This window comes from Eucalyptus grandis, chromosome 3 (genome assembly GCF_016545825.1).
Source record: "Eucalyptus grandis isolate ANBG69807.140 chromosome 3, ASM1654582v1, whole genome shotgun sequence".
Lineage (NCBI taxonomy): Eukaryota > Viridiplantae > Streptophyta > Magnoliopsida > Myrtales > Myrtaceae > Eucalyptus > Eucalyptus grandis.
The window spans coordinates 55,423,503-55,567,681 of record NC_052614.1 but is presented as its reverse complement, the minus strand read 5'-3'; the positions used below and the strand labels follow the sequence as shown (position 1 = coordinate 55,567,681).

The following is a 144,179-nucleotide window of genomic DNA, read 5'->3' as shown; positions in this document are numbered from 1 at the left end:
GGCGACAAGGAACAATGTTCAAGGGGAGGAAAATACTTCAAAGGTACAAACTGATCTCCCTTCAAGTTTGGATATTCTTCTAGTTGACTTTGTGGAGGCTAGTGCTCAAACCGAACTAGATCCAAACTACCCTCGCATAGTTGAACTTCTCATAGAAATCAAAGCATGGCAGTATGGTATGAAGGTCGAAATATAAAAGTTGCACACCTCTCTTGCTTCCACAGCACAATCTATTAGTGGACAGGTACAGTTTCTTGTAGAAGATGTTCAGAATAACAAACAACAAGCTGTCCAAGATATTGCTAAGATCGAAACTACCTTTGGTCAATGCATGAGCAAGCTGGAGGAGATTGTGCAGAACTTGGAAGATTTCCATCTTGTCCGACTTCCCAAAAAGCCCTGATTTTCGAAAAATCTTCATCTGTTTATGTCTTCTAAGTATTCTAATCATTTAAGTGTGTTTGTTAGTTGGTCTGTTTTCTTGATCTGCAGATTTTTTGGACCCTACACAAAGGGGGAGACTTTGTGTAGATTTTAAGTGTTTTGGTGTGCTGATGTGATCATGAGTTTTTTTTTTTTTTTTTTGCAAACTTTTAAGAAATATTGTATTTATATCTATATTATCTGCTTGTTCTCTGATGACCGTTTAAACCATACGTTGTGCTGCTTAAGTGTTGTTTTGCAGGATAATATGGAAATTATGCTTAAATCTGCATTAAAGTTTTGTTAACATAAAAAATAGAGAGATTGTTGAGAAAACTCCTAATAAGTTTTGAAGTTGACACAATTTTCTAGATCTAACGCCAATCTTAAGAGGAACTATCAAAGATTGTTGCAAAAGTCTATTCATCCCTTGGAAACACTTCCCATTCCGATGAAGTCCAAAATGAGATCATGTCCAGAATGACAAAGAGTGTAGAATCAGACTTATCGATTTTGCGATACAAATCTAGAATGAACTTATTAGGAAATTATTCTACATTGTTTAGCTCTTTGGAGAAGGATTTCACTTACCTTTTATAAATTTGTTGATGGAATCAATCACAAATTGAGGGATAAGTACACTAATGGTGCCATAAGTTGTGTACGGCGCTCACTTTGGTACCAAAAGTTTCCGTCGGATCATTTAAGTGCCAAAAAATTTGAAAAACACTCACTTTGGTGCCAACGCCGACCTGATCGGCCGGAAATTTGATGTGGCCTTTTTTTATTAATTTCTTATGCTGATGTGGCTCACCGGAGTTTCCATCGGATCACTTAGACCTTCAAACGACATCGTTTTAATATCCTAAAACCAAAACGATGCCATTTTGTGTCTTTCCCCCAAATTCAAAACCCTAAATCCCCAAACGACGCCATTTTGTGTCGTCTTCTTCCCCGAACAGATTCGTCTTCTTCCCCAAACAGATCCAGCAACACCAATAGCGCCAAACTAACAACACCAGCAGCGCAGAACCAGCAACACCAGTAATTTTCCAGAAAAGAAACCACGCATTCGCCTCCGCCCTCCCCCAGTAGTTTTCCCCCATTTTCAATCACCTTATCAATGTTTCAAATCCCCGAATCTCAGCCCCACCAGCGCCTTTTCCCAAGGAATATCGTTGGGTGCAGAGGAAATGCGAGCTCGAAGAATCTCCAAAAGCACGAGCGATCCGGCCAATGGTAGCCACGAAGATCTGGAACACCACGGAGGTTGTTGGCGAAGCCAGCTGCTACAAAGGCGATGGCCGTGGCCCCACCATCCCCTCCTCCGCCCTCATCGTCAACACCTCCCTCTCTCTTGGGATTTTATGTTCGTTTTTTTTTCTTTGGTCTTGCTGTGGCAAGCAACTACGATGGAGGTCGAGGGATGGCGGCTGAGCGATGGTGGCCGAGGGACAGTGGCCAAGTGACGGCGGTCGAGGGACGACGGCCGAGCGACGGCGGACAAGCAATGGCGGACAAAAAATCCTAATTTCAATCTCCAAATAAAATAAAATAAAAAACGGCGTCGTTTTTGTGAGGCTATCCACGTAGGACGGCAAAACGACGTTGTTTTCTTAAGGAAGATGGAAAACGACGTCGTTTAAAAGGCTTATTGATTATTATTTTTTTAAATATAAAAGCCACGTAATCATTTTGGTCGAAATCTGTCGTCGGTGACGCCAAAGTGATCGTTTTTCTTCCGATTTAGCACTTAAGTAATCCGGCAGAAACTTTTGGCACCAAAGTGAGCGCCGTACACAAGTTATGGCACCATTAGTGTACTTATCCCCACAAATTGAAAAAATCAATCTTGAAGATATGCTCCTTTTGGGAAGCATCTCTTTATGGAAACCAATATGATGATTGTGTGGGCAATTAGAATCAAGTGATAGCTTTAATTGATTATGTCCAATGGCCTAATTGGAAGATAGTTCCTCCGGAGATTGCCGACGACTAGTATGACGTGGAGGAGTATTTAAGGGAAGTCATTTGGTCTAGAAGAGTGTGGGAACATGAATTTTAGATTCCAAAGTCTGAAGCTACTCTCATTTTACTTGTCTTTGTCTGTGAGCATTAGAAAGTGTGATCAAGGGAGAAAACACAAAAGAGTATTTTAGTGAGTTAGAGAGTCCTACCACTGAATGAATGCTTATAAGTTATAATATCTTAATTGATCATTATAGTGGAATCCAGGTAGTAAGGGCATGTTTGATAACCATTCAAACAGTGTCAAATTCTATTTTTTTGTTCCCGAGAGCAGTTTTGGAATAGAATCATGTTTGGTAAAATTTTTGTTCCTAGGAACAAATTTCTATGTTTTTGTTCCTGAAAGTAGATTTGAAATATAATCAAGCATAAAAAAAAAAAGTTGATTCTTGTTCCCAGGAACAATTCTAGAATCAAGCTCATATTTTCTCTTCTTCTTCCGTTTTCTCTTCTTCTTCATCCACCACCGCAGTTGCTGTTCGCCGCCGTTAGTCGTCTGCCGCCCACCGCCATCCGCCACCCACTGCCGCCAGTCACCCTGGGCAAGCCTCACCGGGCTTGGGCAAGGCCTGCTTGGCCACCTGCAAGGCTCAACCTCGCCTAGCCCCAACGAGGCCTACTTGGCCACCAGCGAGGCTGGGCAAGCCTCGCCTAGCTACCGGCGAGGCTCGACCAGCAACACTCTGATGAGGTCGCCAGCCACTTGAAGAAGAAGAATAGGATAGAGAAAGGAAAAAAAGAAAAGAAGAAAAAAGGAAAAAAGGAAAAAAAATAAAATTATTTAAAAATTAAAAGAAAATGATTTGACGTAGAAACTTTGAGCACGGTATCAAACGCAATTCTATTCCAAGAATTGAAATTTTGGACAGTTACCAAACGGTTTAAAATGCTTAGAAATTATTTCTGAGAACAGAATCAAGAAGAATAATTTATGATCAGAAATTGTTCCCGGGAACAAAATCGTTACCAAACGCGCTCTAAACTGTCAGCGTAGAAGAGTGGACATAGGCTTGATCTAAGCCGAATCATTATAAAAGTCGTGTGCACTTTTCTTTTTCCTTAATTCCTTTATTTATAGTCTGTTGCACACTTTCTAATTATTATAAAAGTCTGAAATTTCGTGTTTATGATCCTCATCTAAATTTTGCAAGTAATTTATTTTATTTCGCACCTATTTGTCAAGATTTCTTTTAAACACCTATTCACCCTCTATAAATGTGAGTACTAGCTTTATCACTCTCCACAGCATGCATCCTCAATACTAACCGTCCTGATGGTTTAAGTTTTGAATGGTATTTGAAATAATTTTAACCACTAGCTGCCTATTATTGTATTTCAATAATTGGACATGTGATATTAAATAATATCATCATCGATCGTCATGTGTTAGCTCATGTACCCATCAATGGATAAATACATACAAGATGGTGCTCATGTGCTATGCACGTGACTATTTTTATCTCTGCTCAAATGCCATGTGTTTTCTCACTCTCATGTCATGCATGTGCACATTGATGACTAGATTATTTTTTGGTGTCAACACAATTTTACAAGTGTCAATAGGTCGATTCAATCTGGTTTCCACTGATACATGAACACAAATGATATATAGTTTTTTTATGACTTGAACCATACATAACCCAATTGATATGATGGTTTGATTTGGGTTTCAACTTGTGAAATTTTGTGGGACCACTTAGCTTTTAGAATCGTTAGCAGTGGTCTTATCAAATCTCATATGATATCAAAGTTAGAAATCCTAAATTCAAATCTTTTCAGACCCATTTGCCTCTCCAATTAAATATATCTGTGCTTAGTACTAGGCAAAAAGACTAGACTAAGCATAAGGGGGAATGTTAGAATATTTAAATAATAAATCACGCATTTATCTAAGAGCTTAAACTTTTAAAACAGTTAGCAGTGATTTCACCAAATCTTACGCGGCTCACACCCTTTTTTCCCTTTCCTTCCTTTATGTCCCTTCAAATCCTCCGTCACAGGCTCACTACAAAACATAAAATTGAAACATTCCCGATTCAAATCTTGTGTGAGGCAAACATCTGTTGGATTCAATAAATGAGGGGGGAGATGTGAAGACTTACAAACAGAACAAGAGAAAGATATAAGAATGGATGAAGGATTTTGGATTCGTTTCTCTGTATTCAAGGAAGAAAATTCATCTTAAGAGCATTGTTTCTTGCTTGCTCTTCTCTCTTATTTATATTACAAGCTGTTTATCTAAAGAACCGCCAAGACGCGGTTTCACAATTCAACTAACTAACAGAAGAAACAGAAAAAGAAAGTAAATCGTTACATGCTTAAAACATAATAACGATTCTGCAGAGGACACATGAAGCTGAAAGTTTCACTATTGACTTCATTCCTTTCCTTCCCGGTCGAATCAGTAGCACTAGACTTGCTCACTTTACTTCCTCCGTTCATAGTAGCATCTTCGTTTCTTTTCTTTGTTGAAGCCATAATGATTGAATCGGCAACAGAGTGTGTGTTCATCATATAGTTCTTAACATCCCCCCGCAAATTGGGGGAGAAGTACACTATCATTGCCATAAATTGTGTACAGTGCTCACTTTGGTGCCAAAAGTTTCCGTTTGATCACTTAAGTGCCAAATCGGAGGAAAAACGATCACTTTGGTGCCATCGGCGAGAAATTCCGGCCAAAATGATTACGTGACTTTTATATTTAAAAAAAAAAATCGACGTGGCTTAAGATTGTCCACGGTGGATGGCATAAAACGACGTCATTTTCCTTTCTTCGTAAGAAATGACATCGTTTCTTGCCATCCACCGTGGATTCACATAAGAAACAACATCGTGTTGCTCCATAGCAAAAAACGATGTCGCTGAAGAGGGAGTAAAATAGGGTTCATATACGATTCTCGACGCCGGCCGTAGCTCGCTCACCCATCGTCATTCACCCACCGTCGTTCGCTCGCCCGCCGTTGCTCGACTACTGCTGTAGTTGCGCCGTCGTTCACAATCATTCACTGGCTACGTCCCCAACTCTCGCTCACTCAGGTTTGTCATGTTCTCTACGTGAGTCAATTTAGTGAAAAATTTAGGGTTTCGACAGGTAAGTTAGGGTGCGGAGGGAAAATTGAGAGCTCGGCTCAAGGGGAAAGTAGTGAGAAAACTGGTGGGGATGTCACTTTTATGGGGACATAATAGAAAAATTAAGGGTTCCATCTTTCGTTTGCTTTCTATTGTGGGGACCGAATAAAAAAAATAGGGCGTGGAGGGGCTTGACTCGAAGGAAAACAGTGGTGGGACTGAATTTGTTTATCTAATTAATTGGACTGCTTCTATGGGGGACCGAATGTGATTGAATTGAAAAATAGGTGGTGGGGACCTCATTTTGTTTATTTAATTCGGTTTCTTTTGTTTCTGTAAATGCATCAAATTGAGGAGATTTTAGTCACATTTGTTTCTTGACAACAAAACGACAATGACCTACATGTGAAGTTGTTGATTATGTCATGTGGTCCCAACAAAACGACAATGACTCTTTTTTCTTTTTTTCTCATTGGGTGCAGCATCAACATGGACGTAAATCAGATATGCGTCATTGTTTGCTATGATGGAGAGTTTGTTATTGGCACTGAAGATTATGAATATAGTGGTGGAAATGAAGGTATTATCTATGTCAATGTTCGGAAGCCATCATATATTAATTTTTTGAGAGATTTGGTGTATTTTTACGATGCAAAGTGCAAAAATTACAATATTGTATTCCTGGGAAGGAATTGAAGGATGGGTTGAGATTTTTTAATGACGATAATGGTATTAAGGATATCATTTACCATTATCTTCACAGTGAAGAAGCTACGGTATATGTTGAGTATTATAGTGAGGATGAGGATGAGGATGAGGATGGTGGGGATGAGGATGAGGATGGGGATGAGCAGACCACCACTGAAGGAGGAGAAGTGAGGGATCATGTTCAAGCAAGTAATCAAGTCGGGGATGAGTTTAGGTTAGATGAAGGGCAAAATGAGAAGGAGAGAAGTCATATTGATAGAGATGAACAAATAGGGAGATGTCCTGAAATCTTAGGTGAAGATTTGGGTAAAGATGTGGGTGATGAAGACTTCATTGAATTAGAATGGAAAATTGCTTTATCCAATGAATCGGAAGATGAATGTTTGGCTTTAGTAAATTTCCCAAGTGACGAAGATGATGATGAACTTGCACAGTCAAGACAAAAGCAAATGGAATTTCTAAGAAAAAAACTTGCAGCTTCAACAAAGAAGCTCGAGCCAGTAAATAGGGATGGAGATCCAGCTGAAGGTAATAGAAGTGAAGATGAAGAAAGCTGCGGCGATGAAGTTGCTGGTTCAGAAAATGAGCTTAACAATGATGATGAAGAATCTGCTCGTCAAAGAAAAAGTAAGTACCATTGCTATGATCCAACTGTTGATAAACCTGTTTTGTCGGTGGGCATGAGATTTGACGATGTTAAACAATTCAAGGAAGTTGTTGTGAATAACTCCATTGGTGAATAGAGGAGCGTTCAATTCATTAGAAACACGAAGGAATTTGTGAGAGCTAAGTGCTCGCAATCCAATTGTTCGTGGAAGCTCTATGGCGCGCTAAGTAAGAATGGGTCATTCCAAATTAGGTCCTTCTAGGAGGAGCATACTTGTCCAATTATCTTTAACAATAAAATGGTAACAAGTGTGTGGTTATCAAAGCATTTTCACAATACTATCAAAGCAATGCCCGAGATCAAGAGTCCTCAATTTCAATAGTTAGTGAAGGAGCAAGTGGGGGTTAATGTGTCGAGGAATCAATGTAAGAGAGCTAAGATGAGGGTGATGAAGATATTGATGGGTGAATATAAAGAAGAATATGCGCAAGTATGGGATTATGTTGGTAAATGCATGTTTCAAAACCCATCTAGTAGGGTATATGTAGAGGTTGTGGAGAGGCCACTCCCTAACCTTGAGTCTAGATTTGATAGATTTTATGTCTGTTTTGATACATGCAAACGGGGTTTCTTGGCTAATTGTAGAAGAGCTATAGGATTGGATGGATGCTTTCTAAAGGGTTTATGCAAGGGCGAGTTGTTGTCTGCTGTGGGGAGAGATGCCAATAATCAAATGTTCACGATAGCTTGGGCAGTAGTGAAGATAGAGAACAAGGATAATTGGTCCTGGTTCCTAAAAAAATTAATGGCTAACCTTGAGATAACCGATGGGCATTCATGAGCAACCAATAGAATGTAATTTCATTGTCAATTAATTCACTCCCTTTTAATATTAACCACTTGCATATTTTTCCTGACTTGTATTTATTGATTTGAATTTTTGTAGGGACTTATTCCTGCATTGGCTGAGTTGATGCCATATGCTAAGCATAGAATGTGCGCAAGGCACATATATGCAAACTAGGCAAGGAACTTCAAAGGAGATAGGCTGCAGAAACAATTCTGGCAAATAGCAAAGAGTATGAACATGGCTAATTTCATATTAGCCAAACAAGAATTGTTACAGCTGACAAATGAAGGTTTTGATACACTCTTCCAGCCAAAAGCTAAGCACTGATGTTGGGCCTTCTTCAATGAAGAGTTCAAATGCGATATCATTAATAACAATCTCAGTGAAGCTTTCAATGGCAGAATTTTAGAGGCCAGGTGCAAACCAATCATCAGCATGCTTGATGATATTCAAGTTATGGTTATGACTAGACTGCATAGGCAAAGAGATAAGGCTATGAAATGGAGTAGAGACTGTGGCCCTAGAATTGTTGAGAGATTGGATGCAAACATTGCTGCTAGTAGGTTCTACCATCCAGTTTAGAATGGAGATAATAGATATGAGATTATTCAAAATCAGGATAAGTATATTGTCAACCTGGATAAAAGAAAGTATTCATGCCGAATTTAGTAACTGAATGGAATTCCATGTGCCCATGCCATTTGTGCTATTCAGATAAAGTAAGAAAACCCAGATGATTACCTACATGATTGGTACAAAAAAAAGCGCATACCTTACTTCATATCATTCATGATACAGCCTATCAGAAGCAGCAAATTTTGGGAGCCAACAAATTATGAAAGCCCTCTCTACCTTTACCGCTGAAGATACAAATAGGAAGGCCAAAAAAGAGACGAAAAATGCAGCAGGAAAATGCATCAAGTTAGAGGATGAGTAGGACTAGGTCAAAGATGAAATGCTCTTATTGCCACAAGGAATGGCACAATAAGAAATGTTGTGAGCTGAAAAAGCAGCATCAACGGCAAAATGTAATGGATGATTCAGTGCCAAGGACAGGACCTACTGAAGAGCTTCTTGTTGGGCCTAGTGAAGGGAGGATAGAAGGCCCTGCTGTAATGCCTACTGAAGGGCAAACAGAAAACCATGTTGTAAGGTAAGTATCCTCTTTGCCTCAGTAACTTTATAGTTCTTATTCGATAGAGTTTAATAGTTAACCATGTGTACTGGCTTCTCTTGTGCTTTTCCTCTATCATGTACTTATAATTTGAGAAGTTTTCTCCATTTGTTTCCACCATGAAAATGAGTAGATGTCTAATTATTCGTTGTAGTTGGTCATAATCCTAATACAGTACATTGTTGTAAGGCCTACTAAAAGACTAGAAAAAGGCCCTGTTGTAGGCTCAAGTGCAGGGACAGGGACTAGAATGGGCAGGACAGCAACAACAACAACTGAGTCCACTGTTGAGCAAACAAGAAAAAATATTATGTAAGTTGTACATCGATGTGTTTGTCTTTTATGGGCTGAAATTTACATTTGTTATGTGTTTCTCAGGTGAGAAGACGAGCAACTGCACAAGTTGCAGAGATTGCTCGCCCATTTGTTGCTGCTGAAAATGATATACCACAACGAACAAGAGGGGCTCTTGGAAAAAGATTAAGGCAATATGGTTATGGGATTTACACAGATGAACATACTGGAATGACTATTTTGAATGTAAGATTTGTAGGCCTCATGCATTTAATTTGTTGTACTTCAATTCATTTGGTTGACAATATCACTATGTTCTTGTAGCCTAGGAGAAGGGAGAACTTCAGAGGTACTTCTTTCTCTAGGTGGGCTAACTCAAGAATCAAGAGCGCAACCAAAAAATAGTGCTCCAAAGAAGAAGAAGACAACGGGTATAGCTGCGAAACAGCCATCCAAAAAGAATCCAGCATCAGTTCCATCTCAACCAACAATTGGGAGCAGTAGTGATGATATGGACCAACACATGATATGTGCTAGAACAAAAATAGCCGTTGTCAAAAACAAGGAAAAGGAAAATGAGGTGATAAAAAGCCCAGTTAAAGAACATGCACATCCAGTTCAAAAGAGTGCTCAGATTATGAATCAATTCAAAGCTCCAAGAGGAAAATGAGATCGAGATATTGTCAATATTGACTGATATGAGGGTGTTGGACATGGTCTCTTTTTATGTGGTGCTGGAATGGTCTCTTTTCATGTTTTCTTTTTTTAGGAGGGTGTTGGATATTATATCATTGATGGTAGTTGCTGCCTGCATATTACCATTGTTTTTTTTAAGAGGGTGTTGAACTCTCGATGATTTGAGAGTGAAGTTAGACATGTTTTTCTTTTCTTTTGTAAACAATCAATCAATGTTAATGGCAAATACTGTAATGACTATTTTCTCTTGTGTTGGTTTCAGCTAGAATGCTAGCAAGTTAGTTATGCTGTATAGTTTATTTTTGCTGTTACTGCAATGTTGTTGTTGCTGGTTGAAGTTGTGGATTATAATGAATTTGTGGGGTTCTAGTTATATATGATGCTGCAAGAACATTTTGGGTGCTGGTACATCTTGTTACATCAACACTTGTATGGGCTGGTGTAAGAAGATGCACCAGCAACCTAACTGGTGCAAGAACAAGGTGCAAGTCAAGTGACATTTGGCACTTAACATATTCTTTTTTAAAAAACTTGTGCAACACAAGTGATCACTTTGTAATTGCGACTAGCACTTAAATGATCACTTTTATAAAAAAAACTTAGCACTTAAGCGATCACTATTTACAACTTATGACACTGAAATGGTCAATTGTGAATTTGTCAACATCCCTTGATTTCACCATAATTTGCAGTTGCAGCAAAACAGCAAACCAGCAAATCAGCAAACTAGCAAACTAGCAAACCATTACGAAATAAAAAATGCAGCAAACCATTACCAAATAAAAAATGCAGCAAATCATTACGAAATAAAAAAATGCAGCAAACCATTACCAAATAAAAAATGCAGCAAATCATTACCAAATAAAAAATGCAGCAAACCATTACCAAATAAAAAAAAATGCAGCAAACCATTACCAAATAAAAAAAAATGCAGCAAACTATTACCAAATAAAAAATGCAGCAAACCATTATATTTGAAGCAAAAACTAACCAAAACAAACATTAACAATACACAACTAAACAACAAAACTTTTAAGTACTCACAATTAATGCATTCCAAGTCCAACCTTGTATTTCTACCATAGATTACAATAACAAAACCTTATGCTCCATACAAAAATTGCAGCAAACCAAAAACACATTACTTATAAATAATCCAATACAAGTGCAAATTCCACGTCTTCGACTATGGTAGCCATAAAAACTTCTTCTCATTACTCATTTCACATTTGAATAAACTACCCAAGAGAATAAGAACACAATCAATGCTCGATAAAAGTTTCTTTCAATTTTCAGCCTTGAAACCTCCCTCTTCAAATGGTCCACCAAAGATGTTAAACCCTTCATTTGAGCTTACATTGATTCGACATCCTCCAACTCATCTATTAACATAGGTGGAGATTGATTTCGGCCTTCAAGTAACTCCAATATCACCTCTATCGCTCGATCAGAGAATTTCCTATCAACCCATTTGAAATATTAGCACTTCGAGCCTTCTTTATATCTGCTGCACCCATGGAATCTTCTCCCGGGATTCAACTGAGTCCAAGATGTTCTTCTCAGACTCGGTAACCCATAATAACAGTAACACTCACCATCTAATTCATTTTTTTATAGGAATGTGAGCCGCTGCTGAAGCTTATGTTCTCTATTTGCAAGAGCAAGTTGATAACTTTGGGAGAAAATCGAAATATACGCTCGAAATGATCGAATTGGGGATTTAGGGTTTCTTATTTGGGGGAAAACTATAAATGGCGTCGTTTTCTTCTTTGTATGTTGATTGTATCATCCGGCAATCCACGTCGACGTCAAAAATTAATAAAAAACTGCCACGTCGGATTTCCGACCAATCAAATCGACGGTGGCACCAAAGTGATCGTTTTTCATAATTTTTGACACTTAAGTAATCTGACGGAAACTTCTAGCACCAAAGTGAGCTTCATACACAACTTATGGCACTGATAGTATACTTCTCCCACAAATTAAGAAGAGTTCGAGAGCCCATACCAAATTTGGTTCTAATAGTAAAGTGTGCCAGTCGTGACAGGGCTTTAGTAAAAATATCAGCAAGCTGTTGAGTGCTGGGAACATAACGCACACTGAGAGAACCTGAGGACACTTTCTCCCGAACGAAATGGAAATCAAATTCAATGTGTTTGGTGCGAGCATGTAGGATAGGATTGGTAGTAAGTGAAATAGCAAACTGATTATCACAAAATAAAAGTGTTGGTGAGGAGAGACATAGACCAATGTCACACATAACAAAGCTGATCCATGTAAGATCAGCAATAGTAGAGGCAAGTGCTCGATATTCTGCTTCTATGGAAGAATGAGAGACAGTAGGTTGCTTCTTAGCTGCCCATGAAATGAGATTAGAACCAAGATAGGTGTAGAAGCCAGTAGTTGAGCATCTAGTTTCAACACAACTAGCCCAATCAGCATCAAAGAATCCATATAAAGTCATGGAACTATGAGAGTGAAGAAATACACCAATATGAACAATTCCTTTAACATAGCGAAGAACCCTTTTCAACTTATGAAAATCTCCAACTGTTGGTTGCTACATTTTCTGACATAACAAGTTTGTTGCATAAGTAAGATCAAGACGAGTTATGGTTAGATATTAGAGTCCACCAACTAGACTCTTGTATTCAAGTGGATTGGTGAGTAGGATTTCATCGTTATTCATGATGACTGGTCTCAGTGACAGAGGAGTTGAGATAGGTTTACATTCTGTCATGTTGGCTCTGGTAAGAAGATCAATAGCATACTTGGTTTGACATAGGAACATATCATTAGTGGTGCGTTTGGCTTCACTACTGAGAAAATAATAAAGACGTCCGAGATCTTTCATGTGAAAGTGAAGACTTAAAGATTTAATCAATTTAGCTAGTAACTGATCTGAGCTGCTAGTCAGCACAATGTCATCGACATAGAGTAACAAAAGGACTGTTTCTGGTCCATCATGAAGTACAAAGAGTGAAGGATCAGTCGTGCTACAGAAGAAACCGGCTTCAAGAAGGAAATTGCTGAACTTGTCAAACCAAGCACGTGGTGCTTGACGAAGACCATATAAGGACTTCTTAAGAAGACACACATATTGAGACTTCTGAGGATGTGTAAAACCAGCTGGCTACTCCATATAGACTGTTTCATTCAACGTTCCATGTAGGAAAGCATTTTTAACATCAAGTTGATGTATTGGCCATTTTTTCATCATTGCCACAGAGAGTACTATACAAATGGTGGCATGTTTGACAACAGGACTAAATGTTTCTGTAAAATCAACTCCTTCCTCTTGGTGAAACCCCTTAGCCACTAACCAAGCCTTCAATCTATCAAGACTTCCATTAGATGCTAGCTTCGTTTTAAACACCCACTTACACCCTATGACATTCATTTGGTTAGTTTGAGGAACTAATATCCATGTCTGATTTTTATACAGAGCATCCATCTTATCCTTCATTGCTGTATACCATCCTTCATCTGCTAAGGTTGATTTTACTGATCGTGGTTCAGGAGGAACTTTATATTCAGCTAGACATGCATATGTGGGATTTGGCTTTACAATTCCAGATTTTAATCGAGTTTGCATAGAGTGAGTAGAAAGTGTACCTTGTGAAGTAGGTTGAGGATTTTGATGAGCTTGGTCGATAATGATCTCATCTGGTGTCTCAATTGTGTAAGTAGGAACTTCTTGTTTTGCAAATTGCAGTTGTAAGTGAGATGAATTTGATGGCACTGTAATAGGATGAAGAGTATTGAGGTTCTCTGCTTGCACAATGCATTATCTTGTAAGTGTCTTGTATGTGCATTTGAGTAAGATTTCACTTGATCTACACTTGTAGAATCCAGGAGGTTAACTTCTTCTGCCCATAATCAATACAAAGTAGTATACTGATTATACTCTTGGTGAAAGGAAAGAAACTTTCGTCGAACATCACATGTCGTCTAATGTATATACGACCATTAGCGGGAACAAGACATCGATATCCCTTATGGCATTCACTATATCCCAGAAATACACATGTGAGTGATCGCGGATCAAATTTGTGTTGTGTGCATATAGTCTAAGACAGGGGTAACATGCTCATCCAAAGACTCCTAGATGTTCATAGCTTGGTTCTTGTCGATAAATTTTGCTGTAAGGTGATTGCATTTGTAACTTTGGTGTGGGAAGTATATTGACAATGTAATTAGATGTCGTGAATGCATCAACTCAATATTTCAATGAAATTCTAGCATGATAAAGCATAGCTAGGCCCAGTTCAACAACATGGCAATGTTTCCTTTCAGGAATCCCATTCTGTTATGGTGTGTAGGGACAAGAAACACATTGTGCAATGCCACAATTCTGTAAATGAGTCTGAAATTTGTTGCTAATGAATTCTCCTCCGCCATCACATTAAAAGATTTTGATTCTACAATCAAATTGATTCTCTACTTGTTTCTGAAACATGACAAAAATGTCATAGAAGTCTGACTTCAGTTTCATTGGATAAATCCAACTATGATGGGAAAAGTTGTCTACGAAGATGACATAGTATTTGAAATTTTGAAAGGAATTGACTGGTGAAAGACCCTAGATATCACAGTGAATATTTTCTAAAGGAATAGAAGATGCAGAATCTCATAAAGAAAATGGTAAAGCAGCAACTTGGTAGCTTCTACACAAAGTTTGTATTCTTGTATTGCAGTGAATCAACTGTTGATTCTGCAGATACTTCAAGGTTTTCAAGTTGGTGTGAGCTAATCGCTGGTGCCACACATCTTCTCCTACAACTTTGTCTCTCTGAGTAAAGTAGGCCTCTGTGGTTTGTGGATCCACTCAATAAAGTCCTTTAACTTTCCTTCCGAGTATAATGGTTGTGTTGGTGTGATAGTCATTTATATAGACCCCATTTTTATCAAAAGCAAATTAACAGGGATAATCATCTATTAGTTTTGATACTGACAGAAGATTTTTTCTTGATTTCAGGAACAATCAGCACATCATTTAGAGGTAATGAATCAATTTCAGTATGTAACAAAACATCACCAATCCCAATCCTAACTATATCAATCCCATTGTATCTAGAGGAGTTATGAAGAATACTCGAGGCTGCAATGATGTGGGCAGTCGCACCAGTGTCTGGATACCACTCATTGCCTTTAGAATCTTCAAGGTGCATTGCTGCTAAAGTTGTTGGAATTTCCTCAACTTGATATGGATTGTCAAATCAATACCAGCAATGAAGTGCATCATGTCTTGGACGTTTACAGATTTGACACTCCAATTGGATAGTATCTGTTGTTTTCTCATCTTGCAAATGTTTGTTAAATGTTAAGTTTGAGGAGGGATATGATTTGGTATCTTGATACCTTTATGAAGAACCAACATATGGTCGAAATCCTTGATCAGAACCAAAACCAGAGAAGTTATTGAACTACTTAAAGCCCTGACCCTCCTGTTCATGATTCAAGTTATTTGGCCTATAACTCAAATTTCTTACAAGATATCCATAGCTAAGATTTATATTGTTAAAAGGACGTCATCTACCATAACTGCGTCCTCTGCGGTTACTACCTCTTGAACCTCCAAAACCAAAGTTTTGCTGAACAAGTTCTCTGTCAAACTCCTCCTTTTGTTGGACTTCAAATTTTCTTTGTCCATAGTAGGCTAGATTAGGATTGTACTAACTTGAGGAGTAGTTTTGTAATCTTGCTTCGAACCTCTTTAACTGTGATATTACTTCATCATACTCTGGTTGAGGTTTCAAGCAATATATGGTATTTCTAAAGTTCTCATATTCAAATCGTAATCCCTCTAGAACACCAAACAACTTCGTTATCTCATCTATTGGTTTCCCAATTGCATTTAGCTTATCACAGATTGATTTTTATTCATTGAGATAAACGGATAATGCTCGATCTCATTTCTAGCAGGCTTGTAACTTCAACGTGTAATGATTGAGTAGGTGGTGGTTTTTCACCACTGATGAATCTGAATAGCTCTTGGCTTTGCAAGAATCTGTAGAACTGTGCTTGCTAGAGAAGAAAGTTGTCTTCAGCTAGGTTGATTGTGATGAAGTTGGAGATGTTAATATGGATTGGAAAGGGGTATTTCTATGTTCTTGCTGCCATTTTTGTGCTCTCAGAGGGGCTCTAATACCATGTGAAGACTTACGAATAGAAAGAGAGAAAGATATAAGAATGGATGAAGGATTTTGGATTCGTTTTCTCTGTATTCAAGGAAGAACATTCATCTGAGAGCTTTGTTACTTGCTTGCTCTTCTCTCTTATTTATATTACAAGCTGTTTATCTAAAGAACCGCCAAGATGCGGTTTCACAGTTCAACTAACTAAGAAAACTAACTAACAGAAGAAACAGAAAAAGAAAGTAAATCGTTACGTGCTTAAAACAGAATAACGATTCCGCAGAGGATACGTGAAGCTGAAAGTTTTGCTATTGACTTCATTCATTTCCTTCCTGGTCGAATCAGTAGCATCAGACTTGCTCACTTTACTTCCTCTGTTCTCAGTAGCATCTTCGTTTCTTTTCTTTGTTGAAGCCACAATGATTGAATCGGCAACAGAGTGTGTGTTCATCATATAGTTCTTAACAAGAGAGAGAGAGAGAGAGAGAGGGCCTAGACGATGCTTGAAACTTCTATTGGATGTTCACGTTGATCTGGAGGAGGCGGAACTGCTGGTGAAGATGAGGGGATCGTGGCAGAAAGGGCGAGGGAGGAGGTCGAGGTGAAGAGGAGGGAGGTAACTCTTTAGAGTTTCAAGGTTTCCTTTTCTATTTATATTTAATATGTTCGCAGATCGGTTCGGGTTGGGTATTTTTTGACACCCTTAATCAATATCCTTGGTATGCCCAACCCAAAAATTTGATATGCGTGCTCCGTGGACCAGATCATCAGCATCGGCTTCAGTCCTTCCTCCATGGACGATGCTCTTCTTTATGGTCCTGGCTTTTCGGCTCGCGTATCGTCTCTCCATTATTAGCACACTGCTCCACATTTGAAATAAGGTTTGTGTACTTTGGATTGATTCGCGGTCCTTGTTGAACGCTTTTTCATCTTTTACGTTGAGTGTGTTAGCGAAGATGGAGCACCATATAGCACCCGAGTGTTTACGCAGCTTTCGACTAATCATCGTGAGGTCGCATTCCTACTTCGAATGGCCAAGACAACCCCTCTCATTCTTTTTCTCGATATTGTTTTTTTCAAATTTAAAACGAGTAATTTGCATAATCCAAAAACTTACTTCAAAAGATCCCTCTCAAATTGTCCGAGGCAATGGAGGAGCTAGAGAGATTTATTAGATCGTGCAAACAACATGGAAATAGATGTTTAAGAGCAAATTGAGTCGATGACGATGCTGCTGCTGTTGCTACAAGGGGGAAGTCGCCCGTTCCCTCCCTTAGAAAATCTTGAAGAGCAGACCACCGTGAGTAGTAAAGAAGGGAGCAAACACAAGCGACTCGACTGCCATTAGCTGGATGAGGATGTTGAGTGGCGGGCCTGAAGTGTCCTTCAATGGATCGCCAATGGTATCTCCCTTATCAACTGCCTCGCGAATCATCGATTCTTTAGGGTAATGGGTCTTTGCGTACTCGGAAGCACCAGCCTGGAAGTAAATTCAGGATATTAAGGTAAACAATATGTTAAGTCAGACTAGTTTTCTTAGCAGGTCACTGAACCACCATCGACGAGTATCATCAACAAAAAATAGCTTTCGAGCAATTGGGAACAGCTGCATACCCTAATATACTTCTTCGCTTTCTCCCATGCTCCACCAGTGTCGGATGCCGAAATTGCAATCTATTGAAACCAAGGCCAACAAAAAAATGCATAAGGAGATTAGTTATGCATAGATAGATAAAAGCGTTAAAAAAGTCATAAATATTTTGTATTTATGCCAATTTAATCCAAAACTTTTGCTTGGTGTCAATTTAGTCATAAACATTTTCACTTGCTGCCAGATTAGTCATTTCCAACTAATTTTGGCCGAATTTTGCTGACTAAGCACCGGTCGGTCGACGTTGCACAATCGGCATTGATGCGGACAACTTTTAATAATATTTTAATATTTTTATAAATTTTTATTCTTTTTCTTTTTTTCCTTCTACCCCTTCCTCCAATCAATTGCCAGACCTCGCCGACTCGACCTCGCCAACCTCTAGCGAGCCTCACCAGCCACTAGCAAGGCTCCCTTGCTACTCAACGTGAGGCCGCCCTCACAACCACTTGCAAGGGCTCGAGCCTCATTGGCCATCGCCTCTAACTGGTCGCCGAGGTCCGGCGACCGACTGGAGGAAGGAGGAGGAGAAGGGAAAAAAAATATAAAAATAAAAAATTCAAAAATATTAAAATATTATTAAAAGTTGACTATGTAAACGCCGATCATGCCACTTTAGCCAACCGATGCCCAATTAGTAAAATCCAACCAAAATTAACCGAAAATGACTAAATTGGCATCAAGTGAAGAGGTTTTGGATTCTGACCAAAAAAGAAAATATTTTGAACTAAATTGGCACAAATACAAAAAGTTTTGTCTTTTTTAATATTTTTCTCTGCATAGATATGATGATAAGAGCATTAACCATCACTTCATCAACCTACACAAATTTTGTTCAACAATGAAGAAACTACAATATCTCAACCCCGTTTAACCAGCATTCCTTTGAGAGATGCACCTTGAGCAACATAAACCACCAAAATAGATTGACATGGATTACTTTGGTAAAGATTACCCGAACAACATAACCAATAGAGCCAGCCAAAACACCAGATAGCATCTCTACTCCAAAGAAGGTCCCGACGATAAGTGGTGTAAGCATGGCAAGGGCACCAGGTCGAATCATCCCCCTGAAAGGTGCATCAGTGGAAATTTTGAACCATTTATGTTTCTCAATTGTTAGCACAGACCGCCGAAAAAACACGTTAGCCATCTCCAAAGCTGCAGGTCCCACTCTTTTCATGGTCATAGCAGAGAACCATTTAGGAAGCATGGGGCCCACGATCAAACCCATGAAAACTTTTGGCGTCAGGACATCAACAAGAGAAATTGATGCACGACTCGCAAATGCACCAAACAGAGCGATAGACACCAGGGAAGCTGATTCAATGGCGAATCCCTACATGCCAGATAAGTAACGAAAAAATATCCATCCATATTAGATTTAAACAACGGGAAAGTAGAATTTGCCAATAAAGCTATGTAAGTAACATTGACATACGACATACGACTCGAGATGAAACGTTGACACATCGTTTTTATAAAATAAAAAATAAAAATTCCGACACGTTGAGACACATTATATATTATTATATATTTATATATAAATCAAATTAATTTGATTCGAATTTACAAATAAATAAATAATTAAAAAAACCCACAATGAATCTGCACTAAAAACATTAATCTACTATTTGTTAATATCATTCATTATTTAAATTTGACAAATTCAACTCCATTCCAAATACTGACCCAAAAAAAAAACTCCATTCCAATAATCTATAAAATTTGGAAAAAAAAAATATAAGCAATCCACATTATGGACTTGCGTGCCAAAGCATATCGGAAAAAAAGAGAAAAAACAAATTTGGGGGTGAATTGTATATCATAGGAAATGAGAGTCATAAGAGAGAAGACAACTAGGTTTTCTTATTTCCCCCTTTATTATTTTTATTATTTATTATATTTTTACATATTTACATTTTGATCATTTATTTATTGAAAAATTTTAAAGTTGATCCCGTGCATGTCAAAATTCCAAACTTGTATGTCAACTGTGAGAGAATGTTAGGAGACTTAACTAAATCTCAGATTTTTCGACACCTATTGACCAAATGTCAAAAAGTGTCAAAGTATCCAACGTAATACAAATGTTTTAGAGAGTGTCAGTTTCCTAGGCTAATATTAGGAAAGATAGATGAAAGGCAGCACCTAAGGGGAAGAAAGGTGATTATAGCCAAACATCATGCCACACAAGCAAGAATTTAAAGAATTGCATAACTAACGTCATATTTAGTTACGGATTTTATTAAAATAAGCCACTAAAAGGACGACGGTACAGTGTCGATACTATATTCACGTGCAAGGATTGCCTTTACCTTTCCAATGGCAGCTGGAGTATTGCTTGACGACAGTAAATCGTCATGGGCTCTCCAGTCAACCGCCCTAGCAATTCGTTTAGCATTGTGGCTGATGGGACTGTAAGCATCTATGGCCAATCGGGTGGCAAAGGTACTTTGCATCCCAACGGCAGCCACAGCAATTCCGTACACGGAAGCAATGCTATAACTCAACAAAATGCTAATGGCAGCAAAAGTTGGGATATTGACAAAGGCAAGGCCAAAACCAACATTGTCAGCGGCAAAATCCTGGAGAAGGCTGCAGAAAAAAAAAAGGATCATCAAGTGGTCAGCACATAACCATCAACAGTCGTCAAGATTCATATCATTCATTTACTTTAGCCGTTTTAACACCTGATCTCATCGTTGCTGCGTAATTTAGTGACAAACCCAATAATTGGCCCAGCCCAAAGACCAACACCAACACAGAAGCACAGCTGCCTGCAAGATCATATCAATAATTAGCGACTACATTTGCTCAACGTTTTGACCCAGTCCAGTAAAGTCCGCTGACATTAAAGCATGTCACATGACCAACATTAGAAGAAAGCAGCATTTAGGATCAGAAAAAGACAAGTATCACCAAAGAGTTTACCAGTTCTTCACAACTTTCTGCGACCCAAAGTTGTAAACTGTAAATGATGAGGGCAGAGCAATCCAGCTAACAATAACAATTCCAAAAGTCATTAGAATTGTGGAAATAATAAGTTGCTTCCTCAATGCAGGCTTGATTTCCTTCACTTCCTTGATTTTTGAGAAGTCGGCCATAAAGAGAGTTGTCATCAAACAAACGAGAATACCCATAGAGCTGATAAGCAGGGGATAACACATAGCAGTGAAGTTGTGACTGTCTCCGAAAGAAGAGATGGAAGCAACAACAAGGGCAGCGCAGGATGATTCGGCATAAGAGCCAAAAAGATCAGTCCCCGTACCAGCAATATCCCCGACAATATCACCAACATAATAAGAAATCACCTGAATGATTAAGGTCAACCTCATTTATGACTGAAAGTGAGTGACAAACTTAGGAGATAGAGCTACGGTAAGAGAGTCCATACAGCTGTGTATTGTCGATCATCTGCTGGGTAACCTTGCGAAGTCTCTTTAATCAGATGACCGCAAACATCAGCAGCCTTGGCATAAATTCCACCAGCCGCTCTTCCAAAGAGAGCCATGGAAGATCCACCAAGACCATAACCGGCGATCGCCTCATAAAGGCCTTCCCAATCATTGCCATAGTACAGATTGAACAGATTGATTGCAATATAGAGCATGAGAAGACCGTTAGCAGCAAGAAGAAATCCCATCACTGCACCAGACCTGAACGCAGAAAAGAAAGCTTTTCCAACGCCCTTCTTCTCTTCCAAGGCAGTCCTGGCATTAACATAGAGAGCAATCTGCATGCCAAGGAAACCAGAGAGGACTGATATGAAAGCACCAAGTAGGAATGAAACAGCACTGAAAACGGCTGTGGCAAGTGCAGGCTTGCACATGTTTGAAGGATCAAGCCTGCAAGGCTGGCTTTGGGTGCTGAAGCTCTCAACAGAGCCAAGGCAAAGGAAGATTAGAATCGCAAAAGCAACCATGAAAACGCCACCATACCGGCACTCCGTGAACAGAAAAGCTTTCAAACCTGTTCAATCACAGACGATAACTTAGCCTCTCTGAGTCTCTATCAAGCCAATAAAGCAAAAATCTGATTCTGACGTTCTACTTATGTGTGACGAAAGAAGGTATAATCCAGTTACTTCGTTCCGTTGCCTAGTTTTGTTCAACCTAGTGCCAAGAAATAAGAAAGCCGAGTAACTTAAAAGATGATATGGTGTCTATTACAATTCACATTTGGCAAGCTGGACGGCGTAAGTACCAAAACCCACTGGCGGAAGAGTGACAAGAACATAATGTAAACGACAAGCTGGGAAATGGGATGCAAGAACGTACCCAAAACTGCAAAGTACTTAATGAAATACAAAGAACTGAAAATTAACTACGACGTCCCAGACCCAGAATATTGTTGTAAACACATCTGAACATTACTTTAAAATTAAAGCATCACAAACAACGAAGAAACTAGACATATTATTACCTACAATAAACAGTAGGTTAGAACAAAAGATTAAACCGAGAATATGGAAAACGTCAAAACCAAAGTTAGAACTGAACCTGTATGTTAGAACTAGAAGAGAAGGGTGAACTACTATAGAACTGATAATGCTCTAGTTCGAAAGATTATTTAAATCAGAGTGATGAGTAATAAGCATGAAACATTATCACATATAAGGACTTCAATTAGGAGAAGCAAGAATTTAACACAAAAAATAACTTTAGAGAAATAGGTTCGTTACCTCTGTACTCTTAACTAATATTATAGAGTAAGTGTTTTGTCACGAGTATGACAAATCAAGAATGAGATTCTTACGAAAATGAGAAATGTTCTACGCCAAATCACAACGTGTGATGATAAATCCTTTTAAAACATTCACTGACGAAGTGAAGAAAAACATTAAAACTTGAAGGTTGTACATCCTCAGCATTTCACCTTTTTAATACAATATGCTTCTACTAAAGCCAATTACATAGAAAAAAATTACTATCCTACTTTTAATTAACTTTACGTTGTGTCAATAGTTGCATATACCAAGCTTCGTATAACAACCAAAAAAATAAAAAATAAAATGGAAGAAAGAAATTAACCTAGGTCCCATTTGTTTCACAAATAATTTGACATTTCTAAAAACTGTGTTTGAATACAATTTTCTAAAAAATGACAATATTTCTAAGTAATGGGTTGGAATTTGAATGTAAATTGGAAATTATTTTCCTTCTTTTAGTTAAAAAAACTTGCTTTTATTTTTCTGAAAAGATATGCACTATTTGTGTGATATAAGAGTTGCACATGCTATATTATCAATTGGGAGAAGTGTATTGGAAGTCCTAAAATTTATTACAAAAGTACAATCGAGTCTTAAAACTTTCAAAAAATATAACTAAATCCTAAAACTTATCAAGAAAGTGCAATTGAATCCTAAAACTTTTATAAGAGTAATCAAATCCTAAAACTTTTCAAATTGAAATAATAAAATCCTTCAGCCATTTGAATTTTTCAAAAATTTTAGGATTGGGTTGCACAGTTGTGATAAGTTTTAAGACTTAATTGCACTTTTTAAAAGTTTTAGAATTCAATTACACTTTTATGACAAGTTTTAGAACTCAATTATACTTTCGTGATAAGTTTTAGTACTTTTAATACAATTATCCCAAATAAAATTTTATTAAATAAAATTTTCATAAATAGATGCTCCTATAAATCATAAAACAATATTTTGTTTCTCTTATGGAATCCAACCTCGAGTGTTTAGGCCTCGGGCCTAGCCTGGGGTACTTGCACTTAGCTAGTGAGGTCCTCAACCTAGCCACTTGGCCGAGCTTCACAATCAAAGTCTTGAGGACTTGGGCACAACCAGCAAAGTCCTAGATATAGCATCAAGGTCTTGGGCTTAGCCTCAAGGGACCAAGGTTGTTAAGAACTCACGTACAGGAATTTGGGTCCCTATGCCCAAAGACCGAGATCTCTAGTTCAAACATCAACGTCTAGTCGTATTTCAAAAAATGATTTCTAAATTTTAAAAGTGAAAATCGTATTCCTAAATTCAAGCGTGGATTTTTCGTCTATTTATTAATTTCCTAAGTGACCCAAACGCCAGAAAATCAGATAAATATTTTTGGATAAAAAAACATTCGCAAAACAAATAGGATCTTAATCTATCATATAGATATTTGAAAAGGAATCGAAAAATCCTATGTACTCATAAGGAGGATTTGAAAGATTGGGCTAATTAGAATTAGAATGCGTTGGTTTAATGGAAAATTTTACGTGAGAGGAAAGTGATTGATTTTCCCTTGTTTGGTGGAGAGCATGAAAACGAGAGGGGAGTAATTTTGTGGTGTTTGGACTTTACTTCCAAAAATGTTTTCCTTAAGGACAGATTATGTAATGCTATTCAACTATATGAAGGAAACTGTAAATTATAAAAGGAAAATGCTGTCAAGGCCAAAAGGACGAGCTATCCCCCAGTCGACACTCCACCCAAGAACCATCTTCGCGTGAGAAGAGAACCGCATGAGTTGATATTATGCTACTGTAATCAGATGCATCGCTCAAAGCCGTAGCAGATGTTACAAACCCTAAAAATGAGTCGCACCACAAGCAGCAGAAGCTAATGATTTCGCTGAGCTATCATCAGATTACAAGACTCGAATCTGTCACTAATGCTCAGGCAGATGCGAGATTGACCCGAAAAAAATCTCTTAATGAACAATTTTATAAAGCAAAGATGTGGGACTATAGGATCTTTACAAAGTCACCTTTAGAGGCGTCCCTCTTTGTCTGATCATAAAAGGCCTTATGGCTGGTTAAGCCCTGCTCTTCATGGTCGAGTTTGTCGCTATTGCGCGACTCGAGGAACCACTGCATCAGGGAGTAGGAGTACGCGATCCCGACGACGGCGCAAACTGGGATCACGATCTCTGTCGCGAGAGCTGAGAGTAATGCCATCCTCACCGGAACTCTAGACTACGGCGCTGGAATCGCTGGACCCGACGCCTTTTAGAGAGAGACAGACACACGGACAGAGGGGAATGACCTAGGCCATCCTCGCGTACTTTTGACGCGTCAATATGTTGACTCCACCCACAGGAGGTCTTCGTCTGGAGAATATGGTACAGTATACGACTTCCTTCGTGCTCAAGTATGTTGACTCCACCCACAGGAGGTCTTCGTCGGGAGAATATGGTACAGTGTACGACTTCCTTCGTGCTCAATAGTTGAGTCAACAAAGGAGAAATTGCTTCCATGAATTTAAGCTTTAGAAGGAAAATTCTTTTCATTGATTAGGAAAATATTTTCTATTGACTTATTTTCTAAACAAATCTGAAAAATAAAGAAAATGTTTTCTTGAAACGATTGTTTTTAAAAGATATATTTTACAAAATTCGAATTTTAATTTTTTTATTTAAAAAACGAATTTATTTTAATTTTTCTTTTTTTTTTCCTTCCTTACCATGGCCGACAAGCGTCAAGCCTCGCCATCAAGCAAGCTCGCAGAGGCAAGCTTTGCCAGATCAGGTGAGCTTGTGGCCTCTAGTGGTGAGCTGGCGAGGCTCAAGCCTTGCCACCACAGGGCTGTGACCTCATCTGAGGCCAACAGACTTCAAGTCTCACTAGATCGGGCTAGTTCATGGCCTCGGTGAGGCTTGAGCTCGCTCTTCGCCAGAATTTGGAGCAGTCATAAGTGCCAAGATGGCCTCGGTGAGGCTTGAGCTCGCTCTTCGCCAGAATTTGGAGCAGTCATAAGTGCCAAGAAGTGAAGAATACATTATTGAGTCAAACAGACATATTTTAAGTAAGCAGGTATAGTCAAAACTACGAAATTAAGATTCACCGTGACAAACCCCCAATAAGCTTGCGGAGCAGCTATATCTCCAAGACCAAAGAGCAGAGACTGAAGTTGAGGATGATTGTCCTCCTGAGGCCTAATCACAAGCAGAACGCCAACATGTGTAAAGATCCCATTAAGTTTCCGCAGATAATTCCCGATAGTCAGCCTGTACCAGCACTTCCCACCAAAAAGTCGTTTGTATTTTACTGATCAACATTATATGGGTGCTTCCTTCATGGAATCTAAGGATGACTCTTTGCCATTAAGGATGACTTGTCGTTCCTCCTGCCCACAAGAAAACAAGCCAAAAGCACAAATGGGTTTTCTTTGAATTATACAAACACTCAATCTCAGATAGCCCCTCAAAAAGGAAGAAAAGGAGTGTCAAAAAGTCCAAAAGCAGGCTTCTGCATCGGGGTTGAATGAACTGGACCCGTTTATAAACACCCTCTCACAGAGACCGGAGAGAGAGAGAGAAAGAGAGAGAGATTACTGAATAAAGAAAGAAAAAGGAGTTGAAAAGTCAATAAAGCAAAAAGGAAAGAGGAGAGGGCTTGGCTAAATAGAAGCTGAGAGGTCCCTTGACTAGAAAGAAAAGAAAGAAAAGAAGAAGAAGAAGAGAAAGGGGAAGAAAGGAAAGGGGTTTTGGCACGTGCACGCCTCGGATGCCTCGCCAAGCTGACTCAACTCCATAACGCAACACCCGGTAAGATATTAGGCCCCTCGTTCGTCCAATTGAAGTAATTTTTGGGTTTATGGCTCAAATTCGGAATTTTGGAAAATCAAGCAGCGAAGTCTGATTTTGGAATCGTTGAGCCGCGTATTTTTTGTAGGAATGGTATTTTAGGGTGTTGTGGAGCTGTGGGATTTTATGAATCGTAATTTGAGATTATGGTTTATCCGAAACAAAATTTCAAAGTTTCCCGCGCGCAATGAACAGTACGTGTCCAGCAGCTTTTGGCCCGTATTTTGTCTTTTTTTGACTTGATTTTGGGATGGTCAAGTTAGGATTCTTGTAGTATATTTGAAAGGCTTTCTATTGACTATATGTACATTTGGATTGGGGTTCGGAGGAGAAAGTTAAGGCGCGATCAAGTTTTGCGCTTAAACTCTATGTTGCGAACGGCTTGAACAATCACTTTGGTTATGCGATTTGTTAGCTCGTATGAGTTCTTTTGTGAGAATTAAAGCATAGTTTAGTCGTTTCGTAATTGAAATAGAGTTTTATTTTGACTTTAATATTATTTATCGGTTATTTGATAGGGCTGTGAGTTCAAAGATACAGGTATTGTTTGTCGTTTGGTCGTAAACAACGAGGTGAGTGGTACTATATCTTCTTTGGTTTTGTAAAATTGTGTCTTAAAGTATATATGTATGTATATTGAATCAAGAAGAGCATTTTTATTGTATAAAAGCCGGATCGAGCAATTGCTACTCTTTGGTTGATTGTGAATGTTTGGAAAAACATGTTATACAAGGTTTGTGCAGAAATATATATGAAATTGCTTTGCGACTAATTTATGGAAAGGTTTGTGATGATTTGAGAAATAGATATGAAATGAATAATGGGCTATGCTGCAAAATGTTATTTGTTTGGTTTAAGATATTGATTTCTGGATTGCATTTCTGGTATTGGAGGATGGTTATTTATACTCAATATGACTGTGAACCCAATGAGAGGTTTTTGGGGTATGCATACCAGGTTTAGGATATCCTTCTGGGCCGAGCCACTGGTTTTGTAGGTGAAGACCTTGCCAAGGGGGGAATCTTGGTCGCCTTATCACAAGGCGTTGTGTCGTGACCATGACTAGATATTGAGCAAAAGATTAGTTGATGGATGCACCATCGACATTTGTTTAATATGACATAAGTCAATGGATAGACCATTGATATGTATTTTTTATGGAGATTATTCAATGGACTTGACCATTGATACTTGACTTTTGATGGTGATTTAAATAAGTTTCATATTAGTATAAGGCTTTTATGATAAGAAATAACTCACATATGATTCAATATGTATTTTATATATTGAGTTTGAGTTATGAAGTTTGATATTGCTTTGTATACATGCATAGTGGTTGCTCGATTTGCTTAGAAGACATGTACTACTCATTGAGCTTGTGGTTGCTCACCCCTCTATTCCAAACCTTTTCAAGTCCTTTTGTTAGCAGCTAGTAGGTTAAAAAGTGCTATCGATGGAGACCTTTGGAAGTCAACTTTGGATATGGTTTGAGGTTGCATCCTTCGGGTGGAAGGACGGCCGTGTTACACCCCTGTAGGTTTTGGGATGTGACAATTACTGTGCGGTTGCAGTATGCACTCATTCGTGTTACAGGCTTCGGATGGCCAAGAAAATGTTATGTGTATTTAATACATCACTTAGGATGATACAAGAAATCATAGACGGATCGACACATGATAAATCTGGGTTTACCTGTCAGTTGAACCATCAATATTTTTGCCCCCACTTTCTCCGTTGATGCTCAGTTACCTCTCTCTCCTCCCCTCTGTTCTTGCCCGTGACTTTCTCTCTCTCTCCTCTCTCTACTTCTCTTTTCTTTCCTCTTACGTCTGTCATGGCTTGAGCTCAAGTCGGCTCATGGCTGCTTCAGGTCGAGAAGGGATGGCACGTCGCCAGATGCGACAATGAGGGGTGAGCAAGAGGTCAAGTGATTGATGTGACATCCTGATTTTCTTATTTTGTTTTCAATTGAATGAATTTGGCTTTTCATCAACGCGCATATATTTCTTTTCCCTGAGGTCAAGTGATTGATGTGACACCCTGATGCTCAATTACCTCTCTCTCCTCCCCTCTGTTCTTGCCCGTGACTTTCTCTCTCTCTCTCCTCTCTCTACTTCTCTTTTCTTTCCTCTTGCGTCTGTCATGGCTTAAGCTCAAGTCAGCTCATGGCTGCTTCAGGTCGAGAAGGGATGGCACGTCGCCAGATGCGACAATGAGGGGTGAGCAGGAGGTCAAGTGATTGATGTGACATCTTGATTTTCTTATTCTGTTTTCAATTGAATGAATTGGGCTTTTCATCAATGCGCATATATTTCTTTTCCCTAAGCTAATTACTCACGAGATAACTAGTCTATCTAGTAAAACCGTTAAGGATTTTAACGTACTAAACTTGAGAATTCGACCAGAAATCAACTGCTCGACCGTGTTAATCTATAAGAGTTAATACGACACTGTCAAAATCGATCAAGGATTGGAGATAGGTCGATTCGTCTGAGGTATGTGATTAAAGTGTGAGTGATTCCGCCTAATTGCAAAATTCTCATCGAACGGCACTCAACTGATTTTTCTGTTATTTCTGTATCTCGTGTCCATATTTGAAATCTCGAGATTTTCACAATAACCGAGAGTTACCAATGAGTCGAAGATATACAATGTGGCTCGAAAATAATCGACCATGGGTCAATTGTACTAAAAATTCCTAAAAGCTACCCGATAAGTTCGATCACGCTAAAATTGCGTCGGGTTGAAATTAACCGCAAATTTGAACCTAATTTCAGAAATTAAAGGTTCTGTCATGTCACAATTCATTTTAGAACATCGACTCATCCTCAAAAAAAAAAAATTGCAAACCCGAGATTTTGGCAAAAAATCAAATTTAGGTATTTTTTTACCGGAAAAATTAGAGGATCGTACCCACCCCGCGGTGGACAAGATGGTTCGCGCCTTGCCCCTCAACAGGCAAGGAAAATGTTTGAAACTTCTCGTCCCCATTGTGCGACTCACCTGCGGCCGATGGGAGGTAGGTCCCTACGGGTCACCTCGGGTTTACACCGCCGGCTACCGGCTATACAGCAGTTCATAGGTCACCAAAAAAAAAATAGAAGACCGTTTTTTGTTGCACTTTTGGCATTCAAGTTGGACTAATTGGTAAGGAAAAATGTGGAATGTGATGTGGGCACCTTGGTTGAATTTATGGGCATCAATTTGGGTTGATTTGAGTTGAAATTGAATTGAAATTGAGGGGCAAATGGTCAAATTTGTAGTTAGGGGGTGCAGCAACCTTTTGGACACTTTGGATGGCTTCTTGGGGAAGATTGGAGGGCTACGGGCTGTTGTGGATGAAGGCTGAAGGTGGTGGGGACAAGTGATGAGTGAAATAGATTTTTTGTGAAGACTTTGGAGGCTTTTGGGTCCCCATCTTCAACAGTTGTCTTCTTCTTCTTTCTTGGATTCACTTTCTCTATTGTTGAAGTATTAGAGAGTTCAAAGATTAGCCAGCAAACCAGAGAGACCCCCCCTGCCCGTCGACCGCCCCCTATCACCATCGAGCATCGTCGCACCGCCCGAGCAACCGCCGAAGCCCCGCCCCCGTCATCCCTGCCCACGAGTCCCTGTCCGTTCGAGCCACTATCCTGACGCCCTCGAGCCGCCGTTTGCAGGTCCCCGAGCCGCCTGGCCGACCGTCCAGCCGCCGGAGCCATCGCCATCGCTCGCTACAGCCTCCACCGTCCCACTTGGCCATTTCAGCCCAACTAAGCCGCACGTCCAGCCTATTTTGGCCCAAGGACAGAGGCCGAAGTTCAGCAAAGGCTAAGGGCTTCTAGGCCCATTTTAGGCCTCGTCCGGACCTCGCTTGGTGTCGCCGCACGCTTGTTTATCGCTCGCCTTCGCGTCGCCGTCGGCGTGGACTCACCAGCCCGCTAAACCGGTGAGTTTACTCACTAAACCTTGCTTATGAGGTTAATTATGCTTAAGGGTTGATTAGCTTAGCTTAAGATGAGATTAGGTGGTTAGTTAGTTTAAATTAATGATTTAATTGCTTAATTATACATGTTAGGTGATTAGAATATATTGATTAAGGGCTAATTAGATTATACTATTTATCTAGATAGGTGCATTAATTTTCTAGGCCCATTTAGGTGGTTAGATTAGCATTTCCAGCCTAAGTTAGCATTTATTAGATTTAATTTGCATCATTTAATTATTTTTGTAATTTATGTAATTATTTAATATTTTCTGAAAATTATACCAGGATAGTCGGTGACCAGAATTTCATGCTGATTGTAGTGGTATACTTAGTTTATGCAATTGAATGTTAATTTGTGCAAATTGAGTGGTGATTGTGATTTTAAGTATTTATTTCAAAATTAGAAAATTTTGGTAATTAATTAGAAATTACCGGGTCTCGAGTTTTGACACCGAAAATTATTTTTAAAGACTATATCAAACAGTGGGATTTTAAAAAGGAGAATATCAATTTTTCTAGTTCAAATCGATCATATACCCACACACGATTATTTTACCGTGTTTTTTTAATACAAAGAAAATAGGCCAAGTACATTATTTTAATTGGGACATTTGAGTGCAAAGCATGATATCTTGGCCAAGATTAGATGGGTGCATGAATGGATATGAGAACCCATCCCCGATACAAGTCGGGTGGACGCTGCCCCTATATGGGATGCCCATAGTCAATGGATGCTGGTCGTAGTAAATTATGGACCGATGCTCCTTCGGGATTGCCGTCTCGTGTAGACGTTGACGTGCTCAATGGGGTGAGACGATGCCTAATTACGTTAGAAGACTGCTGAACCTCGAGTAGGCCATGCCTGTTGGGCCGTAATAAAATTGGAATGCATGATTGAGTGTCTTAATCGCGCCTGATTTGGGGACAAAATCGTGCAACACAGTATGGGACGTGTCATAACGATTTGGCCTTATAATCGAGACCTCTATGGGTGTGTGAGATATGAAACGTGGCGTTCCAATTGATTGAGTTTTGTTATTGCTTATGTCTGTGATATGAATCGTACTAACATGCAGGGAGGATCTGAGACGAGATGAGTCTCTATGGTTGTGTGGTTGTGTGGTTAGGACGCATTTAAGCGCATTTCCTTTCTAGTCGGGGTTTAAAAGGTGGACTTGCTGAGATGTTGTTCCACCCAATCGTGGGCTCATTCTTTTCAGGTCCTTAGATGGCAGTCCCTTTGGAACATTTTGGTCAGCCTCGGGTTATTACTGAGCAGAGCATAAACGTCCCTGTTCCTGAGAGTCATTGGTCTATGAGCTGGTTGTGATCACTATTTGGGTCGATGAGGGCCTACCTCAAAGGGTACCTCATCGATTCAAGGCGTAATTTCGCCATGGACTCAATGGGTATAGGGTAGGTCCCTTCAAGGATTTGATATCCCCACCATTGCAGTCAACGCCGCTCTAGGCGAGGGTGCAGTTGACCCATCTAATGGGGTTATGGAGGAACTGAAGCCCCCGGAGCCTGTGGAGGTGGAGTCCGAAGGATCGATGAATGTGTCCAACTAGTAGATCGTAGGACAACTTCTTTATGAGAGCTGATCTTTTGTAGTCTTTTGTATATAAACCCAGTGTGTTTATAAAAGTGTTTTGTGAAATTTGTTTCCTACTTTTCTATCCCTTATTTGTGTTGTCTAGAGTTTTGTTTATACATTTCTACATGTGCAATAAAATGAAGGAGTCGGCGACACGTCCCGGGACGTCGCAATTTTATCGACCACCGAGAGATGTGCGCGCACTTGAGGTTCAAGGTGTGACAGTTAAGGAGCGTGGAGACTGTGTTGAGCTTCGTTTGCAGTGAGATGGCTTGAGGCCAAGCTTGAAACTCAAGCAACCAAGGCTACCCCAAGCTCCGAGTTTGAGGTCGAGCTTCATGGCCAAAGCGGCTATGGATGAGTGTCGTCCATGGCTGGCTGTGAGCGTCATCCATGGTGGATGGGAGAAAAACAATACCCAGGGATCAATAGCATAACCGATCGATGCCGACGGCAGCCATGGATGAGCGTCGGCATGCTTGTGAGCAGGTCGTCCATAGCTAGTCGGTGACGCTACAATCCACAACACAAGCATCGTCCATGTTCTCATAAGGCAAAAGGAAATAGAAGAAAACGGTGATAGAGAGAATGAGCTTTGTTAAGCATGGGACGGAGCTTAACGGGAAGAGAGAGGGTCATTTATAAATTTTGAATAACCTAGCATGTGGATCCGGTTGACACATGTCAATCTCTCCGTGGTTTATTGTATCATACCTCTCTCTCTCTCTCTCTCTCTCTCTCTCTCTCTCTCTCTCTCTCTCTCTCTCTCTCTCTCTCTCTCTCTCTCTCTCTCTCTCTCTCTCTCTCTCCTTCTGCATCATTGCAATCAAAATATTCGGATTCTCTCTATTCCAACTTGTATTCATGCCAGGTCCTCTCAGCATCACCCACCATCCCGTCCCTATCTCTCTCTGTCTTTAACCCCTTCTCCTTTACAGGAGAAAATATTAAGTGTTATGAGCGCACCACGTCATCCACTAACGTGGTACGCATCTACCACTCATATATCGAACATGTGTCCCGTGGGGGACCCGCTAGAAAAAGGAATGGCAGGTTCTCTCGGCGGGCTCGGCTCGGCTCGCTGGGAGCATTAAAGGATAGTCAATAAATGCATAATGCTCCCTCCAAAAATTTATCTCTCCTCAATTGAATTTTCTGGGTTTCTCTCTCTCTCTCTCTCTCTCTCTCTCTCTCTCTCTCTCTCTCTCTCTCTCTCTCTCTCCTCGCATCGCAAGAGAACAAACAAAGAACGACCGAGACGTCTTATATTTCCTTCTTCGCTCATCCTGCCCCCTCCGCCTCCGCCTCCCCAAAAGCCTCACCAGTCATCTGCCTCTGGCACGTCGCATCCTCCAAGAGCCTCACTAGTCACAATTGGGTCCTGACCCCCTCACCTCCGACCGTTCCCAACGCAGAGATCGAGCACAAGATTTGTGCTCACGTTGGTCTCTCGGCAACTTCAGGACCTCCGTCCGATTGCATCTCTCCGACAAACGCGTCATCAACTCCGAAAATACCTCAAAAAAACTATTTTTTATAGATTTTTCTGATTTTAGAAAAGAATAAAAAATTCTTGACATTTTTTAATTTTTTTTTTTTTCGAAATGAGATTTGGGTCAGATCTCCAAATCTAATCCGGGTCGGCACGACCCGAATCCGCTGGCCTAGGTAGCACATCCCAGCCCTCACACGAACTGGGCTCATTACATTGAGCCCAGTCCGTCCCCATCTTAATAACGTAAAACAAAAGAACAAACTAGTCCAAATGGCGCAAATCAGACCAAGCCCAGATACTTCTAACTCACATCAAGCCCAACACAATTCCATTAGAAATGAATTTAACCGAGCTCACTCGACAAACTAATTTTCCTCTTCCGCTTCTTCTGTGTCTTCCACGCCCAGTTCACATTCCCAGAACGCTGACTTCTTCACAGCATCAATTTCCGTATATCAAACTCTCAAGCTCTCCCCTCTCTTTTCTTTTAAATTTATCTCAACGTTAAGGCTTACAAAGAAAGCACCAAAAGAGAATCTCGCTTGCTGAAAAGCACACATTCGTAAACCGTCACACTACGCTGGCCGATAAGCACGCAATGCCCCAAAAGGAAAGACGCCTCTAACAACGAAACAACAATTAGAAATTCAGCAGAATCACGTTCAATGACTAAAACACAGTTCAAAACAAAACAGAAGCCGAAAACTGAATGACGCCAAAGCAAATCTGTTTCCAGCATTATGCCTAACACCTAGTAGGTAGGGTATCAAAAATCGAACCGAAAACGAAATCAAACCAAAACCGAACCGAAAAATTTGGTTTTTTTCGGTTCAGTTCTCATTAAAAATCAAAATTTTTTTACCGATTCAGTTTTTATCGGTTCGGTTAACTAAACCAAACCAATAAAATCTAAATTTTTTCCTTTTTTTTATTTTTTAAACATATTTTTTTTTTTTTTTTTTTCCTTTTTTTTTTTTTTTTCTTTTTTTCTTTTTCTTCTTCATTGGTTAGTTGCTGACCACAGTGGCAGTGGGCGACCGGCCAATGAAGAAGAAAAAGAAGAAAAGGCAAGAAAAAGAAAGAGAAATAAATTAAATTAAATTAAAAATAGATTTTTTTAAGAAAATAAAAATATATTTAAATGGATATATGTAGGGAAAAAAACAAACACAAAAGTAAAAACCGAAAAATCAAACCGAACTGGGATTTTGGTGTGGTTTGATTTCGATTTGGATCGGATTTTCGTTAAGTTCAATAAATTTCCTTATTGGTTCGATTCAATTTAGTTCGGTTAAGTTTTTGAAAAATCGAACCGAATCGAACCGAATCATTTATACCCCTGCTAGTAGGCATCAACCAAGGCGACGCATCCAGAGATATCCAAGACAAGAACCCAGCCCGAAATGATCATATAGCTAACAAACAAAACTCAAATTAGACTCCGAAATGATCCCTTCACATTAACGCGAGCATAATTGGCGAACGACAAGCCTTGGCCTTGGTCAAGTCGAGACAAACCGAGGGCATTATTACCGGAGATGGCCCTACTTGGCTCGACGACGGCAAATGGATGGCAAACTGGAGATATGTCGGGCTTAGTCTAAGTCACCTCGCACGTCTCAGAGCCGGGATCATCGGGAGAACCGATTTGAAACAAACATAACATGGGCTAACCAAGAGTATGGGCGCCTAAAAAGGGAACCGCAAGCGTCTGCGTTCGTTGGGAGCAAGCCTCTCTGGTGGCACTAAGCTCACGTATTTCACTTCTTGGCATAGTTCCCATTCCCCTTCTCACTTGCTCTCACTTCCTGGCTTAGCTCCCACTCCCCATATCACTCGCTCCCTCTCGGTCGTTCTCGCTCCCCCTTGCTCGAATCGCACTCTCTCGGTTGCCCCCCTCGCTCTCTCCCTCTAGCCGAAGAAGAAGCCCCCAAAACCCGACCGACCCCTCTCGTTGGCTGCTCTCTCCTCATTCGCTTTCAAGCCGCGACGCCAGCTGTTACTAGACCGATCGTACCGACCTCAACTCGTTCTTCTCTGTCCTTTTTGTCGTTCGTTGGGAAGTCAGCGTCCAACGATAGAGAAGGAGAAGAGAAGAAAATAGGGCCAAGGAAAAAAGGAAAAGAAGACGTGGGCGGGGCCGGCCCAAGCAGGGAAAAGGAATAGGTAAAAGAAGGAGCGGGCGGGCTAAAGCTGGCCCTAGCCCGGCCCGGCTACGGTTTTTTTTTTTCAAATTTTTAATACTAATAATGCAAATGTTCCTAATGTCTATATGCAATGCAATTTAATGAAAACGTGATGCATTTTAATGAAAATATCTAATTTTTTAACTTTTTTTAGAGACTAACTATGCAATTAAGTCATAAATAAAAATGACAAAATTTAGGTGTCATTAGTGTGATATTGGTTTTTTCATTTTGAGTTCACATTAACCTTATCAAAATTTTACGTGAGGAGTCGCCACTAGCCTATGGGGCCTACTAAAACTAAATAAAACATGGGAGGATATCTCACTTTCACCGAAAATCGTTCTTCGACTTTTCTTAAAAGGGATCGGGGTTTTATGCCAATTCTAAATAAAGGATATCTCATGCAAGAAAAAATCAAATTTCTTTAATCCAAATGATATTGTAATATCCCAAACTGAGTCAAAATTTAATCAGCGAAAAGGCACTAGGGGGGGAAGTACCAAAAAAAGTCTTAAATTTATTATATTGGAATTAATTCAGTTCTAAACCTTTTTAGATTGATACCAATTTAGTCCATCTAGCCAGTTTTGTTCAGCCAACGCTAACGTGAACATCAGTAGATGGTCAATGCTAGCATATCAATTTTTAATTTTTTTTTACATTTAAAAAAAAATTCGAATTTTTTATTATTTCTTTTCTTTTTCCTTTTCTTTTTTCTCTTCTTCCTCCTTCAATCTTTGCAGTGGCGCTGCAACCCTCACCAGAGCATCGCCAGCCACTGTAGGGATCCAAGGAGGAAAAAGAGAGAAAAAGAAGAGGAAAAAGTAAAGAAAAAGGAAAAAGAAAAGGAAAAAAATTGCCACATTAGTGCGAGTAGGGGAAAAATTTGATGGATTGAATTGGTACTAATATGAAAATTTTTAGAATTGATTATCTAAGACTGAATTTGTATCAAAGCAATAGATTTATGAATCTTTTAGTACTTTTCCCAGCACTAGGGTTACAAAAGGTGTGGATGGTAACTATTCTTGCAAAAAATTGATTTTTGAAAGTGAAATATATATATTTTTTAATTTCTATTTCTGGATAAGTTTCGAGCAAAATTGTGTTTAATAACGATGCAAAATTTATGTTTCGAAAATAGAGTTTCACAAAATTTCTCCTTTTGGGGGAAGTGGATGGCAATGACAACGAGCGGCAGACGGCAATCAGTAATGGCAAACAGCGGCTGTCAATGGCGGTCTAACGACAATGACATAGGATGGTAGTTGGCGAACGATGGCTGGCGACCACAAACGGCAGATAGTGGTAGTGGGTGATAGCTGCTAGTGAGTGGCTGACTAGTAGAGAGAATCAACGATAAAAAAAAGTTTTTATTTCTCATTTCTAAACTAAAAATAGAGACGTAAAATTTTTTTACTTTCTATTTCTACTCCAAACCTATTTCTAGATTACGAATTTGTTTTAGAAATAAAATAAAAAATGAAATTTCGTCATCAAGCGGATTTTCGGAACAGAAATAGAGTGATCGTCATGCGCACCCAGAGTTAGTATCAAACTGTGCTAGAAACTTAATCAACGGATGGGGTACCGAGATAGAGACACGCACCGGAATCTAATTGACTACATGAATATGAAAACTACAACTAAGAAAATTTAAAGTACAGTATAGGAAAAGTAAATATAATTGCAAGATAAAATATAATTGCAAGATAACTTTTTAATTATTACTTAAACCCAACCCCTTAAAGACCCGAAACCCAAATCGAAATGGCACCCGACCCCCAAGGGTCTGTTTGGCAATGTTCTAATTTCTTTGTTTTTCTGTTCTTTTGTTCCTTGGAACAAAAAGTAAACAAAAATCTATTTGGTACTATCAACTAATTTTTCTAATCTCGGAATAAAAATGTGGCCGATGAATAGATTTAAAATAGAAATAAAAAGTAGAAAAAAGTAACTTCTTATTCTCGGGAATAATTTCTAAAAATAAGTTCTTCTTTATTTTCTTCTTCTTTATCGCCCACGACCACTACCCCCACTATCCGACCACCATCAACCACTGACAACCAGTCACCAGTAGTAGTTGGCAAGGAAAAATCTTAAAAGAAAAAAATAAAAAATATTAAAAATTTATTAAAAATTAAAAGAAATTTTATGTTACAAAAAAAAATTGTGGATTATATCAAACATATTCTTATTTTCTTTCCATTCCGAGAATAGAAATTTTATATAGTTACCAAACGTGTTTTTTTACTCAAAAATTATTCTGAGGAATGGATATAGAAAAAAAAACTATTTTTAAAAAGAAATTGCTCCTCAAAACAGGAGAGTTATCAAAGGGACTCAAAGGAACTTCTTGTTCTTGGAAACAATTTTAAAAAATAAGTCATTTTCTATCTTTTCTTCTTCTTTTTTCCCTTCTTATTTGTTGCTACCCCTCACCCCCGCCATCCACCCTCTCCCCCAATTGGCCACCACCGGTAGCAGTTGCCGGCCGCCGGTCGCTGAGAAGAAAAAAGGAAAAAAAGAAAAATCTAAAAAAATTAAATTCTAAATTACAAAAAAAAAAGGTCGTACCAAATGTATTCCTACTCTTTTTCCATTTCGAGAATAGAAATTTTATATAGTTATTAAACGTCTTCTTTTATTAAGAAATTCTCAAGGAATAAAAAAAAAAAAGACTATTTCTGAAAAAATTTGTTCCCCAGAATATAAGTGATACCAAATAGACCGCACCGCAAGTGGTCAAACAATGAAGCTTTTTCTTTGTTAATAAAGTTAGAAAATAAACATTTGAAAGAGGACGCAAAAGTACAAATGCCATTCATTTCAAAACTCGTCCAGTTACCTATTCTTTGAAAATGTTTTTTGTGATCAATATGTATGATTATCTAACTAAATAGAAGGTAGTTAAAATACAGATACTTTTTTGCTCAAAAAAAAAAAATACAGATACTTTTGGACATGTGCATACGTGTACGTATATTCATAGTTAAGATGGGATTGTGTGGGATTATAAGTTAGTTGCACGCTTATATGTACATTGAATGTTTCATGCTCTCAAGACTAACGAAAAAAATTGTTAATTATTTTATTTGGTGCTCAATTTAGAGGGAGGCGCATCTTGGCCGGTACTTCAATCAGAAGGAGATAAAACTTATTTTAAGAATATTTCTAAAGATTTCCCATTTAATCTGGCCAGCCATCAGCCATGCGACTGGATGATGCCCGGTGACCGACCAAAGAAGGAAGAAAAGAAGAAAGAAAGAGAAAAAAAAAATTAAAATTAAAAAATATTAAAATACTATAAAAAAAATATTTGCGTCATCATGTTGGCTGTGTTACATAAATGGATATAATTTGAGGTTTTTTGTGTCACAAAAAATGTTTAAGATAAATGTGTCACACGAGTATTGTCGCGACCTCTTTTCTTTTTCGGTGCCCGCAATCGGGTACGGGTGCCTAAGAAGGCTAATGGCTTGGCTGAAATTAATTATGCCTGGACTCTTCCAAGTCCACCAATTCACGACTTTAATAATCTAAGTTTTTTTTAACCTGTAAATTAATTTTAAAACGGAGTCGCCACTAATCGGTTTGGGGTGGGTCGATTAGAAACCCAAGCGAAGTATTGGGAGAAATACTTGCTCCTGCGCAACCAGAGAAATTAAGATCGGGGACTTGATTACACTAGTTAATCACTAATGCCCTTTCGGTACCTAATCTTGTTTAAACCCTAGGCTTTTTGGATTTTTTTGCTATTTTTTTTGGAAAATAAGTCTTTTTGGCATTTTATGAATTTTTTTGGCTTTTTCCATGAATTTTTGGTTTTTTTGGGATTTTTGGGATTTTTTGGAAAATATGAAATTTTTTTGATTTTTTGGAAAATAAATTATTTTTATTTATTATTAATTTTTAAAAATATTATTTTATATTATAATAATATTTAAAAAAAAAAAACCGCGTCGATCCGGGTTGGGTCCGACCCTTGTTCGACGACCCAAAACGCGCACGGGCCCGACTCGGATTTTTGCTTTTTTTCTTAAAAAACTCGGCCCACACACACACGAAATGGGCCTATTAAAAAGGATGCCCGCCCGAGTTCGAAACCGGCCCGACGAGTGCGGGTCCGACCCGGGAAACCCTACCGGAAGCGAAGGAATCGGGTCGAAAGGACCCGCGAACCGACCGGTTCCCGGCCTCCTCTCTCCTTCGTTTGCTCGCGGCGCCGGTGGGAGGGACCGAGGCGTCACCGCGGCACCGCAACGACGGTGGCGACGACAGAATAGACGGCGATGAGGGCAGCAACGGCGACGGCGACGACGATGGAGACGATGGCGACGACGGTGGAGACGACAACGACGACGACGACGACAATCCGCTCAGCGAGGATGACCGACAATGGGTCTGTGATGGGGGTTTCAGTGGCGGCACGGTTCGAAAAGGGGGAAGATGCGACGGCGATGACGACGCGACCGGAGGCGGCGGATACCTGGTGGTGGCGAACGGTGATGGTGACGCCGACAGGCAGCGACGGCAGCCCTCGCTCTCGATCCGGTGTGGCGTTGGCGGGTCGGTCACGGCACGGCATCGGGCGGGGGAACAGCGGCAACGGAGCGGCGGTCGCGGGTGGCCGAGAGCTTCCGGCTTCCCAGATCTCAAGCGTCCGACGATCCTTCCTCTTCTCCGACTTCTTATCCTCCGGATCCGGACTCCCTCGGAACCAAACCCTCCGGATCGACGGATCTCTCCCTCTCCCGGCCAGATCGAGATCTCCGGTGGCTTGCCTTCAAACCTTCCCCGAAGTCTCTCGGGAAAGGTCTTCGAAGCTTGCTACCGGAGGTCCCTCACTTCGCCGTGCTCTCCTTCTCGGGCTCGTTCGCCGCCGGCCTCCCCCGAAGTCTCTCGGAGGGAGGTCGGTTTGAGCTCACGACCCGATTTCCGCCTTGCTCGCTCTTTGAGCTCCCCGAAGTCTCTCGGGAACCTCTCTGAGCTTGCTGGCCTCTTGGCTTGCTCTTTGATTTCCCCCTTGAAGTCTCTCAAAGGGAAGATCTCGGAGTTCGCTGTGTGTCCTTCGACGGAGGTGGTGCCTCGCTATTTATAGGCGAGGGGGCCGACCGTCGACGGGGCTTCGACCGCCGGTCTTCGCACGCCGAACGGACGCCCGGCCGAACCGGTGTCTCATCTCAGCATTAAAGGCACGCATTGAAGGCGCATGCGCGTCGTCCTCTCCTTTAGCGGCCTACCTCCATTCCTCTTTACCGTAGGTTGCCCTTGAGCGCGTCACCGGCCGCCGCGCGTGATGCACAGAGGCACAGAGAAGAAGAAGGAAGGAGAAGGAAGAAGGAGGGGGAAGGGTTAGGTTGTGCGGGCCAGGCCGAGAAAAAAGAAAGAAAATGAGCCTAGGGGCCCACGCGAAAGGGAAAAAAGGGGCTGGGCCTTGCGCCCAGCCCCAATGAACTGCTGCTTCTGCTATTGTTTTTCTTGCTTTTATTTATTTATTTTGTTGTTGTTTTTGTTATTTATTATCTGAAAAAAAGGAAAAATAAAAGAAAATAAGGCTTAATTAATAACCTAATCAAAATTTAGGTATCAACAAGTATAGATTTGGAATATTTTGTATCACAAAAAAAAAAATAGTAAATATATCATACAGGTATAAGTTTAGGATTTTTGTGCCATAAAAAAATTTAAGGTAGACGTGTTATGGTAAGTGTAATTTAAGCTTCTTTGTATCTCTTTCCCTATGTTGCTTGAGAATTGAATTCAAGCCTTTTCGTTCCATGGCCGGGAGAAATAAAACAAAGACAACCAATTCTATTCAACCAGCTAACTCACTTTTAAGGAAAAATTATACTTTCCACAGCATATATTTTCATGCATTTTCTTATCTAATCCCTATACTTCTAATCGGTCTAATTAAATTCTTATAGTTTCACAAATTATCTCATCATTTCTCCTCAACACTTAATTTGGCCAAATCTAAATGGTGTGACTATTAGACAACGTAGTTGTGTGATGTTGATAATATTTTCCTAAATTGGGCATCTGCATTAGTTAAATTCTATATATGTAATGCTCCAACATTATCTACATTGCCTAAATTTTTCCTTACACATCCCTAATACTTTGTAATTAAAATTTATAAAAGTAAAATTATTTAATTAGACAAATTAAAAATACATGAATTTATTATTGTTTTAGGACCATGCAAAGAACAACGTGAAACTCGTCGATTTTCCCAGCTTTCCATGATCAGATATCTTTGGTTTTCTTTTCTCTTTTTCGTCGATTGACATCATTCTCCCTAATGAAAGTGTTAATCACACTTGTGGATTGATATAGTGGATGGGCTTGGGCTTGGCCTCGGCCATGGACTTAGGCTTTTTTCCGAGATTCGTTTCAATCAACCAAATTGATATTCTTCAACAACTCATGCATTAAATAATTAGTAAGGTTTAGACTTCATTTGTTGCACAAAAAATAAATAATTAAATCTTCATGTAACACCGACCAAAAAAAATCTTCATATAAAAAATTTAGATAAAGATTTTGGGCACCCTCAATGCTTAAGTACATTTTTCGAGCACCTTCCTATTTAATAAGTCTCGATTCTTTTTGAAATTTGACTTTAAGCAATCCTCATCATTATATCAGATCATACTGATTTTGTTGCGATAACACAAGTAACTTTTCTGAAATGGTTCGAGAGTGAATAATTCTTGACTTAAGATCGACGCTCACAAGTTGGAAACAGTTGTTGCAGATGAATCAAAACCGAAAAATGGATTTAGTGCCAGAAGAACTTTGCTTAATTACAACTAGATAACTACACGTTATGGTCAATCATTGTGCATGAGCGCTTGCTAGCACAATTCTAGAGGAACTCGAACACATACATCCTTGTCTCGAGGCAGATCGAATTATACAATTACACATGGGATCACACCGGTCCATCATCAACTCAACGTGTGACTTAGGTGACCCTAATCGAAGAGGCTTGATCCAACTGATGATTCGGGGAGGCGAGTGTCAGCTCCAAGTTGGGATTCGAAGCCTGACGCCCGCTCACAGACGAAGCATGGTTAGCGAGATTTGAACTCGGGATCTCGCGATCACGGAACGAACATGTACGAGGAGAGGCTAGGAGTACCATTCTTGCTCTGCTATCTCGCCCGGTTGAGCCAAATTGGGGCGAGAACAGACATATTGGGGTGAAAGATTCACTTGGCTTGGGGATTTGTCCATGATGATGAGCCCTGCATCTTTCCATCCCCACCTGGGGCAAAAAACACATGGATTAGTGCGCCAACAAGCGGATTACTATATTCCAAAACAATGAATAAACAAAAGTGGTGGATAAAATAATTAATTAGTGGCGGAAATCGCAAGACTTTGAGCATGAGAAATCGCTGATCACGATTAATTATATCAAAAGGACTTGACTTGTGGCCAATTTAGCTTTTCTTCTAACTTGGAAAGAGCTTGAGGGGGGTCGAGATGAGTTACATCGAAGAGGCTGGGACGACGCTTGTTCCGTCTGGGGAGGAGGCTCTTCTGGCGGAGGAAATACTTCTGAGCGTGGCTAGCGACCTGGGTGGGCGTCCTGGTGCCGACGAACTTCTTGGAGATGCCTCTCCAATCCCCCTTCCCTAGCGTCTCTAGCCCCACCAGGAACGTCCGATGCTCCTCCTCCGTCCACGGCAGGCCTGTCCCATCACACATCACTTGATCTCATCAGAACATCAGTCGAGAAACCCTAATCATCCTGCTCTTCAAGATTCGTTAGAGATTGATGGTGGGAGTGAAAACCCGACCAGAAACTTCACGACTTTGCCTGATCAGATGGATCTGCAGAGCTGAGATGTTACGAATCTTTGGCCCCCGTGAAAAGCAAAGAATCCAAAGAAAGACTACAGTTGCATCATACGAGACAGGTCAGCGAGAGACAGACAGACAGACAGACAAAAGCTGACCTTTTTTCCTCTCTTGGGCTCGCCCAAGAAAGCCATCTGAGGCGTACCCATCATTACTGGGGCTGTTAGCCGCTTTGTTGGGACTCTCATCTCGAAGAAGACGATCTCCGACGTCGCAGGCAGCGCGCAGAGAGAGAGAAGAATTGGTCGCGGAAGACAGCGGCGAAGACGACGTGAGGACGCGCACGGACGGCATCAGGCAGTCCATGCTCAGGCTCTTCTTCAGTGGGAGACGCGACGCCACGCCACAAGGGTAAGCGGCCTCCAGTTGCACCCCGAACAGCTTGACTCTCCCGCCGCCGCCGAAGCTCGCGTCCCTCCTCCGGATCGACGCGCAAGTTCTGGAATTGTGACCCATGAATCCACAGTGCGAGCATTTCCTTCCCATTCTATCTCTCCCTCTCTCGCGTCCACACAGGCAGAAAGAGAGAGAGACGAATCAGTATTTAGAGAGCATGCGACGAGCTTGTCGTTATATATAATTACAACATTAACGGCATAAAGGAGGAGTGAGAAAGCAAGCAAGATTTCCATAAGCGTAATAAATATGTTCATACACCAACCATTTTGCAGCAGAGGGAGGACAGCAAAACAGTATGCGGGTTGTCCTACCCGATGCTTTGTAAGGAACTTTCTGTAGACTCTATTTGAATATTAGGGGTTGGTTTGGTAACGTTTCTATTTAAAAATTGTTTCGGAAAACAAAAATAAAAAAAAATTTTACATTCTAGGGAACAATTTTGAACAAAAAAACGTGTTTGGTAAAACTTGTTCCGAGAATAAAAAAATAAATAGAAACACGTTTGGTAAATTTGTATAATTTTTTTATTTCTTTTATTTTTTCTATTTTCTTTTTTTTTTTTTTTTCTTTTTTTTTTTTTTTTCCTTTTTTCTTTTCTTTTGCCGGTCGCCGGCCTCGGCCATGGCCGGTGGCCTCGCCCGATCCGGCGAGGCCGACCTCGCGCAACCGGCGCAAGCTCGATCTCGCCCGGATCCGGCGAGGCCGAGCCTCGTCGGCCGGCCGGGCGAGCTCGGCCTCGCCGGATCTAGGCGAGCTCGAGCCACGGCGAGGCTCGCCGGCCCTCATCGGCTAGTCACCGGCCATGGCCGAGGCCGGCGACCGGCGAAAGAAAAAAAGAAAAGAAAATAAAAAGTGTTTCTCAATTTTGTTTGAAAAAGAAACAACTTTTTTGTTTCTTATTTCTATTCCAGATGTGTTTCGGAAACAAAAAATAATTTTGGAATAAAAACACACCCAAACGCGTTTCTATTCCTTGCAACCAAACGCACCCTAGGATACTGGTCATTATTTACCGGGTCCCATGGCGTTTTATAAGACATGCTTGCTATGAGATGTTAATTGATCGCACATGATATGAAATGAAGTTGTTGTATTGAAAACCGTAGAAAAAAAAATATTTAAATCGGTTTCTTAGTAAGTGCGCAATTGGATGTAAAGTTCGAATGTTGATTTTGGTGACATGACATGAACACGAGACGAAATTGGTAATATAGCCAATAAAAAAGATCTTTTTATCGATGGTGAATGATACTGATTACTCTTGTACTTTTGCTGGAAATTCTAAAATGTTCCTCTACTCCTTTTTTTTTCTATTTTTAGAAACACTCCTTAATGTTGGTCACGATTTCATATTATTCAAAAAGCGACCTCTCGGGAGTTATTCCCGATCTCCTAATTCCAGGGTGCACATGCAAATTAATAGACATGTACAAAACGTCCACAAAACAACAACATGGTATCACCACTTAACCCTATCCCCAACAATAACTTCATGCACGTGGTCCTTCAATTTATTTCGCTACGTTCCTACCCGTGCACGGGTACAAGGTAGCCCGTCCGAACCCAAAAGATCACCGCCTCTCGATCTTCACCATCGCGACGTGGCGTTAGCGATGGAGAAGGCATCTGCCTCCATCCGATTCGACGGTGCATGCCAGCCGGGGTCACATAATTCGAATGCACTCGGAGACTTTTTCCAAGGGCGATGACGTCGACCTTTTGAATCTGCGAGCTATGCGTGACGTAGATTTCCGATGATGTGGCCTCGTGTGATCCATGAGTGTTGCTTCAGTCAAGCTTTTTGTCTTGACTCTTTTGCTTGCTGAAACAGAAAGCTGCTCTCTCTGCTTTCACTGCCTTCTGTCATAGCCCTAGACAAAATGCCAGTCGCCCCATGCCAAAACCTAAAGCGCCAGGGACGACATATAAAAACAGAAATTTGAATACCAGAAGCAAGTAATTTCTCCGGCGGATTTTCCTAATCTTATGTACCGATAACACTATCGAAACGAAGAGGCAAACTTTATTCGACGCGATCGACCGTCGGCGCCGCTCTTCCGCTGCATTTTTATAAGTGCGGTTGTATCTAACTTTGGTTATATTAATGGCCCCGTGTGTACTATAGACATCACAAGAAGTTCAATTTCCCAATAAAAAGAAAGAGAGTGAAAAACAAGACCGACGTTCGATTCTAGCCAAAATATTTTAATGCTTTTTTGTCTACTCGTCGAAGCTGTCCGGTGGACCTAACAGGGGTCCTTTAAAAGCTCCACCCTCTGAATGGTCCTCCTCTCATGGTGTCAACTTGTTTTTAAGATTTCTAGGGACTAGTGGACCACCACGTTTTCTTCCTGACCTCGGACTATGCTTGTCTTGTTCGTTGTTTCTAATGATCCTTTAAGATAGATCCTCAGTTCCCCGATAATTATGGAACAAAAGAAAAATTGGCTAAATCTCATCAGCAAATCATGTAACTTTTTGCATCTTGCGTCTTATGACATTTTGCATAATAATTATGTAGATTTGTAGGGAGTTACGATTCATTACGCCTCAAGGATTCATCTCTCGGTATATCATAGAACTGACTATGCCAAAATTCTCCTAGAAACAATAACATTCTACAATTAATGATTGGCTCCGTCTTCGATTGTACATGAAGAATATTCAATTCTCTTAGAAATTTTATTCAAGTTTATTTAATGATTTATGCTGTAAAAATTAGATGAGTCGATGAAGGATTGGCATTAATTTATGTAAATCTTGTTGAGAGCAATTTTCTAACCCGGTTGACTTTATATTTCATGCGTATCATACCTAACACGATCAAATCACCTACCAGCTAATTTAGAAAGTTAGCCCTTTTCATTGGTTCTTTCTTCACTTGCTTTTGTCTTGTTAAGTGGCATTATATCTTTTACAAAGTGCCTTATGACATTTGATACGCTTCTTGATAATCAAATTACAAATAAACATGTTGAGAAAATTCAAGGATAACTTTGCATCTTAAACATAAGTTCAAGAACTAATATCAATTACTATATATAAATATATTATATTATATATTCTTAATTCTTTTATGTTGAAGAAAAGTTTGAATTTGATAGTCTGGAAGTGCCCAATCAGATAAACCATTTCTCTGTCTTTTTGCTTTTTATTAATTTACTTTGTCAAAGGTTTTTCATGTGCTAACATATTAGGAAAATGCCAGACTTTAAAAAAAAAAAAAAAAAAAAAAAACCGGTTGACAAAATTGATTTACTAAACGATATGTCAAGCCGTTATTGGTTCTTGAATATGACTCGCTTGTTCACTCGTAGTCCAACCCACACATCCGTAGACTAGTCTTGGTAAGTATAAAATTGGTAAACATATGGATTTTCTAGGCGTAGATTGTTCTTAGGGTTTTCTCCCAATTTTTATAGGGTTACAGCAAACATTTCATTGTCACCGAATTTGGTGGAACGATGGGAGAGTGGTTGGTGAGGGAGAAATCAGCTGATGAAGCAGTTCAAGAGGAACTACAACAGGTCAAGCAAGGCCAAAGACGACCCAACCGCATCGCTCCTTTTCTTTAATCTTAGCAAACCCTATCGCCAATCAAGAGCACGAATCGTGACCATTAGCACATCTTAAGAAAATAACCCACGTGAAAATGGAACGAATGGATAATTGGACTTTTTAGGGGTTTGCGTGGTTTGGTGCTGCAACTTTTATTATTCTTTAATCACAAGTAGGTGAACCACAACCGGCAGTGGGGAAGATGTGATTAGTGGGGTGGCTCCTGGTTTTGGTAGCGAAAGAGGACGAAATAGTACTAATCCTTAGGGTTCTTGTCTCATTCGATTTCTCATGATTTTCTTTTGCTGGGTACATCTCTCTCGAAGCTGAGGTTTCCTCCACTTTCGATGTGCTGTCTTTACCTTCCATGAGAAGCCTCGGCCTTTTTGGAAAATCATGTACGACGATGCGCCAAAGGGACTTATTAAACGGGAGAAATAAATGGACTTAGTACGAATCTTAAAGACTGATCTAACAAAATTGGTTTGCAATGCGACGTTTTCAATTGCGAATAATCCTTCAAATAAGTGGGTCATGGTCAAGAGTAGATGATGATTTGACACGTCATTTGGTAAATTAATCTTGTGAATCCATCTAATGAGTCTAACATTTTCCACGTGTTCATTATATGCAATAGACATGACTGTCTACAAGATTTATGCGGTTGATCAGCTGGTAAAATTTAGTGTTTTCCGGTCAAATTAGTTTGCGAAATTGATGCCACGAATTTTATTGTGTAGACATTTTAATACTTACTTGCTGTTTATCGCATCATTTTGGACTCTATTGATCTAATTGATACTTAGAGGCTATGAAGGGAACAAAACTGTTGCAATTTTTTTATCACATCTCTCAAGCATCTTTACACTAATAGCATAATCGTTTATGCTTGTCATGATCAGATTCTATTATTTTGCCAAATCATGTCATTGTGCAAAACGATGTATTTTTATCAATTATACTCTAAAGCTCATATAATATATATATATATATATGTATATATATATATGTATATATATGTGTGTGTGTGTGTGTGTGTGTGTGTGTGTGTGAATTCGTGTCAACTCTATCAATTAGGTATTTGCATCGCAATCGTGTCTAGACGTGATAATTCATATTCAAAATTGTCGGCCCAGCATAGACGTGGTTGATATTCCAAGCATTCTCACTTTGTCAATATATAATAATAGAAGCACTTCTTTTTGCCTATGTCCTGTAATTTGTTATTAATTAAATTAAATGCAGCCCATTGGTTTCCATTTTCAACCAGAGAATGATGTCAAGAACTGTCCTTGTTCGGCAATGTCGTCATTCACTATAAAAATTAAACTAATATTTTTCCCATTAATGGGGAAAGTAATATTATAATATGTATCATTACATTCTCTTCTAAAAGCTAAAAAATAAAATTCGAGACTGTTTCTACATTACATCAACTTATAAATGAACTTTGCTAACATAACAGTCATCTAGGTATTATGAAAATAACAGTTAATTATGAGTCATAATTTCTTAAAGAAGTGGGTCATATAAAAATTTATAATTATTTATGATTTAATTTTTTATGATTAAAAAAAATCATTATTCTCACAATATATTAAAAATTGTTACGCAATTATTTCTCCTTGTAAATTCCCCCTTGACTTTGGCTCGTCCATCTGTGCGCTATTTTGCAATATAATAATATTCTACCTTATAGATAAGATCATTATAACGAAAATTAAAATAGCAATAAAAAAAGATACATTAGCTTTAAGACGCGTTATAACCGCAACGTAGCATTCATGCATGTGTCTCCCACCTTTTAAATCTGGAATTACAATAATGGTTCTTCATGGTACGATCCGATACTATGTTTCGTGAAAATGACGTGAGCTTAGCTGACCCAGAGAGCACCAGGCTACCTCACCATCCACTCTGTTTACTCTTTGAAGGCCGCTTGTTTTCTAGGTGACGACTGGTTCTTGAAATGTATTTCTGCGTGGCGTTTTCAATTTTTCATGTTAATTTATGAGCTTGGAAGTACGACTTCTATTTTTGAACTGATTTATTGGGAGATAAATAAGAGGTGATGTGACCCTCCTAAGATTCAAGTTTCTCGAGTTACGTCACGAATTCAACAACAAAGAAATTACAAAAACAATCTTAAATCTATTGTACTATACTAATTCAGTTCTAAATATTTTAATTATGTCAATTTAATTTAAAACATTTTTCATGTTTTTCCATTCGATTCCATGTAGCCAATTTTGACAGGAAATTGTTGTAGTAATCTCTAATGGTCTTATATAACACGACTAAATAGGACGACCAACGTTGGCATTAATATTTTCAAATAATTTTTTAATAATCTTTTGAAGTTTTCTAACAATTTTTTGGTCTTTTCTTTTCTCTTGGTTACTTTCTTTTTCCTAAGGGCCAGCAAGAGCCACTAGCTAATTCTCACTAGCCACAAGCGAGGCCTAGTGACCCTTGCTCAATGCCTCGCCTAGATATGACAAAGGCCACAACACCCAAATCCAATTAGGGCATCTCAACTTTAAGACCAAAAAAAAAAAAAAAAAAGGTAAAGAAGAGAAAAGGAAAAGCCACAAAAATTGTTAAAATATTATAGAAAAAAATTACATTAATGACAAATCGTGTCACATAGAACCGCCAACAACCATGCCATCAATTTTTGGCTAAAATTAGCCAAATAGACTCAATTGGCTAAATCTAAAAAGGTTTACAATTGAATTAGTATAAGTATAATAGATTTAGAACTTTTTTGATCATTTTCCTAACTAGCAACAGTATGTCTTGCAATTGATCTCTAGCTCATCTAGATTATTGCATAATAAGCAATAGTATTGATGAGTTTAACTTGTATGTAATTACTTGTTCCATGATTCTAAAACAGCCTTCCCAAAACCAACATGCTCGAAATAGAATGTTGAGCTTGTTTCGTGTGGCTCAACCAAACTTTCCATCGATAAGACAATGATCACAACGATCCTTTTGTTGTAGATATTACTTGTCGTTAGAGTTATTAAGTAAGGTAATGGCCAAAGTTTAGTTAAAAGTCCAAACGCTTCTTTAGCAAGAAAATTTTTCGTGATGATTATTATGAGTTAATCACGTCGTTAATATAATGATCAAAACGAAATTGGGAACAGGAAAACCATAAGGGCCTCGATTGGTTGGGCCAGCTCATGAAAACACTAACCCCTTGGACGAAAGATGGGCTTGCAGTGGGTGTAACATTGGGTTCTGGAGGGCCCATCTTCTAGGGAGATCCACAAAGTCATTATGCTTCAAAAACCAAAAAAAAAAAAAATGCATGAGAAAGATTAACAAAATATAGATATTAATGCAAATGTATTTTGTTCTAATGAAGGAACTTGCATACAGGCACAAGTGTGATTACAGACAAAATATAGAAAGTAATAATGAATGCATTAAGGAAGAAAAGATAGATGGTTGGAGATTTGGTCTCTTTAAGAGAAAAAAAAAACTCTCGTCACATAAGGACTTAAATTCCAAGTTTGAAAAATATGAGAAATTTTTAAGAATAAAATTATATTTGTCATGATTACTTTCCAATTATACATGATTTCGCTCCATGTTTGATAGCGTTGCATCATTATTATTCATCATTTGCACAAGTTTCATAAATTCTTTTCTTGCGAAATTTTAAGAGTCAAATTGGCCTTCGAATTTGCTTTCTATTATGATACATTGAATGCAACACTGGAATGCTAATAAAAGCTTTTGAAGAGAGGCTTCCTTTGTTACTATCTTGATGCAAATATTTGTTTCATTGTGGATACTATTATACAGTATTGGCATGTCACGTAATATAAGTATTGTATGAGAAGATTTTACTTTTGTGAAGCAATGACCGTCCATTTGCAACACAGCTATCTTAATTCTCTCCCCTAGTTCTATTATATTGATCATTAGGTGAACTCCTCAAGTTGGTAGTTGGTTGGAGTGTCTAAAAATTTGTAGTTCAAGAACTTGAGGTCATAGCCCATTCAAATCTCACCAATCATTTCTAAGATGTTCTGACTCAGAATCACATGCATTTGTTAATTAGCCTTAACTAGCTCGTGACACATACGGTTTTTGTATGGGATAGCAAGCCTATATGTTCATGCCGCTGAGAAATAAGAAGAATTCTTTTAGATATATGGTATACGTGTGCGAAAGGACAAGAAAAGCCTCAAGAAAAAGTAACATAGGAATTTTTTTTAGTGCCATAACTCCTCTCGTTTACAAGAATGAAGAACGACACATGAAATCATAGAATGGAAAATAAGATAATTTACATGGAGAAATTTTTCTTGTTCCGTACAATGAATGTTGAGATATGGTTCATACTCCTCATTAACAGGATAGCATGGGGATCCAATTATTAGGTAAATATGATCTTTTTTCTTTTATAATTGACGGATGTAACATAAAAGTGTGATATACTAATTATAATAGAATCCTCCGTTGGATGTAATCCTAGTTTAAGGATGAACCAGTATAAAATCCCGTGTCTGCAATACTCTTTCTCGCTTATATTTTCTATTTCATTATGATTGTATGTCAAATCTTAACAATGAAGACTTCGTTGAATATTTGAGCCAGCAACGGCACCGCCATTAATCGATGTAGGCGTTTCAAAACTTCGATAAAGTTTTTCGAGAAAAGGGAAGTCCGAGACCACCCAAATGATGAAAAGCCAAGGCGAGACCCCGAATCACCTCGATCGCGCCAAATCATGTGTACATCTCATGCGAAACTCATCATGATCTGTCCGTGTGCATGGCCCCAGGCGTGCGCACGAGGACGACGGCGTGAGGGGGGGCCGTGTGCGGGAGCGAAAAGTAGTGGAGGGTATGGGAGCGACGAGACATCGCACGCACGAGAGTTGGTTGGGCCTCTCACATGATCCGCGAATACCGCAGCTAATTTTTTCCTCCTTCCAACTCTTCAACGACGGTGACAACTCTCTCTCTCTCTCTCTCTCTCTCTCTCGGTCTCAGTCTTCCTTCTTCTGGTTTCTTCCCTCTTTGTACTACCATCTTATCCCTCCTCCACATCAAGAAACACCCGCAAACACGCTCTCTTTTTCCATCTCCGAACTTCATTAATCCTATCTAAAATTCACGGATTGTATATGTAGGTTTTTGGTCAATGTATGGTGCGCTTTAAGAAATATTATACGGTATGGATGTTGCGTATTGCGTATCTTACCTTCATTGAACCTGTGAATAAGCAAGAATCAAACCTCTTCATTGTACATGCAACCTCAAGCTTTTGTAAAGGTGTCGACTCGGATACAGAGAATCATCATGGATGGGAAGGATGGCCGTTGAGATATTTTCACTGGAATAATAGTAAATACCCTAGAATGATGTGTCGATAACATTATATAAGTCGAGTACCACAATCTAGGGTTTCCTACTTTTCGCCGGGAAAATCAATTATATCTTCCGTGCATGTGATGTCTTTCATTGTTTCTTACGATGCCAAATAGTCCACACTTAGATTTAAATATTGATGATGCTATTGATGATGCTCAAAAGACACACACACACACAACATGGTAGGTCATCGTGGTCATCGCCAACAGCTTGTCTGATATCATGGCTCAGTTTATTTTATAAATCTCTGAGACTCTCTCTCTCTCTCTCTCTATTTTTATATAATATAATATATATTATCCAATCTCAGTGAGGTTATATAAGGCTGATGATGGGTCATTATTGGTCAACGGACGTGAACTGTCACCATCTCACTTCCTTCGATGAATAAAATACTTGCGACTCTTCAAATTTACCACCCTAAAGTAATGCAGCAGCGCCTCGGGGCCCCAAGCTGGCTAAAAATAAACATGGCCCGACGCGTCTATAATTGAACGATTCCCATTTGTCGTGTTCCGAAAGCAAACCATATAATAACCAAAATATGCCGCATCGGGCAGGCAAATTTCCTGTTATAGTTATGTCTGCGGCCCAAACCCGCCAATCATATTCCATCGTTTTAAAAATAGTAAAAATTAATTTCAGGTCCGGTTTCCTAAGCGCAAAAAGAGAGGGAAAGGAGACGACAAACCGGCTGACGAGTTTGTAAATAAATGCGGTCCACGGGCGTATCTATCTGTCCGAAAGAAACAGCCCTAACCATCTCCGCCATAAAGGGCTTCGTCTTCCTTCCTCTCCGGCGTCGTCTTCTTCCTCCTCCTCTTCCTTCGTCCCCTCCTCTATTCTTGCGCGCTAAGTCTTCTTTTGCTCCGATCTCGCGCCGGCGAGGGTGTCGGAAGGGAGCCGGCGAGTGGAGGGAGTGAGGAGAAAGAGGGATAGAGATTGGAAGATGGAGCCGAACCGGAGCCCGAGCCCGAGCCCGCCTCAAGGACTGACCCCGGAGGAGCTCGCGGAGCTGGACTCCGTCATCCGGACCTACCACAGGTTCGAGCCCTCGCCCAACACGTGCACGTCCCTCATCACGCAGAAGATCGAGGCCCCCGCCCGGCACGTCTGGCCCCTGGTCCGCAGCTTCGACAACCCGCAGCGGTACAAGCACTTCGTCAAGAGCTGCCACATGCGGGGCGGGGGCGGCGGCGGAGCCTCGGTGCACGTCGGGTGCGTGAGGGACGTCACGGTCGTGTCGGGCCTCCCGGCGTCGACGAGCACCGAGCGGCTCGAGATCCTGGACGACGAGCGGCACGTCCTGAGCTTCCGGGTCGTCGGGGGCGAGCACCGGCTGCAGAACTACCGGTCGGTGACGTCGGTGAACGAGTTCGAGAGGGAAGGGAAGGTGTACACGGTGGTGTTGGAGTCGTACGTCGTGGACATCCCCGAGGGCAACACCGGCGAAGATACGAAGATGTTCGCCGACACCGTCATAAAGCTGAATCTCCAGAAGCTCGGGGTTGTGTCCGTGGCGTCCATGCATGGAGGGCACGGTTGATATGGTCGTCGAACGATCAATTCATTAGGTGAAATTCTTGTCTAGACCCGATTCCGCCCCGAGTGGAGGGGGCCGATCGCTAATAGGGATTTTCTTTTTCCCTTTTTTATCGGGTTCGTGGCGTATTGAGGTTTACTTTGCTTCCATGAGAGATATAAATGTTTGCTTGAGAAGGAGAGACCTAAGTTAAGTATGCTAGTAGTGATCAATGCTTCTTTTTTCTTCTTGGGTTTATATGAAGTGTTGAAAGATAGCTCATTTCTGCAACAAATCCGACTTATCTTGCCCTTATTTTCAAATGCTAAAGATCTCTCTCTCTCTCTCTCTCTCTGTGTGGACTTGCAGTAGCTGCTCTATCCATTTTGTGCCTTGTAGTCCCAATTTCCACCTCAGTTTCCGTGCACTCAAGTTTGAAAAGAGAGTGTGCAATGAGGTCAAAAGCTTCAGCCTTTGCTTTGTGCTCTCTTTGGGTTTGTTTACGTGAATCCGACGTTCCTAATTGCATCGGATTCTTCCATTTTGTGTCGAGGTAAGAATATTCCCTTAACATAACATTACATTTCTCGATCTCGAACTAGAATTGCTTTTTCCTCCGTCGCCTGAGCTGTCACTGGAACGAGACTTTTGGACATTCGCATTACACACATGGATATCGCCCGCATTTGCTTTGAATTGAATTTTAGGCTTGGATGGTGTTCATATACATGACCCGCAAATTAAAGAGTCCATTGGAAGGAATAACATAACCCTTTGAGCAATTCTTGCATAATTTGGCTACAGACAAGGGGTCCAACTCCATCCGGCGTCGATATTTACTGGGTGCATGTGCGTCAAAAGTGTACGGAATGCTTTTCATCCCGATTCCAAAAGAAAGAACTATCGATGCGGAAGACAAAACCAATACAACCATATAAAGTCTTACATGTTTTTCCAAGTGAGAGATTAATATGGATCTAGAGAGAGAGAGAGAGAGAGAGAGTAGGAGATGGGGCAATTGGATGTAAATACCTTTTTCAAAGTCGAAGTGGACGGGGCTCCATTGGGAAACTTGTGAGCGTGATGGAGAGAACATGTGACATTGAAGCTTGATCGTATCTAGTGCCTACCTTATGCAGCACGTCAACTTATCTTATCCACTTTTCACATTCAAAAAGACTTTAAAGCTGCTGCGCCTCCTCTGTCCTCCATTTATTGTCCCCATCTTCTTCCTTCGGGCGAACCCCAAATCGCCACTTTTTCTACGGCGGTTTCCGCCCATTTTTTCAACTTACCACAGGACGAAATCTATCTACCTTTGCTATTATCCATCCTTGCACTTCGACTTTACTAGTGGATGACACCGAATGCATATTTGACTGCTGTATGTATCGCTTATGCATGAATGCCAGTGGATCGCAAACCTTCCGACTTCTTCAATGAAATTGAGGGTTTGGGTCTATATTTTTGAAAAAATAGAAACCGTCTTTGGGGAGTCATTTAAACATTTGGACGACGGAAAACTGATCAATTTACGAAAAATGTTTTCCACGCACTGAATGCAACAAGGTTGGAACAAGGGAAAATGACTTTCCCTTCTGGCGAGGAGGAAATTGATTTCCCTAAACCACCAAACAAACGAAAACTAACCATTTTCCCTTTAAAACGATTTTTATGGAATATATTTTCAATTATCATAAAGTTTTTAGCAAAACAAATGCACCCTAAAAGTAACTCTACGTGTTGTTTGACTGCCACTGGAAAAATCAGTGCCATCAAGGTGTAGGTAATGTAATGTCAAGAGATCGGTGTTCGTGACGGTCAAACGATGCGAGCTTCGGTTCTTCACGCTCACTACATCCCTTGATTTCTACTGCATTGGGATGGGGTGACCCGTGCGTCTTGGAAGATTAAGTCGGCTCGTGAACCTGTACAATGCGCCACTGGATAGGGTTCCCCGGAAAAAAAAAAAAAAAATAGAACAGAAGAAGAGAAATTCGGTCGTTGCTCTCTAATGTTCATCCTTCGTCAAACGATGGAAAATGTTCACAAAGACGGGTCTTCAATGGTCCGACCACCAAAAGAAAAGAAAAAAAGTGTCCTCTATGGGCTTTTAGTTGACCAAGGCCCATGCGTGCGTGGGCCTGTTGTCGGGTCAGAATTGACCGAGGTCGCACGGGTTGATTTATATGGACCGGTGCCCAATGAGATCCACCGGGTTGGATAAAAAAAATTCACATAACAATAGGACTCTAGGGTGCCGAATTTATAATAGTAATAACTTCCATTATATTTTGTATTTACTGTTATTTGAAGCACTGAAATTATAATGGTCTTCCAACGATATAGATTGAGGACTTAACATTTCGATTTTTTTATTTTCAATTATAAGAAAAAGTGATAATTCTGAAATGATTTTATCTAATTACTATGCTTTGATTTATCAGTTACGTGATTTAGAGTTTTAATTTGCACAATGTGCAACTTCTTCATTTATTAGTTAGATATATTAATTGTGTGTGAGATTATTAAGTTTGCAATTATAAATTTGTTTGGTCTGGATTATTTTCAATTTTATTAGTCCATGCTGTACAAATTTATTTTTCTCTGATTTATTGATTCTTAAGTGCTAGGGAAAATGGTTTTTCATTTTGTACTTGATCGTGCATACTGATGTGGAGATTCGGTTTCTCAGTGTACTCCTGCGCATCGCCTATGACAAAAGGCACCACGCGTGAAAGTTACCGTGTTATTTTAGTAAACCTTCACTTCGCTTGTTCGTGTTCATAAGTCACGTGTGGCATGCCAAATTAAAATTACATCATTAACTAAATCTATCCTAACATGATCCATTTAATGATCGTGTTAGAAAATTCAATCAGAATACGACTAATATATGAAATAGATATCAAAACTCGATTGGACAAAGTGGGTAAATGGGTCAACCCAATCCAAACATAGTCAAGAAAACTCAAAATAAGATCTTTGAAATAAAAGTTATCTTTTATAACTTTTTTCTTGAAATTGCATACTTAACGCGATAATTTTATCTCAACGCAATCAGATAACGTTTAGACAAAAATCAATACAATTATGAACTATTTTCTTACTTAACCCATAGAAAAGTTTGTTACCCATTCTAAACTATTAAGCGATGCCTCTATTCACTTATATTACAGTCACTACAAATAAGATGTATAAAAACGTAGCCAATTCAAATCAAATTAGTATAGTCTTCCCTAATATTATAGAAAAATCTATGTTGATGAGAAAAGAATTTTATTTTTTCGATGAAATTAATTATCTGAGAAATATCCATCCTTTTTCTCTTAATTACATAAGATGGGTTTACTTATTTCCTCTAAAAATCTTAGGCTTTGTTTGATAACCAGCTTAATAATGATTATTTCTATTATTTTGTTTATTAGAAAAAAAAAAATTCCATTTTGTGACATTTTTGTTCATGGGAATTAATTAGAAACATGATGAAGAAGTAAAAAAAAGAGTTGTTTATTTGTTACCAAAAATAACTAAAGAATGAAGTATTTTTCTTTGTTCTTTTTTTTCTTATTTTTTTCTTCTTCTTCGAGCCAATTGCTGACCTCAATGATGGTGGCAATCCACCAAATGCCAAAAACCTCATCATGGCCGAGCAAAACTCTACCTCGTTGGGGTCGAGGGTTGGTGAGGCTCTGTTGAGGTCGCCGACTCTCATCTAATCGAGGTCAGCGATCTAGAAGAGGAGGAAGAAAAAAAGAAAAGGAAAAAGCGAAAAATATAAACACATTTTTATTTCAAAAATATAAATTTTATACTATTACTAGACACTTTTGAATGTTCAAAAATCATCTAAAATAAATAAAAAAAAATCATTTTCGAGTAAAAATTATTTCCAAAAAGAGGAATAGGTACTAGACACATCTCCAAAGACAATCTCATAAAGAGTGTTTTGGATTTTTTTACACCACCATTTATTTATTAATAAGAAACATAGGACACGAGCAGAACCCAAAACGTTCTGAAGCCTGACATAACCATTTCCTTCATCATGAGGAAAATCTGAGTTAGTCCTCATAATTGCGTATGATAACACTCGAAGCAATGAATGCACACTCGAGAGTTTTTCAGGGGTGAAAAAATTGTCCCATGCAGAAGTTGGGTGGAGCACGTTAATTGCTATCCCCCGTAAGTTCGTCAAAGATCTTCTCACCAGAGATTTTCTCTCACCATCATCCTTTCTATCCTTTGCTTGCATCATCATCATCATCATCATCTGTCTCTGATCCATTTCTCTCACTGCATACCTCTCCAAAAAGTACAGCTGCTGAAGCTACAGAGCTTTCCCTCTTCTTTTTTTTTTTTTATTCTTTTTTTTCTTTGGGGTGGGGAATGGGGGTGTTTTGCTTTTTCCGCTTCTGTTTTTGTTTTGTTTTTTTCTTGCGTCTGATGGGTTTGGCTGTTGGATTCAGAGGAGAAAGCACGAGACTTTCGTTACCCCATTCCCTCACCTTTCTCATCAGCATTGGGTTTGTTGTCGAAAATGGCTAAAAAAAGCAAAGGACTTTCTTTTTCATCTCTGAGGAGGGGTTAAAAACAGAGAGATGGGAGAGGGGATGGTGGGTGATGCTGAGAGGACCTGCCATGAACAGGAGTTGGAACAGAGAGAATCCAGATATTTTGATTGCGATGATTGCAGGAGGAGAGAGAAGAGAGAGAGACATGATGCAGCAGATGGTGAAGGGTTGTGAGGAGGACAAAGTTGATCAGAGCAAGGCTGTGATAGCAAATGGGCCCTCCAAAGCCTGTAACATATATGAGTGCCTACTGCAACCAACAGTAATCTCTCTCTCTCTCCAGTCTCTGTGAGAGTGTGTTTAGTAAATGGGTCCAGTTCATTCAACCCTGGTGCAGAAGCCTGCTTTTGGACTTTTTGACACTCCTTTTCTTCCTTTTTAAGGGGTCATCTGAGATTGAGTGTTTGTATAATTCAAAGAAAACCCATTTGTGCTTTTGGCTTGTTTTCTTGTGGGCAGGAGGAAAAAGAGTCGTCCTTAATAGCATAGAGGCTCTCAATCTTTTGTTTCTTGGGGCTTGGGTTTTTCAGGAAATCCTACTTCTCTCTCCATGCAAAGATTGCATTTTTAAAAGGATAAACAACCCCACCTTTTGTATGTTTCTTTTTCATCTTGAGGTGTTTGGGAAGTGGTGGGGGTGTCAAATTCTCTGCCCAGGTACAATCAATGTTCTCTTTTTTACCACTTTTCTGTTAATAAAGGAAAATAAAGTTGCATTGCCTGTGGTCTCAGATTGTGCTTTTTTTTGTTCTTTTTTTTAACTATGGAGAAAGGAAGGGGAGGCCAATAATGTCATGTGAAGTAGTGAGAATTTTGCATTGCTGTGACTGTTTTAGATTCCATGAAGGAAGCACCCATACAATGTCGATCAGTAAAATACAAACAACTTTTTGGTGGGATATACTGGTACAATCTGAGTATCGGGAATTATCTGTGGAAACTTAATGAGATCTTTACACATGTTGGTGTTCTCCTTGTGATTAGGCCTCGGGGACATGCATTCTCAACTTCATTCTCTGCTTTTTTGGTCAAGGAAATAGCTACTCTGCAAGCAAATCAGAGGTTTGTCATGGTGAAGCTTAATTTAGTAGTTTTGACTATACCTGCTTCCTTAAAATATTTGTCGGTTTGACTCGATAGTGTGTTCTTCACTTCTTGGCACTTATGACTGCTCCAAATTCTGGTTTCTGCTTCCTGCATTTTCTTCAATTTACCGTAATAGTAGGAGAGGAAAACCTAGAAGAGAGATAAAAGATCAGTCTTGTTTGACTGTTTCTCACTTGCTTTACATGAAAGGCACTTTCTCACTCCATTTCTTGGATTTCGAGGGGATGTGATTGATGAAGTGCTCGGCATAAGTTTCTAACTTTGAATTGGAAGAGCGTCGAATGGGATATTTGAGTGTGCGATGATCTCTCTACAACCAGAATATGTGATCTGCACAGCTCCATCTGATGGATTGAATGGTTATGATGTCATGTTGCATCCTCCACATTATTGTGTAACCGAAGTGACTTTGATGTTTTTCAGGGAAATGAACTTTGAGATAAGATGAATATCTTCATGAGCCAAGTTTTCGCATAAAGAAAAGGGTTTCGACAGGGTTGGGACCTAGCTCATCTTCATGAGCCAAGTTACGTGAGATCCTAGGATTGAAGATCTTCAACTGACCTTGTCAGAATTTTGATGTGTTGATGTTGCAATGGAGCATAATTTGTTTGATGTTTCGGTAGATATGTCAAACCGAGCCTCTTTCTTGCTGGATGGTGTTTCGGCACACGCATCTGCAAGCTCCTTCCTGCAGTCAGATATACTCAACAAGAATAACTCAGACCACACAGTCGGGTATCCAATACATTCGAACATTCAAGGAGAATCGATCGGTGATCTACAAGCTGGAATCACCGGTTCACAGTTTATTTCCGATGCGTCGGTTCCCTTTCATGGGATCGATGCCATTCGGAATGCTCCTGACTTCAATGGAGCAATGCCAATTTCTCCTGCTTGTTTTCCTGCAATTTTGGCCTCAAGAAGGGATCTCCAAGAAAATATAAATGGCTTGCCAATTCCATTGCCATCAATTGATCTGTTAGAAGTTGGGAATATACCAAATGATGGCTCTAATGTTTCGCATATGTCATTGGGAACTTGCAGCTACGATGAACCGGCCGGCACGTGTAAGTGGAATGCTAACAGGTTTCAATCAAGAACTGTCTGTCCACCTTATCCTGTTGCCCGAAATACAAATACTGTTGGATGGATATCATCCGGGAACCTAAATATACATATGGGTTGTGCTTATTTTCCCCCTAATTCCAGTAATGAGCTCTCACTCAGCCTTGCCTCATCAAAGTCTTCGATAATTAATTTGCCGAATATCTCTGATCAGTGCTCAGAGATAAGCAATGCCGGTGCGAGTCACCATTTTTCAAATGAAAGAAGAGCATACAAATCAGGACTGAATTCCTGCAACAATAAGGAGCTTTCTCTATGTTCTGCCTCTTACGGGGCACCTCAGTTGTCACAACTCATAGCCGGATCCAAGTACTTGAGTGGAATTCAGGAAATTCTTGCTCAGATAGCAAGCTATTCACTGGAAAATCTAAACAAGGTCAGTTATGTAAGTAGCGGGCTCGGGAGTGGGACTAGCAAGTCGCAATTCTCATCAGACTGTCGTGTCGATGAAGGACAAGAACTTGAAGTTTTTGGCCAGCGACAAGAAGCCGAAGCTAAGAAAGCCCAGTTGTTGACTCTGCTACAAGTGGTATGTTGATCTAACTTGATCTATGATTAGGTTTTCGGGGATGATACTTGCAGGATATATCATACATGTTAGAGTACTTGGCAGGAGATCGCATAAATCCGTAAAACAAGAGATAAAAATGATGCTCTTGAAATTGCATTCTAGCTCAATAATTTAAAGGTAGGTTCAGGTACAATCTATATCGAGCTGATTTACGCCTTTACAAATAGATGTCACCGGCTATTGTAATGTAACCATCCGATCACAGATCTCCGTTTCTGTGAATTTATGCCATTCCGACAAGAATTTGACACTCCATCTCTTTAAGCCATTAGTACAATACACCACATGTGATTCAGCGTAGCATCTCTAGACATCAACTGCTATGTTAGTTAAGTATGGACTTTGACAGTGATGTTGCCTCAGGTCGATGACCGATACAACCAATGCTTGGACGAGATCCACACAGTGATATCTGCATTTCACGCGGCGACTGAACTGGACCCAAAGATACACACCCGCTTCGCACTTCACACCATCTCGATTCTGTACAAGAACCTCAGAGAGAGGATCAGCAACTATATCCTTGCAATGGGGGAGGATTTCGGCCACTCAAGCACAGGAGATCGGGCAAGATCTTTTGAGGCCTCATTCATACAAAGGCAGTGGGCACTCCAGCAGCTCAAAAGGAAAGACCAACAACTATGGAGACCCCAGAGAGGCCTACCGGAAAAGTCCGTCTCAGTGCTACGGGCTTGGATGTTTCAAAACTTTCTTCACCCGTGAGTCCTCTCTCTTCACAGTACCTTTTTTATTGTTAGGACTGGAATTCACGGAATGTTAGGTAAATAGGAATTTTTGTTTGTCTGTGGAGATTATGCTAAGCACTCAACAAAATTCAGGTATCCCAAGGATGCCGAGAAGCATCTACTGGCACTCAAAAGCGGACTGACAAGAAGCCAAGTAGTCTTTCTTCCTCACTTTCTTAATTAAAGTCATGCTGGAATCTGCTGGCTCTTTGTTCCAGTGGATTTGAAGTAGCGTCTGCTTTGATCTCCCTCTTTCCCTGAATGTCGATGCTTTATTCGGGTTATGAACAGGTATCCAATTGGTTTATCAACGCACGTGTCCGTCTTTGGAAACCAATGATCGAGGAAATGTATTCCGAGATGAATCGAAGGAAGGCTCATCACAATGAGGATGGAAGCAGTGGTGCTAACCAAATCCAGAGGAGCATCAACATCCAAAAGTTTCGCATGAATTAATTTGGAGACACGAGGCAAGTGAGTGAATCAAGTATTTACAGACTATTTTGCAATGAAAACATATCATCAACAAGTTTTCAGTCGTGCATCCTCTATGCCTTCAAAGTTACCTCAGGCAATTGTACTGTGTTTGCTTATCCGTTGTGTTGGCTTGTTGCAGGACAATTAGAGGGATGGATGCTTCTCGACACCTTCTAATTGAAAACGCTCTGGTTCGGCAGTTCTGCTGTCTGAAGGAGTGATTGCATTTGCTTAAGTGGTTATCGATCATAAAGAACGCCTTTTGGATTTAGTCATGTATCAATGCAGCAATGTATAGAAGGTATAGGCCAGCGATCCGCATGACATGTTTGCCTGCTGGAAGAGATCTCAACCCAAGACCTTGTCGGCTCAAAAGGTGTATACCTTAGGCATCCGACTGGGAAGAGAATGCTCAAGTCGGGAATTTCCATGGCTTTGCAACATCTCCTCCGATCACATGCGAGGATGCAAATCCCCTTACTCTATTGGTACTTATTTTTGAATCCCCAAGTGCATGGACTGTTCAAGTGATATACAACGTGAGAACGCTATGAATTGATGCCTTTTTGGAATGGTGGGATGATTAGAGAATCCTATGAATTTGATCAGAAGAGAAAGAGGCCTCTTCTTCCTCTTGTAGCCTTGTTAAATTTGGAGGATACGACGTAAGAAAATAGACAGTACGGTGATGGTCCCTCAACGAGAAACGGTGCAAATGAGCCGGCCATCTTTGTTGTGTTCCTATGGAAAAAGGAAAAAGCAAGGCTCTTCACTTTAGTCAATGCTCTTAGTCATTCATTCATGTTCTCAATAAAAAAAATTAGGCGTGTCCAGATAACGCCGAGAGCAAATAGAAAAACTTCTGGGAATCATTGAGAATTGTTCGTGCAATAGATTTGATGGAAGACGAATCCCGACCCCCCTAGAACACGACAAATTGAAATGGACGAACCAAGAAAAGATGAAAACTCGAACTCGATCGGTATGTGGCCATCTATATCGAATGTGGCGGTCCTTCATATTCTTGATTATTGACCTTAACGATTGAAAAGTTCCACTGATCGAGTCATTGTCCCGTTGAAGGAATCCTAAGGGCAAAGTTCCCATCTCATATATCGACCAAGGGCCCCACTACAGGGCATTATTTTCATTTGAGATGACTTCTGAACAGCAATATACTAAAGAATGTCCATAGTTTATACAAAACGTAAGCAAAGCTTAGCGTCTGAGAATGCGCGAAATACCGCTTCACCATGACAAATCACTGACGGTACGACATAGCGTAACACCAGCAATCTCAGATGATGCCATCTTTTGATTTTGCCGTCCTTTCTTTTTCTTCTTTCTCATTTAGCCTCAATGCTAAATGACACCACAACTATCATTTACTTTCTGAGAAAACGGGACATATGCTTAACTCGCCTATCAAAAAAAATATGGAACTTTCAAAACCCAAACATCTCAGGATTTTGATGCCGTAAGTTAGTGATGTAAAAAATCAGTTCCACGAGCAAAGTTCAGACGGCAAAGGGCTTTCATCGAGCAAATTCATGCCGTGTGCATATTGGTGTATAGATTCTACAGATGCTTGAGCGAAAAGTTAGACAGTGTCTGCAATATAAATCCTTCAAACTCTCATGTTCTATCAACAAAACATAACCTTTCAACAAGAAAAGTGTTGGATCAGATGAGAACCCATGTAAAAACTCGTTGTGAAGAACCAGTTATTTGCAATTTATTTGCTTGCCAAGATCCAGATAAGTGATTATTCCAGAGATTTACAGATCCTGAACCCCTCCTCAACTATCGTTTACGCTTACAAATGAAAGAATCGACTTTGTTCTTTCTTGCAAAATTTGCCTCCTGACTCTCTCTTCTTTCTCTTTATCTACACTCTAGATCCTATACCATTACAGTCCAATTCAATGGAAAATGGGTACTCTTGAAGTATGTAAATTACAAAAAAAAAAAAAGAAAAAGGCAAGACAGCACCTTCCACTCCCATCTCCTTTCAGACTTCCAGAGAGATCCGTGTTTTGATTGGTTTCAATTTCAAGCCCATGCTCTCAGGGGATAGGAGGTCCGGAGAAATGCACGACGGACTCAAAGGGCTCCTCGGACTGACGCTTACTTTTGAAGCCTTGTACAGGCCATATCCCATGAGAAAATACTCGAGCGGTATTAACATGGCATGAGGCTGCTCCTCAGTTACCATCGTTCCACATGCCTGAACCTGTAAATCCCAGAAAGTTGTAAACACATCCAAGTTTTAATCAAGATCATTTTCAATCAATCCAGCAGGCTGGGTCCCGAGATAAGAGAGCCATTACATACCTCTACTAACGCGCTATATCTTCTATCCATCTTCGAAGTCATGTGAACTGCCTCCGAATGGAACGGAGAGTGCTCACCTATAAAGATAAGCGAGCGACATTGCAATTTTCTTAACCCTTCACTTATGTCTGGCCTCCTGCAAGACAACATTACAACTTTAGGCCCAACCAAAATGAACAAGGTAAGAGTTCACGTCAAACCATGCTTTAGGCTCATTTAGTTTCAAAAGAAAATTTCACTTGTTTTTCATTGATATAAAGGTGATTAGCGCTTTTAGTCAATGTAGTCAAATTTCTCGACAACGTGCGGTACGATAAAATGAATTTTATTTTTTTAAGGGTAAATATTGTTATCAAATACTTGTTTTCTAGCCAAACTATAAGATAGGTCACACTCTAATCCTCCATCTTTTCACTGTAAATGAAAACGCTGCATTCACCAACACCAAAAAGTTACAATCACTTCGTAGCTTTAATTTTGACAAAACTTCCCAAACTTTCGTTCTCCAACTATGCCAAATGCATTAATAAGACTGTTTTCATTTAAAATGAAAGCGCAAATAGAAAAATTTGAAGAATTCTTGCAAATAAATAGGACCCTTTTTTCGTGACAGAATTTGCAAAGATGACATGACTTTCACCATAAGAACTGAGCCATGTAGACAATTTTATTCCAGAGGAAGTGACCATATTTTTTCATTATCCTTTAACTTGTGTGTTGACTATTTTCTGGGAAAGGAATATATCTCTTGATGAGGATTATACCCATTAATTGCCTCAAGAAAGCGCCAAACGTTAGAACTCTGTCTCTCGTCCAGCAACTGCAATATGAAACATTGATACAACTGGTATCAGACGAGCATTACAAGCACAACTATTACAATAAAACAAATCCACACTTCCAATCAATTGATAGTTTATCATGAACAAAAAAGCGAAAGGCTGCAGAAGGACATACCCTTCTGCAGGCTTGAACTACGTCTGACTCTGGTACTTGGGCACAACCACGCAACTCCTGACTCCAACAGCAAATTCCATCAGCACAGATAAAATAGGGAACCAAAGGACCCAAGGAACGACCATAAAGACCAATATTACCTTGCTAAAATATCTCTTAAGCAGTAATTCTTTGATCACTCCACACATGCCATAGAAATAAAGCAAATTTGACATCACCTAAACAAGTTACAAGTTCCAAGTCAGAGAACCAAAATATCAAACATCAAGCAAAATTAGCAAACGGATGGAAAACAAGACCTTATTTAACAACCATTCTGTCCATGATGGTGCTGTGCATAGAGGAGAAACAAGTATAAGACCACTAACCCGGTGCTTGTATTTCATCTGTCAATTTGAGGACACCATTCAGGTTGAATATTAAAAACTTGAAAAGGGAAAATTTCCATATGCTACCCAAAAAGAAAAAAAAAAAAAGCATGCATCTTACAGCAAAAAGTGTTAGGATGTAAGCTCCAGCTGTAACCCCCATACACATCACAGCTCCAAGCCTGCAAGATAAGCTTTAAAGTTGACTAAGATGGAGCAATAGCTGTAGCCATTTCCTTTGTAAAGCATGCTACCATTGGAAACTCAACATAGATGTAAGTTGTAATTACCCAAAGAAGTTGAGAACCTCAGCAACCTGATCTGCCAAGTCATCAACAGAGGGAACAGGATCATCGGGGCTCATAGTGGCAGCTCCTAACTGCAATGCCTCTTGAAAACTTTCCGAAATAAGAAACGGTGTGAATCATGGCATTCAATGGAACAGAAACTAGAGAAAGCCAAGCATAAATTCCATCCAGACAGTGCCAGTGATTTGTCACGCACCTCGTGCCCAGGAGGGCTAATGTGATATATACAAAAGTTGTGAAGCAGTAGAGAATATGCTTCTGGGCAAAAGAATAGTCCTTGGAAACAAGACATATCTGCAAAGAACAGGGAAGAGAACAATGTCCACTTAGCTCTTGATAAGCAACAAAGATGCTAAGCAACAAAAAATTTGGCCAATATGAAGATAGCAAGTACACCATCACAATTCTTCTAATTTCTGCCATTTAAGTTTGTCGCAAAATTTGAAGAAACAGCAATTGTATCTTTTAGAAAAAGGCTGGATGAGATCATGAAGTACCCCTACATTCCAGGGACTTTGCTTTCAAGCTATGTTTTCATGCACAATTCTTTTCATTTTCAGGGACAACTGTGAAGATTTCACAGAGTAATAGGTATTGATAATTTGTTTTCTTCTCAAACAAAGCTTTCTATAAAGAGCTTGCCTCGCTAAAAATGCAAAAACAATTTGAGAGAAAAGAGAGAGTATTTCCCAGACAAGGAAAACGAAAATTCCATTTCACTTACAATTTAGTGCTAAATCAGGATAAGTCACGAGGGCTGGCTTGTCTGGATCTCCAAATACTGCAACCGACACTAGACCTTGACTGGTTCTTATGAGGTGCTCCTGAACATGAATACCCAAGAAATGATGTCAATGAAATAACCATCTCGCAACAATGCATAAAAAGAATTATAATAGAAGAGAGAACGAAATTCAGCATGATATAAAGAGATCCCAGTGATGAAAGAAAGAGACACCAGGCCCTTGTCTGGAAAACTAGTAACCTATTCCTAAAGCTAGCAACTTTTGTTTGCAATTGCATGCGAAACATGTTCCATTCGAAGAAACTGTAAATACATAGCTCATACTGATCTCGATCATTTATTCTATCAACACCGAAACGGCATAAAGCCACACCAGCTCCTTCCTATAGAGGAATTACACCCCTAAAAAAGGGCAGAGCCACTGACAATCACACAACAACGCGAACAAAGCCGCAAGTCATCGCTTGAAGGGCATGCTTCAATCAAAGACCCGAGGAAGAGGCCACCATGGGCAACAACTATATTCCTTGCTTCCATCAAAGTAAATCCCCAAAGCCCATAAAAGTCGAAACTAATTCTAGACCCAAATGGCTCCTAATCCCATGAGGGTCAATCCCAGGAAGGAAAAATGCGCATTCTTTGATCATTCCCTCTCAGAAACCAATCCGGAAACTCACATAACGATCTTCAACGCTCTCGGAGAACTCCATAAAACACAATTCACAGTTAACAAAACCGGTGGAAAACCAGAAAATGCCACCCAGAAAAGCAGAGGGCCAAAAAAAAAACACAACAACAAAAACACGCGAAGCAAACGTTGGAAAACCGAGACCAGCCCACGACTCCCCACATCATCCTCGTCCAAAGCAAATCGCGAAAACCATCCTGCATTATCGGAGCAAACCCAAACCCAGAAACCGCATCCGACGCGCAATGCGCGACAGCAGAGACGGAGGAAATGCGGGCTACCTTTCCTCGCGGGGAGTACGTCTCCATGTCTATCGACACCGAATCGCTCGAATCCGCCATCTCCCTCCTCCCTCTCCCTTTCTTGATTCTCTCCTTTCTTGATTCTCTCTCTCTATGTGGGTACGTGTATTTCACTCAAATTGAGGACGCATTTGGCGAGGCGTCCATGGATTAAATACCCTGTCCCTTTCCCTTCCCCTCCCCTCTTCTTCTCTCTCCTCCTCTCTCTCTCTCTCCTGTAAAGGCACTTCCTTCCTGCAGACACCAGCTCCCCCGACTCGCCGAGTTGACCCGGCCGAGTCACCGACGCTCGATTTCAGGAAGAGAGAGAAGGAGAGTGAGAGTTGGCCCCGCAGGAGGAGGATGTTGACCGGTGACCCCCGACCCCTGGTTAGGTTGTCCTAACCGGGGTTAACGGGGCCGACAGCCCCGGCCCGCATTTACGGAAATGCCCCCCGGGGCCCGCCCGCCGAGCTGACGTGGATCCGTATGGCGTGTCGGTACGCCTTAAGCGGGATTACGAGGAGGAGGAAGGCGCTCTTGGGGAGTCGGTTTATACGGTTAATCGGGTTGACTTTTTGACTTTTTGTTGCTTAGCTGGGGCTTGGAGCCAATCACGGGTCGCCGCGTGGGGCCCATGCGCTTTGAAAAAAAGGGGGAAAAATTTTGTCACGTAAACCTTAAAACGATTTCAAATATTGGAACCGTGATCAGATCGGGCGAGATCCACATGAACGGCCACGGGTCTTGATGGCCGCAACAGTGGTCCATCCTACTATGTTTCATACCCATCAAACAAGTTTTCTTAGAGCAAGAGGCGATGAATCTTCTTCTTATTTTCTCTCTATTTTTTTTCCCTTGATTTTCTTTCCGTTTGGTAAAACTGGCCCATCATCAAATCATTGTCTAATTTGTCATATTTAAATGGCTCAAAGGCTAGATTGCATCATCGTGTTGTTAATAAATCAATATACAAAATCGTACTCCAATCTAAGTTTTTCCCTTTTTCCTTCGATCTTTTTTTAATGAGATTTTAATATGGTGGGCATCCATAGATTTATGAAGGATTCAGTATTATGATTATTATTTTCATTATTATTATTGTTTTTGAAGATGCCAAGTCTTCCTCGCAGAGCAAGCCGGATCCTTTGGTTGAGACATCATCCATCCGGGTTGGATTCAAGCTCGGGGTCAATTTGAAGGCTAGGGCATCATTTTCATTTGTTTAAGTTGGTATCTGTCATTGCCATTTACCAGACACTTCTCATTCCTCTTAATTAATCCACATTTTTCTTTCATTAATCCTGCCTGCAGTTTTAATTAAGAGAACACGTGGTTTCAAGCCCTTGGAAAGCAGGCCTTTCAGCAAAAGATTTGATGTGATTAGCCCACCAATAGAACATTAATCTGAAAACCCCAATTGATCTCAGTTTTTTTTTTCTGAATTATTCTTTTGATTTGCACGCTATCCTAAGTTCTTCTAGTAATTTTATGAAATTGGGTCGATTGACACGGAAGATACCAAGTGGTCCTAGGGCACCCCCCCATTAATGAAATAGCAAATGCCCCCTCTTAATGAAGAGTGAGAATTTCCCACCCCCCCATTAGGTCTACATCAATCCTTACTTTTTTTACCGATTAATGAAGAATGAGACGCGCAGGCGTGGCTGGTGAAGATACTTCCTGTTGATCGAGACTAGCCGGAGAAAGGAACGGTAAAGTATAGGTTTTTGGGGAAATGAAGGATTTGACGATGATGATGACGACCACGATGATGATTATGCTAATGGGGCCAATCAAACTTTAATTTTACCCCACATAAGCCTTGCTTTTCAGGACAAAAGCGACAGGATATACGAAAATCGACGACACGCACACGAGTTTCCGAATGGTAAATGTCGGTAACCGACGTAGAGATCTTGATTCACGAAAAACATTTACACAATCCGAATTTGATTTTAGGGGACAGATCATCATCAAGCAAATTTCAATTATGATGCTAGCATTCGCAGCATCTTTCAGGTCAGTTGGGAAAGTTGTCTCATCTATTATGATAGTAATATATTAATCAATAAAAGCCAAGTCATGATGGACACTAACTACAATCATTAGCTTTCTAGAATTTTTCACCAAACTTTTTTGGCAAAAGGATCACGTTTTTGGGATGTGGTAACTACCCATTTCATTTATCGCGACGTAAGTTTCAACGCACATCTCAAAATGAACCCACTACCTACTTGGAGAAGAGAAATGATCTCCACTTTTTTTAACCTAACTCTGCAACCATCGCAAAAGAACTTAGGGAGTTAATCTCACTCTTCATATCTAATCACTTCAAAACACTTTGAAAATTTCGGGATCCATGCTCCCTCAACTTTTTTTTGTCCCTAATTTTATCAATTAGGGAGGCCAGGCTAAACATTTCATCTTTTTTTGGGGGGTCAAGACTCAAAAAAACGACAGACGTTGTAGGGCCGTGTGTTATGGAGGGGACAACACACGGAATCGATGGCCTTAAATTCAACGAGGTGCACGTGGGAAATCTCATTCCGCTGGAGAAAAGTGAAGAGACTTCGCGCATCCTCTCCATCCCCCCCCCCGGCCCATGTCACCAAACCATGACCGTCCCTTCGGCACTGCGTAGCCAGGCACTGTTGACTCCCACCACCGACACTGTGCGCGTTCCCCGTTCAGCGTGTTGTCACTCTCTCCCTCCCTCTCCCCTCTTAAGTTTAGATTCGATTTCAGTGTCCCGAAGCAGAAACCGGCCCGACATCTCGCGACGACGATAAGCATTTGTCTAAACGCGGCATGCCATGTGTAGTCATTTATGCATCGTGATGAGAAATAGTGCAACATAGCGAGCGCGATGTCCATGCAAGCAGATTGCGTGACTTCTTATATAACACCGGCATGGACACATAATACGCAACATGACACGACATATCGATACGTTGTTTTTAAAAAAATTAAAGAATTCTAACACATTCGATAAGTAAATATATATTTTATATATAAAAATATAAAATAAATAATAAAAATAAAATTAACATATAATTAATTTACACTAAAAATATTAATTCAATATTTTTAATATAATTTATTATTTTAATTTGACAAATTCAACTATATTATCAATAAAACTTGGAGAAAAATAAGCAATCCGTATTCTACCATCTATAAAATTTAGGGATTTGTGCACTACAAGTCTTAAAACTTATCGATAAAGTGCAATTAAGTTATAAAACTTATCAAATTTGTACAATCGAGTCATTCCGTTAGCATCATTAATTTATTTGATTGAAAATGCTAAAGTAGTATTTCTAAATTAATTAATTTATTCTATGTGGTAATGTTTTATTACCTTTTTCTTTAAATCTTATTTAAAAAATAGTAAAAAACTTCTAAAAAAGCTAAAATAATTCTTAAAAAAAAAAACTAGAAAAAAAAAGGCAGGTCTTGAAAAAAAAAAGCATGTGGGTGGCTGGGAATAATTCTAAAAATACAAAATTGGAAAAAAAAAAAGGCAAGGTCATGGGTGGCTAGGCATGCCGTTGCAACCGTTAGAAGGAGCTGGCGACCTACATGGCAAAGGGTGGTTGGCCTTCGCCGACCTAAGCAAGGCCCAGGCGAGGGTTGCCTAGATCTGGGCAACATCAAGCCTTGTATGTGGCTAGCGAGCCTCCCCAGCCCTAAGGAGGCCTCATCGACCCCAAGTGAGGGCCGGCGACCCTCGCTAGAGGGCATGGCGTCACCTACATCTAAGTGAGCCTCGCCGGCCCTTGCCTAGCCAATGATGGCCTCACTCGGGTTGGCCAAGGCTGCCCCCACTCTACCAGGTTGCCGACCCCCTCCGACAATGACAGCGGCACCCAAATCCCTACTTTTTTTTTTTTTTTCATATATTTATATTTTGACCTTTTAAGTATTGAATTTTTTAAAATTGATCCCGTGCTTGTCGGAATTCCGGACTTGCTTGTTGGACACGTGTCGAAGTGTTAAACACGACACAAAGACTTTCGAAGAGTGTCGACGCTACGTATGTGACTTTTATGATTAATGTCTATGTCAGATGACTTTGTGATTCCCCAAATCAAATTTGAAGTCCGAATAAGATATCCATGTCTATCTACTTTTCCCCAATTATAGAGTCGACTCGGTTTAAGCACCCAATCATATAGTCTTAGGATATCGGATTTTGTCCACCTTTTTCCTACGTTGAGAATTCTCCTTTTTCCTCTATAATTTGAACCCGTTTCCCATGTAAATTTTCTTTTTGCCTTATCCATCACGGACCTTTCACCTTTTTTTTCCGTCTTGTTTCCATTTCGTCCCATCTCCTTCTGTCCCTCTCAAATGCTTTTTCTCTGATCCGAAGAAAGTGGAAAGCGTCGGTCATGTGATTCCCACGTCAAAGAGCCTTATTGGCGAACTCAAGGGTTCAGCCAAACCGTAACCATTTTCACATCCAATCATTACGGTCTCGTCGGGATCGTCGTACTTATATGAATTCTTTCAAGCCGGTTTGGAGATCGAGGACAGGTCCGTAAGGGCGAAGGAGCCGTCGTCTTAGGAAAAGATTAGTCAAGTATTTGAAAATTCTCGAACCCACTATTATGAAGGAGAAGAAGGGAAAGATATAGAACGCGAGCATAGTAAATCGAACAAATAGTGGGGAAAATTAAAATAAATAAATAAAGGAATAAACGTTTGAAAAATCATACGTTTATTATACGGTGATCAATTTAATCATAAATTTTTTAATTGTACAAATTTAGCTCTAATTTTTTTTTTTCTGTTAATATAGTCATTTCTATTAATTTTTGTTGAAAATTACTAATGCAGATGCCAATGCTCATGTAGACAATTTTTATATATTTTTAAAATTTTATGATTTGATTTTTTTTTCTTTTCTTTTTCATTTATTTTTTCACTATTAAGGGTCGATGAGATGGAGGCTTGTGAGCCTGGCTGAAGCCCTCACCTTGCCAAATTTGACAACAGCATGGTAACCCTTGCAAAAGAAAAGGAAAGAAAGGAGTAAAAAGCAAAAAAATAAGAAAATAAGAAAAATTTTTGCAAAAGCCATTGCCTCAATCTTGCTATTTAGAACAATCAAATGTTCACATTAATAATTTTCGATCAAAATGGATCAAAATAATTATATTAACTAACTTTTAAGGTTAGGTCAGGGATTTGTCAGATAACTTTCCTAGAAATAGCATCCCTCCCTACGACACCAAGAGCAAAACGAGGAGGGCTGTTTCCTTTTCTGATCCTTTGTTTCCGGACTATCCTCCTACTTCATTTAAGTGAATTGTCCTTATTGATGGCCTAACGATTGGACACCTCCCCTCCCTCTAAAACCCTCTCCTTATTTTATCAAAGGGAAAGGGGGGGGAATGTGTCGGCGGCATTATTTCCACTAATGATAAGTAGAGGAACGGTAAGGTCCACTGACCAAAGCAAAATCAGAGGCGGAGATAGATTTTGGTTGAATCCCTTCTCAACCCTTTTTGCTCGGCTTGAAATCCCGCATCCAGACAAAGGCTGGTGAGAGATCGCTGTCTTGCCTCTCACGTCACAGCTTAATGGCAGTCACGGCCCGACCGCCACGTGGCGGCCCTTGATGCCAACTGGGCATCCGCCATCTGTTCTTCTTCTTTTTCTATCTTTTTTTGGAGACTCGATATGGAAAATTAAACTAGTTGTCTTCCACATTGCTTGCGTTACAGGGAATGGTGCGCAATCTGTCTTCCGCTTCGGTGTCCCTCTGCAATACGTTTCCTCCTCTTTCCTGGGTTGACGCAATACTTTAATTTATTGAACCATAATGGAGGAGAGGGGAACGTCAGATTGCCTTCGTTTCTGGACAAGTTTTCTAGCTGTTGGAGAGCTTCGATGAGCTAAGATAGGGTGTGATGGGATCTCGGAGAAGGGGATGTGGTTTGGAGATGCATGATCCATCTGAGAATTTAGTGCATGTTTCGTAAGGGCCATCGGTTTCGAATCTAGTTCCACCTTAAAAACTAGGAACCGACTACTTAATAATAAAAAATACTAGAATTGATAATATTTTTAGGGTTTATTGCTTTTTCAATAAATGAAAAATATATATTATTTTTTTCTTAAAAAGAGTTAGTTTGATTTGTCGGTCTATTCCAGTCCGATTCCCCCCGGAATCAAGAACCAAACTGACAATCACCAGTTTCATTTTTATAGAACCGGAAACCGGACCAAACCGGCCAAGTCAAACCGGCCAAGTCAATTTGGTTTGGGCGGTCCCTAATTTTGGCAGTCCGACATGATCACCCTAATGTTTTGAGCTCCTGATCTGCTGACTCCACAGCGATCGGATGACAGTAGATGAGGAGGTCGTGGCAGGATCTGAAGTTTGTCTTGAGCCAGCCATGGCTGAAAAGCTTCAATACCCAACATCTTTTGAAGAGGGGCCCGATCCGCTCTCCTGATTTGGGCCTAAAGGGCTTGTTCAAATTCAGTTTTTTTTTTTTTTTAATTTTGGAGGGGCCGGAAGTTCACTGATACACTCAGTCATCAGTTTCAACCGTTGCTCCAATAAGGGTCTTTCCACAGTTCCATGACACAGAGAATTGAAAATTTAGTAGGGCTACGTTTAGTTTACATTCACAGGGAATCAACTAACTCCTCAACATATGAGAGAGAGAGAGAGAGAGAGAGAGAGAGAGAAATCTGATTGTGTAAATATGTTCTTGTATTATCTATAGTGTTACAGTAATTCGATTGGAATGGAAGACCGAGATCACATGCTCTCGAAAGGTTTGGATTGCTCCTCCTAGCAACAAAATAGGAGAATTTCTCAATGCACTCATACTATCAGAGATCTATACCATTAACTAATAAGGTCTGCCGAGAAACAAAAGTGCAGCCCGAGAGGAAGTATAGAAATGGCCAATCGACTCAAAGATGGTAAAATGATCACAGAATGCAAATCATAGAACCTCTTCGAGCTCGAAGATAGAACTTTAGAGCCGGAACGAACATAGGTTGAATCAGTGCCACGCTAGGAATATTTCTATGAGGAAGGATAAAACATCTTTTCCGCAGCTGAAGGAAGATGCAGTGGGAGGGCCTAAGCAAGCCTCTCGAGCTTGACCAAAAGAGAAGAATTCCAAACCAAAATTACACATCCTATAGCCTTTGGATGTGCCACGCCTCTTGAACTTAATGTTCCATACGTAATGGATCTTCCTGGAGGATGGGACTATACTCCTCATTCCTACTGCTTAAGCCATTACCAACACATGAGTGAAAGACATTGCATTTTGCTACATTCTCGTGAATATGAGATCTGAGGAATTTAACAGGTATATTCCCTTCTTCCTTCCTCCCATCTTTGCGCTTTCTAGTACCATCACTTGTTAACACTACCGGACAAGTGTAAGCCGTGAAAGTGGCATCCTCAGAATCAACCATATCCAGGTCAGCATCATCAATTGTATCCTCCACTATGCCCTCTTTATATGGGGAGAGGACAAAAGCATCTTCAAAATTGTCACCTCTTAGCTTGAAGTCTGGGAGCTCATACTCTATTCTTGACTTGCAAACTACTGCCTTCGCATGAAGCTTCAAAATATCACTGTCAAAGACTCTAATCCCTAGATCCTCTACAATCAGCAGCCACTCTGAAATACGAGAAAATGTTTCAAACCTCTGACTTGTTTTAAGTCCTCTTAATGTTTACAGCTAAAACAGTCATTAATCACGTATGTAGTCAACAAGTAATTCTGCATTAGAAGGACAATCGGACCCCCGTAGCAACTTAGCAAATAAAAGGTAGAAGAGCCGTAGCAGATAATGATATCGAAAACAGTATCAAAAGCAAATAAAGATATAAGAGGGACTCACTAATAAGTGCTGCTGGAGTCGATGCCGTTGGTCTGCTGGTTATTCCCCCCGGACCAGTTTGACAAGTCACCCATTTGAGCAATTGGGAAGGTAGGCAGGATTTAGAGACTGCATCCTTATAGGAGTCTACTTTGCTACGGTCACCATTTTCCCTACAGCCAGTTTAACACATCTCTCTCATGTGATGATTAAATAAGCAGGTGTAGTGAAGCAGGAGTGGTATTCATGCTCTCTCATACCTAATGAATTGCATGGCGCTTTCAGCTACCAACAACAACAAGACAGCCGAGCTCTTCAAAACCTCGTCACGAAGCTTTCTCCCATTTTGAGGGCTCAGAAATGGATAATTCACCATTATCAGGGCATCATATAGGACTTCTCGTAAGACAATTTCATCCTTGAATTTCTGCAGAGAGAAAAATTACCAAGCGTATATAAGAAGAGTTGGACATTAACTACGTCTCCATTAGCAAGAGCAACAGGATTTCTTCAGGCATATTTCAAATCCAAAAGTACCACAACAAGGTTATCTAGAGTTTTAACTTTAGACTGGTATAGCAAATATGAGACAACAGCTTATGAAGGGGTCCTTTATAATCCCAGTGTCCTCAAATGTCATCCAAATAACCAGATTCTCCCACATAATCTGGTTCGCACCATGAAGTGTAAAAGTGAATGCAGTTCACCTAGGAAATCGGCAAAAATCAAAAGCATGAACAATATAGTTAACTCTCATAGATTGAGCCTCTGATCCTTTTAACTCATGATACAAGTATCTTTGTCCAAAGTAGATCAACTGAGCAGGCAAGTAGATCAACTGAGCAGGCATTAAAAGTCATTTGTCTAAAGAAGTGCACGAGTTCTTTTAATTTTGCATAAAAGTCTTAGTGCAAGCTAATCTGCACACATGACTGTCTTTTGCTCTGGAGCCAGCTCCATGAAGATAAAAACGTAAGTATTTATCTCTTTCATGCAACTCAAAGGAAGACAAAAGGTCTGTATGACATGACTTGTGTTTTACCATCCTGATCAAGTGTTGTGTCTCCATTGGGATTTTATGAGGCTTGATTTAGCTTGAAATTCACAAAGTAAGGTACATAAAAGCTTCATGCCTCCTAAGTTTTAAGGTTAAGGGGGAAAAAACACTAAATGCACTTACTAGCAGCAATGTCACGGGTGTAACTGGATCCAAGAGCATGCTAAGAAGAGTACCTGACATCAAATCAAATAATGGTGGTATTGAATTATCAAGCAGGACAAATAATAGTGTATTAATTTGACAAAAATTAATGGTTGATTGAAAAGGGACAAATACAGTATTCAACACAATCGAGTAGCCAGTGGATGCCACGACCGGAGCCTCAGACTAGTTCACGACGCATTAAATCAATGTTCTGTCGATAATAGGAATCCTGCATGCACTATGGAACTCCGTTGAACGCTAATCACCTCAGGAATAACGTTCGGTCATAAACATATACAAATCTGAAAATGGTCAGACACATTACACCGACAGAGTGACGAGGCACTTTAATATTGCAAATGGAACTACAAGCCTGAAAAAAATCCAAAAACAAGCGAACCCGAAAACGTGTTTCTCACCGAAAAAGTAAAAGTTCCTAAATCCAGCGATGGTCTGGACGGCCCAGCTATGCATATCCCTCTCCAACTCGGCGCGCAGTGTCTGGGCATCCAACTTCAAGCACAACCTCAACAAAAACACCTCGGCCATGACAACCCCAGCCAAGCGCCCCATGCCGGTGCCGCAATCCTTACAAACCCCCATGCGAACGTCATCGCTGACGACCGGAAAGAACGATTTCGCGTCCTTCTTCGGCTTATCGACCATCCAGACACGAATCAAATCCAAAAAGCACGGACTCGAGGGCTCCAACTCATCCTCTTCCTCAAACTCCCCGCCGCTACAGATGCTGATGTAACTAACCACGACCTCCAGCAAGTCCTCCACCTCTTTCTTCAAGCTCCGCCGCTCGACCACCAGGGAGTACAGCTCGTACACCACCGGGGCGAGCACGGCCACCTTCTTGACCGCATTGCACGAGCTGGAGCACGTCACCAGCAGCTGGAACAGGTCCTTGACCCTCGACACCTGCTCCGAGGCGTCGGCAGGGCCGCCTTCCGCCGAGGCCGGCCGCGGCCGACTTCGCGGCGTGGTGGGTCAGCGCGGCGTAGAACCAGACGGTCTCGAGGGGCGGGTCGGGGAGGCTGTGGAGCAGGCGGGAGAAGATGGAGGTGAAGGCGGAGAAGTCCGGCGATCCGCCCCGGTACTCCAGCAGGAAGCGGTCGACCGACTCCTTCAGCATGGGGTGGAGAGGATCGCGAGGGCTTCGGCCGGTCGACGTCGCCGGATCCATGCCGAGTCGGAATTCCGGCGGGATTCGAGCGAATTGGGGACGGATTTTGGGAGGCGATTTGCTCGGTTTGGAAACCCTAATTTTGCGGGGCCTGCGCAGGGAGGAAGGAAGAAGAAGAAGAAGAAAGGGGGAAGGGAAGGTGGGGGCAGAGTTCGGTAACGGGCAAATTTTTGAATTTGGGCTTAAATAGAGAATGGCGTGTATTTTCTTTTTTTTTTTTTTCTATGAGAGGGAGGAGAAAAATTAATTCGAGATCAATTTATAATAAATTAGATAATGGACTAACGTGCCCATGTATGTTTTCCGAAAGGATTATGAGGATTATTTTCACGAAGATTATTATCTCAGAAGATAATGTCGAACTTTTTTTTTTTTTTTTTTTTTTGGTTGGAAAACATCATAAAGCTTTGAAAGTACCACACAAAAAGATAACCGTTTCCTATGTTAAATCCTTTTTTGCAAAGTCGATTTTACTACAAGATGCCATGTGTTGAGTTTCTATTGGCTGGCATGTCCAAGATGATGTGATGGAGAATATTATCGTACACCATCCCTTGTAATCGTGGCCACTACTCGGTACCTTCAAGATACGAAATGCACGAACGAACTTAATTAACTTGATTTTGTCCAAAAAAAAAAAAAATTAACTTGATCTGTTTTACCAAAAATTTAAAAAATCGATTTTTTTTTTCAAATAATCATTTCTCATAAATGAAAATATTTTTAGATATTTTGCAGAAATTTGAAGGTGAACTAAGAATTATGTTTTTATTTTTCCAAAGAGACGTGTATTATCTATGCATTATATTTTTTTATTGATAGATGGTTGAAATACATATTCAATGACATTCTAGGGAAAATCTAATGAAGGGATAATTTGAAGTGAAAAGTTGTCAATGTTCAATTTCTTTTTTGTGTAAAATCGCAAATGCTTTATGAGGAAAAAAAACATATATAGACAATGAAGGAGTGTAGATACTAGCATGTTAGAGTAAAAAAAACGCAATCTTGCTAGGCGCCTTGCTAGAGAACTACCAAGGACGGCCTTCACAAGTGGCAACACCCCTCTCCTTCTCGCCACAAGCCTACAAAACCAACTTGGGAAAGTAGAGGCCCCTCGGTTATTATCCCTACATTATGTAAGCTATACATGCATTATATTCTTTTATCAATAAGTGGTTGAAATAAGCGCCCTAAAAGAATAAAGAAATTTTTTTCTGACAAAAAAAAAAGAAGTAAAGAAATTTTTTTTTTTCCTTTTATATATTGAAGCCAACTTGCCTGTTCTTTGTTCTACTACTCGAAATATAATAAAACGAGACCTGAAAAATATCGGCATATTAGAGCACGCCCAGTGAGCAGCAAGAAAGGAACCCAATGTACTTGAAAGAGGGACATAAGTAGGTGATTACTTTTTTCGTTTTTTTTTTTTAAATCTTTGACTTTAAAGACAGAAACTATTCCAAGTTCATCTCTTGCCAGAGGACATCCACATGCTCTAACACCCGATTTGAAACCTCTTGAAAGCATCATGAGTTTAGATGCCACGACGGACTCGATCTTGGTTGTCAAGGTCTTGATGATTTAGGCACGACCTCCTTAGATCCTAGCACAAGGGCCAAGGTCTTGGGTCCAATCTCAAGAGATCCGGGCCGCCACCAAGTTCCTAACATAAGTGTCAAAGGACCCTAGCCTGAGCATTCTCTACTAGGTCCCTAGCTTTGAGCGACTCGGGCCTAATCACTAAGGTCCCAAAGCCTAGGCATCACAGAACCATATTAGGCACAATTGCAAGCATGGGTACCTAGGTCCCTAGATTTGGGTGCAAGAGTTGGGACTCAATTGCAAGCATGGGTACCAAGGTCTTTGGCTCAACTTCGAAGGACTTGTACCTAGTTTATGAGGACCTATGCTCAAACTCAATGGACTAGTTCCAAAATGCTAGTGATTTGAGCACAAAAGCTGAGTAATTGCATGTAGCTATCAAGGTCTCATTTGTGATTTATGTAAATCCAAACTCAAACGTTAGGGTCTTCTTTCTAACTATCGAGATTTAGTTATATTTTGAAAATTGATTTTTATTTTTAGAGAGGAAATCATTTCGTTGAGTTTAAGTTTTCCACTAAATTATGCAAATACTTTTCGTTTACTTATTTTTAGCGATCCAAACGTAGGAAAATGATTTTTACAATAAATTTTTGGCAAATCAAACCAACCCTAAAAGTAAAAGCTTCGAAATTGATAAAAGTATATTCCTGATCATTATTCATTATATTGCCTTTGGCATAAGGGCGGGGATTCTTTTGGTTCGGTTGTTAAAGTATAATGGAATAATGATTACAAATATACTTTTATTTATTTGAACGAATTCATTTAACGGAAGAAATATTCTCATCAGAAACACCCCACGAACACTTTTCTAAAACCATAATTATATGATTGACGGAAGTTAGTAATTACGATAAACAACATTAATTGTTTCATTTAATTTTTTTTATATAAATGATTGATATTTAGCATATTGACTGTATTATCAAAATTAAAAAAGAGACCGTAACAATTTTTTGAGCCTATGTTTGCGGAAATAATCTTGATACAAAAAACAAATTTTAATCATTACAACTTTGAGAAGCCACAAGTGAATAGGTAACAGACTAACAGTAGAAGTAACGTCTCCACGATAGTTGCTAGTCTAGTCTAGTAAATTTGATACTTCTATTAAGTAATTCAAAGGCATAAAACAACATAAAGTGGCGAGGAATAAATATACATTTATCAAGCACATATACCGTGAGAGCCGAATATAATATAAATATGGTCACAACAAAGAATTGAAAAAACGACTATGCTTTACTGGGAGTAAAAAAATAAATAATAATAATAATAATAAATTAAACATAATATATATAGACATATATCATTTGTGAAATAGAAGGAGAAGGAATTGTGAATTTAATCCCATGAATAAGCAGGCAATGAAGCAGTAATTGCTTTTTGGGTTACCTTCTCCAAAGCACGCTTGAATATTCTTGGCTTCATCTTCGGTAGAGCTGTTAAATGGGTGGGTTGGGTTGGGTCGGGTCGGGTTTGGGTCGGATCATTAATGGTCGACCCAAATTGACCCATTAACCCATTTTTGACCAATTTATGTCTAATGTAAATTTTCCGACCCATACCCGACCCAACCCATATTAATAAAATATTTCATATTTAACCAAATTTAGAAAAACTTATTCCTATGTTTTTTTTAAAGATTATATTACTAAAATACTTCTAAGCTTATTTCTTATATATTATATATATATTTTTAAATTGTATAGCTAAAATAGTTTTATACAACACAAATTTAATGAACAATTTTTATAATTTTTAAAACAATTATTTTAAAAATTAAATTATTTTTAATTTTTAATTTTTAAAAATTAAAATTTTAACTACTTCTATTTTTTTAAATATAATTTTTTTTTGTTCTTCTTCTTCTTGGCCGACCGCCGGCCATGACGACGGCCGGTAGCCGGTCAAAGGCGAGCCTCGAGCTACAATACTTAAAATCACGCGAAACAGGCATGATATCGTCCTACATTCAAAGCATGTTATGTGACAAGCAAGTCGAGATACGTGCTTCCGAGTCATATTCACAGCGAAGCAATGACAAACAACCCATTCAAGATATATAGTAGGAATATGTATGTAGCAGATTTAAGCATGGCAAGTGGATCCTTAGTTCGGAATGATTCCCACTTCACTCATGCACTGAATCGCTTGCTAGAGAGCTCCAGGGACCAGACGGAATGCGAGCACAAGCTTGGCCTGATGCCTCAGTCATTTGCTCGGTTCGGATTCCATTGCACATGTTTGCAAAGGAGTGCATGTGCTTCATCCCATATTGAGAGAGAGATCCACAATGAGTCTCAAATGTTCTCACCTGCATTAAGCATTGGCAACATCACACTAGTCAAGACTGCAAAGAATACTCAATCGCTGTGTCAAAAAATCCCATTCCCCCGAGTGTAAGATTTAAGATCAATAATATAAAGAACAAATCGAACTGACATAGTAAAAAATCTTCTTGGTTCACAATGGCAATGCAAATGTCAGCATCAAAGTTTATCAGAAATATATCAAACATGTTTCGTTGGTTGAGAAAATCTCGTGGTGGAGAAGACATAACGGAGATTGATCGAAGATTGACTCGATAATTGAAGATCCGGTGATTGTCTAAATATTATTGGAAGGTTCATGGAAATCGAGATAATTACCAATGGGCTTTCTTTAATAGGCAAGCCCAGTCATCAACTAGATGGCATAAATGTCCCTTAGTTGTTCGAACAGTTTAGACATTCAGCACCTCTGGACCCTTTTCTAATTCCAAACAAGAGCTTTCCAATTAGTTTGACACTGTGATCTATATGCATACAATGAGACATTGCCTTTTATATACAAAAATACTAGCAATATCAAAAGGTTCACAATTGCTGTCTGTGCTTCAAATTTACTAAAATTCAGAGCCTTTTTAATTCAAACAAGAGCTTTCCAATTAGTTTGAGCTTTATGCAGAACTGAAACAAAGGCGGACGCAAAATCAGATTTGGTTACACAAGGCTCACACAACTGTTACATGAGGGCAATTGACAATACCGAATTTATTCTTTATATAGTGAAAGAAGAATAAGAAGATGAGTTGAAAGGAAGAGACGTAATTTTTCACTTACTTTTATGTCAAAGGTCAAACCTGATGGCTACATAGTTTGACTTCTCTAGTTAAGGAAGTACTTTTACTTCTACTAACACTTTCACAAAGTAATATGCAGATTTAAGGACCTTCAATTATCAGAAATCCATTGATAGACCTATGGTTCTACAGTTCCATTTTTTGCCGGACCAGCCCTCAAGTTTCTTCAAAATGCTATATAGTAATCCCTTTTAGTAGCTCTTCATTCGATTGATCTTGTGATTCTCATTAGGGAAACAATCTAAGAGAGGTTGCAATTGACCAGACCGCTGCATGTGACAAAACCCTCAAGAATCTATCCTTAAACATTTAGCATCTGGTGGTGCCATGACTTAAATCTAAAGCGTGCAGCCTCAAACATGACAAGGGAGAGAGAAACCTTGTGCCAGAAATGAAGCAGATCGGCATCCCGCTGGTCAACAGCTTTCTGAGGAGGCCTTAGGGAGTTGTCATCCACAAAAGGAGAGTTATCATTTGCAGGATTTGCGCCCATGTACAGGAAGAGATTTTCCTTACTTAACCCTATGTCACCAAATTGCATGACGTGGGAACCGTATGCAGTGTTGTCATTAGCTGTCCTCTTTTTCACCTGCATATGCCAGCCCAAAGAAATACCGTAAGATGAGAAGAAGAAGCACAGAGAGAAAGTGAAAAGCAACTGAAGCAGTCCAGGCAATATAAGAAGTAACTTCTTCCATGTGCTTGCACTGTAGCACTGTATGAATACTTAACCAAGAAATGTAATACAAAATAGTATTCCCTTGCTAAAAGACACTTGGGAGCTTAGTTGCCCAATGGAAGCAAAATTTCTCGACATCGAAAGGTAGAATGAACATTGCTTTCTTCCTAATTGCTCCACACAATGATGGTATCAATGTCCTTAGCTTACCAGTTGGTATTGTTGGTGCAGAGTTTCGGTTCGCAGGTTGTGCACCTCACTGTTCACAAAGACAAACCAAATAAAAAAGAAAAAGGTTATGATGGGCTTTATAGTTGTTAAACATAAGCTTTGATTTCTCAAGAGCCAATCAAAACATATGAACCTGATCCAACTATTACAAGGGAACGGAGGCTTGTAAACCAGTACAAGAACAACTGGAATCACATTGAGCATGAATTTAATATGCATATCCCGAGTTGCAATATAAGAAATATTCAATCAGGTTCCATCTGATAATATGGAAGTCATGTCCTTCCTCCTTTCTCCTCTCTTTGTTTTCGGCTATTTAAATTTGCAAACATGGGATCTTCGAGATTCTTAATTGCCAACAGATTAGCAATCTGCAATGGAAATGCTAATCTGCAATGGAAATGCTTTTTGATGCGAGTACACAAAAGTCCATGCTTAGAAAAGAGAAAAGCTTCCTCAAAGTCCATATAAGCTAAAAAATTTCAATAATAAATTATGCGGTACTTATTATGAAATTAGATTAGTAGATAAGTCTATAATCATGGAAAGAAGATACCAATCAGCAAGCCCCAAAAATGTAACATGGGCAAAAAATTACTATTCAGATAAGAGCACACATACTAAAAAGGTAAATAGTGGATGAGTCCTTAAAAACCAAGGAATTCGAATATTCAAAGGATTACTTATATCTAAACCAAAAGCCCAACATCAGAAATGTACGAAGATCTTAATAGCATATAATTAGCAACTACAATACATATTAATTACCAAGCATCAAATCAAGGAAATTGCACATAATTGACTGCCTCTTTAACCAATAAATTGTTGTTGTCTACATTTTCAAAATAATATAAAAGGAGAATGTGCTAATGAAAAATATCTCCGATCTTTCTTTCGATCTTTGCAATTAAACAATGATAAATGGACCCAATCATGGCTTTTCAACTGTGATTTCAATTCCTCGTTCTCGATTTGCAAGAAAAACATTCCAAAATCAGATCATTTAATAAAATTTAAAAAACTGGGAATACATGGATTATGGTCATACACATTGCTACCATTCAACTAATGCACTAAGAGTCGCCCATGATACACCGCAAAATAAAGTATCGATCCCAAATTGGAGAAAAAGTCCCCATTATAACACTGACTTCTAATCTAGAAAGAACAAAGTCAAAATGGTATGTGTTTCTCATCTAAAGTCATGAATGAGAAAATAAGGATTTGGGATTTACCTGTCTTCCATCCAGGCAACACTATACAAGTCACCAAGACACGTGTTAAATTATGTCTCGAGTTTGAATTCGGATAGTGATTTGTTAAACCGAATTTGTCGATAAAATTTCCCAAGTAGAAGAAATATAAAATAAATTGAAGCAAAGTTTTCTTCAATTGCTGCGGAATTCGAATCGTGAAGATGGAGTCCTTTGCACGTACGTGAGAATTCAAGCGTAGGTGGGCCCAGGTGAAGCCAATTAAGCGTCTCTCCCACGTGAAGTTCCTCCGCATGTAATATTGGAAATGTGGACGATTAGTGAGGGTTTCTTCTTTCGGTGTGTTGCTGCCGCACGTCCACGAGAGAAACGAAGCTTGCCACGAAAGAGAGAAAAATCCTACGAAGCCGTTCACGATCGTTGAAGCCGCTAGCCGAGCGAAGCCACATATTGAAGTGCCATTTACTCTGAGTGCCGTGGGTGTTCTCTGTTTGTGAGAGACGTCCGTAGGCGCTAGGTGCTTGATAGTGGGTCTTCGTGTTTCTCGTGCAACAAAGCTTATTCGTGGTTTACATCCAAGAAAGATTGGTGTATTGGGTTAAATTGGGGTTTGGGAAACACCGAGAGAGTGTTTGAGTGACTTGAGTGTGTAATCTTCTTGTGTCATTTGATCTATAGTGAAATTCGCTGCTGCTCTCCCCGTGGACGTAAATCTTTATGACTGAACCACGTAAATTTGGGTCCGATTTATTTTCTTCATACTATATTATTTTTCAATCGCTCGCTTAATCTCAACAAGTTGGTATCAGAGCCGGGTTTGGCTAAGTTGAAGCGAATCGATGATGACAAAAGAAGTAAAAGTGAGAATTGACAGATTTGATGGGAAGGATTTTATTTTCTGGAAGATGTAGATTGAAGATTATCTTTACTAGATGAAATTGCACTTGCCCTTATCTGGGGAGAAACCAGAGACGATAAAGCAAGCTGATTGGGATTTGCTGGATAGACGAGCTATGAGTGTTATTCGGCTGACGTTGGCTCGTAACATCGTGTTTAACATCTTGAAGTAGAAGACCACTGCTGATTTGATGCAAGCCCTATCAGATATTGAAGTAGAAGACCATTGCTGATTTGATGCAAGCCATATCAGATATGTATGAGAAGCCCTCTGCGATCAACAATGTCTGTTTGATGCGATGTCTGTTTAATTTGAAAATGAGTGAAGGTGCATCAGTTGCAGATCATATCAATAAATTCAATGTGATTATTAGTCAATTGAGTTCAGTTGAGATTGACTTTGAAGATGAGGTACGTGCTTTGATTCTGCTATCCTCATTGCCTAATAATTGGAATATTATTGTCACTGCTGTTAGTAATTCATTTGGGTCAACAAGTTTGACGTTTGACGGGGTTCAAAATTTGATTTTGAGTAAGGATATCCGTAGAAGAGAATCTGGCGAATCTGTATCTACTGCTTTAGTAGGTGAAAATAGAGGAAGATCTGTAACACGTGTGGGTAAGAGTAGTACTAATATGAATAGACACAGTCAATCTAGGACTGCTAATGTTGTCTGTTGGAGCTGTGGCAAGATGGGGTATCTTAAAAGGGATTGCCTTAAGTTGAAGAATGAAAAGGGTAAGGAAATTATAGTTGATTCTGCAGATAATGTTGCAGCTGTAGCAGATAGTGCCGATTATGTCTTGACTGTCACTAATGATTCATCGCTTGATGGATGGATTTTGGATTCTGGTTGTTCTTTTTATATCATACCAAATAGAAATTGGTTTATCACTTATCAGTGCATATGTAGTGGTAAAGTCTAGTTAGGGAACAACGCTGACTGCGATGTTGTGGGTGTTGGTGATGTTAAAATTAGAATGCATGATGGCATTGTGAGGACATTAACTGGAGTAAGACACATTCCAGAATTAAAAAAGAACTTAATTTCCTTGGGTGCTCTAGATTCAGCTGGTTGCAGGTATTCTTCAAAATGTGGAGTTATGAAGGTTGTTCGAGGTGCCTTGGTGATAATGAAAGGAATCAAGCACGGAGGCTTGTATAAACTTCAAGGTGAGACAATGACAGATTTTGCCCCGGAGACGTTGGATGCATCTATTCGAGAGTCTATTGACTAATCGAGGAAGACCTGGTGTTTGTTCTAATGCACAAGTTTGATGCTGGTGTCGGGATCATGCGGTTGAGAGCTTTGATTGAGATAGAGACTGGTAAGTTGATTAAGCATGTGCGCACTGACAATAGCATGGAGTTCTGCTTGGAGCTGGCAAATAAATTCTACATGAAAGAGTGTATAATGAAACACTGTACTAGTACCAATAAATCACAACAATTTGCAGAATTGATGAGCAGAACATTATTAGAGACAAGCTCGAAAAATTATCTCTAGTGTTAGTATTGCTAGGAGAATCCTAGCTGATGTATTTAGTACGATAAGCTGCCTGGTGAATAGATCCCCATCAACTACTATTGAATGGTGGACTCCTAAAGAAGTGTGGTTAGGTAACGTTGCTGATTATTTTATTCTTAGAATGTTTGGTTGCCCGTGTTATTTTCGAGTGAGTGATGGTAAGCTCGATGGGAGGGCAAGGTGCATATTCCATGGCTATGCACAAGGTGAGCGGGGCGATCGGTTGTGGTGCCCAAATATAAATTCACTTGTTGACAGTAGAGAAGTTATCCTTGATAAGTTTTCGATACTTCTGGTTAGGAGTGTTTGTGGCAGTGTTAATACGGATTTGGATGGTGTTCAATTTGAGGTGGAGTTGCGATAAGAAATTCTTGAGGTAGCGAGTATGAATACTAGCAAAGTAATTGACACAGATGGTGCTCATAGCGAGGTAGAGCCTATAGAGCCAATGGTTACTGTAACTGCTGAAATTAACAAGGTACATATTCGATCTCTTGATAGATATAGATGCAACAATGGTTTTGCTTTATCTGCGGTTAAGGAGGTTGCGTTGGAAAATCCTTGCGGAGTAGTTAAAGGTGCATATGGAGTTGGTATTCTGATGAGGTCCTCGATTATGGCGAAGTTCAAGCGAGGCTTGGACTTGGATGATATCTGTGGCGGTTGAGCCCATCGGGGGCTATGGGAAAGTAGCGGCAGAGTTTGAATTTTTGCGAAGCGATTGCGACTTGGCTCAAACATCGAGCCAATGTGGAGAATTGTTAAATTATGTCTCGAGTTTGAATTCAGATAATGATTTGTTAAATCGAATTTGTTGATAAAAATTCCCAAGTAGAAGAAATATAAAATAAATTGAATCAAAGTTTTCTTCAATTGCTGCGGAATCCGAATCATGAAGATGGAGTCCTCTGTACATACGCGAGAATTCAAGCGTAGGTGGGCCCAGGTGAAGCCAATTCAGCGTCTCTCCCATGTGAAGTTCCTCCGCACGTAATATTGGAAATTGGTGGGGCCCAAGATCAAACTTTTGAATATATATATGCAAACGATCAGTGAGGGTTTCTTCTTTCGGTGTGTTGCTGCCGCACGTCCACAAGAGAAACGAAGCTTGCCACGAAAGAGAGAAAAATCCTACGAAGCTGCACACGATCGTTGAAGCCGCTAGCCGAGCGAAGCCACATATTGAAGCACCGTTTACTTTGAGTGCCGTGGGTGTTCTCTGTTTGTGAGAGACGTTCATAGGCGTTGGGTGCTTGATAGCGGGTCTTCATGTTTCTCGTGTGGCAAAGCTTATTCGTGATTTACATCCAAGAAAGATTGGTGTATTGGGTTAAATTGGGGTTTGAGAAACATGGAAAGAGTGTTTGAGTGACTTGAGTGTGTAATCTCTTATATCGCTTGATCTATAGTGAAATTTGCTGCTGCTCTCCCCATGGACGTAGGTCTTTACGACTGAATCACGTAAATCTGGTGTTTGATTTATTTTTTTCATCTGTTCATATTATTGTTCGATCGCTTGCTTAATCTCAACAAGTTGGTATCAGAGCTAGGTTTGGCTAAGTTGACGCGAATCGATGGCGATAGAAGAAGTAAAAGTGAGAATCGACATATTTGATGAGAATGATTTTAGTTTCTGGAAGATGCAGATTGAAGATTATCTTTACTAGATGAAACTGCACTTGCCCTTATCTGAGGAGAAACCAGAGACGATGAAGCAAGCTGATTGAGATTTGCTGGATAGATGAGCTATGAGTGTTATTCGGCTGACGTTGGCTCGTAACGTCGCGTTTAACATCTTGAAGGAGAAAATATGATATGAAGACAACATATAGGAAATAGCTGGTGGGCATTCCTGATAAAGATCAATGTCAACCGTGAGATTCTGATATGAAGACAGTTGGATAAATCATTTTTAAATTGGAGAAGGGGTGCAAATGAGATATGGAACTCAATCCATTACAAATATTTTAGTTCAACTCAACATGTGCCATCTGAACACAAAAGACAATTTACAACCAATGGAGGTCATCTTGTGCAACTATCAAGTACTAACCAAGCACATCAGGGCCACCGTGATCAGTATAATAGATGAAGATAGAATCATCCGGACCACTCTCCACAACCTTTCCATTGCCTCATGTGAGAGTAGGGCATGTATGGTTAGGTCCCATTTGTATACTTGGTGGAATCTGGCATATCTTAACCAAACCTTTTGCATGGGCTCGTTGAGCACTTGTATGGTCAGGGAGGCTTACTTGTCTTATAGTTTAGCTGCTTTATCTGTTTTTGGTTTCATTGCTTGTTGCTTTGTCTGGTTCAATAATACCGCTTATCCTAGTGAATTTTACGGACTTGTTTCCAAGGATAACAAAGAAAAAGTTGTTAATGTTAACATCCTCTCCAGTGTAATCCTGCCAACATAAAAGTGACTAGTGACTCAACATCTGATAACAAACCTCTAGAGAACAATTTTTCACCCTGAACCAATGACTAAGCCTTTGAAAACAGACTTTCAACAAATCTAAACAAAATTTCATCCTAAATTAGTGATTAAGCATTTGAAAAAGACATTTGGAACTCTTTTATAAACATCATCTCCATCTGGACTGTTAATAACAATTCTAGGCTGAGGGTTCTCTTCATTGTTAGCAATGTCATCATACATAAAAACAATGATATTTTCATCCTTCAACCCTCCTTTCTTCAAGAGCTGATATACATGGCAAACATCGGCCTGAAAGCAAAGTGCATGAATGGAGCATAGTATCAACAACAGTAAAAAATCCCAACGCAGGACAAATAAAATAAGTAAAGGCAGATAGGAATCCAATTTTGTTTCTAATGGCACTGAAATGCTTTAGCTGTTACCTAGAATGTAAAACACTCAATTTCTTTTTCTTACTATTGAAGCAGTTTATATTCGAGGGTTAGAAGAATTGGAAAAATTTCTCATTCACTTTGGGTGCGAATGGTAACGTTTATGTTATTTTTTTGTTCCAGGGAACATAAACAAAAAAAGTGTTTTGTTTCGGGAACAATTTTGAACAAAAGAACACGTTTGGTAACATTTGTTCTGGGAATAAAAATGAATAGAAACACGTTTGGTAAATTTTATTTAATTTTTTATTTCTTTTAATTTTTTAAACATTTTTATTTTATTTTTCATTTTTTTCCTTTCTTTTTATTTTTTCTTTTTTCTTTTCGGCCGGCCACCGGCCTCGGGGCGGTCCACGGCCTTTGGCGACCGGCCGACGGGGCTGGCAGCCTCGCCCAGCCACGGCGAGGCTCGCCCGCCGGATCTAGGCGAACTCGAGCTCGCCGTGGTTGGCGAGGCTCGGCCTCGCTGCGCCCGTCGGCGATGCTCGGGCTCGCCGGGGCCGGTGACGCTCCGATGAGGTCGCCGACCCTCGAGGTGTCGCTGGCCCTCGACGGCCGGTCGCCGGCCATGGCCGAGGCCGGCGACCGGCGAAAGAAAAAATAAGAAAAAAAAGAAGAAGAAAAGAAGAAGAGAAGAAGAAGAGAGAGAAGAGAAAAACGTTTCTTCATTTTTGTTTTCGGAACAAGAAACAACAATTTGTTGTTTCTTTTTTTGTTCTTATTTTGTTCGGAAACAAAAAAAAAAAAAAAGAACATAAACGCAACCAAACGCGTTTCTGTTCTTTTTTTGTTCCCGGGAACAAAATCTGTACAGAAGTGTTCCAGAAACGTTTCTTTGGAACGTTTCCATGCACGCCCTTTAAGTCTCATGGAAGATGAAATCAACATAAAATTCTACCTCCTTTTGGCAGATTCATACAAAAGGAAACTAAACTAGCATTCCCTTTGGGACTATGTTTATTGGCCCATGAAAGTACAAGGAAAGTAGAGAAACATAAACATATCACCGTACAAGCTTTAAAGACTCACTTATAAAGCAGAAAGGTTATGGATAAGAAAATACAATATCACTTCTGCTTCATTCACTCCTACTTAGTAATCAGATATGAAAATCCAATTTCCTTTCTTTTCTTTTGTATTCTCATCCCCTAGAAAAATCTTCATTTTTCCCATTAATTCAATTTGCCAAACACAACACCTAGCAAATTCAGATACTCACGTGCAGACCGAACTAATACAATGAATTAGTACTACTCTTTGTCCATTAAGTAATGGTAGAGTAAGGAAATGAACGAAAATAGCTCATATGCAATTGTTTTAGCAGCATCGATGAGCTAAGTTACAAGAGGTAATATCATTGAAAATCTCCCTCCTTGGCCTCCAAACATAGTAGGAGTCTAAGTAATTTCATACGGACTGCAGAGTTTAAATTTGAGATTCGCCGGCAGTTGCAGACAAAGATATATGTAAATGGACCACAAGACTTTCTATTCAAATCATTATTCGATTCGCAAGAGTTATCATTACAACAGTAAATGTGCTAGTTTTGCTTCCGATCCAAATTCCAGAGTTCTGAAATCGAAATACGTCGAAATTAGAATTTAAGAAAGATTCTTCACTAGTTGTTGATTCAGAAACCATCAAACACAAACGAGGTGGGCGGTCCTGATAGATATAGATGCAACAATGGTTTTGCTTTATCTGCGGTTAAGGAGGTTGCGTGGGAAAATCCTTGCGAAGCAGTTAAAGGTGCATATGGAGTTGGTATTCTGATGAAGTCTTTGATTATGGCAAAGTTCAAGCGAGGCTTGGACTTGGATAATATCTGTTGCAGTTGAGCCCATCGGGGGCTATGGGAAAGTAGCGGCAAAGTTTGAATTTTTGCGAAGCGGTTGCAACTTGGCTCAAACATCGAGCCAATGTGGAGAATTGTTAAATTATGTTTCGAGTTTGAATTGGGATAACGATTTGTTAAACCGAATTTGTCAATAAAATTTCCCAAGTAGAAGGAAATATAAAATAAATTGAAGCAAAGTTTTCTTCAATTGCTGCGGGATCCGAATCGTGAAGATGGAGTTCTTTGCACGTACGCGAGAATTCAAGCGTAGGTGGGCCCAAGTGAAGCCAATTCAGCGTCTCTCCCACGTGAAGTTCCTCCGCACGTGATATTAGAAATTGGTGGGGCCTAAGGTCAAAATTTTGACCTTGGGCACACTTATATATAAATGCAGACGATCAGTGAGGGTTTCTTCTTTCGGTGTGTTGCTACCGCACGTCCACGAGAGAAACAAAGCTTGCTGCGAAAGAGAAAAATCCTACAAAGCCGCACACGATCATTGAAGCCGCTAGCCGAGCGAAGCCACATATTGAAGTGCCATTTACTCTGAGTGCCGTGGGTGTTCTCTGTTTGTGAGAGACATCCGTAGGCGCTAGGTGCTTGATAGCGGGTCTTCGTGTTTCTCGTGCGGCAAAGCTTATTCGTGATTTACATCCAAGAAAGATTAGTGTATTGGGTTAAATTGGGGATTGGGAAACACCGAGAGTGTATTTGAGTGACTTGAGTGTATAATCTCATTGTATCGCTTAATCTATAGTAAAATTTGATGCTGCTCTCCCCGTGTATGTAGGTCTTTACGACTGAACCACGTAAATCTGTTGTCCGATTTATTTTCTTCATATGCCTATATTATTGTTCGATCGCTCGCTTAATCTCAACAACATGTCTCGTATTCTACTGGAGGGCTAGGATACTCTCCAGTGTAATAGGTGCCCCAACTGCTCTCTTCTATATTAGATGCTGTTGTTGCATATATGTTTAAACCTTCCGGAAGAAGGCCCTAAAAAATACTTCCCGATTCACAAGCTCCAAGGTAGAATACTTGTGTTTATAAGACAAAGGGAATAAAATGAAAAGTTTTAGACAACGTCCTATATGAAGCAAACTGCTTTAGTGAACTTAAAATTACCAAGCTTTTATAGTTCCCAAACATGCTTCTTTTTCAAGACATCTATCAGATGGTCAACATATAGGAAAGGGTTGGTGGGCATTCTTGTTAAAGATCAATGTCAACCGTGAGATTCTGATATGAAGATAGTTGGATAAATCATCTCTAAATTGGGGAAGGGGTGCAAATGAGATATTGAATCCAATCCAACTTCTTGACTTTATTACAAATATTTCAATTCAACTCAACATGTGCCATATGAACACACAAAAGACAATCTACAACCAATGGAGGTCATCTTGTGCAACTATCAAGTACTAACCAAGCACACCAGGGCCACCATGATTAGTATAGGAGATGAAGATAGTAACATCGGGACCACTGTCCACAACCTTCCCACCGCCTGCTGCGAGAGCGGTCTTATTTCCAAGGGTGATGGAGAAAAAGTTGTAAACTTCAACATCCTCTCCAGTGTAATCCTGCCACTAGAAAAGTAACTAGCGACTTAACATTTGAAAACAGACCTTTGACAAATCTAGACAAATCTTTTTATCCTAAACTAGTGACTAGACTAGGCATTTGAAAACAGACCTTTGGAACTCCTTCATGAGCATCATCTCCAACTGGACTATTAATAATAATTCCAAGCTTGGGGTTCTCTTCATTGTACGCAATGTCATCATACATATAAACAACGGTTTTTTTATCCTTCAGCCCTCCTTTCTTCAAAAACTGATATGCATGGCAAACATTAGCCTGAAAGGAAAATGCACGAAGAGTGCACAATATCAACAACTGTTAAAAAAGAAGAAGAAGAAGCAGACAAATGAAACAAGCGAAGGCAGAACAGAATCCAAATTTATTTTCGGACGACGAAGTTAAAGCACTCTATTCCTTTCTTTATTATTGAAGCAATTTCAATTTGAGGGTACGAGAATATGAAGGTCCAACCAAAAAAATGAAATAGAAATATACCATATGAAAAAGTAGGGATGAAAATTGATTTTGAAGGTGGGCCTCTCTTTATTATCATCAACACCTCCATGAAATAATTAGATCTCTTCTAATAAAGCCCCCTCCATACAAACACAATTTATTGAAAAAAAAAATATTTCCAGCTGCAAGGTCAGCCGAATAACACCCATAGCTTGTCTGGTGTTCGATTTATTTTCTTCATTTGTCCATATTATTGTTCGATCGCTCGCTTAATCTCAACAACATGTCTCGTATTCTACTGGAGGGCTAGGATACTCTCCAGGGCAATAGGTGCCTCAACTGCTCTCTTCTGCATTAGATGTTGTTATTGCATATATGTTCAAACCTTCTGGAAGAATGCCCTAAAAAATACTTCCCGATTCACAAGCTCCAAGGTAGAATACCTGTGTTTATAAGACAAAGGGAACAAAATGAAAAATTTTAGACAACATCCTGTATGAAGCAAACTGCTTTAGTGAACTTAAAATTACCAAGCTTTTATATTTCCCAAACACATGCTTCTTTTTCAAGACATCTATTAGATGGTCAACATAAAAGAAAGGGCTGGTGGGCATTCCTGTTAAAGATCAATGTCAACCGTGAGATTATGATATGAAGATAGTTGGATAAATCATCTCTAAATTGGAGAAGGGGTGCAAATGAGATATGGAACCCAATCCAACTTCTATGACTTTATTATAGATATTTCAATTCAACTCAACATGTGCCATATGAATACACAAAAGACAATCTACAATCAATGGAGGTCATCTTGTGCAACTATCAAGTACTAACCAAGCACATCAAGGCCACCGTGATTAGTATAATAGATGAATATAGTATCATCCGGACCACTCTCCACAACCTTTCCATCGCCTCCTATGAGAGCAGTCTTGTTTGCAAGGATGACAGAGAAAAAATTGTTAACGTTAACATCCTCTCCAGTGTAATCCTGCCAATAGAAAAGTGACTAGTGACTCAACATCTAATAACAGACCTCTAGAGAACAATTTTTCACCCTGAACCAATGACTAAGCCTTTGAAAACAGACTTTCAATAAATCTAAACAAAATTTCATCATAAATTAGTGACTAAGCATTTGAAAAAAGACCTTTGGAACTCCTTCATAAACATAATCTCCATCTGGACTGTTAATAACAATTCCAAGCTGAGGGTTCTCTTCATTGTTAGCAATGTCATCATACATAAAAACAATGATATTTTCATCCTTCAACCCTCCTTTCTTCAAGAGCTGATATGCATGGCAAACATCGGCTTGAAAGCAAAGTGCACGAATGGAGCACGGTATCAACAACAGTAAAAATCCCAACGCAAGACAAATAAAATAAGCAAAGGCAGATATGAATCCAATTTTGTTTCTAATAGCACCGAAATGCTTTAGTTGTTACCCAAAATGTAAAGCACTCAATTCCTTTTTCTTACTGTTGAAGTAGTTTATATTCGAGGGTTAGAAGAATTAGAAAAATTTATCCTTCACTCTAAGTCTCATGGAAGAGGAAAACAGCATAAAATTCTACCTCCCTTTGGCAGATTATACTTTGGTACCAATGACACCTAGTGAGATGTATCAAGATCGATTGAAGTTACCACAAGAAGCCGAGAGAGAGATTGATGTATTGGGTTAAATTGGGGTTTGGGAAACACCAAGAGAGTGTTTGAATAACTTGAGTATGTAATCTCCTTGTATCGCTTGACCTATAGTAAAATTCGTTGTTGCTCTCCCCGTGCACGGTGGTCTTTACGATTGAACAACGTAAATCTGATGTTCGATTTATTTTCTTCATGTATTTATATTATTGTTCGATCGCTCGCTTAATCTCAATAACATGTCTCGTATTCTACTGGAGGGCTAGGATACTCTCCAGGGCAATAGGTGCCCCATCCAGGGCAATAGGTGCCCCAACTGCTCTCTTATGCATTAGATGCTGTTGTTGCATATATGTTCAAACCTTCTAGAAGAAGGCCCTTAAAAATACTTCCCGATTCACAAGCTCCAAGGTAGAATACCCGTGTTTATAAGACAAAGGGAACAAAATGAAAAGTTTTAGAGTCTTGTATGAAGCAAACTGCTTTAGTGAACTTAAAATTACCAAGCTTTTATATTTCCCAAACACATGCTTCTTTTTCAAGACATCTATTAGATGGTCAGCATATAAGAAAGGGCTGGTGGGCATTCATGTTAAAGATCAATGTCAACCGTGAGATTCTGATATGAAGACAGTTGGATAAATCATCTCTAAATTGGAGAAGGGGTGCAAATGAGATATGGAAACCCAATCCAACTTCTATGACTTTATTATAGATATTTCAATTCAACTCAACATGTGCCATATGAATACACAAAAGACAATCTACAACCAATGGAGGTCATCTTGTGCAACTATCAAGTACTAACCAAGCACATCAAGGCCACTGTGATCAGTATAATAGATGAATATAGTGTCATCCGGACCACTCTCCACAACCTTTCCATCGCCTCCTGTGAGAGCAGTCTTGTTTTTAAGGATGACAGAGAAAAAAATTGTTAACATTAACATCCTCTCCAGTGTAATCCTACTAACAGAAAAGTGACTAGTGACTCAACATCTAATAACAGACCTCTAGAGAACAATTTTTCACCCTGAACCAATGACTAAGCCTTTGAAAACAGACTTTCAATAAATCTAAACAAAATTTCATCATAAATTAGTGACTAAGCATTTGAAAACAGACCTTTGGAACTCCTTCATAAACATCATCTCCATTTGGATTGTTAATAACAATTCCAGGCTGAGGGTTCTCTTCATTGTTAGCAATGTCATCATACATAAAAACAGTGATATTTTCATCCTTCAACCCTCCTTTCTTCAAGAGCTGATATGCATGGCAAACATCGGCTTGAAAGCAAAGTGCACGAATGGAGCACAGTATCAACAACAGTAAAAAATCCCAAGGCAAGACAAATAAAATAAGCAAAGGCAGATATGAATCCAATTTTGTTTCTAATAGCACCGAAATGCTTTAGTTGTTACCCAAAATGTAAAGCACTCAATTCCTTTTTCTTACTGTTGAAGCAGTTTATATTCGAGGGTTAGAAGAATTGGAAAATTTTCTCATTCACTTTAAGTCTCATGGAAGAGGAAAACAACATAAAATTCTACCTCCCTTTGGCAGATTATACTTTGGTACCAATGACACCTAGTGAGATGTATCAAGATCGATTGAAGTTACAACAAGAAGCCGAGAGAGAGATTGATGTATTGGGTTAAATTAGGGTTTGGGAAACACCAAGAGAGTGTTTGAATAACTTGAGTGTGTAATCTCCTTGTATCGCTTGATCTATAGTAAAATTCGTTGTTGCTCTCCCCGTGCACGTTGGTCTTTACAATTGAACAACGTAAATCTGGTGTCCGATTTATTTTCTTCATCTATTTATATTATTGTTCGATCGCTTGCTTAATCTCAATAACATGTCTCGTATTCTACTGGAGGGCTAGGATACTCTCTAGGGCAATAGGTGCCCCATCCAGGGCAATAGGTGCCCCAACTGCTCTCTTATGCATTAGATGCTGTTATTGCATATATGTTCAAACCTTCTAGAAGAATGCCCTTAAAAATACTTCCCGATTCACAAGCTCCAAGGTAGAATACCCGTGTTTATAAGACAAAGGGAACAAAATGAAAAGTTTTAGAGTCTTGTATGAAGCAAACTGCTTTAGTGAACTTAAAATTACCAAGCTTTTAAATTTCCCAAACACATGCTTCTTTTTCAAGACATCTATTAGATGGTCAGCATATAGGAAAGGGCTAGTGGGCATTCATGTTAAAGATCAATGCCAACCGTGAGATTTTGATATGAAGATAGTTGGATAAATCATCTCTAAATTGGGGAAGGGGTGCAAATGAGATATGGAACCCAATTCAACTTTTATGACTTTATTATAGATATTTTAGTTCAACTCAATATGTGCCATATGAACACACAAAAGACAATCTACAACCAATGGAGGTCATCTTGTGCAATTATCAAGTACTAACCAAGCACACCAGGGCCACCATGATCAGTATAATAGATGAAGATAGTATCATCCGGACCACTCTCTACAACCTTTCCACTACCTCTTGTGAGAGCAATCTTGTTTTCAAGGATAATAGAGAAAAAGTTGTTAACGTTAACATCTTCTCCAGTGTAATCCTACTAACAGAAAATGACTAGTGACTCAACATCTAATAACAGACTTCTAGAGAACAATTTTTCACCTTGGACCAATGACTAAGCCTTTGAAAACAGACTTTCAATAAATCTAAACAAAATTTCATCCTAAATTAGTGACTAAGCATTTGAAAACAGACCTTTGGAACTCCTTCATAAACATCATCTCCATCTGGATTGTTAATAACAATTCTAGGCTGAGGGTTCTCTTCATTGTTAGCAATGTCATCATACATAAAAACAGTGATAGTTTCATCCTTCAACCCTCCTTTCTTCAAGAGCTGATATGCATGGCAAACATCGGCTTGAAAGCAAAGTGCACGAATGGAGCACAGTATCAACAACAGTAAAAAATCCCAACGCAGGACAAATAAAATAAGTAAAGGCAGATATGAATCCAATTTTGTTTCTAATAGCACCGAAATGCTTTAGTTGTTACCCAAAATGTAAAGCACTCAATTCATTTTTCTTACTGTTGAAGCAGTTTATATTCGAGGGTTAGAAGAATTGGAAAATTTTCTCATTCACTTTAAGTCTCATGGAAGAGGAAAACAACATAAAATTCTACCTCTCTTTGGTAGATTCATACAAAAAGAAACTAAACTAGTATCCCCTTTGGGACTATGTTTATTGGCCCATGAAAATACATGGAAAGTAGGAAACAGAAACATATCATTGTACAAGATTTAAAGACTCACTTATAAAGTAGAAATGTTGTGGATCAGAAAATACAATATCACTTCTGCTTCACTCACTCCTACTTAGTAATCAGATATGAAAATCCAATTTCCTTTCTTTTCTTTTGTATTCTCATCCCCTAGAAAAATCTTCATTTTTTCCATTAATTCAATCTGCCAAACACAACGCCCAGCAAATTCAGATACTCACGTGCAGACCGAACTATTACAAGGAATTAGTACTTCTCTTTGTCCATTAAGTAATGGTAGAGCAAGGAAATGAATGAAAATAGCCCATATGCAATCGTTTTAGCAGCATCGATGAGCTAAATTACAAGAGGCAATATCATTGAAAATCTCCTTCCTTGGCCCCCAAACATAGTAGGAGTCTAAGTAATTTCATACGGACTGTAGAGTTCAAATTTGAGATTCGCCAACAGTTGCAGACATAGATATACGTAAATGGACCACAAGACTTTCTATTCAAATCATTATTTGATTTGCAAGAGTTATCATTACAATAGTGGACGCGTCAGTTTTGCTTCCGATTCAAATTCCAGAGTTTTGAAATCAGAATACGTCAAAATTAGAATTTAAGAAAGATTCTTCACTAGTTGTTGATTCAGAAACCATCAAACACAAACAATTAAGATTGGGTCAATTCTAGTGATATTACCTACAAAATCACTTCTTGCAAGATCATACACAAAACTCATAGAAAAACAACACCGAAACGAAACTTCAAAGGAGAAGGAGAGCGACGGTAAAGTTGTAACAAATCCGGTTTTAGGTAAATCGAAAACCTTAACACTAGAACTCGTGAAATTAAATGTTTTAAGTGTTTGGGCATTGGTCATATGATGAATCAATGTCTTAATAGAAGGGTGATGATTATGACTAAACATGGTGATATTGAGTCCAAAAGTGAGAGGGAAGAAGATGATGATGAGATGCCACTATTGGAGGATTGTAGTGATGGAGAAGTGGCTATAAAAGGAGACTTATTGGTGGTTAGGCGTTCTCTGAGTGTGCAAGTAAATGAGGAGGAATATCACTAATAAAGAGATAACTTGTTTCATACAAGATGTATGGTGAATGGTAAAATTTGTAGCATGATAATTGATGGAGATAGTTGTGCGAATGTGGCAAGTTGTACTATGGTGGATAAGTTAGGTTTGAAAATGACAAAGCACCCTAGTCCTTATAGACTTCAATGGTTAAATGATAGTGGTGAGGTGAAAGTGTCAAAACAAGTTTGAATTTCATTTGAGATAGAGAAATACAAGGACGAGGTAAAGTGTGATGTTGTACCTATGCAACCGGGTCATATCTTACTTGGAAGACCATGGCAATATGATCGAAAGGTACATTATGATGGGTATACTAATCGTTATTTATTGGTGATGAATCAAAAGACTTATACTTTGGTACCAATGACACCTAGTAAGGTGTATCAAGATCGGTTGAAGTTACAATGAGAAGCCGAGAGAGAGAGAGAAAAGGTGAGAAATCCGAGGGCTTGCGTGGTGTGTCTGAGATGCAAGGAAAATGAGAGGTTGAGAGGAAACTTGTGGTAAAAACCGAGAGAAAAGGAGAGAGGAAAGAAAATAAGCAAAAAGAATTTTTATGCAAAATCGAGTGATGTGAGGAAAGCTTTAGTTCTAGACCGACCAATGCTTGAACTTTTGTACAATGAGGTTTTGTTTTTTACTAATGATCTTGACCCAAGTTTGCCTAGTCCTATTGTGTCTTTATTGCAGGAATTTAAAGATGTCTTTCCTGATGAACTTCCTGGAGGGATACCACCAATTCGAGGCATTAAACATCAAATTGACTTAATTCCTCGTGCACCATTACTTAACCAACCCACATATCGAAGCAATCCCGAGGAGACAAAGGAACTTCAGCGGCAAGTTAGCGAACTATTGGAGCGAGGGCATGTGAGAGAGAGTCTTAGCCCTTGTGTTGTTCCCGTTTTGTTGGTGCCAAAGAATGATGGAACTTGGCGAATGTGTGTCAACTGCCGAGCAATTAATAACATTACGGTAAAATATCGATATCCTATTCCTAGGTTAGATGACATGTTGGATGAGTTGCATGGTTCTTGCATTTTCACTAAGACCGATTTGAAAAGTGGCTATTATCAAATTAGGATGAGAGAAGGTGATGAATGGAAAACTGCATTAAGACCAAGTATGGATTGTATGAGTGATTAGTCATGCCATTTGGATTAACTAATGCATTGAGCACATTTATGCGACTTATGAATCATGTTTTGCATGCTTTTATTGGTCAATTTGTGGTTGTCTATTTTGATGACACCTTGATATATAGCCAAAGCCCTGATGATCATATTGAACATGTTCGAGCTGTCTTGCAGGTTTTAAAGGCCGAATTGTACGCTAATCTAAAGAAGTGCTTTTTTGTTATCAACAAATTAGTAGTTCTAAGATTTGCCATTAGTGCTGATGGTATACAAGTTGATGAAGAAAAGGTCAAAGCAATCCATGAATGGCCAACGCTTAAGACTATAGGAGAGGTGCGTAGCTTTCATGGATCGGCGAGTTTTTATCGGTGATTTGTGAGAAATTTCAGCACCATCGCTGCACCTTTGACCAACGTTATCAAGAAGCACATGGGTTTCACGTGGGGAGAAGAGCAAGAGAAAGCATTTAATCTGCTAAAAGATAAGTTGACTAATGCTCATTTGTTATCTTTGCCGAATTTTAGTGCTACTTTTGAGATAGAGTGCGATGCTTCTAGTACAGGAATTGGAGCCGTGTTGATGCAAGGAGGGCATCCCATAGTTTATTTCAGTGAGAAATTGAATGGAGCAATATTGAATTATCCTACCTATGATAAGGAAATGTATGCTTTAGTGCGAGCTTTGGAGACTTGGCAACATTATTTATGGTCGAAGGAGTTTGTGATCCACACTGACCACGAGACCTTGAAGTACTTGAAAGGGCAGCAAAAGTTGAATAAAAGACATGCCAAATGGATGGAATTCATCGAGACTTTTCCATATGTGATCAAGTACAAGAAATGTAAGGAGAATGTGGTAGCTGATGCACTTTCTCGAAGGTATGCGATTTTAATTATTTTAGAAGCAAAGTGTTTAGGTTTTGAGCATATCAAGGGCTTATATGCTAATGATGATGACTTTGGGAGAGTGTTTGAAGCATGTGAACATGCTGCATTTGATAAATTCTATAGGCATAAAGGTTATATTTCCCGTGAAAACAAACTATGTTATCTTGGCGTAATCTTTGGTGTGGAGATGACCTTAGATTGAATCTTGAAGAATCTTGGAAATCTTAACGCAATTTGATTATATGGTCACCAAATATTTGACCAAGTCAAAAAGTCAAATAAAATAAAATAAATATCTTCTTGTTTAGGTATATTCTAGAATATGACGCATTAGATTTCTAGGATTGATTTTAGGGTTTGTGTAGCGGCTAAAAAGCCTATATTAAGGACTAACTGAATTTTTTTGAGACACAAATATATTTTATTTTTGAGGATAAGAATTGAGAGGTTCTCTTCTATTGTTTTTTTGAGGACTTGACCTTATCAAGATTCCCTTGTGGTGGTCGATTTGACTTATTGAGCGAGATAGCGAATTCTTTCACTCTAGCGTTTATAACGTTGGTTGGTTGACATGCGTTCATCAACAAGTCATGTTCATACCGAGATTGCCAATCACAAGTTCGATTGGAGGTTGAGATTCGCAATTCGCACCATCCGGGCCTTCGTAGAACGATCTTTCCACAACAATTCACATCACATCATCTGCAACTGGACTGTTAATAATAATTCCAAGCCTGGGGTTCTCTTCATTGTAAATGTCATCACACATATAAACAACGGTATTTTCATCCTTTAACCCTCCTTTCTTCAAAAGCTTATACGGACGGCAAACAACGGCCTGAAAGGAAAATGCATGAAGAGTGCACAATATCAACAACCGTTAAAAAAGAAAAAGAAAAAAGAAGTAGCCAAATGAAATAAGCGAAGGCAGAACGGAATCCAAATTTATTTTTGGATGACATTAGAAAAAGATTAGCTGTTGCCTAGAAGTTAAAGCACTCCGTTCCTTTCTTTATTGTTGAAGCAATTTCAATTTGAGGGTACGAGAATATGAAGGTCCAACCACAAGAAGAAAATGAAACGGAAATATATCATATGAAAAAGTATGGATGAAAATTGATTTTGAAGGTGGGCCTTTCCTCATCATCATGGACACCTCCATGAAATAATTAGATCTCTTCTGATAAAGCCCCCTCCATACAAATATAATTTTATTTATAAAAAAAAAAAACATCTTTCCAACCGCAAGGTCAGGCCCATTTTTATCTTAAAATCCAGGACCACTTATAATCGCTGATCCCCTCTTTTTCTGTCCAAATGCATCCCCTTAAAACCGAAGAGAGAAAGGATAAAAGGGCCGCCCTAAGCAATTCAAGATTCCATAAAAGATGTTGCTTTAAGAAAAGAACAAAAATCATCAACAGATCAAACGTTGGATCTGCGCACCACCAAACATGTCGGGGTCTCAAACAACGACTAAAACGCCAATCCACCACACAATACCCATATGTCTTTTTCAACTACTTGCGCCTCCCGATTTGGCCTATTTACGAGGTTCTACAAGACGTTCTTGCCTGGTGGCCTATATAGATTCTCTCTCTCGAGAAAATATTAGGTGCAGCTCTGATTCCAGCGTGTACTTGTCCGAGTCCACTCACCGGGTGACACGTGTCGCCCGATGTCACGCTGGAATCAAAGTCGATTTTGGAAAATTGATATATTAGTTTCTCTCTCTTGCTGGCCCACCAGTCCCTCCAGCGAATTTGAAAAAGCAAAGCGTGAAGCTCTCTCTCCTCTGCACAATGCATTTATTACGGGAAACTTTTTTCTTTCCTTCTCAAGAAAGAGAAGCAGTCGTTCCTCTCCATTCTCATTTCCATTTCTTTCTCCACATGAAGGTTTCGAATTCGACATTTTGAATCCGAAATTCTCTCTCTTCGCTCGTTGCTGCTTCGGCGTTCGTCAAGCGACCGTTCCCCCGCCATCTCCGACGAAGCATATTACGGCCGCCCCTGCTTCGGCGCTCGCTCGCTTTTGTCTCCATGCTCGTTGTTGCTCTAGCCAAGGAGGAGGAGATCCAGAAGATCGGGAAGCTTAACTCGGCGCTAGAGGAGCGGGTGAAGTCGCCGTGTGTGGAAAATCAGATTTGGAGGTTGTCGTCCAGGCCACTGCCAATGCCCTCCGAACCAACCTCGAGCAGGTCCTGGTGTAGGTTAGCAAGGACGACTGCCCCTGCTGTGAGGCCTTCTTGGAGGATGAGGTGGATGTGGTGGAGCAGATAGGCAAGAAGGGAGGCACAAAGGAGGGGAGACGAGGAAACAATAGATAGGGCAAGAAGGGTACCAAGAGATCGGCCGCAAGGGCGGACTGAGCACCACTGACGAGTCCGGCAGAGAAAGGACGGCTTGCGAGGGCATCCCGATAGATGATTTCAAGTTCAGAACCAGGAGCTGAGTTAAAATGTAGGAAATAAGATAGGGAGATGTTTGGGGTTTGCGGCTTGTCGAGATCCGTCACCGTAAGGCGCGTGTCTAAGTTTTCATTTTCCCAGTTCAAGGAGCGTAGCATGGTTCTTGTATATTTGTGCTTCTTGATCATGTAGAGCAATCACCGTAGGTACTCTTGTACCTTCTTTTTCCACCTTGTCTACTGCAGTGATATAATGAAAGTTTCTTTCTTTTGAACTTGTCAGAGTTGTCCCGTTCTTCACTCCTCGCTTGCTTGTGTGCCTCATGCGTTCATGCCAACGTAGAAAATGAACAATGGCTAAGCCATTGGCACCTAAAAGGGTCCTTCTATAGCTTGTTTTGATCGACTGTCTCGTTCGATGATACTCGACTTAGAACAATTACAATGGGGATGCCAAAGAGATGGACACTTGAAAGTGAAAACTTGAAATTGTCGATCAAGGTTCGAGTTAGCTGTCTTTTTTGTTTAATCTCTTTCATTGGTTTTAATGTCAATTTTTCGCACGGTGGAAAAAAGGAATTGAATGTTGTCATGGACGTGTGTGAGTTCTTTCCGGTCTATCTTCAAGTCCGCTAGTTGAGCATTTAAGTTCTCTTATGAGAACCAACTTCATTGCTTCGCAAAATGGGTATGGCCATCTGACCAAGAAAAGAAAAAAGGAATGGCCATTAGGATACAATTCCATTGATAAAACGGAGGGAAGACCCACACACCGCTCACAAACACAGGTGCCTGCACAGCAACAACGGCACACTCGCCTCCTCCTTCCCGCACTTCCAGGACCATGTCGCAATCACCCTCCCTCTCCTTTTATCAACTTGCGCCTCCCTCCCGCCCACCTCTCGCTCTCCTCCCCGACTTTGTAATTGCTCCCATCTTCATCCTCTGGGGAGGCCCCGCCGCGGGGGCGGTCGTTGTTGCAGACCTACACTAGGACCTACTTGAGGTTGGTGTAGAGGGCATTGGCGGTGGCCTTGTTGGCCTGGGCGAGGTCCTCCAAATCTGGTTTTCCACGCATGGTGACTTCACCCGTTCCTCCAACGCCGAGTTGAGCTTCCCGATCTTCTGGATCTCCTCCTCCTTGGCCGAGCAACAATGAGCACAGAGACAGAAGTGAGCGAGCGCTGGAGTAGGGGCGGCCGTAATGTGCTTCGTCGAAGATGGCAGGGGAATGGTCGCTTGACGAACGCCAGATCAGCAATGAGCGGAGAGAGAGAATTTCTATTGGGAATGACTGATCCCCGAAAAACCGGATTCGACACTCAATCGAACCCCTAAATCAATGCGGAAGACGAGCCCAGGAAAAAAAACAGGTATCACCGATCCTAAAGCACACCACAGATTCGAGCGTACCTTTTAGCCACGATTAGACACCGACGCCGTTAAAGGAAGAGAAACTTGATTCTGTTCGATCCGGTGAAGCAAATTGGCCTACGCGCTTCACTGTTTTCCTTTTTGCTTTGAAGAAAATGAGAGAGAGAGAGAGTGTTCGTTGAGAGGAAAAACGTACGCTTTTTTCTAAAACAAAACGGTGTGTTTTTCTCTCTCTCTCCTCCCTTTTATACCTCTCTCCTTCCACGGGCCCTATTCCCGTGGGCCGGGCTTCGGGCCCAACTTGGGCGGACGGGCCTTAAGCCCAATACTAATAAGGCCTTCATCTCCCACTCGCACATGGTGGGCCGAACATGATTCTCTTTACCTCTTTTCAACATTCATACTGGTGAATAATCCGTGCGACCAGCATATTTTGAGAGCTCGTTGCTATACATCTATTAGGAATATATAGCAGCTCATAATGGGCGTCACACTCCGAGTAGACTTAATATGCAGTATCCTAAATAGATCGATCACATTTATATCTCTCTTGATCTCCTTTAAACAACGATATATATATTATATTCACAATTACAGTTATCACAAAGACAATCATAATTGGTCGACCAGTGAATACAAAAACTACAATGTGATTCTCCAAAATCGATCTTCCTCTTTCCTTCAAACTCTCAATTTCAGTTCAGCTTGCTTTTCTAGAAATGTCCCATTAGATCGAATCAACTCATGACCATTAGCAACATCCTAAGATAGCAAACACTAAATAGAAACCTTGAGAATAAGTAAAAGTCATGAGGGCACTAAAATTGAGGAACTCTTTTCCTCAAGAGTCTCACACGTCATAAAAGTTGAGATCAAACTTTTTGCCACTCTTATTGGTCGGCTCATGCATACGTAGTATGAAATACGTATTACGGTATTAACTCATTTCCCATGGAGCATATGTCTACACCTTTCAATACCGTATAAATGATAATTCAGACATACCTAATGTCTAACTTGAGTTCATGTATCTACTCTTTTACAAAATTCATCAGAACTCACATCTGGCATCTTAGACAGATAAAGTAAAATATGTGGGGTATTTTACTTTCGAACATAGTAAGTATTATGTCATCATCTTAACACTCAGTTAATGCGACATACGTATTTTAAGCTTGAGCTCTTGATTATCACCTAGATAATAAGCTTAAAAACAGTCTCATCTCTATTTATCACACAGTAAATAGAGGCGATTACCCGTGTGAGTGGGCTAATCTTTTATCTGTCCGACATACTTTCTCAACATAAAGCAATGCACTGAGTATTAAGATGTATAAAGATTAAACAAAGATTCATAGGCATTAATAATGAAACAACACTAGTTCATAAATGTGAACAACTCAGGGGAATTACAATATAGTACATCAGACTCTACGCAATCCTAGAGATTTTACATGACCACAAAACACATCTCTAGGTATTGGCTTTGTCATAGGATCTGCTACCATTCTATGCGTAGATATGTACTTGTAAGTTCACATCCTTTCGTGCAACCATATCTTTTACAAAGTTATACTTTGTATCTATATGTTTGGTCTTGCCATGATACTTTAGATCTTTGGTGTATGCTATAGTTGCTTGGCTATCACAGTTAATCAATAATTGATTTACAGCTTTCTCAATAACACTTAAATGATCCAAGAATCTCTTAAGCTAAATTGCTTCTTGTACTGCTGCTGATAATGCCACGAACTCAGCTTCCATCGTGGATAAGGCTATGCATGTTTGCTTCTTACTACTCCATGATATGGCGCCATTGCTCGCAAGAAAGCAAATCCCGAGGTAGATTTCCTTTCATCTAAATCTCCTCCTCCAATCGCATCGAATAGCCTTCAAGTCGCAGATCATTTCCTTGATAATTCAACTTGTAATCAGCGGTTCCCTTGATACCTCGGTACTCTCTTAACGGCCTTCCAATGTCTTGGACTGGATTGGATTGGTATCTGCTCATCATTCCAACTACAAAACATATGTTGGGTCTTGTACACATCATAGCGTACATCAAGCTCCCAACAGCACTTGCATAAGGAACATGTTTCATTTGTTCCTTCTCTTGTGGAGTCCTTGGACACGATCTATGGCTCAATCCTTCACCTTTTGCAATAGGAGTGTCTATAGGTTTACAATCTTGCATACGAAATCATTCAAGAACCTTATTTATATAGGTTTCTTGCGAAAGAGATAATGATCTCTTCGAACGATCTCTTGAAATCTTAACTCCAAGAATGTATGCAGCCTCACCCATGTCCTTCATCTCAAAGTTGGAAGACAACCAACTCTTGACAGTCTTAACAAACTCCATATTGCTTAGGCAATTAGTATATCATCAACATATAATGATATGATCACAAATTGATCCTTGGATCTTTTGATATATACACAATGATCTTCATCAATCATCGTAAAATCATATGCCATTATGGCATTATGAAAACGTATATACCATTGTCTTGATGACTGCTTAAGACCATATATCGATCTCAAAAGTCGACATACTTTTTCTTCTTGGCCTTTCACTATGAAACTAGCAGGTTGTTCCATATATATTTCTTCCTCTAATTCTCCATTGAGGAAAGCAGTCTTTACATCCATTTGATGTAACTCAAGATCTAGACTAGCCACTATTGCCGAATAATGCGAATCGAGGTAAATCTCACTACAGGAGAAAACGTATCTTCATAATCAATTCATTCCTGTTGATTATACCCCTTCGCCACAAGGCGAGCCTTATGCCTTTCAATCGAGCCATTAGCCTTTCGCTTTATTTTGAGAACCCACTTGTTCCCAATAGCTCTGCGTCCTTTTGGAAGATCAACCAGTTCCCAGACTTGGTTTGATTTCATTGACTCCATTTCCTCTTCCATCGCATTAATCCATTTTTCCTTACTATGGCAATTCAGAGCCTCATTAATATTTCTTGGCTCATCCTCATCTTGTGGAGCAACCATAAAAGTTTCCCTTCAATGTCAAAACGTCGACGGGGAATACTTTGGCGACTTGTTCGCCGTATGGGAGATTGTACACTTTGCACATCATCCCCCATCATGCTCCCACTTGGATTAGGTAATGATGATGTCGTCTCATCATGTGGTTGCAATTGAGAATGAGTTGAATTCAATTCATCACTTCTCATATTACTCCCACTTGGACGAACTCCACTAACATCATTATCTGATCCAAGGTCTCAAATAGGGAACAATCTTCCCTATTTCGCCCTTCTTAGGAAATTCATCCTCTAAGAATGTGACATCTCGTGATTCAAACTCAGTTATACTCTCACTTTCCTGCTCACCTATGAACACATATCCTTTCGAGTGTTCAGAGTACCTTATGAAAATACTCTTCTTTCCTCTGGGACCCAATTTCCCAAATTTGTGAGAGGACTCATGTGTATAGGCGGCACAACCCCATGGCTTAAGAGAACTTAAGTCCGGTTTTCTACCCGTCCATAACTCATATGGAGTGGAAGTAACGATTTGAAAGGCACACGGTTAAGTATATAGGCAGCGATTAACAACGCATCACTCCAAAAGGTAATAGGTAAGTTAGCATGCGCCATAATGGACCTAACCATTTCCAGTAGGGTTCTGTTTCTTCTCTCCGCAACACCATTTTGTTGAGGAGTATATGGAATAGACAACTGTCTTTCTATTCCTTTTTCATCACATAATTTTCTGAACTCATCAGATAAATATTCTCGACCTCAATCGGATCTCAATGCTTTTATTTTCTTGTCTAATTGATTCTCTACCAGGTTCATAAACCTTTTAAAACAACTTATTGCTTCAAATTTATGAGAAATCAAATAGACATATCCGAATCGAGTATAATCATCAATAAAAGTGATGAAATAAATAGTCCCATGCCTTCCTTTCACATTCATTGGACCACAGACATCAGAATGGATTAAATGCAGAGGAAATTTAGCTCTTTTTCCTTTTCCAAATGGTTTCCTTGTCGTTTTCCCTTCTAGGCAATGCTTACATATGGACAAATCGACTTTTCAATATTGCCCAACAAGCCCTCTTTGGCTAGTCTATTCATACGCTGTTGGCCAATGTGACCAAGTCTAGCACGCCACACATTCACATCATTATCATATTTATTGGGAGACGTGAGAAGGGAATAACAAACATTAGCATTAAAATAATCAATATCTAATACAATAAAACCATCCATAAAATAACCACAACCATAGTAATTTGTATCCAAAAACAAATTCACACCTCTATTACAGAAGTTCATATTAAAACCTAGTCTAACCAACACTAAAACATACACTAAATTCCGACGAATCTCCGGAGCATACAGCACATCATGAAGGAACAAAGTGCGTCCACCACGCATATTCAATTGGCATGTGCCAATTCCTTTCACTTCAGCTCGGAGTTGTTTCCCACATAGATCCACTTAGTTCCGGTTGGTACTCGTCGGAATTCCACGAATGATCCTCTATCCTTCGCTACATGGTCCGTCGCTCCCGAATCCACAGTCCACAAAGGATTAGACTCGGTTAAGAACACAGAACTCGACACAAAAGCAAAGTTCTGAAAAGTACAAGGGGTGCATACCTTCTTTGGCTCACGACAGTCGCGAGCATAATGACCCTTCTTGTCATAGTTGTAGCATTTCACCCTTGCAAGCTTTTTCATGCGAGGACGCTTCCCTCTTTCATGTTGATTAAACTTGGGTTTCTTCCCTAAAAGGACCTGCTTCTTCCTTGCCTTTCCCCTTATCAAACTAGTTAGGGCGCTTGCGCTTGGAGCTCGAAGCTCCATTTGAGCTAGAACTTGCATGATAGAGTTCAGCATCCGGCTTAGCCGCCAACAGGCGGTCCTCTTCTAGCTCAAGATGACGCATTACATCCTCAAAGGTTTTGATATTTTCATTATGAGTCAAGTGCACCTTCATATGCTCCCAACTCTGAGGCAAGGAACGAATCACTACTTGCACTTGCTGCTCATCTGTGAGGACATGGCCAGCATCTTTCAGCTCAGTTATCATGTTTGAAATCTTTCTAAGATGTTGCTTCATGGTCGACCATGAGGCTTCTTATAAGAGTCAAACCCGATAGTGAGGCTGCCTCGATCTAGTCACCAAAGTATGACCAAATCTAGCTGCCAATGCCTCCCACATTTCCTTGGCATTGTCAAAACGCCGAAACTCTCTCATGACGTCATTTTCCATGCTGCTCGGCAACGTGATGCGAGCTAGAGAGTTCTTTCTTTTCCACGCAGAAAAAGCTTCTTTGTCTCTTTTGTGCTTTGTGCGGTGGTTCCCTCTTCGGTTCTACCATGGTCGGTTAAGAGCCTCAAGTACTTTTGCTCTTCCAGCACATACTTGGATTTTCATTTGCCAAATTTCATAGTTGTCACCATTGAGCTTTTCACCTTTGTTCAGCTCGGCAACTATGCTCTTTGTGGTGAAGCCATTGATCTAAACAAATCGACAAATATGCACGAATTATTAATGCCTATCATTTATGCATCCCTATTTACATAGACCCATCATATTAATGAATAATTTTAAGTAAGGCTTCAGAATCAAAAGGTCACTATGTTTCCAATCATCCTCCAAAAACCCAACTTAAAACTATCATCAATATAATTGTCTTATGCAAAATCAATTCTATGAAGCTACAAAAACTTCTAAAACTACCCACAGCTAATTACCCATAGCAACCAGCAATAACAGAAAGCAATATATAATAGACATCCAATAAAACAATAATGCTTTCAATTAACACAATTAGGTAGTAATCATTACATAATATGTCCACAAATCACACTTAACATATATCAACCAATACAACTAACACCAAGTCAGCACACGAACTGGGAAAGATCCTCTTTTGTTCAATTTCTTGATTTTTTCTCTTGAAACAATACAGTAATATTCATTTACAAAATCCATCACAATTTTCTTATAGGAAGCAACTCCGTTGACATCCCATATGCGATTCAACACATCTTGCCATTCAGGTGGAAGAGTGTTTATGAAAAATCGCACCATCTCTGACTGTGACATAGGACAACCATTCCATATGACCTGTTGAATTTTCCCGTTGACTTCAAGGACATGATCAATTAAGTCACATCTCTCCCATCGATGATTAGTCAGCTCAGCTATCAACTTAGACAGCTTATCCTTTTGTTCATCGGTAACTGCGTGAATAGGTGTGCGCAACCTCAGGAGAGGCATTGTTCCTGCAACAAATGCAGAACAAATAAGGGATCACATTATAATCCACATAGACTTAATTGAAAAAGAAACACATTCTTTTCCCTTTTTTTTTTTTTGGTCAACGGTCAACGGTCGTCAACGGTCAACGGTGGTCAACGGTCGGTCAACGGTCGTCCGAATAGTCAACGGTAGTCAACGGTCAACGGTCGTCGGACGTCGCAAACGTCATTGTGCGGACCGGTTAGGCGGGTCGGGCGAACCGATGGCACATGCCGCACGCGTGTGACATCATGGGGCACGTCACGCGAACCGTCATTCGGCACGTGCGGCGCACGTGCCGGCGCGTCCGCCCCACGGGTCGGGTCGGGTGCGCCGGCTCGGGACGGCGCCGACGTATCGAAAATGTCGTCGTGTGTTGCGTCATCGATGACGTCACCCTAGCGGAAACACATTCTTTTCCGTTTTTTTTTTTTTTGGGTGACATCATGCTGGACGTCGGACCGGCCGGACGCGGTCGGATCGGACACCCGGACCGGTGCGTGCCGTTTCGCCGACGGCGGCGCAAACGCATTCGGCACGTTCGCCGACCGCCGCGTGTGTCGGGTCGCACGCGGCGGGCGAGCGTCATCGATGCGCGTTGGGTGACATCATGCGCGTCGGCACGTCCGGGTGCGTCGTGCCCACGCGCAGCGGCTTCCGGCCGCACATGTGGGCGCGTGCGGCGTCGCCCGGCGGCGCACGACGTATCTCCAGACTCCTCTCGACGTTGCCTTTCTCCCCATGTGTTCAGAAAACGATTTCGACTTACGAAAACTCAGAAAGATGGCCGAACAACGCTCGGGTGTTGGGATTACTCACCCCGATCCGTACGGCCGAATTGTTTTTGCGAAAAATCAATCAAAAAAACGTCAAACAAGTCGGGAAAACGTGAACCTGGCTCTGATACCAATGTTGGGAATGACTGATCCCCGAAAAACCGGATTCGACACTAAATCGAACCCCTAAATCAATGTGGAAGACGAGCCCGGGAAAAACAACACATATCACCGATCCTAAAGCACACCACAGATTCGAGCGTACCTTTTAGCCACAGATTAGACACCGACGCCGTTAGAGGAAGAGAAACTTGATTCTGTTTGATCCGGTGAAGCAAATTGGCCTACGCACTTCACTGTTTTCCTTTTTGCTTTGAAGAAAACGAGAGAGAGAGGGAGTGTTCGTTGAGAGGAAAAACGTACGCTTTTTTCTAAAACAAAACGATGTGTTGTTCTCTCTCTCTCCCTCCTCCCTTTTATACCTCTCTCCTTCCACGGGCCCTATTCTCGTGGGCCGGGCTTTCTGGGCCCAACTTGGACGGACGGGCCTTAAGCCCAATACTAATAAGGCCTTCAATTTCGGATTCAAAATTTTGGATTCGGAACCTTCATGTGGAGAAAGAAATGGAAATGAGAATGGAGAGGAACAACTGCTTCTTTTTCTTGAGAAGGAAAGGAAAAAGTTTCCCGTAATAAATGCATTGTGCAGAGGAGAGAGAGCTTCGCGCTTCGCTTTTTCAAATTCAACGGAGGGACTGGTGAGCCAGCAAGAGAGAGAAACTAATATATCAATTTTCCAAAATTGACTCTGATTCTAGCGTGGCATCGAGCGACACGTGTCGCTCGGTTAGTGGACTCGAACGAGTACACGTTGAAATCAGAGCTGCACCTAATATTTTCTCCTCTCTCTCTATCTAGATCTCTTGAACAGAAAACGTAATCATGGAGTAAACGATTAGAGTTGTTAAATGGGTGGGTCGGGTCAGGTTTGAGTTGGGTCATTAATGGTCCGACCCAAATTGACCCATTAACCCATTTATAACCTATTTATAACCTATTTATATCTAATGTAAATTTTCCGACCCATGCCCGACCCAACCCATACCCAATCCATACTTGACCCGACCAATATTAATAAAATATTTTCATATTTAACCAAATTTAGAAAAACTTATTCCTATGTTTTTTTTTTTAAAGATTATATTACTAAAATACTTCTAAGCTTATTTCTTATATATATTATTTTTTTTTTAAAATTGTATTGCTAAAATAGTTTTATACAACACAAATTTAATGGACAATTTTTTATAATTTTTAAAATTGAATTTTAATTATTTTTATTTTTAAAAATTAAATTATTTTTATTTTTTAAAATTAAATTTTTAATTACTTTTATTTTTCTTTTTTAAATATAATTTTTCTTTTTTCTTTTTGTTCTTCTTCTTCTTGGCTGGCCGCTGCCACAACGACGGCTAGCGGTCGGCCACGAGTGAGCCTCGAGCTTGCCCGGCTCACTAACGCCGGCGAGCTCGTGGCTCGCTAGATCCGGCGAGCTCAAGCCTCGCCCGACGCCGACGAGCTCGAGCCTCGATGAGCTCGAACCTCGCTCAATGCTTTGGCAAGCTCGAGCCTCGCCCCTCACTAGATTTGGCGAGGCCTCGGCGAGGCACCGGATCCAGCGAGCTCGAGGCTCGTCTGGTCGGTCGTCGGCCATTGCCATGCTGACCACCGAAGAAAGAAGAAAGAAAAAAAAAAGGAAAGAAAAGAAAAATAAAAAATAATTATAATTTTACCACCTCTAATAGGGTAGACTAGATAGTGGGTATTTTTAATGGGTCTTAAATGGGTACAGAGTAGACCCATTTAAAACCTATATATTTTAGTCATTTTATTTTAAAACCCATTATGGGTGTCTTGAGAAATAAGACCGACCCATTTAAGTAAACATGGGTCCATAAATGGGTTGTATAACCCATTTAACACCTCTAATCTTCAGTTAATAAGAAGAAGGGCTTGTAATGAACATTTAATTCCACATAATTAATGCACGAAAACCCTTCTTTTATTTATGAGACAAGATCATGGTTGCATAAATGAAAAACGAAAATCTAATCGACAAAATAGAGGGAATGTGATGTTTTGATTATCTATTTCAATATTTTTGCCTCGTCTTTGTCTTAATCGAACAATAAATATATTAAGAAAATTAGTTCATTTTGTCAACTTTAAAATTGTCACCACGATTAAAAGAAGTTAAGAAGAAAAATAAAGTTTCGTGAAAGAAATAATTGAGAGATTTTGACCATCCAACAAGGCGCACCGCCCCCGCCTCTGCCGACCATCGTCCCCTTCTCCTTGTCGACCGGCCTCAAGGGTCCAACACGCCCCCTCGGCGGCATTGAATCCGACGTCCCAAGCTTGGATCTTATTGGGTGAGCCGGTTGTAGCGCCGCCGAAGGCTGGCGAAGCCATTCGTGGTTTTTCCGAAGGTCTCGATCGGCATGGCTAAAGAGGACATAGAGGGATAGAGACGCGTACATGTCAAGGACGCGACAAACGGCGACGAGCGACGCCTTGAGGACATGCGCGGCGGTCGACGACGCGAGATGTGAGGCGACGTTGACGGTGCTACATTGTGGAGCGGTGGCAACCTGCGACGCTTTACTGGTGGGAGAGACAAAAATGAGAAAAGGGAAGGTTGCGTGATGCTTTCCGGAAAGCGATTTGTGTACGGTTGAATGCACAAGTATACGGCGAGAAATATCAAACAAACGAGCGACACCGGAGAGCAGCAGTTAATTCTCGTCTAAACATCATGTGATATTGAATTTCGAGAACATACTAATTTACTACTCCTACAAAAAAAAAAAAAAATGGAGGATGCATGCATGACCGCACTGTTACTTTTGATAAGTAATGGTGCAACCTAAGCCATCCATTTCATCTTATCTATTATGGGCAATCGGAGCAGCAAATCATGATTTTACGTTTGTGTAAGAAACAAATCTAATGACATTATTCAAGGAAAGAAAATCCAAGAGGTAGTTGACTACAAATTTTAGATGGTGAAATATTGTCTGATATAAAATAAACGACATTTAAGAATTCATAAATGAAGAATACTAAATGCCCAATGAGCACATAACATAAATACATTGGACTTGCATTTTTTTTTTTTTAAAGTTTATTTCTTTTACTAAATGGTTAGCCATGAACTCGATTTTTCTCTAGCTATCGTGATATGGTTGTCATGGAATATTTGCATTATTGAAAACTTAAAAGAAATTAGTGATAGAAATACACCAAATATTTTAAGATTTAAGCTCATAGCCATGGTTGCTTAGTTTGAGTTTGCGGCAATCATGGGTTCACGTCATAAAGCTCAAAGCTGTTGTGTCCAGTGAATATTTTCGAGTCACGAAGCTTGAGGTCATGGTTGGTTGATTTGAGCTCTTGATCATAGTTACTCAATTGGTGATGACATGAGTAATTACGAATTATAACATTTATATTGTGATAGGTATTTTATTGGTTTTATTCATGTTAATCCCTTTCTTTATTTTTATTTTTTTTATCTTATAAGGAATCTCACTATCATCCTATTAAGTTCCTTCCTAATTTTTGAAGGAAACCGACTAAGCAATTCAGCCGGTATCTTTGGAAAATTGCTTGGCTGGGGAGGTTGCTTGGGTTGCTGGGAAGGCATCGTCTCTTTTTTAAGAGGGATGGTTCCATTACCCAAACAATTTTAAAAAAATAAAATAAAAAAATAACCACATATCATTAATCCTCACAATAACATTAATGTTTATAATACTTTAACGACAAAAACTTATTGCAAAAGCTCCCATATAATCAATGCCGAGAACTCACTGTTATGCATGTATGTGATCGGTTCTTGATTCGGTCTAGTTCCACTCTAAAATCGAGAATCAAATCAAGATCGGGGATTAGACTAGCTCAATCTAGTTCCCAGGTATCCTAGTGGAAGCGATTGAGTTTAAAGGAGAGAATGTGACAAATTCTATAAGAGGCTAGGGGACTCGAAAAAAGAGAAAAATCGAAAGAAAAGAGTATGCACAAGTATTATGGGGCGAAAGGAAAGGATCGAAAGAGGAGAAGAGGCGTGCGTGAGGCATTTATAAAATAAATAAAATAAAATTGGTTCAAGTGGTTTAGGAATTAGATTGCTCGGACACCAGTTTCATTTTTAGGAATCGAGAACGGACGAGCACTCTCAATTTTCGGACCTCATTGAGGCCCAAAACCGACCTCCTCAAAAAAAATCCATGGGCGCATCTGACTAACACCCGGCCACAAGTATGAATATCTAAAAACAAAGATATAAAATAAAAATACCACTAAAAAGAACGAAAATAGAAAAATAAAAAAATCTCACGGCCGAGATCTTCACACCGTATATAATCCCCCGCACCCCCATTCTCTCTCCTCTCATCTCCGTTTCTAGGGTTTTCTCTCTCCTCCAATCTCCCTCCCCAATGGCGGACGAAGCTCAGTACTCCTCCGATGCGGGCATCAACAAGCGCAAGTACGAGGAGCAGACCGGCCTCTCCCCGCCCCCTCCCCGCCGGCCGACCGGATTCTCCTCCGGCCCGATCCCCTCCGCCTCGCCGCCCGACTCCGGCGGCGCCGCCCCGCTCTCCTACAAGAGCGTCCCGCCTCCCCCTCCGCCGACGACGTGCAGGCGCAGGTCCAGAACGCGAAGCAGCGCGCCCAGGAGATCGCCTCCCGCCTCCTGTTCAACGCCAGCGCCGGGGTGGCTGCGGCCGCGGCAGCCGCGGCGGCCGGCGGCGGCGGCGGCGGCAGCGGATTCGACGTGAAGCGCGCTAGGGTTGAGAACGGGAGTGGATTTGATTCCATCGAGAAAGGTCTCGCGATTTAAGCTTATTGGAATTTTCTTTTTTTCCTGTTATTTTTCCCTTCCTGTTGCGTTAGGCCTTTGTTTCTAATGCGTCTGGAATCGTATGCACTGTCGATGGAGGACCTCTAGATTTCAGTTGTGCGGTTTGAATGTCGGCTCTTGTTTCGCTGGATTTCGAGTGTAAAGTTCACTCGATAACGTTTCCAAATGCATGATTTGTCCTTCTTTTTCTTGACATATTCATATTGGCAGCTTATATCATCCGTTAAGAGCATGTGAAATGATGCTTGTGCGGGACATCTATTCACTAGTTGTCTATGCTTCCGGCTTTTGTCTGATAGAAAGCTTGTGCACCATGTGCTTCTTCTGTTGCTTCTTTTCGTTGTTGTAATTTTCGTTGATGTGCTCCAACGTTCTATCAACATGTTTGATTCAAACGCTTGTGTGGTGACTTTTTGGCATCTACGACTTGTTTCAGATGGGAAGCCCATGATGAGTACACCATCAGCGATTCCTGTTTCATATAGCTATGGCCAGGGGACAAGCAAAAAGATTGATATTCCTAACGGCAGAGTCGGAGTAATTATTGGTAAAGCTGGTGAGACCATCAAGTATCTTCAGCTCCAGTCTGGGGCTAAAATTCAGGTCACTCGTGACATGGATGCGGATCCCAATTCACCGACTAGGCCGGTAGAACTAATGGGTACACCTGAACAAATTGCCAAGGCTGAACAATTGATAAACGATGTTCTTGCTGAGGTGGGGTTTCTTTTTTTTTTTTCTTCAGTTTATCACCTTTTTGTTATTTGCTGTTATCGGAGTTGTGCTTGATTGTGACCTGGAACATGCCCACAGGCTGAAGCAGGGGGCTCAGGCATAATCTCTAAAAGAGTAACTGGTCCAACTGGATCTGCTGATCAATTTGTGATGAAGATACCAAATAACAAGGTATATTTAAGTCTTTCGAACATCTAAGTGGTTCATGTATGTACAATTGCCATAGTTCTATATGCGGCTTGTTCTCAGGTTGGATTAGTTATTGGCAAAGGTGGCGAGACAATTAAAAACATGCAAGCCAGGACTGGTGCTCGTATTCAGGTATAATATAAAATCTACTGCTCTATTCCTACTTAGTTCATCTTTTTTATTTCCTTATTTTATATTCGTTGCTTGTTTGTTAGATGTAAATTTACAGATTTTACCAGAAGTTTTTGCATTAGCTTGTGGTGATAAATTTGTTTATTTAATGGTGCAATGATTTTGAACTTTCAAACTTTTGTTATATTCTATACAGGTTGTACCCTTACACCTTCCACCTGGTGATCCAGCAATTGACAGGAATTTGTATATTGATGGCACAAGTGAACAGATTGAGGCTGCAAAACAATTGGTTAATGAAGTTATTAGTGAGGTATGTGTGGTCTATGATTGTTGCCACGTGGAACATGTCTTTCTGTCTCTTTATTTGGTCTATTTAGAAAATTTGCCACCCAGATTTGTTGGGCAATTTGGTTGTTGATGTAGACTACTTCACACCGAGAAAAAATAGAGTTCAACTGGGAATGAAAGAGCTGAGGACTTTGTGCCATTTTTTCGTTCTTGCTGTTTAGAAGCTTAGTTATTTGCGCACTCTGAACAAAATTGCTAGCCCCTCTATGTACAATGTTTAATTTTTTCAGTGCCTTAAGTCATTTCATGAAGAACGGCTTCCTATGTTGGACAATCATATTCCATTCTTTTGTCCATTATTGTAAGAGGATAGGATTTTAGCTCTCTTGTTAACCCCACTGCAGTTCTGATGAGGATAACAAGAGATAAATAAATAGATAAATATAAATAAAAAAGATGAAAAGCAAACAAGTAAGTAAGAAAACTCAAAAAGGAAAGGGAAAAGTGGCACTGCACAATTTCTTCAGTTGATCTGGCCTATTCGGTGGATGGTTCCATTTGTTGCTTTTACTTTATGGTTGCTGTGATATTGATCATTCTGAATGTCAATAGCTCTGTATACGAGTGTGCATGTGTGTGTATGGGTTCTGTGTTTTTTGGCGATGGTTGAATGGGAAACCCAAGCGGTTGCAGAGGAACCTTGTCGCTATTGGATTCTGAACTATCCCGGTTTTCTGATGGGGCCTTAGACTTTCAGAGCATGCTTCCTACTTTTCACAGGTGAAACTGTGACCATGTTCGTTGCAATGAATATCCACCTTCACTAACCTATAGCTACTGGGGAATTTCGTTTGAATTTTTGTACGTCTCTTACTCTGCATACTACGTCTCTTACTCTGCATACTGGCTGATGCAATTTTTGGCACACACTTCCAATTGCTTCATACGATCATTGGACTTTATAAATCCTGAAGGGTGCAAGGGGTAATAACTTCTGAGTTCAGGATGGTTTTGCCGTTTCAGGTCTTGGGTCATTCTTGTGTTTTGAAAAAACTTCAAGTGAGATTGAGTCATTGCCAGCATCATGAGTTATATGCTTGTTTTTCAATATGGTTTGGGGTGTTAACGGGATTGCAATCTGCTGTCCAATCTGTTGGTATTTTGTAGCAGATGTAAATCTATGCGCTTCCTATTAATTTCATCTCTTAACCGTTGACTCGTGACTTCATGGATCAAGGTTGCCTGTTCTCAGCTGCTTCATATCATTGAGTTAGAAGGTGGATTGCCTATAGATTATTGATGGACCAGTCTTCAATATTTTTATCATAATTTATTGATGAAGTGATCATAGAGGACAATTATCAAGATGTCTGAGGATAACTGCTGCTTGGCGGATCAGTTTCTGGGGTAGAGCTTTCATTTGTCTTAGTACTAGGGTTTTGCAGGTTCATGAAGTTCTGCGGATAGTGTAAAGTTATGGTATACACAGACGTGAGTCATTAGTTGCTTCCTAGCTCATAATGTTGGGTTGTCATTTCCTAGCGCATGATATTGGGATATTTGCCACTTTTAGCCTTGACAGTGCTTAGTAGTTGCACATAATATTTACTGATGATATTCTTGGGAAATATTGTAGGGTTTAGTGTCTTTTCAACTGTTGGTGACACCAACATCGAACTCTATGTTGGTGTTTTTTCAACATTGCTCTGGTATGGTTCCAACCTCATTTTTAAGAAGTGCTACTGTGGGGGGAAGGTGCAAAAATCATCTTTTCGGGGATATTTGTCATTGGAGTTGACATCCAACACAATTGGATGATGAATCTTGAGTGTGGTTACCCGTGATGAAGTTGTCATTGGGTTGGGCTATGATATTGCTAGATGCATTGCTTAATTGTGAAGCCGATTGCCTTATCATGATTGAAGTAGCTATCCTCCTGAATTTAAGTCGCTTTCATTATATTTAGAGATATTCTCAGTATGCTATTGGTTAGTAAGCACTAATCGGAAACTAAAAATGTTTTACACATTGTTCATCACTGAGCTGTGTTGCATTTATAATGCTGAGAAGTCTTTCTAATTTCCTTGTGTTTCTGGTCATTCTGTTTTCCATGAGGTTAGTCCCCGAAACTATTTTCTCCATATCTAGTACTCATTAGTTAATTTTTGGACCATCAGCTCAATTTCAAATATCTTAATCCTCTCAGTGGTAACTTTTCCAATGTGTTGGTTAGTTGCTGAGATAATATCCTGAGGTTCTGCATAAATTGTTGTGTCTTACTTATTGGCTTCACAAGTTTTGCCATCAATGTCGGTATTGTAAAGCTGGCATTTTATGGCATGAATTGTGCAAATTATTACTTGTTTATGCTTCTTTCTCATAATCCTGTGAAGATGCGTTTTCTTCCTGTGGTAACTACGGTAATCGCTGCATCGAGCACCATGCCTGCTGGAATGTCCGGTTGCAACACCTGGGTTCCATGGACGCAACAATTCTGCTCGTCTGGCAGAAGTGCAGCGGCACCTACTTGCCTGAATTTGCTCTTACAAATTTTAGCACCCAATGATATATAGCATCGTGATGTATAGGGTGCACTGAATGTTTTATGTCTTGACTGTGGGTTTAGAAATCTTTGATGATCACATTGATTAGAGAATTATACGACCTCGACATTTCTATATTGCTAAGAAGCTTATATATGCCCTTGCCTGTTTATTTTTAGTGGAAGTAGCTTTGTAGTTTTTGCCTTCTGTTTGTACCATTCCCTTTAAAATAGGGTGTGGATGGACTTCTGCTGGAGTAACTCAATAATTACAACCTCCATACGGTATGTAGGTGTCCACAACTCTCTCGATACAAAATGATCTTTAATGCTTTTACACTGTACTTATTGCTTTTGTGTTTTATGCTTATATCTGCTGATTGTTACATTTTCCTCCTTTTTTTGTGAATGTTAAGTTGTATATACAATGCCTTTCTTTGCCTTTGCATTCCATGAGGATTGAAAGCATCAACCCTGTTCATATGAAAAATTCTTTTTCTTGCAGAATCGTATGAGAAATTCCTCAATGTCTGGAGGATACCCTCAGCAGGGTTACCAGGCGAGACCTCCTGCAAGCTGGGCTCCCCCTGGGCCGCCACAAATGCAGCAACCTGGTTATGGCTATGCACAACCTGGAATGTATCCAGGCGCTCCACCCCAATATAACATGGCTCAGCCACAATATGGAGGTTATCCTCCACAACCGACTTCTGGTGGATATCCCTCGAGCTGGGATCAGTCTGCAGTCCCACCATCTCAGCAGACTGCACAGGGTGGTGGTTATGATTACTATGGCCAGCAGCCTCCAACACAGCAACAGCAGACCCCAAGTGGTCCTACAGGAGGGGCAGATAGCTCGGGTTACAATTACAACCAGCCGCCAGCTACTTCCTATCCACAGCAAGGGCAAGGATATGCACAGGATGGATATGGTGGTTATCAGGCACCTCAGCCTGGTTATGGTCAGCCTCCTCCTTATGATCAGCAACAAGGTTACAACACTGCTGCTGGCTATGGCACAAATCCAGCGCAAGAAGGGCATACTCCTTCCTATGGAGCTCAAGGGGATACTGCTCAGGCACCACCACCGGTCCAGCCTTCAACTGCCGGTCAGCCAGGATACGGTGCCAGTCAGCCACCAAACCCAACCCTTGCTGGCTATCCTCCCCAGGGAACTGGTCAAGCAGGTTATGGCATGCCCCCGACTTCTCAAGCTGGCTATGGCAACCAATCGGCTGCGTATGCAGCGGGCTATGGACAACCCCAAGCCCAGAAGCCACCTGCTAATGCTCCGGCTTATGGAGGAGCTCAACAGTCTCCAAGCACACCAGGAGGCTATAGTCAGGCCCCTAGTGGGCAGCCAGGCTATCCCCAGTCTCAGCCACCATCGTCAGGTTACTCTCAGCCTGATGCTGCTGCTGCCCAACGTGGTCCCCCTTCAGGATATGGAGTCCCACCTTATGGTGCAGCGCCTGCAACTCAGCCGGGCTATGGGCAGCAGCCACCAACATATAACAGCTACAGTGGTGGTTATCCGCAGCCTCCTGCTTATGCTGCTGATGTTGGTGCCGGGGGTGGTGGTGTGCAGGGTGCTCAACAGAGCTCGTCTGCGAAAACGTCGCCCCAGAGTTGATTACAAGTGGAAATGTGGGATGTCATGTTATAGTTTTGTTCCCGTGCTCGCCGTTGTCCAAGATTAGTTAGTCTCATGGTTTTAGAACAACTTATGCTGTAGGATACTTGCTACCCATGTTTTGTGCTTTGGTCATTTTGGATTAGTTGTGTATGATGCCTGCATGTTATGCGTACTCTTTTCATGTTATGAACCTTATGTTTTTTGTGACTGCTCGAAGGTATTTCGGTAACCTATGCCGATGGATGAGACACTGATTGCGTATCATACGAGGATTGGCTTACAAGTGTTTTACGCGGTGAATGGATAAATGTTTTCAAAACCAACGGTCTGGCACGTTCTCATTTCTCGTGAATGGCCGTGGTTTGTAAATTAAAGAAAAAGAAATGTGGACGAGTAGAGTTTGCTATACATGGGGTCTGCCTGGCCGTGGTTACGATGAAGCACGCCCATTTATTTATTTTTTTAAAAGGGTTAATGAGAGCACAGGTCTTTATTCATGGTAGAAAATATTATACTTTGATCCAAGTGAGTAGCTGTTTAGAGGGTTACTCGTTAACCCCAGTGCCTGCCGTTTTGTCCAAAAAGAGCAAAAGAAGGGAAGAATTTTCTGGCGGCTTCCAAAAGCAAAACATAGAAAATACAGGAGAAAAAAAACAATTTCAATTGTGACATATATGATTTCGAACGTTGTACAAAATGAACATTGGAAATAACACCGCTTCGACAAAACGACGTCGCTCGGGTCAGGAGAAGCGTGCGGGGGACGCTTCGCTCCAGATTCACACGCTATAAAGATGGCACCACGAAACGCTAGGGTTTTCTCAAGCTCCGACCTCTGTCTCTTCTTCTCGTTCGTCGACATCAGCTCCAGGCCGCCGAGCATGTGGTGCTCGTGGAGATGGCGGTTCAATTACAGGTGAGAAACGCGCGGTCTTGTCGATCGCTCCCTTTAGTAGTAGTAGTAGTAGTAGTAGTAGTAGTTTACGCTAGTGTTTTCATGGCTCCATAATCCGAGTCAACAGCGGGCACCCGTCCATGGTGGCCTGTCTGCCGCTTGGAGCCGACAGCAAACCTTCGGCCGGTTGAAGATCCTTGGGACTCTTTTACTCCGTAGTCCCACGACACAATACCCGGCCACATCCCCGCTCCGTATTGCACGAACCCTGGTTCGCGCGTGCACTTGCGTGTCTTGATTCTCGGGGGATCTTTTCTGGGTCTCTTCACACTCGATCTGTTTAATCCCCTCAGATGCGCCGGGCTCGTGCGGATCGGATTCGCGGAGTCACTTTTGGGTCCGCATTCGATGCGTTTTTCGTTTCTCGTTTCCAGTGTAGTGAAAGTGCTTGCTCTTGTGATGTATGCGAATCGGCACTCCAGTCAGACACGGGTGTTTTGTTTGACATTGAGAAGCAGAACACCTTTTGCATGGTGCCTACAGATTGCTGCTTCTCACGATTGGAGGGAAACCAACCCTTACATGGTTCCCTTCAAATTCGAAGTAGCTACATTTTTCTTTTTGTGTTCTTTTTCATCGATTGCTGAAGAATCTAAGTGAACCTGGTACGGTTACAACAGGCCCCATTTCTGATGATCTATCAAACTTGCCTTTAACATCATTGAATTCGGAACAAGAGCCTGGCAAATTGAGGCTTGAATAGACACCTGGGGCATCTGATCTTGCTGCAGGCCACCTCCATATGAATGATTCAGGATCCCATCTGCAGACCTTGACATTTGAAAGAAAGCCCGGAGTCATAGACCGACTTCACAGGAAAGTGATATCCTTCAGGATGCCACAAAGGTGCCAAGGATTGCCCCATGAAGAGAATCTTTCCTTCCATATAAAAAATGTGTTCTCCAAATATAAGACGAGCTCGCAGTGGCAGGGACCTTGATGTCCCAAAAGCTTTTGCCTTGGAAACCTATACTGCTTCACCCTGATTAAGACCCAGATAACAGAAACAAAATACATGTAAGATTCATGGCTGATGTGTTATTCAATTGGTACAACTGCTTAATGCCCAAGCGTCCTTCTTTCTTGACAAGCACTCATCTGCGCGCGCCTAAACTTTTACCTACCTTGGCGCGTACATCAGACCCTGACCAGAGAAAAGCAGATCAACACCTCTCAATTCTCCTAATAATCTTCAGGAGAATGAAAAAACAACGCCATTTACAGACAAAGAAAAAACCACGCCCTTTACGGACGATGCTATTGCTAAATTGAATTGATGAGGTGAAGTTTACCAGCAAATGACAATTTTCTCGCACTCAAAAGTACGAATTCTGTTCAGATTTTTATCAGTTTGGATATTAAGGTCTTGTTATCAAAGAGTTTCCCTGAAATTAGGGGCAAGCCAAAGGTAGTTTACAGGCAAGTCGCCAACTTTAAGCCCTCTTAAGTGAACACCATCTCCTGTAGTTGAGAGCTCCAGACGCCTGATGCATATAGATCTCAGTTTTCCGAGGGCCGAATTTCAAGTCACACGATCAGATAAAACTCCTGGAAAATGATCAGTTATCTGCAAAAACCCAAATGAGTCCACTCAATCTCAGAACACATGGGATTGTCTTTGAGCTTCCCTAACTCTGCAGCCTGATGAATCATCCTAGAGCAGATGTCAATAGCCATAACAAAGAGATGAAGGGACATGGGATCCTCTTGCCGAGGACCCTTACATCCAGGCAAATAACCTATCCTCCCTTAAGAACAATAGAGAATTGGGGAGTAGCGACACAAACTTTTGCCCATCCAGTGAGCGGATCAAGCCAGTCGAGACCTAATTCTTTTCTGCAATACCATTAATCTTTTTTAGTTAAAGCCCGCCTATGGTAACCTGTCTCACGTCATCATATTCCCATGATCTCGTGATCACCCATATATTTTTAAAGAATGATAATGTTTTGCCAAAGAGGGTAAAATACCTTTAAAAATATGAATGAATCGATATGAATTAATAGAAGATACAAAAGGTCTTTCGTTGGTAGGAATAAAATGCAAGTGAAAAAAATATTGTAAGTACAAATATTGAAAACAACTGTGCTTTGCAAATGTAAGTTACACTGCAAAAGTATAATAGGTTGAAAGTAAAAATGAAACGATGTGTTCTTAGATTGATTGGCGGTCCTTCATGAAAAATACAATATATATTTATAACTCCAATTGACAATTACATAAACTATTACTAAGAATTTTAAAAATGCCCCATTGGCTACTTCTATTTAGCAACATTTATCTACAGACGGTTACAACATCCAAGGTTATTGACTCTGCTACTTGATTGCTCTTTTCTCTATGGTCCGAGTTGGTCAACCTCATTTTTCAACTCTTTGCTCTAGCATATAGTGATGACATCTCTATAGACTAAAATTGGGTTTTCACAAATCATTTTTGGCAAATCTTTTGGTGAGCTTTGGGAAGACGTATACCCTAAAGGTTGGTCTGGAAGTGCTTCAGGTTTTGAGTATATTTGGAATGCTAATACATTTTTTTGCCTTCTAATTTTGCTCTCACTAAACTTTGATAATTCTAGAAATGTCCTCCCCTCATGCTAATACATTTTTTTTGTTTAATCTCTTTCATCGGTTTTAATGTAAGTTTTCGTGTGGTGGAGAAAAGGAATTGGATGGTGTTGCCGTCGATGCATGAGTTCTTTCCGGTTGTCTTCAAGTCCGCGAGTTGAGCATCAAGTTCTCTTTCGAGTTCCAACTTTATTTGTTTGCAAAATGGGTATGGCCATCTGACCAAGAAAAAAAGGGTATGGCCTATAGGGTTCCATTGATAAAAACGGGGGGGGTGTGTGCAGACCCGCGCACAAACATAGATGCCTGCCATGGCAACGACAACATGCTCGCCTCCTCCTTCCCACGCTTCTAGGACCATGCCGTCATCTCCCTCTCTCTCCTCTTATCTTGCTACGCCTCCCCTCTCGCCCGCTTCCCGCTCTCCTCCTCCTTCCCACCTTCTAATTGCTCCCGCAGAACAACGTGGCGTTGTCCACCTCGTCCTCCAGGGAGGCCCTGTCATGAGGGTGATCGCCTTATTGTTGGAATATAATACGCGAAAAATGACAGGGTCTTGCAATTTATGTCAACGCAAAATCATCAGAGAAATAAACGAGAAATAATAAGGACACTAGAAATTTACGTGGTTCGGTAGTTACATCCATGAGAAAAACTAGCAGCAAATAATTCACCATAATCGGAGAATTAGAGTTTATAATTGTTCACATGCTTGAGTGTTTTCACTTAGATATAAATTCATTACACAAAATTACCACACGTTCAAGCTCAAAATAAAAATGCTTTATGCATGCCAAAATCAAGAACTCCAATATTCGTGTTTGGTCTGCGTACATATGGCTTCGTGATCCTATTTGGTTTGCGTACATATGGCTTCGTGATCCTATTCAAGGTTTCGGGCGGCTTCTTTCTAGACGTCTTTCTCATGCGTTTTTCAAATCTTGCAACTACTCTTGAAGAATGAACGCCTTCTGCATTTTATGTGTGCCCAAGGTCAAAAATTTGACTGGAGCCCACCAACTTTAGTCTTCAATATAGACTAGGCTCCTACCGCTGGTAAAGATTTGAAACCCTTCCTTTATTTATTTATTTTTATTTTATATTATTTCCTCTTTTATAAACCTTTATGTTTTACATCAAACCCTTCTTCTGTTGTTCAAAAATTTGACCGGAACATGTCTGTCTGTCTTTTATTCGGTCTAATTAGAAAATTTTCCACCCAGATTTGTTGGGCAATTTGGTTGCTGATGTAGAGTACTTGACACCGACAAAAAATAGAGTTCAACTGGGAATGAGAGAGTTGAGGACATTGTGCCATTTTTTCGTTATTTCTGTCTCTTTCTAGGGTTCCACTGATAAAACGGGGGGAAGACCTGCGCACAAACATAGATGCCTGCATGGCAACGACAGCATGCTCGCCTCCTCCTTCCCACGCTTCTAGGACCACGTCGTCATCCCCCTCTCTCTCCTCTTATCTTGCTACGCCTCCCCTCTCGCCCGCCTCCCGCTCTCCTCCTTTCCACCTTCGTAATTGCTCTCGCAGAATGATGCGGCGTCGTCCACCTCGTCCTCCAAGGAGGCCCTGCCGCAAGGGCGATCGTCCTTACAGTTGAAATATAATATGCAAAAAATGACAGGATTTTGCAATTTATGTCAACGCAAAATCACTAGAGAAATAAACGAAAAATAATAAAGCCACATTTTACCAATAATAATAATAATAATAAAGACACCAAAAAATTTACGTGGTTTGGTAGCTACATCTACGGGAGAAGCCAGCAATAAATAATTTACTATAATCGGAGAATCAAAATTTACAATTATTTATACGCTCAAGTGTTTTTACATCTAATTTAAATATAAATTTTATAACTAAACAACTCATTTGGACATAAACTCATTGTATAAAATTATCATGTGTTCAAACTCAAAACAAAAATGCTCTACGCATGCCAAAATCAGGTTCGTGTTTGGTTCGCGTACATATGACTTTGTGATCCTATTCAAGGTTTCGCGCGGCTTCTTTCTAGACATCTTTCTCATGCGATTTTCAAATCTTGCAACTACTCTTGAAGAATGAACGCTTTCTACATTTTATATGTGTGCCCAAGGTCAAAAATTTGACCAGAGCCCACCAACTTTAGTCTTCCATGTAGACTGGCTCCTGTAAAGGTTTGAAACCCTTCTTGACCGAAGACATTCAAGACCTAAAAATAATTATTTCCTCTTTTATAAATCTTTATGTAGTTGGACAAAGCTTCTTTTGTTGATTGAGACATTCAAAACCCAAAAAGAATTTCAAAATTCTTTTCTTGTGCGTAATCTTAAATATTATTTTTATCAAAAAAATATATTCACGATCAAATAATAATTTTTTTTAGCTAGGCAGATCACGTTTTTTAAACGCTCAAACTTGAGATATAATTTAATACTTACTAGGTTGGTACTGAGGGTGTTGGCAGTGGCCTCGTTGGCTTGGGCGAGGTCCTCCAAATCTAACTTTCCACGCACAAGGACTTCACTTGCTCCTTTAGCGCCCAGTTGAGCTTCTCGATCTTTTGGATGTTTGGAGCATCAACGAGTGCGGAGAGAGAAGCGAGTGAGCATCAGAGTAGGGGCGGCTGTAATGTGCTTCGTCGAAGATGGCAGGGGAATGGCCACTTGACGAATGTTGGAGCAACAATAAGCACGGAGAGAGAATTTGGGACTCAAAATTTTGAAACCTGAGAGAGAAATGCAGTGGAACAAACGTCTGCTTCTAGAAGGAAAGAGAAAAGTTTTAATAAATGTATTGTAGACAAGAGAGAGAGGGTGCAGTCTAGGAGGAGAGAGAGTCTATGCAGTAGAGAGATCATTTCGAGAAACTGGTGGGCCAGCAAGAGAGAGAAACGAATAGGCCCTGTTTGGTACCCATCTAAACATGGCTAAATTCTGATTTTTTATTTCCAGAATCAGTTTAGGCCCATAATTGCGTTTGGTAAAATTTTTGTTCCCGGGAATAGATTAGGAGTAGAATCAAGAATAAATAAATAAATAAATAAAAATAAAAATAAATATATATAAAAATAAATATATATATATATATATCAAAACTATATATATATGATTCTTGTTCTCAAAATTGAGAATCAAAACTCTTCTTCTTCTTCTTCTTCATTGACCATCCATCCATGCGACCGTTGCTTGCCGCTCTGGCAGGTTGCCGCCGTCCGCGCCACCGGTTCGCCGGCAACCGGTCCGGTGAGCTTACTGGAGGCTCGCTAGGCCGGGGTGAGGTTCGGTGAGCTTGCCGAGGCAAGCCCGACCATCGGTGAGGCCGGCCTCACTAGGGCTGGGCAAGGCCTGCCTAGCCCTGGTGAGGCTCGCTTAGCCTCGCCGATGGCTAGGCGGGCCTCACCTAGCCACAGCGAGGCGAGGCCCGCTTGCCACCGCCAAGCCTCGCCGGTGGTTGGGTGAGCCTCACGACACCCAGCCCTATCGGTGGCTAGGCGGGCCTCGCCCAATGCCGGCAAGATCGGCTTGGCCATCGGCGAGGCTCGGCTAACGAGGGGTCGGACTCGCCGAGGGTCAGGGACGCTCTGGTGAGGTTGCCGGCCCTCATCTGGCCAGTTGTCGGTTCGGCGACCGGCTGAAGAAGAAGAATAGGAGAAAAAAAAAAAAAAGAAAAGAAAAAAAAAGGAAAAAAGGAAAAAAAGAAAGAAAAAAAAAAGAAAAGAAAAAAAGGAAAAATTATAAAAATTATTTAAAAATTAAAAGAAATTAATATAGAACAGAATCAATGAATACAGTACCAAATGCAATTCTATTCTAGAATCAGAAATTTTGTATAGTTATAAAATGCGTTTTTTTTTACTCAGAATTAATTCCCAAAAACAGAATAAAAAATAATTATTTCGGATCGAATTTGTTCTGGGAGCAGAATCGTTACCAAACACGCCTTATATCTATTTTCCAAAATCAGCTTCGGTTTCAGGCACGAAGACGGGCGGTGAGTAAATTCTGACTAGTACGCGCTATTTATAGGCTGCTTTCCCTCCCCCTTTTCGTCGAGAAAACCCTCGTCTCTCTCTCTCTCTCTCTCTCTCTCTCTCTCTCTCTCTCTCTCTCTCTCTCTCTACCTACATCTTAGTCTCTGTTTTCGATCGAAGAAGATGGAGAGGCCGGCTATTACTGGAGGGGAACCGCAGGTGAAATCAGAATCCATCCTCGAATTGTTTCGATGCTTTCTCTCTTAGCTTAGCCGATATTATCTCGTGGAAATCGTTTTGTTTGCCCTTCTTTTCGATGCAATTGTAGTCTGCAAATCGTTTCTTTTGCCCTTTTTCGATTCAAGATCCCCATTGCAAATCGCGGGTGAAATCAGAACCCATCCTCCGTTGTGATTTTGGGTTCGACAATGGCTTTGAAATTTTCATGCCTCCGTTCGTTCGTGAAAGATTTTCAATTTTCTTTTTTCTCTCTACAGCCAATTAACTTTCTATTTTTCAAGCAGGAATCTTGACTGATTCTTCTCACCGGGGTACTAAGGCCCTGTTTGGATGGTTACCAAACAGGGCCAGATTTTGATTTTTTGTTTCTAAGAGTAATTTGGGAACAAAATCGCATTTGGTAAAATTTTTGTTCTAGGGAATAAATTTCTATTTTTTTTGTTCTCGGGAGTAGATTTGGAAAATAAAAAAAAATTAATTCTTGTTCTGAGAACAAATTTAAGAATCAAAACAACTCTTCTTCTTCTTTTTTCTTCTTCTTTATCGACCACCCCATTTTTGGTGGCGGGCGTGGTCTCCGATGAGGCTCGCCTAGCCCCATTGGTGGCGTGCCCAGCCCTGGTGAGGCCGGCCTGGCCACTAGCGAGGCTCGGCCTTGCCGAGGCTAGGCAAGCCTTGCGACCAAGCTGCCGGCGATGCCTCACCAACCCTCATCTAGCTAGTTGCCAGTCCGGCAACCGGCCTGAAGAAGAAAAAGAATAGGAGAAAAAAGAAAAAAAGAAAAGAAAAGAAAATGAAAAAAATGAAAAAAATGAAAAAGTATAAAAATTATTTAAAAATTAAAAGAAATTGATTTGGAACAGAAATCAATGAGTATGGTACTAAAGGCAATTCTATTTCAGAATAAAAAAATTTGGCAGTTATCAAACGACTTAAAATGCTTAGAATCTGTTATTGAGAATGAAATAAAAAAAAATCATTTTTGATCATAATTTACTTTCGGGAATAGAATTGTTACCAAACGCGCACTAAGTTTGTAGATGGGAAAGCAACGATTTCTAATATTTTAAATAATATTGGTAAGGGTACGCAGCACATATTCAGGGCAGCTACATCAACCCCCTGTCAGGGAGGGGCTTAGGGTTTTCAGAATTCGCATGCTAGTAGTGATTTTGGGTTCGACAATGGCTTCGAAATTTTCATGCCTCCGTGAAAGATTTTCAATTTTCTTTTTTCTCTCTACAGCCGATCAACTTTCTATTTTTCAATCAGGAACCCTGACTAATTCTTCTGATCACGGGCCCTCCCGCCACTAGAAGGGAAAGAAGAGTTTTGCCGATCAAACCAGGCTTGCGGCGCTACGGCTCGTCAAGCAAGTGAGAGACAGATATGTCCACTTTTTGTGGATTCTGAGGACACGTGTTCGAGAGTGTGTGCCCCAGCATAGCTAAACTTTGATTTTGGATTTTCTGAATTGTTAAGTGTGTTCCCATAGGATCTTTGATTATAAGTCGTCCCTGTATGTATACATTTGTCTGAACTTCTTACAATGAGGATTTGGTGGGGTTGTTGGCCGAATTACGTTGTGTTGTTGGATTGAATAGTGTTAAAATTTTTGTTGTGTTTGAAGATTCTATAAAAGCTATTCATAAACTTAGGGTCTTTTCGTTTCATGGAAAACAACTTCTGGAAAAATATTTTCCGAAATTTTCGGTGTTCGGATGGGCGGAAAATAGATGGTCAAAGAAAATATTTTCGGTCAATGATTTTCTCTTTTGAAAAGAGGAAATCATTTTCCCGTCCTTACGCATGCGCTCTCATGCAATCTTTTGTTGCGTTGCTTCTTTCCTGATTCATTTTTGCCCTCTTTCCACGAAACCTAGGGTTTGTGATCTCATCTCCTCTTCCTTCGACACCGACGATTAGTAGCGGTGGAGCATCCCCTCATCTGGTGGGCTGGATCTTCACCCTCATGAAGCCTTGGGTTTTGATCTCGTCCTCCTCCTCCTTCAATGCCGACGATCAACGGTGGTGGAGCGTCCCCTCATCCGCAAGCCGGCTCGAGCCTCACCCCGGGCCGGTAAGGCTCTACCTAGCTGATCGGTGACGGGGTCTTGGTTGGTTGTTGGGTAGTCGGCCATCGTCGGGCATGTGGTGGCATAAGAAGGAGGAGGAAGGAAAAGAAAAGGAAAAAGAAAAAAAAGATAAAAATTTCGATTTTTAAAACTACAAATAATTTAAAATTCAAATTTTTAAAAAATATAAAAATAAAACTAATTTTTTAATCAATTATAATTTAATTTTTGATAATTTTTCCCAAACAATTAAATTAGCTAATGAATGGTGGAAAATATTTTCCACTTAAAGTTTAGTTTTTAGTCGAACACTTTGGAAAATAGAGTCATTTTCTTGAAAAATGATGTCTAGGAAAATGTTTTCCGGAAACATGATATTTTCCGCAAAATGAATGGATCCTTAGTTGGATATCTTTACATTTTTTCTCGAGTTTTGCTCCTGCAGTGAGTTTTTGCTTTGTTGGCATAAGTACTTTCGTGTCCCTCTTAGTATTTCATTTTGACGTTTTAAGTTAGGCTTGCTGCAAATCAAACTTTGATTTCAATAGCTGTATGTTATTGTGCTCCTCTCTCTCTCTCTCTCTCTCTCTCTCTCTCTCTCTCTCTCAAAAGTTTGTGTCTCTTCTAAGGCCCTTGGCTATTGTTGGTGTTGGAATTCGAGTCGGCGGAAGACGACTTACCTAATTCCGATGTGCAAACAGCAAATAGCCCTGGAAAGAACGTTGAATTGCGAATTTATCACGAACAATACTTCCTCACGTTAGTCTGGATGTAATCACAAGGAAAACACCCGATTTCCACGGTGTAAATGCCGATCGTTCTTGCAAAAATGAAATGGAATTCCTTTTATTCTTTGATGGAAATGGAGAGAATTTTGGTGCTAATGAATTGCCAACTATTCCAACGGTTGTGTTCGGGAGGCTTTTATACGTCTCCCTTCGTACCCCTCAATTAGTGACTTTCCATCGTAACGCATCAAAAAAAAACGGTGCGTTCCGTTCGCACCCCATCATGGACGTACCAGCTAAAGCTAAAGTACTACATCTCCCACTCGGACATGATGGGTTTGATAGCGCTCTATCAAGAATATAAGACATTCAACATTCATCAATTTTACAAAACAATTCATACTGACAAATAAACCGTGCGACCAGTGAGCACACCTGCACTTGGGAGCTCAAATTATGCGCCTGTTAGGGATGACATAATGGCTACAACCCTGAAAAGAAATAAACAATGGATGTCTCGTAGTGCCCCAGACATATTTTGTTACATCAATCCAAGTATACCTATCCCATAAAGGCTATACTTGATTATTCTCAAAACACCATATATTTACAATTATATCCGCAACCACATAGGGCGATATAATTGGTCGACCAATAAATACATATGATAGATGTAAAACAACAATAGTCTTCCTTCACACTCATGTCTCTCTCAATTTCAGAACAACTACTTTCCTAGACATGTCCCATTAGCCATATCTATTCATGACCGCCCGTAACATGCTAAAGTAGCAACATTGATCTTTCTCTTCGAGAACATAGTCAGAAGTAACATAGGGCACAAAATTGAGATAAAATACAAATTACCTCAAGGGCTCACACGATGAGTAAACATGGATAATTTTACTCATCTTCCCTTATTGGTCGTACAATGCACATGTAGTATGAATTACATACTCTAGTGGATTACTCTTTCTATAAGAGCGTATGTCAATCATCAAATATATCCACCATATAGATCTTAGCTTAAACATAGTCACGTGCTTCTCACGTACTCATGTTTAGCCTGAGTGCTATATCAGCTCGCTTTCTATAGTGCCCAATTAAGTACTCGCATCCGGTATCTTTCAGGCATACATGATTGTGGGACTATCATGTTCAGTCTTGTTATTAAACCAATCACATACCTCATCTTGACTCCAATCAAGGCAACATATTTTATGTACCAAACTTGCTCTTTAGCATTTATTTGTACATAACGTCTCATCTCAACGTGCTAACTACAATACTTGAGGCAATTGCTCGTGTGAGTGAGCCAATCATTGCCTGCTGACATACTTTTCAATAATATATGTGTGTTTGTGCTAGTCTTATAGTGAATTTGTACTTTTTGATAAAACATCAAATCACTAATAAACAAACAAGTACAATACATTTGTCCACAAATACATAAACTAATGATCCTCTACAATAACATATATCACATTCTACACAATCCTAGTGACATCCTATGGGTCAAGAATATGTCTCTAGGAATAGCATTCGTAAATGGATCAGCAACCATTCTATTGGTTGAAATGTATTGCAGGATCACTTCTTTCTGCGCTATAATATCTCTGATGAAGTTATTCTTTATATCAATGTGCTTTGTCCTTCCATGATACTTTGGATCTTTCACATAGGCAATGGCTGCTTGACTATCGCAATAAACTGTCACCGGTCTTGGAACTTCAGTGACAGTGGCTAAATTTTCCAAGAAACGTTTTAGCCATACTGCTTCTTGCACTTTACGTGCAGAACATGCAATAAATTCTGCCTCCATCGTAGACAAGGCCGTGCATGTCTGTTTCTTGCTATTCCAAGAAATTGCACCTCCATTGAGCAAGAACGCATATCCAGAAGTCGATTTACACTCATCCAGGTCTCCACCCCAATCGGCATCTGAATAACCTAATAAGCTTAAATCATTCTCTTGGTAACAAATTCGATAGTCCATGGTGCCCTTCAAGTATCTTAGGATCCTTTTCACTGTTTTCCAGTGTGCTTGATCGAGATTTGATTGATATCGGCTCACCAATCCCACAGCATGACATATGTCAGGTCGAGTACACATCATAGCATACATCAAACTTCCGACTGCACTAGCGTAAGGAACAGTTTCCATCACTTTGATTTCTTCTGAAGTCTTAGGACACATCTCAGTACTTAGGCCTTCACCTTGCATGACATGGGTATCAATGAGATTACAATGCTGCATATTGAAACGCTCAAGAATCTTCATAATATAAGACTCTTGTGATAAAGTAATGAGTTTCCTTGATCGATCTCTTTCGATCTTAACTCCTAATATATAAGCAGCTTCTCCCATGTCCTTCATCTCAAAATTGAAGGACAACCATTTTTTTATGGTGATAACTAAAACTTTGTCATTTCCAGCCAACAGAATATCGTCCACATAAAGTGATAAAATTACAAATTTATTTTTGGATTGCTTGACATATACACAGTGATCTTCTTCGATCATCGTGAAACCAAAAGTTATTATTGCTCGATGAAAACGAAGATACCACTGTCTAGATGATTGCTTAAGGCCATATATTGAGCGATTAAGCTTGCAAACTTTATGCTTTCGACCTTTAGTTATGAAACCTATTGGTTGTTTCATATAGATTTCCTCATCTAATTCTCCATTGAGAAATGCCGTCTTTACATCAATTTGATGTAATTCAAGGTCCAAATGTGCAACGATGGCTAGAATAAGGCGTATTGAGACAAACCTTACAACTGGTGAAAAAATTTCCTCATAGTCTATACCCTCTTGTTGAGTATAGCCTTTTGCCACAAGGTGGGCCTTATACTTTTCAATAGATCCATCCACCCTTTGCTTAATCTTGAAGACCCATTTGTTTCCAATGGCCTTACGATTGGATGGTAGATCAACCAAGTCCCAGACATGGTTTGCCCTCATTGACTCCATCTCATCTTCCAAAGCTTTTCTCCATTCTTCCTTGTCAGAGGATGAGAGAGCCTCTTGAACAGTCTTAGGCTCGGCATCGTCTTTTTGAGCAATCATAAATGATTCCCCTTCAATCTCAAAACGATGACGGGGAATACTTTTACGATTACTTTTACGCAATTGAATTTCTTTTGAATTCAATTCATCAAGCGATGCAACACTCCCACTAGGTCTTGTGTGTTGAGGTAAATCTTCATTTCCCTCTACAACATCAGTGGGTGTGTTATCAGGATCTTCCATCTCATATAATTAGAAGTCCTTATCAATCTCACCTCTACTAGGAAAATCGTTCTCCAAGAACGTGACATCTCGTGACTCCATTTCGGTCACACTTCCATCAGCTTGTTCACCTTTGAACACGTACCATTTGGAGTGTTCGGAATATCTTATAAAGATACATTTCTTCCATCTAGGACCTAATTTGCCATGTTTATGAGAAGAATCATGAATATAAGCTACACATCCCATGGACGTAGACTACTCAAGTCTGGTTTCCTACCAGTCCATAATTCATAAGGGGTGGAAGTGATCGATTTTGAGGGCACACGGTTAAGTATATAAGCAGCAGTCAATAACACATCTCCCCAATAGGAGATAAGTAAATTTGCTTGCGCCATCATAGACCTAACCATTTCCAATAGGGTTCTATTCCTTCTCTCAGCTACCCCATTTTGTTGTGGAGTACCAAGAATAATCAATTGTCGTACAATTCCTTTTTTATCATAAAGAGCTTTGAATTGCTCCGATAGATTCTCACGTCCACAATTAGTTCTCAATGCCTTTATTGTTTTGTTCAACAGATTCTCTACCATCGCTGCATATCGTCTAAAGCAGTCTAATGCTTCTGACTTATGGGAGATCATAAAGACATAACCGAAACGTGTGAAGTCATCTATGAAAGTGATGAAATATGAGGCTCCATGCCTCGCCCTCACATTCAAAGGACCACAAATGTCAGAATGTATGAGATGCAATGGAAATTCAACTCTAGCCCCTTTACTGAATGGTTTTCTAGTTGTTTTTCCCGCCAGACAATGTTCACATACGGATAGACTAACATTAGTGAGTGACCCTAAAAGGCCTTCTCTAGCTAATCTTTGCATTCTTTGCAATCCAATGTGACCTAATCTAGCATGCCAAGTACTTGCATCAATCTCAACATTGTTAGAAGACGCAATTAAAGAAAAACAACCATCAACATTAACATTATACTGATCATAGTCAATGTCTAACACCATAAAACCATTCAATACATGACCTGAACCATAATAAACTGTTCCATACAAAATGTCAACACAATCACCATGGAAATTCAATACATAACCTAAGCTAAGAAGAACAACTATAGAGACCAAGTTTCGTCGAATATCTGGAGCATAAAGGACATCATGCAGGAACAGGTTTCGACCACCACGTAAAATTAATTTACATGTGCCGATACCCTTCATTTCAACTCTTGAGTTATTCCCAACATATATCCATCTTCTTCCAGGCGGTATTCGACGATATTCCACAAATGCTTCTCGGTCTCTAGCTACATGCTCTGTTGCTCCTGAGTCTACAGTCCACATTGGATAAGATTCAGCAAGCATTACAATACTAGAAACAAAAGCATTACTCAAAGTAATTGAGTAATGGGGTACCTTTTTCGGCTCAGTGCATTCACGAGCAAAGTGACTCAACTTGCCACAATTGTGGCACTCCATCTTGGCCTTGTCCTTCTTCCCACCACGCTTCTTGCGTCGAAAGGTCTAAGCCCTCTTGGGTGCCTGATCAATCATCTTCCCTTTGTTGTTGAACTGAAGATTCCTCTTGCGCTTAAAGCCCGAAGCTTTGCGCGAACTCGATTCAACAACATAAGCATGGGTAGAGGATCTTGTAGCCTCTAGGCGCTCATCCTCTAATTCCAAATGACGCGCAATATCATCAAAAGTGACAATATTTTCATTATGCGTCATATTGATCTTCATATGCTCCCAATTGTAAGGGAGAGTGATAACAGCCTGAACTTTGTTCATCGCTCACGGATCATGTTTGACATCTCCTGAAGATGCTGCCTCATCATTACATTTGGGCGCTTTTGGAATGTGTCAAACTTGATGGTGAGTCTCCTCAGCTTAGTGGCAGATGTACCCCCAAACTTATCTTTTAAGGCAACCCACATAGCTTGAGCTTTGTCATAACTCTCAAACTCACACATGAGATCATCTTGCATACAGCTCAGCAACGTGATGCGAGCAATGTTATTTTTCTTTTTCCAAGCTTGATAAGCTTCCAGATCTCTCCTGTGTTGAGCTGAAGTTCCATGCTTAGGTTCATCCATGGTATGGTTGAGGGTTTCCAAAACCTCTTGCTCCTCAAGAATGTACTGAACCTTTCGGTGCCAAATATCATAATTGTCACCATTCAACTTCTCACCCTTATTGAGGTTAGCCACAATGGTCTTGGATGCCGAAGCCATAATCAATTGCTATAACACATTGACATAATAAACACAGAATCAATACTAGCACACTATACAGAGTAACACACATTTAATTTGCAGCAAAGACAAACTAAATTAATGATAATTCAACAAAAAACACAAAAGCAAAAGTTCACAATGTTCCCGATCAACTTCTATGTACAATTGTTCTATTATAATTAATTAGTTTAATTTGCGCAAATTTTAAGTTCTAGGTGAGAACTCCTTTCAATTCTACCAACCTACGAACTCCCACTAGAAAAAATAATTACATAATCTTATGTAATTTCTACATTTTTCCTTAACACAAGAATATAGCATGATAATAATCAATGTATAAACAACAATCATGCTTCAACTATAATTAAAATTGCAATTCAACATGAAATGGATTTCCTACCCTTGTTCTTATTTTCTAGCAACTAGAAAATTACAAGTATATTAAAATATATACATCATATCATTGAACCAAGCTCTACACAGCATACATAACATCATTTTCACACAAGCTAGCTACTGTATTTCCTAAATCACAAGAAAATACAAGCTACAAATGAATAAACTGCATTAAACCCCAAAAAATTATGCGTACATAGGGTTTCCAAAGCATTTTCATACATTTATAAAACTCAAAAGTATAAAATAATTATAGCATAGTGTAGAGAACACTCATACGAACAAATGCCACCAATCACGCTCCAATCAGAGCTCGCATGCGCCCCCACGTGCCGCTTGAGTGTGCGGCGCGTGTGGTGCACACGCCAGCAAGCCAAAAGGCTCCTAGCCGGTCCGACCGTTGACCGGTCCGACGGTCGTGTCGGGGGGTCGGGACCGATCAACGGTCGGGTCTCGGGTCGGGTCGGGTCTCCGGTCGGGTCGGGTCGGGTCGGTGACCGGTTGACCAACCCAACCACCGGTGATGACGCGCGAATGACGTCATCCCGGTGGTTACCGACCGTTGGATGACGTCACGGTGACATCACCACGGCGCATGCCGTTCGTTGCCGGTTCCGGCTGGCGCGTGTCGCGCACGTGCCGGTTCACCAACTGGTGCATGTGACGCACGTGCTGGCTTCGCCAGCACTTCAGGCGCGTGACGCTCACGCGCAGCGGCTTCTGGCTGCGCGTGTGGGCGCTTCAGGGGCGTGACGCCCACGCGCAGCGGCTTTTGGCTGCACGTGTGGGCACGTCCGGTTTCTCCCGGCGGCGCTCGACCCATCTCCAAACTTGTCTCGACGAGCTCTTTCACCCTATATATTCAAAAATTAATTTTGACCAAAAAATTGTTTCAAAAAAAGGCCGAAACCTCACGGATCACGCGACCCTGAACCCGTTCTTCGCTCCGGTTCAATTTCGACTTTTTCATGGGGCAATTCCGACTATCAGAGATCCAAACAGTTTAGAATACAAAATCTTGATCTCAATATCAAATTGTAAATGTGAAAACTCGATGAAAAAACAAGGCAGAAATCACGATCGGGCTCTGATACCAATGTTGGAATTCGAGTCGGCGGAAGACGACTTACCTAATTCCGATGTGCAAACAGCAAATAGCCCCGGAACGAACGTTGAATTGCGAATTTATCACGAACAATACTTCATCACGTTAGTCTGGATGTAATCACAAGGAAAACACCCGATTTCCACGGTGTAAATGCCGATCATTCTTGCAAAAATGAAATGGAATTCCTTTTCTTCTTTGATGGAAATGGAGAGAATTTTGGTGCTAATGAATTGCCAACTATTCCAACGGTTGTGTTCGGGAGGCTTTTATACGTCTCCCTTTGTACCCCTCCATTAGTGACTTTCCATCGTAACGCATCAAAAATGAAACGTGCGTTCCGTTTGCACCCCATCATGGACGTACCGGCTAAAGCTAAAGTACTACAGTTGGAATGAACCAATTACCGTAGATTTTGGGACAAGAGCCTATCAAACGCCTTTGGTAGAGGAGGAACCACTTACGTGTTGAGGAGGAACGGCATTCTGATTTCAATAGCTGTATGTTATTGTACTCCTATCAAATCCCTTGGTCTGCTTTTCACATCATCGATTTGGGCAAGAGCCTCAACTCGAATAGACAGCGGAGCATCTGATCTCGCTGCAGGCCACCTCCATGAATGATTCAAGATCCCATTGACAACCTTGGCATTTGGAAGAGAGCTCAGAGTCATAGAAAACTCTCATGGGAAAATGATCCTTCAGGATTCCACGACGGGGGTGCTGAGGATCAAACCATAAAGCGATGTTCTTTCCATCCCCAATGACACTTGACATGAGACGTTATGTCTCCTTTTATACAAAAGAGGTTTCTCCATAGATAAGAAGAGCTCGCAGCCGCTGGGACCTTGATGCTCCAAAGATAAGAAGAGCTTGTAATGAATGATGACGTCGCTTCCAATGAAGAGAACCCTAGGCCTATAATTGTTATTAAGAGTCTAGATGGCGACGATGTTTATGAAGGAGTTCCAAACATCTATTTTCAAATGCTAATTCACTAATTTAGGATGAAAATTTTTGTCCAGATTTGTCGAAAGTTTGTTTTCAAAGGCTTGGTCACTAGTTTAACATGAAAATTGTTTTCTAAAGGTCTGTTATCAAATGTTCAATCACTAATTACTTTTCTGGTGGCAGGATTACACTAGAGAGGATGTTAACATTTACACATTTTTCTCTGTTATCCTCGGAAACAAGATTGCTCTCACAAGGGGTAGTGGGAAGGTTGTGGATAGTGGTCTGGATGATACTATCTTCATCTACTATACTGATCATGGTGGCCCAGGTGTGCTTGGTTAGTACTCGATAATTCCTCAAGAAGATCTCCATTGGTTGTAGATTGTCTCTCATGTGTTTATATGACACATGTTGAGCTGAACTGAGATATTTGTAGTACAGTCATAAAAGTTGGATTGGGTTCCATATCTCATTTGCACCCATTCCCCAATTTATAGATGATTTATCTAACCGTGTTCATATCAAAATCTCACAGTTGACATCGATATTTAATAGGAATGCTCACCAGCCCTTTTCTATATGCTGATGAACTAACGGATGTCTTCAAAAAGAAGCACGTGTCTTGGACCTATAAAAGCTTGGTAAGTTTAGGTTCACTAAAGCAATTTGCTTCATACAGGACGTTGTCTATATTTTTCATTTTGTTCCTTTTGCATTATGAACACAGGTGTGCTACCTTGAAGGTTGTGAATGGGGTGGTATTTTTGAGGGCCTTCTTCCAGAAGGTTTAAACATCTATGCAACAACAGCAGCTAATGCAGAATAGAACAGTTGGGGCACCTATCGTCTTGGAGAGTATCCTAGCCCTCCAGTAGAATATGAGACATGTCTTGGTGACTTGTAAAGTGTTGCCTGGATGGAAGACAGGTAATCTCAAATCCTTATTTTCTCAATCATAACTTTAGATGAGAAACACATACCATTTTGACTCTCTATTTTTTAGATTAGAAGTCACTGTTTCGATGGAGACTTTTTTTTTTTCAATTTGGGATTGATAATTTATTTTGCAGTGTATGATGGATGGCTGAGCTTGTCCCCGCAATTGCAATCCGTCTCTCTTCCTAATGTAAGTGCACTCATCCCTAATCTCTGCTGCTCAAAATGAAAATTAGTTTGATATCAGCAGGCTTATACATCTAGGGAAAATTTTCCTCAAGCAGACTAAATGGATCCGTCCAACTTCTCCCACCCGTCCCATGGCTTTGTTAGGCAGATTTCCTTGTACTGCATGTAAGATGATTAATCTATTCCTATCTTTTCTTTTTCCAATATGATCAATTCATGCATATTGCAATTTAAAAGTATGTTTCGATGCATGTTCCCAGGGCTGATGTTCGAGGGATTTCAGAATATGGTCCAGATGACCGGGAAGGCTTAGATGCTTCAGCAGCACAAGTTGCCAATCCTTTATCAACAAAGCCAACTGGATTGGCATGCCAGGCCCTTGTATTTCTTTTTGTTTTTACTTTTTTTTATCGAGCTTTATTTTTAATTTTTTTTTTTCTATTTAGTCATTAAGGTAGTGATATAAATGGGGACTAACTCTATTCCGTAGAACTCATAGCAGTGGCTAGAAATAAAATACTGTCCCCAGATC

The 144,179-nt window shown here is 40.2% G+C and overlaps 8 protein-coding genes, 1 long non-coding RNA gene and 1 pseudogene across 14 annotated transcripts; 5 read left to right on the top strand and 5 right to left on the bottom strand.

Annotated features, from left to right (window-relative positions):
- Nucleotides 1-17,136: 17,136 nt before the first annotated feature.
- LOC104430686 (pyrophosphate-energized vacuolar membrane proton pump-like) lies at nt 17,137-24,541 on the bottom strand. Its single transcript, XM_039308746.1, has 8 exons — nt 24,342-24,541; nt 21,035-21,609; nt 20,572-20,951; nt 20,331-20,417; nt 19,956-20,235; nt 18,593-18,976; nt 17,601-17,660; nt 17,137-17,466 (listed from the first exon to the last, which is right to left on the bottom strand). Exons 1-8 carry the CDS (start codon nt 24,529-24,531, stop codon nt 17,260-17,262), a joined length of 2,163 nt encoding a protein of 720 aa, XP_039164680.1. The 5' UTR covers nt 24,532-24,541; the 3' UTR covers nt 17,137-17,259.
- Nucleotides 24,542-42,193: 17,652 nt separating this feature from the next.
- LOC104441087 (transcription factor MYBS3) lies at nt 42,194-43,889 on the bottom strand. The gene is made up of 3 exons (XM_010054090.3): nt 43,381-43,889; nt 42,914-43,113; nt 42,194-42,683 (listed from the first exon to the last, which is right to left on the bottom strand). Exons 1-3 carry the CDS (start codon nt 43,766-43,768, stop codon nt 42,381-42,383), a joined length of 891 nt encoding a protein of 296 aa, XP_010052392.1. The 5' UTR covers nt 43,769-43,889; the 3' UTR covers nt 42,194-42,380.
- Nucleotides 43,890-53,363: 9,474 nt separating this feature from the next.
- On the top strand, nt 53,364-54,480 carry LOC104437832 (abscisic acid receptor PYL2). Its single transcript, XM_010050876.3, has one exon. It carries the CDS (start codon nt 53,585-53,587, stop codon nt 54,179-54,181), a length of 597 nt encoding a protein of 198 aa, XP_010049178.1. The 5' UTR covers nt 53,364-53,584; the 3' UTR covers nt 54,182-54,480.
- Nucleotides 54,481-58,186: 3,706 nt separating this feature from the next.
- On the top strand, nt 58,187-63,395 carry LOC104437829 (homeobox protein ATH1). 6 transcript variants are annotated; one of them, XM_039308299.1, is made up of 7 exons: nt 58,187-58,993; nt 59,716-59,793; nt 60,262-61,495; nt 61,901-62,256; nt 62,377-62,437; nt 62,575-62,753; nt 62,900-63,395. In XM_039308299.1, the coding sequence occupies exons 3-6, from the start codon at nt 60,434-60,436 to the stop codon at nt 62,737-62,739; spliced, it is 1,644 nt and encodes a 547-aa protein (XP_039164233.1). In that variant the 5' UTR covers nt 58,187-58,993; nt 59,716-59,793; nt 60,262-60,433; the 3' UTR covers nt 62,740-62,753; nt 62,900-63,395. The 6 variants fall into 6 exon arrangements, with proteins under 6 accessions (XP_039164233.1, XP_039164232.1, XP_039164230.1 ...); XM_039308298.1 differs by having other exon boundaries at nt 58,187-59,388; XM_039308300.1 differs by lacking the exon at nt 58,187-58,993 and adding an exon at nt 59,408-59,624.
- Nucleotides 63,396-64,634: 1,239 nt separating this feature from the next.
- LOC104437828 (protein NDL2) lies at nt 64,635-68,567 on the bottom strand. Its single transcript, XM_010050872.3, has 11 exons — nt 68,442-68,567; nt 67,452-67,551; nt 66,924-67,021; nt 66,710-66,798; nt 66,541-66,601; nt 66,351-66,437; nt 66,192-66,269; nt 66,052-66,108; nt 65,859-65,914; nt 65,095-65,230; nt 64,635-64,993 (listed from the first exon to the last, which is right to left on the bottom strand). The coding sequence occupies exons 1-11, from the start codon at nt 68,499-68,501 to the stop codon at nt 64,772-64,774; spliced, it is 1,044 nt and encodes a 347-aa protein (XP_010049174.1). The 5' UTR covers nt 68,502-68,567; the 3' UTR covers nt 64,635-64,771.
- Nucleotides 68,568-75,153: 6,586 nt separating this feature from the next.
- On the bottom strand, nt 75,154-78,507 carry LOC104437827 (the record flags this gene model as incomplete). The annotated part of the gene is made up of 5 exons (XM_010050871.3): nt 75,154-76,105; nt 76,329-76,480; nt 76,568-76,734; nt 77,488-77,540; nt 77,931-78,507. Coding segments are annotated over 5 exons (1,410 nt in total), but the record flags the coding sequence as incomplete, so codon positions are not given.
- Nucleotides 78,508-83,561: 5,054 nt separating this feature from the next.
- Nucleotides 83,562-106,020, bottom strand: LOC104439976 (annotated as a pseudogene).
- Nucleotides 106,021-118,048: 12,028 nt separating this feature from the next.
- On the top strand, nt 118,049-124,303 carry LOC104437826 (far upstream element-binding protein 1). Its single transcript, XM_010050870.3, is given in 7 exon segments — nt 118,049-118,306; nt 118,309-118,495; nt 118,967-119,247; nt 119,344-119,436; nt 119,515-119,586; nt 119,783-119,899; nt 122,925-124,303. Coding segments are annotated over 7 exon segments (2,079 nt in total). The 5' UTR covers nt 118,049-118,105; the 3' UTR covers nt 124,053-124,303.
- A 573-nt stretch (nt 124,304-124,876) lies between these two features.
- On the top strand, nt 124,877-126,080 carry LOC120291351. The gene is made up of 2 exons (XR_005549352.1): nt 124,877-124,971; nt 125,631-126,080. It is a non-coding gene; the product is annotated as an uncharacterized LOC120291351 (long non-coding RNA).
- A 16,366-nt stretch (nt 126,081-142,446) lies between these two features.
- Nucleotides 142,447-143,348, top strand: LOC104439971 (vacuolar-processing enzyme alpha-isozyme-like). The gene is made up of 4 exons (XM_039309805.1): nt 142,447-142,533; nt 142,703-142,850; nt 143,078-143,163; nt 143,250-143,348. The coding sequence occupies exons 1-4, from the start codon at nt 142,447-142,449 to the stop codon at nt 143,346-143,348; spliced, it is 420 nt and encodes a 139-aa protein (XP_039165739.1).
- The last annotated feature ends 831 nt before the right edge of the window (nt 143,349-144,179 follow it).

Bases quoted from the DNA above. Each gene is read 5' to 3' on its own strand.
- LOC104430686 (XM_039308746.1), bottom strand. From the start codon at position 24,531: ATGGCATTACTCTCAGCTCTCGCGACAGAGATCGTGATCCCAGTTTGC. The intron at 21,610-24,341 runs GTGACTTTGTAA...GTGATTGAACAG, and splicing joins AAAGAGGGACGCCTCTAAAG to GTTTGAAAGCTTTTCTGTTC. The intron at 17,661-18,592 runs GTAATCTTTACC...TGGTTTCAATAG, and splicing joins CTATTGGTTATGTTGTTCGG to ATTGCAATTTCGGCATCCGA.
- LOC104441087 (XM_010054090.3), bottom strand. From the start codon at position 43,768: ATGGGAAGGAAATGCTCGCACTGTGGATTCATGGGTCACAATTCCAGA. The intron at 43,114-43,380 runs GTCAGCTTTTGT...GTGATGGGACAG, and splicing joins AGCCCAAGAGAGGAAAAAAG to GCCTGCCGTGGACGGAGGAG. The intron at 42,684-42,913 runs GTAACTCATCTC...TTTTTGCCCCAG, and splicing joins GTCGTCCCAGCCTCTTCGAT to GTGGGGATGGAAAGATGCAG.
- LOC104437829 (XM_039308299.1), top strand. From the start codon at position 60,434: ATGGAGCATAATTTGTTTGATGTTTCGGTAGATATGTCAAACCGAGCC. The intron at 61,496-61,900 runs GTATGTTGATCT...ATGTTGCCTCAG, and splicing joins TGTTGACTCTGCTACAAGTG to GTCGATGACCGATACAACCA. The intron at 62,438-62,574 runs GTAGTCTTTCTT...GGTTATGAACAG, and splicing joins GCGGACTGACAAGAAGCCAA to GTATCCAATTGGTTTATCAA.
- LOC104439971 (XM_039309805.1), top strand. From the start codon at position 142,447: ATGAATGATGACGTCGCTTCCAATGAAGAGAACCCTAGGCCTATAATT. The intron at 142,534-142,702 runs GTTCCAAACATC...TTCTGGTGGCAG, and splicing joins GCGACGATGTTTATGAAGGA to GATTACACTAGAGAGGATGT. The intron at 143,164-143,249 runs GTAAGTTTAGGT...TTATGAACACAG, and splicing joins CTTGGACCTATAAAAGCTTG to GTGTGCTACCTTGAAGGTTG.
- LOC104437832 (XM_010050876.3), top strand. From the start codon at position 53,585: ATGGAGCCGAACCGGAGCCCGAGCCCGAGCCCGCCTCAAGGACTGACC.
- LOC104437828 (XM_010050872.3), bottom strand. From the start codon at position 68,501: ATGGCGGATTCGAGCGATTCGGTGTCGATAGACATGGAGACGTACTCC. The intron at 66,602-66,709 runs GTAATTACAACT...CTTATCTTGCAG, and splicing joins GAGGTTCTCAACTTCTTTGG to GCTTGGAGCTGTGATGTGTA. The intron at 64,994-65,094 runs GTATGTAATGGC...TGGGATTTACAG, and splicing joins GATATAGCGCGTTAGTAGAG to GTTCAGGCATGTGGAACGAT.